General features: G+C 42.0%; 1 protein-coding gene across 2 annotated transcripts; it reads right to left on the bottom strand.

Moving 5' to 3' along the window:
- Nucleotides 1–27,894: 27,894 nt before the first annotated feature.
- PID1 (phosphotyrosine interaction domain containing 1) lies at nt 27,895–115,771 on the bottom strand. Of its 2 annotated transcripts, XM_069864771.1 has the most exons (3): nt 115,672–115,771; nt 81,232–81,378; nt 27,897–29,874 (listed from the first exon to the last, which is right to left on the bottom strand). In XM_069864771.1, exons 1-3 carry the CDS (start codon nt 115,699–115,701, stop codon nt 29,398–29,400), a joined length of 654 nt encoding a protein of 217 aa, XP_069720872.1. In that variant the 5' UTR covers nt 115,702–115,771; the 3' UTR covers nt 27,897–29,397. The 2 variants fall into 2 exon arrangements, with proteins under 2 accessions (XP_069720873.1, XP_069720872.1); XM_069864772.1 differs by lacking the exons at nt 81,232–81,378; nt 115,672–115,771 and adding an exon at nt 57,982–58,185 and having other exon boundaries at nt 27,895–29,874.
- Between the last annotated feature and the right edge of the window lie 2,737 nt (nt 115,772–118,508).

Genomic DNA, 118,508 nt, shown 5'->3' with positions numbered 1-118,508 from the left:
AAATTGAAGAAGTTTGGAAGTAGAAGGCCATTTGTCACTCCAGATTTCCTTGAGTTCACATCCCTGCTAAGCCTTGACAATCTCCATGATTTAGGAGTGAGCAGAGGCTTTAAAGTCACTCAGTGTAACATTCAACATTTCTGATTCCCTTTTTTGAGGTCATATAGGGCAATCGGAACTGGAAAAGCCTCCTCTGTACCAGCAGCAATATTATCCTTGGCTTAGCAGTAACTGATGACATCCAGAAACGAAACAAGAGCCATCTACAACAGTACATTGCTGTCTCACATCATGAAAAGCCTTTGCCCTTCCACCTCGCCATGCCTCCATCAGTACAGAAACTAATTCCAAGGAAACTTCCCAATGCCAAATCCAGAAGTGCTGCACAGGGGCATCAGCAATGCCCTTCCCCTTCACTACAAGGACCTTTCTTTCATAGGGAGGTTCTGGTTCATCCAGCACATTGAACTATGCTCGCCTGGATGGAAAGCACCTGTGAAAAGTCAATAAATGTTGAGAATGGAACAAAATTTCTTCCACATAGGCTTCATCATTCTCTCCCTGGGAGAAGGGCACAGTTTCAGTAGCAAACGGTGAATCAAGCTAACAAAATGTGAGCTATTTGGAAGCTGGTTCAGGAGGAATTCCATAAGTAATGGAGAGTTTTGAACCCAAAGAAGAAATGCTAATCAAGAGGGAAGGATTTCCTGAGGGCAGGAGGAGGGAAGGATTGACTTGTTTTAAAGGTATTTTAATTTCCATATAGCATTGCTACCATTGCCTTGCCTGATCTGGCTCAAGGGATTCCATTTTGAATAGACGTAGGACTTTGCCTGCAGGTATTCAGGTTAGGGCTTCAGTTTGTAAATGCTTTTCTTCAGTGGTCCAAATAGTTTAACTGGTTCATCAAGAAATTGCTTTAATTTATGAGAATATTTGAAAGTCAAACCTTCTAGTATAGAAACATTTCTACCAAACATTACATTTTTATGGAAAAAGAAATGTTTGAGCAGAGGTTTTCTAATATTATACACAGTACGTAAATCTAAAAGTTCTAAGTCTTGCTTAAGACCAACAAATAAACATACAGCAAGATTACAGCAGGAATGTTTTCCCTGCTTAATTGCCCATTTGAGCCACATCTTGGCAATGTTCCTGACAATGTGCTTGTTTTCTTGTGGATGGTAGTCTAGACATTTTCTCCACTTTTTTTTTCTCTTACCAATGTGGGATCTTGGATGACTGAAACACACCAATACCTGTAGAACTGCAGGCAGTCAGGAGAAGAAGAAACCTTCAGTTTCCATTCAGATGCCATTATTTAGGGTTGTTTTGATTTTTTCTTGGTTTGCTGGAGTTTCAAAATCACAGCCAGATATCTTCAGGTCTCAGAAGAAACAATGTGATCCTCCTAATCCTTCTGATTTGAATAATGGTATTTTTAAAGAACAGAGGAAACTGTTCATTTCACATTTGCTCACTGAGAGCCAGAGAGTATTGCATTTTCTCTCAAAAAAATAACTTGGCAAGATTTATTTATAGTATCAGAAAACAGGATGTTTCAAAAAGCACATGGGTGTGATTCACTTACAGGTTCCATAGAAAACATATCTTCACAAGCACTGCAGAGGTCCTTGAGGAAAAGATAAGGAACATTGACAGTATGTGGTTACACTTACTAGAGGATAACATCCATAACCTTCACAAAGGCAGATGAAAAAAAAAAGTTTTTGTCAATCACAATTTAAAACACTTCATTTACAAGATGTTGAGAAAAAAACCCACATTTTTGGAGACTTCTTAAGCTCTATTTTTTCCTTCCTTTAATTAGTAATTTATTAGATATTTTTAAACTGTTAAGGTTTGCCCAACAGTTCCATCAAGCTCCTTCCACCAATGAGTCCATGAGTTTTCAGTCAAATAATGAATAAATGAGCAATGTCAACAAGGCAGTCAGCTAACAGGAACCAGGTGCTGCTTGAGACAGTATTTTCAAGTCATGCATCATCGTGTTGCATTTTTGAGCATGGTGTGACTTACTGGGAGCAGTGCCAAGGTCAGGCAAATCATTATTTACAATTAATGACATTTTGAAGATCGCATACTCTTAAATTTTGCTTGTTCTTGTCTCTTTTGAACTAGTCTTTATCTTCATTTAATTTCATTTTGACTGCCAACTTTTTGGAAAAAGGGTCATTATTTTCAGTGTTTGGAAAAAGGCCAGAGACTCCACAGATCAGCCTTCACACCTGCACTGACCACGAGACAAATGATGGCTTCACAGACATGTAAAACGGTGATGTCTTTTTCCAAAGGAGCAGTTCGATGTTCATGAGCTATCACCCACCATATGGTCCCTCATTCAGTCCTACAGCACAACTCACCTCCTAACTGCTTTTCTGCTGTTCCTCAGCCGTTGCTTTTCTGTCCAGATTAAACTCTCAGCTGCTCCAATGGTTCCTGATGCCATCTTCTCATTCCAGGCACAACTCTACCAAGCAGAGCTTAAGTCCATCTCCCAACTCCTTTTCAAACCTCCTCCTTAACCTGCCTTAGTCACCATTCCAACCAGCACAGTTCACTCTGGCAGACAGACCTAGGACCTGAGCAGAGCTTCCATCTTCCCCCCCTCCAGGTTCAGGGCATGGCTTCATTTTGCAGATTGCCACTGCATAATATCTGTAAGATGAAATTTTCTTATATATTCAGATGTAAAAAAATTCACCTGCAACGAACCTCCCATCTGATACAATCTTGCCTCACAAACTCAATCTTGTTGCTCATCCCCTTAAAGAAACCTTTTTGAGGACTGCTGCGCGGCATATACCATGTATCAGCAAACCCAACTATCCCTTGCTGCCCTGTCATTGCCCATTCCTAGCGCCAGGCAGACACATTGCAGCTTCACAAACAGAAACTTCTGTGATTTTTTCCCATTCAGCTCCTTTGGGTTCATATAGCCTCTTATAATAGATATTTTTAAATAGCCTTTTGGGCTGAAAGTCTTCATGGATGCCTGCACCATTACCCATTCACTACATCTAGTCTAAACTTCCCAGGGTATCAACAGACAAATTAGACTCATGTCTCCTACAACCAGAGAAATGAACTTACTATAAAAAAGAGGAAAAAATACGATGGTCTCTTGCTGGAACACAACTTAAAGAACACGTAGACAAAGGAAACACAAGCTTGGGTATAACTTCTCTAATACATCTCTTCAAAGATGGACTGTTGATACACATTTTCTATATAACAGACACTACTTGAGAAACATTTTTCGCCTTGTCTTTCTTCCTTAAAGTCTTCCACAGTTTGCCTTTTTTTTTTTATTTCCTGCATTCATAGTACATTAAATCTTTCATTAGTTGCTTATCCACTTGGAACTGGAGATGATTATCACTTTGCTGCTCTGAATTTACACTGGGATATGATAATTTACTGCCTAGATATTATCGATAAGAGCAGGAGGAATCAGCCTGAACACCCTGGCTGTAATTTGAAGAAGAATTTGTGCCTCTCTGTGTCATTTCTTTAACCATCGATCTGCCCACACAGAAGCTTCACTTATCTCACCCATGAATTACCTTGTGGTGCAGTGGAAGAAATATTTATTCCAACACTTAATTTGTAAGTCAGAGTGTCTAAACAGTATCTACAGCCTGTATGAGAAAAAATGGTAGTAAAGGACTTATTTACAGCCCTGAATGCCCACTTGCCTTGGAATTTATTAAGCAGTTAAATGACACAAGTGGTAGTCAGAGCTTGAGTTTTATGTCCTGTTGTAATTCAGTTGTAACTTCACTAAAAAGGTTCTCAGCTACCTCTGCCAGTTCATAGTGTGTATCTGAGGGAAGAAAAGGGATCTTTCTTTTCAATACAATTTATTCATTTATTTATTCTAAAACAGACCAATGACAGAGAAGCTCCCCTGCTAGCAATATGTCTCAACTATAACTGCACAGAGGAGTAGTGCCACAGTTTTCTGTTTGTCCAGCCTTTAAGAAGATATCTGTTTATTTTTGCAGGCAACAAGCAAAATTCAGCCATTTGTTCTAACAGATGTTCTACCCACAGTGAAGGTCCCTGCATCCTCTATAACCTTTTGTGTTAGGAGCAAACAAAATGTGTGGCACCCTTTCTCATAGCACATCCCTGCATCAGTCTTGACTCTGCACTCCTGCCAGATGGAAGTCAGGCCAGCACTAGTACTACAGTTACAGGGGAAGCTTTCTGGATTCAGTGCAAGCCTAGACTAAACTAATTAAATTCTTGTCAGCTGCATGTACAGAGTGTCACTGTCACCAAAGCCAAACTCCCACAGCTTTATAGCCCCCAAAAGAGGGATACTGCCAGACTGCACCTGAGGCAATATTTCTAACACTGGCTAACTAAATTCAGAAGCAAGATGATGACAAACATGAAAGTTGGAAGCAACTATAAAATTCTGCCTTCTTGTATTTTTCAAGACAATTCCTGCTTGTAAAAGTTCCCAGTTCCTGGACTCCTCAGCTCAGCAGCCGCTTGCTTGGTTGCATAGCAACTTTGTCTTCTGTCTCTGTTTGCCAGAATCAGAAGGCCACATGTTGTACAAAAGAATTAAAGTATTTCTTGTTCAGAAGGACCAAAGATCAAGCCACCTGGCTGGCACATTGTTCCCTGCACTGCCCTCTGACTCCAAACTCCCACCTTGACAACAAGTGATATTCATAACACTGAAATCACAGACATATAATTTGCCTTTCTTTTTCCCAAGGGCACAGTATGGTCCTTCCTGTCAGTGGGAGTCTCCTGCTCTGAAACTAAAGATGAAAGAGGCTCCTGTACAAGCAGATGATGACCTAGCATCAAGTGGGAGAATCCTAGCTTTAGTAGTGTCCTGATTTGAAGACCCAAAGCCCTTTTGGTCTTCCCCAGTGAGAAATATGATGACTCTTTTAACATTCAGGTCCTGCAGTATAAGACCTGACTGCAACAACCTCCTCCTCTCTGGATCATGAAGGTGAAGGCAATCAGCTCTTAAGCCCATGACATACACAAACAAGCCCAGGCTCACTGCCCTGGCACGGCCAGACTGCAGCGTTCCATGGGCCATCAATATATTACTGATATAGTCTTTATTTATTTATTTGGCTTTGGAAGACCACTTGTATTTCAGCATGTGGCTGAAGCATAGTGAGCTCTCTGGGTGCTTTACCATCTCCTTGCAGGCTGATGCTCTGGGAGGTTGGTGAGTGAACACCATTTTGAGGGCCTTTCATGCATTTCTGCGTCCCTGTGCATTTCCTCCCGGGGCTATGCCCTGAAAGGGGACACTGCCTTTTTGGAACACAGAGACCAAAGCTGTACCCCTAGTCACTGATCAGCTGTACGCTTTGTCTGTAAAGTTTGTAAGGGTAGACAATTACCTCAAATTCTTCCCAGCTGTCACAAGCATAGCCAACTTGAGGAGCAATCTACCTTTCAGTAGGAAAGAAATCAAAAAGATACTTTTTAACAGGATTTTAATGGCAAAAGCCTTCACGAGTGTACAATGACAAATGACAGCCTTTGGTGGAAATATGCAAATACATGCCTGCAAGTACACAGCGCTGCTGTCCTGTATTCCTGCTGTTCCTGGGAAACAACTCCACAGAACTAACAGTCATGCCATAATTTAATTTGCCTTACAATTAAAACTTCCCCACATATTTTTTTTACATCTTGTAATTTGCAGAGCACTTTGTCAGCAGAAATCACAGTGAACGGTAACTCCACCTCCAGTAAAGAAGTCTGAGTAGCCTGAGCAATCCAGTCTGGTCTGTGCTGTGCTTTTGGGCCAGGCCATCCATCACCAGCACCACTGGTTGCTGCCAAGTGGCAAAGAAAAGTAGGGTCTAGCAAGAAACCGTTAGAGCTCACATCAGCCACGGTCAATCCTCACCACTTTGTGTGAGGTCAGCTGGCAAACAGAGCTTCCTGTGCTGTGGACACGAGCAACACAAAACCTCAGGGGAACAGGGAAAGCTTCAGGGGGGATCAGCCAAAGTGCCCATTACACAGCTTCTAAATGTCCCACTATTTCCCACCAGTCAAGCCAGAACTGCCTCCTTTGTTCCAAAACCCTGCATCCCTCCAGTTATTCTCTCTGAGTCCAAACTGGTTGCTCAGATGTAACCCACCAGAGAAGAATCAGCCCTGTCTTGCATCTACCCATAACTCCATATCTCCCAGGGCGGGTCCTGCACCAGCTTCAGAGGAGTCACCTTTAAACTACATCACCTTGAATGAAAGCAGAAAATCTGGCTATTTCCATTATCCACCTCTGTCCCCAGCACATAAAAAGCTGCTTACCTTGCTGGAAATATGTTCAAATCCCAGATTTAAAACACCTCAGATCTTCTGAGGATGAGCCCAGCACTGGATTTGAACTGAAATGCGCAATGAAGACAAGAAGGACAAAAGCGCCAATCTTTCTTCTCAGTCTCTATACACTACTAAATTAGACAGTTTTTTAAGACCCTGTTTGCATTATATTCATCCTAATTTTGTTCCTTTTTTGACATGAAAGAGGTGTAAGAACCTTCCAAAAACATAGTCCTCAAAATGTGCTGCTTACGACCAACCTCCTCACTGTTTTCCTTTGTTGATCAAGGAACGGAAAACACACCAAGAGCACTAGAAAATTGACTTGTCAGATATAGTTATGCACACTTACTTTGAAAGAAGATGTAAAGAACTCCATTAGATTTATACTGCAGACACAGAATATTAAAATCATTAGTCTATTACCTCAACATCAGTTTACAAGAAAATTTTGCAAGATCTTTTCATCATGATAAATTCATATATATATTGCTCAGAAAACCACCGCACCAGGATTTTTCTGCATACATACATGTGTAAGGAAAAGGAGATCGGCACCATCTGCAGGCAGAGGTTCTGCAGAAAGGAGCAGTGGTTTGGTTAGTGGTCAAACGCCCTCTGACCAGCCTTGCCCTTACTACTAATACACAACTAATTCATCTCCTTCATAAAAACCCTAAACTCATAGTGTCAAGTGCCTGCTGGGAAAAGGAAAGGCGGTAATGGAAAGATCAAACTTTACCAATATAGTCCCACTTCTGCCTCCTTGCTGGATGCCCTGAAAACCCCTCAGAGGGCAGCACAGCACCACTACCCTGCCTTGCCATTCGAATGCGCATGTAATGGCTAAATGGAGAGCACCACCCTCTTGCTGTGGAGGCCACTTGGTGCAAGGAGAGCTCAGAGGGCTCTATGTGCCTGCCTCTGACCTCCCATGGTGTGCAGGACCACTCGTCAGAAATGAAACAGTGGGTGGGCAATGGCATTTCTCTTTTTTTTTCTTAAATGAATACAACAATATTGGCACAGTTATGATAAAAGGTTCCCTCTGGCAAAAGAATCATAAAATAGGAATACAATAAAGCCTCTGTCTGCTCAGACTGTATATTGGTTCTGGCATTTTTTATTTTCTTTTTAAATTCCACTCCAAAGTATGTAAAACTGGGCCAAAGCTTGTGGAGGCTGGTTTATTGATCTTGAACAGGATTTGCTCCTTTTTTCATTGTACCCCCTCCTACTTCATACTTCTGGAAATAGACAAAAATAGCCATAGAAAAGCAAAGATTCCTCATGCCATTCTCCCTGTCATCTCCACAGACTCAAGAAAACAGTCCTGCTCACCTTTTGATTATCTTCCCACAGCAAGTATTGGTTTTAGTCCTTTTATTTCCTGCTGAATGGTGTATCAGTAACCTAAGACCAAATGAGAATAGGAACATTGGGCAGGACTTTTCTGTACAAGAATCATCATTTGGAGGGACATCAATATAAGATGAGCAGCTCTCACAATTTTAAAAACATTTTTTGAAAATAATGTCTAAGGAATAGCAGCACAGAGACATCAAAGCTACGACAACCTACTGCTGTTTCACACACTGCTCCAAGCAGTGTGGCTTTCAGCCCCAGCCTCCCCTCTGGGTAGTGCTTCCCTGAGCAGGGGCTCTGACTCCACCCCAACAAGGAGCAACCTTTGGTTTTCATTTTGCAGAAAAGAAAAACAATTACAAATCAGCTTGCGAACTGCAAAGGGATGGTGAACACTGGTGATGCCAATATAGCTGGAAACAGGCTGAACAAAGCAACACAATGGGAGGAGAAAAGGAGCCTCTTCTGTCAGGGTGGGCACAGGCTTTCCTAGCACTTTCTCTGCACCTGATAACTTAAAATACAAACAACAGCAACGGCCTAAATATATCCTTGTAACATGTGCCACAGAAACACACCAGTGCTCCTCCTCTAGAAAGATTCCCGCATTTAAATTGTTTGAAGCTTCCCTGGGGGGGTCACTCAAGGGTGACAGCACATTCCTGGTTCCTGTGTACAGTTCAGGAAAGCGCTGTGTACAGTGCTGTTCTTCTGAATAGTTAAAAGATAAAAATAAAAAAAAATCAGCAAAACTTCAAAACAGTTCCAAACTGTTTGTGAGCCTCTGGCTTTAGCAGAACACTGGAATCTGCCCCAGAACAAAATGGTAGCACTGAAAGATGCTTGGTGCAAGATTATGTTTGAGAGTGAAATGAAAGTGCTTAGATTTTTAGAGCTGTGAAGAAATACTAGGTAAAATAATTAGGGCCACTGAAAGCTGTGGGAGATCAGCACTTCCAAAAAACAGACATTTCGTTGCAGTTAGGGTTATTTCATTAATATTCAGCCTTACGTTTTACATTTTGTCAGCCTGAAATAAATCTTGTATGTTAGAATTGCTCTCACCCAGCAGTGACGTTCTGCATCAGAAAAGGGTCTGTGCACTAAGCTGGTGGTACAACACAGCTGCCAAGGGGAAACAGCCACACACTCAGACCACAAAACCATAAAACACTGTTTTCAAATAGGTAATTAAATAAATAAATTCATTAAATAAATTAAAAAAACGCCACTATTTGAGCAGCTGCCATAATTGGAAGACAGGTAGCAGGCTGCAATATTTTCAAGACCAACAGCTCAGTATTGCCAGAGGTACAAGCGCACATCAGCATCTGCCAAGGCTGTTTCACAGCTCGGCCAGTGGCCTCACTGGCACCACGGCTTCTTATGCCCATGTTTCCAAAAGTATGACTAAAAGTACAATTAAACACTAGCTGTCGTGCCCTGCCACTCAGCAAAACTGCAACACGCTGCTTGGCTTTTAGATAAATTGCATTCATCAACTTTTCTGAAAGTTTAAAGGTTTGATAATTTTGTGTTCTCTCAGCAGCTTTAAGTGTCACTGCGTAATAGCTGTAAAATGTACAATTGCATTACAAGTTGTTGATTAATATTTGACAGAACATTCATCAAAAAAACCCAGTAAAATAGCAGAGCTTTGGAAATATTTTCCTTGAAAAGCCTTGAAAACAAAGAAAGGCAAAACAGAATTATTAATTAACTATAATAGAATTCTCAAGAGAATAGAAACCAGACTTTTGTTCTGAAATCCTATTTCTTCTATGTCCTATAAATTCAGATTTTAAAAGGAATGTTTTTAAAGCAAACTAAAAATGAACTGTGGTTTACATTTATAAGGCATGAAAATTAATAGCTTTTTATGAACATCTTTGCATGCTCAGTCACAGGATTTTTTATATCATGTTATTCTAGAAATGGAAACAATTAAGTGAAGTGATGCCACATCTGAACATTTACCATTGCTCACAGAGGACAGGGCTCTGGCAGGGGAACTTTGCATGGATCTGACCCTGCATCAGAAGGCAGATACAGCTATCACCAAAGGTGGGTTTACCTGCCTACAGCGACCTGTACGGGAGCAGCTCTGTAATTTAGTGCAAGGCACTGCCTAGGGAACCACCTTGATTTTTCCAGGGCAGGATCTATTGTGTTACTAAGATAATGCAAAGACAGGACAGGGAAAACTCAAGTTATCAGTATGTGTTGCACCTTTTGGGGTGTCAGGTAACAGCAAAGAGGGCAAGACACAGCCACTGACTATGTAGATGTAATAGTAATAATTGAGTCTTTAGTATCCATGAGCTGTTAACTATTCCTACTATGAAGATCATGCCCAAGTGACAGAGAATAAAAGGTTAGATATTAAATAACTCACTTGAATCAAGAAAAGGAGGCTGGGAGATTTGCATTTTAAACAGCATAAGGACCTAGTTGCACGTAGTGTTTGCTGAGCCTCTTCAGTCTACAGTGAAGCTGAAACACTACAGAAAAAGCCTGAAGATCAATCTTATTTCTTACAGCAGTTTGATTCCTACAATAGGATCAACACTGGCTTATTTGGTTTGGGGCTTTTTTAGGTGGTGCTTGTTTGTTTGTTTAAAACCAATACACGCTGTATAAAGTGACACCAAATCTTACCTAGAAGGAGCCCAAAACCATTTGCTACAATTACCAACCACTTTGCTTCATCATTAACTTCCATAAAGCCACTCTTGTTTTTAAGATCTGTAAGCTAGATCTTGTGAGATTCAATGAAATTTATTTACTGAAGTAAAAACTAAAGTACCCATTTTCAGAACAACATATTAATATTCCAATGCAAAAGTGTTGCTTTTGGTTGTTTTGGGGAGGGAGTGGGTTTAACGGACATTTATGAAATAACAGAGCCCTTTGATCATCAAATACTCCAAAGTGAAAGATGTAGTCATCTTGAGCTAGCTAGTCTACAACATCTTCTGACATTCCGTCCAGGATACAGAAATTGGCTGTGTTGTCTGTAGGAAGGGGAAAGAAGGGCAGATGGGCTGATTGTGCCTTTTACATCTGCTGATTTGCAAAGGGGAAGATAGAAGGGGAACAGGCACTGCAGTAATTTTCCTTCCCTTTTTAGCATTTCACCTCTGCTTTTCTGAGGAATAATTTTAAAAGCTGACCATTTTTCTGCTGATTTTAAAACACTGCCTGGGCTTCACAGAAACAGTGAAAGTGGCCCACTCGTCAGTCACTCCTGTATCTCTGGACACTTTTGATGTGTTTATTTTCTTAAAACAGAGATTCATTCTTATTTTATCATTAATTATCCAGCCTGGTTTTGTTTTCCTTTATCTCCCTGCATCAAGTATCTTTAATTTTCCATATTTTTGCTATCTTCCTGGCAGTCTTCCTAATAATCCCAGGAGAGGTCCCTCATTTATTATTTTCAGCATATGGATTTTGATCACCTTCCTGCAAATTCTTGTTTGAATTAATCCTGCTCCTGCATCCTCTTTTTAAGTGCTAGAAATAAATCAATTATCCCAAGCACAGTTCACCCAGGTTTAGTTCTGGTTACAGACAAGCCATTTGAATTGCTTTTGACACCAACTCAGATGCAGCCACAGTGAGAAGAGTCTTTGGCCATGGGCAGAACAAAAGACATACAGGATCGGTGTTTTTCAAGGTTAGGGCCTCTAAACCACAAATCAAAACCCCCAAAATCCAACAAAACCCCTAAATAAAACCAAGTCCAGGAAAAAAAAGAAACAAATAATCAAACAAAAACTCTCTCACACTTACCCACAATTTCCCAATGACTCCAGATGTCTGCAAGGTAAACAGATAACGGTGTCTTTGCCGTGACTTTCAGTGGCCTTATGCCAGGCTCCCCAGCTACCAGAGCACTAAAAGACTGAAAGTTTAGCATAAGACTTTCTTTAGTCATACTGGCTCCACTCCATTAACCTTTTATTAGGGCAGTGTCAGCAGGTACACTGCCATCATCATGCACTCAACATGCAGAGTACAAAAGTTATCCAAAGCTAGACTGAGGCCTAAGACAGCAGCCAAAACTGTCTACTTTAAAATTTATAGAGACACGTTATGCTACTATACTATAAATTACCTCCACTATATTACTTGAAGTGCAGTTTTCTAATAACAAATAACATAGCCTTACAAATTTAAATCTGTACACTAAGTGCCCCCAGAAGTGCACCAAATCTGTTTAGGTACCAAATCAGGGAGGAAATGGTCCCTTCTCCATTCTTGATGTCTCCCAGTTAAGTAAGTAAATGAAATACAGTGCTACAATCTTCTACTGAGCCACACTGTGTGCACATAACAACACCTTTGCTTTCCTTCTTTCCTAGTTAAATGTTTAGATTAACAGGTCATTAAAAAAAATGGCATCAAAGAGAAATTTACATTGTTTGAAACTTCACTCTGTTATTTCTTAACTCTGAATGCATTGAACACTTCCTTGATGGACATTAAAACTATTTAAGGCAGGGAAGTCCAGTAAGTGGTCTAAATTGCATATAGGGCACGGAATGAGAAAGAAAAGTAATAACAACCATCTTCCACACGGTCACTTCTAGCTCGAAATACAAACTGTTGCCTGAAATCCTCCACTGAGAAGTTACACAAATGCCATAAAGCAGAACATCGAAGTCCAGCATGAGAGCTCTTCCTGGGTGCTGCTCTGGCAGTGCCTGCACTTTGCAGCTGCTCAGCTCCCACAAGTTCTCACAGGGGGATCTTGGCACCACTTTAAGTCTTAGCACATTCAGGCAACTCATCTACCTGTATTCTAACTCCCAAGAGTTAGAACAGAAGACGCTTCACAACCTACTTCCAATGACAGAGATGCCCTGGGAAGCCAACCAGTGGTCATGACTTCTGCCGCACATGGCTTTGCTGTGGCCACTCACTCACTAAATAAGCAGGGTGAACCTGCTGGGGGGATGTGGGGAGGGACGCAGCACTCTGTCACACAGCAGTGATATTATCAAATCCTCCTGTTCCTCTTCAGCCACCCTGCTGGGGCAGGGAGAGAAGGAAAGGAAAATGGGACTCAGCCTATGTTTTTGTCAGGAATAATCAATATATCACATTTTTACACATACCCTCCTCTGCAAAATTCAGCTTGCACCCAAACCCAGCTCTGTAGGCAGAACATTTGTATAATCAGTTGTTCAGCGAAGTCCAACTGTAGGCAGCTGTTCTGGCAGTCGGGTCGAAAGGCACAGCCAGTGCCTCTGCTCAGCACAGCCCGTGCAACCTCAGCAACTCCCAGCCAGTGGGCTTGGGAGTGAGCAGGGAGGCTCTGATGACCTGGGGAAGGCAGCATGGGAGCTACCAAAGAGGACCGGGTAGCTGAACCCGGTCTGAGCCTCCTGCTCCATCACTGAGGATGATTCTATGCTCTGAGATCTGCAACTTGGGAAGACAATGAACTCCATGGGACAAATCATTAATGACAGTAACGTTACTCAGTTGCTCCTCATTACCCTTGTGAGCTCTGCACCCGTGATCAGCCACACTTGCATGGAGCTGGTGCAGGCAGGCAAGGGAAAACACCAGAAGGGATTCAGCCCCTCTCCAGACACGGTTCGACACTAACCCCAGCAAGAGTGGAGAACCATGACTGGTGGTGAGGACGTCCCCTGCAACCTCACTGTGGCTCCTCCAGTCAATCCTGTCCTGGCTGGTGGATGGAGTACGTGTCTGGCCGCTGCTGGTATCTATTCCAGGACTGCAAAAGGTACAAACTTGTTTCAGTAACAACGATCTTGGCAGGCGAAAGAGGCAGCTCCAGCATGTTTTTTTTATGCATACATATTTTGGACTCCCACTGAGAGTTATTAGTTATTAAAAAGCAATCAAATGAGGCTGGTTTTGGAGTACATTTGTTAGCCATATGATATCAATTAAGCTCCAGTTTCCTGACTGCAAGGAATTGACGTTACCTCATACAAGCAGAATTAAATTCCTCCTTTCCCATTCCCCCCGTTTGAAGTTGGTAATGCCAATTACCTCCCACATTTCCAGGGAAAACTCTGCAGTTATCCTGAATATGGAAATGCCTTAAATTTATAATTAATACAGATACATGGCAAATGCTTTTCTTGGAGTATGCAACAGCAGTGAAGGATTCACTTGGCTGTACAGTACTAAATAACGTGGCTATCAGTCCACTGAACAAAGCAAGGCCAGTCAGCCAAGCAGCTGCCCACCAAGTCCCAGGAAGACTCACAGGTGAGATATGATGCCTCTTACTAATTACTGGAGAAAGTGAGGGGTTTCTTTACTCACAAATAGTGGCAAACATACATTTCCTCAATGGTTTTTGAAGCCTAACACTGCAAGCACTCCTTCCCATGCTGTGGGCTGAGACAGCCACTCTACTGTCAGTAGCATCACATGTGGAAGCTGACCACAGAGATGAACCAGAGGCCATAAATAGGTCACTGAGCAGGTAAAAAGCAGCTGGAATTTTGGTAACAATGAATAAAATCATATAATCTACTAGCTCCCATAGAGCTTTGAAATGGGTTTTGTTTCTACCCTCTAGCATTGGAAAGAACTTCGAGTCTCAAACACCACACTTTATATCAACTGGAAATCTGAACAGGAGAGTCAAGACTTGTGTTGACAACATGTTATCTTAACAGATTTCTTCATCTGCCTTATTTAGATTTCATTACAGATCTGTGGGTTCACTTAACAGGCACAGCCTAGAAATGCTTCCCTGATACTGACCACCAAGACATTGCCTTCTGGTACCCCTCTGGTTGTCAAACTGTCCTGTACGCAGCAACCCAGTCCTGCAAAAGGATACAGGAATCTACATAGAATAATTCATAGACAAAAGAATTGCTTAAGTGAATTCCATATTTCCTTTTCAAGACAATCTTATCCCTTTAGGACTTGTCAACTTTGCCCATTTTAATACCAATGCTGTAATTTAGGACTGAAAAAGGGAGAATGGTTTTGTCAGGAAAGCTTGCAGAGGTTTTGTATCACCAGTGCTATGTAAAATGCACATACACAACTTTTCTATCAGAATGCAAAATCACAAACAATTGCCAAATCAACTGAATCTAATGTATTCTAGCTTAACAGCTCTCTTGCCAATTAGTGAAAAAATACCCATTATCAATTGCAATGGCTGAAAATACTTTTTTTTAACTTAAGTCAAACATACAGATATTTTTATGAGTAGGAAAATGTCCATGAAAAAAAAAACCTGCTAGGAAGCATTCCAGTTCAGAAAGTCGATATTCAAACTGTGTTTTTAAGAACAGACTCAATAAAACCAACAAAGCACTGTGGAACAGTTTTGTAGCTATAGAATCATAGAATCACCAGGTTGGAAAAGACCCATTGGACCATTGAGTCCAACCATTCCTATCAGTCACTAAACCATGCCCCTCAGCACCTCATTCACCTGTCCCTTAAACACCTCCAGGGAAGGTGAATCAATCACCTCCCTGGGCAGCCTGTTCCAGTGCCCAATGACCCTTTCCATGAATAATTTTTTCCTAATGTCCAGCCTGAACCTCCCCTGGTGGAGCTTGAGGCCATTCCCTCTTGTCCTGTCCCCTGTCACTTGGGAGAAGAGGCCAGCTCCCTCCTCTCCACAACTTCCTTTTAGGTAGTTGTAGAGAGCAATGAGGTCTCCCTTATGTAAAGAAGCTGTACTCTACAAATAAATTTGTGTATCTGATGTGCCTTGTAATGAGATTTTATACAAATATATGTTTTACATGTATTTTTATACATGTACTACGCATCAATATTTACATAGAATGAAAACTTGTTGGATATTATTTAGCTTCTTCTCTGTAGTTCAGTTACAGCCTCTTCATTGTTTTGTCCTGTCTAAGACTTGAGAAGATTTACTGCCAAGATATTGTGCTGTAGGGGAACTCCTACAAAAATTTAGACAGATTTACCACACCACGCCAATCCATCACATAGTCATCATTTCCATCAGCTAGGACCAGGGTTCAAGTATCGCATTTGGGATTTGTATTTCAGGCGTACCCAGGTTTGTGCTTGGTAGAAAGGTTTTGTTTCACTGTCATAAAGAAAATTTCTATTCGCAAATCCTACCTTTCCAAGTCCTAAGAATGGAGGGATTTTCATTTCCCCTTCAGATCCTGTTCAAGGACTGAGGTTACATTTATACTTTGATAAAGTTTCAAGCAACTGGATGTAAGCCAAAGATGAGACATTCATGGCAGAAAGGATCCAGCTGTCAAATGAAGTACCCAGAACAGATAAGCCAGGGGTCTAGCTGTTCTTACTTCTCCTGTAAAATCTTTTGCTTTTCCATCATAACCAATTGGATAACACTCACATGCACCTTCCCCACAACACATTCCTGGGAGCAGATCACACCATCCTCAAAACTGGGCACAACCAATGTTTCCGTGATTTCAGCTGTAACTACTGGTGTGTCAAAAGCTGGCACCCTAGAACGCACCAGCATGGAGGATAAAAGTCTCCCCACTTCCCACTGTCATAGCGATTTTAAGGAGAGGTTTTCTCTGGAAGTGTAGAGGTGATGTTCAAACAACACTTAGGTGCACTAATTTCCAGTGGTGCTCAAGGAAAGAGTGACAAGCACAGTGTTGTTGCTGTGTGTCCCACGGTGAATGTCAATGGCCTCTTGGCCACACTCCTGTGATCGAAATGGAGAGCCCAGACTGCATATGGGAATTGCAAGCATAGCAGAGGAATCACCAAGCCAAGTAATGGTATCAACAGAAAGCAGCTTTCTGCACAGACGCAGGCATCTACGTCAGCTCAACTTATTATTACATGATCTCCATTTTAGGGTTTCCTGCCCTGACACAAACGTATTCAAGCTAGGTCTACTTTTACATTGTATTTTTGGCTGGTATTCAAATATCTCTACCATCAATCTGATCTCTCTTTCCTAGCCACATCTTGACTCCCTCATTTGTTACCTGCCTTTGGCTGTTACAAATAGGAGCAGGGCTTGCAGACACAACAGGAGCCTACGTGCGAAGTTCTCTAGCATTTCTTGAATGCTGTAATACCATGCACAAACCAAACAGATACGTGTAATCAATGTGTCTGCAATTCACTGGCAAAATAAAGATGAGTCAAAGCTGCCCAATCAGCCTTATGTTTGATATTTCTGAACTTTGGAGTGCTTGACTTTCTAAAGTCAATGTAAAAAAAACTTTAAGAACCAGAATATTTGTCACCATGAAAAGGGTTTTAGGAAGAATCCCTGGCCAGCCTCAGGGACCAGCACTGCCCCAAAATGCACTGCCTACCAATTTTCAAGGGCTTGTGGCCATATTTCTTCTATTGATTCTCACCAAGGTTGAGAAACTGCTAACAAACCACTGGATTTTCAAATGCCCTGGATTAATTAATATGTTTCCACTGGTGTAAGTCTATAGCAGTCTCTCCAGCATCAAGGCAGTGTATCTGCCCAGAATGGGAGCACCAACCTAAGAGAAATACTGCAAGTTTTATTGCAACTCAGATTGAGCAGTTGGTCCTTATTACAGGCAGTACAAACCAGACCTTGAAGACCTACAGGAAGACAACAAAAATCAGCCATGATATACTAAGTTTTCAGTTTGGAGCAGACACAAGCACAAAGGCACATACTCAGTTGCATAAATAATGGGGTGATTTTGGACATTATCGTTGTATCAGAGCAAAGAATCGTGCATGGGGGAGAAAACAGATTTAAACAGCTTTGAAGTTTTACTACAGGTTTAAAAAAGCACTTGCACAGCATATATGTAACTCATTAACTCATTGCCACATCTTATCATTGCATTCAATACCTTAACAGGATTCACATATAAACTAGTTATTTCCACTGAAAAAGAGAATGTCAGATGGTCCTGAATGAGGTAAATAGGTTTCAAAATATATAAACACTCATATTTCAGGGCAGACTTATGACACTGGAGAAAAGAAGTCCTCCGGTGGCCAGGTATAGCATTACAGGACCATCATCTCTAGCCTGGACCACAAGCCACTCTTAAAGACCTGGCAACACACAAAAGGGACCACTACTCTGCCTAGTATGGTAATTCCCAGTTACCGAAGGGGCTTGTATTACATTTTAGTGTGTCTTCTTACGAAAAATAGTATTTGCTATCCTTGAAGTGCGCTCAAGAATTTTTGGCTACTTACCCACATAAATGCAGAATTGCACAATTTGCCTTGGGTTTTCTACTGGCATCATGCTGCCCATGTCTGGCGCCTCTGAGCTGCTTCCAGACAAGAACTCTTGATTCTCTGGAGTGAGTTGGTGGTGAAGCACATCACATTGAGCCTTGAAGCTGTGGTTAACCCAGGAACAATTTAGCAAATGTCTACCACTATCTCAACATTTCTAAAGGCATTACTGCACATTAGCACTGCTACCAGCCCATCCAGTGATGTTTTTAGAAGGAAGTGGGGGTGGAGAGCCACAATGAGCCTTCAAAATTGTCCCTCTGCAGCCCCACTGGTCCATCTGACCACATCCTCAGCCCCACTGGTCCATCTGACCGCATCCTCAGCCAGGGATCACCTCTCCATTATCTCCTCTTTGACATCCAACCTGCTGCCAGCAAGATGATGTGCAGCAGAAGGGGGGACTGTTGACTGCTGAGGGTCCCGAGGACTGCAGCGTTAGCAGAAGGGCAGGAGCTGGCTCAGTAGTGCTTTGCCTTTGGCTGTTGGAAATGGTGCTGGAATGTTCCCGTACACCAGGTTCACCACACAGAGGAGTACCAAGCAAGGTGAGGGTGGGAAGCAGAATCCAGGGAGAAAAAGTAATACCTATTTTTGGAGATTTAAAAAAACCAGAAAAAAAACCCCAAACAAACAAAGCCACCAATGTTGGCAAAGAAAAGTACTCGATGTGAAGTTTTCAAGAGGGTGATTACATTTTAAAAGTTTGCATGAAGACTGCACTTTGTCCCACTGGACCTAATCCAAACCCAGCTGAAATAACTTGCCAATGGCTTGCACTTGGGCTTTCATGTAAGTCAATACATTACATAAAAATCATAGTGCAAAATTACCCAATAGATCTATTTGTTATAAGTACTTTTCTATAAAATGTTGAGCAAATAAGCTCTTATATTTTTAAGAGCATTTAAAATGTTTAGTATAAAATTTTATTATGTATTAAACTTAATTACCCAAATTAAACTCTCAGTTATTGTACCTGTGCATGTTGGTTTACTTTTTGCTTCATTGATGCCAGATGGCAGAGCTATCCATTTCTATTTTGAAATTTTATTTGTATTTATTCAGATATTTTATGTTGGTGGTGAACTGATCATAGAACCAGGTTAAGCTTGAATATTACTGACTGAGATGGCGCGGGCTCTTTACTGCCAATCACACTTGGCAACACACACTGCAACTTTTTTCTTCAACAAAGCAATAGTGATCCAACAAATGGGACTGAAGAGTACTGCCTGCTAGGACCTAATATTGAATCAAAACCAGATTTCCATTTGTAAACCAAATCTTTCTTGAAACCAGGTTTTTGGAGGTGAAAAAATTACATCACCTTGGGCAGAAAGGGAAAACATATAGTAGAAAGTTTTAAGGCAAATATGCCTTCAAGTTTGCTAAGCATAGGACTGGTGATGATTAATTTTATTTATGGAACATCGTTTACATTTTTTTATCAAGCATTATAACCACCTCCTCTAACAGTCTGAGCTTCTAATAAGCTACTGTAACAGGAAGTTACATTCTTACCCTTTTGATTTGAAAACCAAATTCCTTGTTTCTCTAAATACTATGACAGGCATATATTCTCTGGTAAGCTTAATGATGAGCTCTGCTAGCCATAGAAATTATACAAATACAATTCACTGCAAAAATATGCCCCTTTCAGAGACCACTTCATTTATACATTGTAGTAGCAAGGAGACGAAAAATCCAGGCATGAAATCATATTTTCCAGCTATGCTATTTTGTTATATTTATGGTCTCTTTGGTAAAAATCAAAGGAATGCACTTCTGCGTATTGGGACATAGTTTGAATGGCACAGTAACCATCACGCTATAAAATCTAGAGTTGGGCTGCTTGATTACAAAAGCATGTCCTCACTCCAGCCTTTGCTCAATGCAGCTGTTTAAATCACAGGGATTTTAAAAATCGAAGTCACTTGAGAACTAAAATTGCATGAGATGGCAAAATGGTAGAAGATATTAAGTCTAGGTTGGCAATTTCAGAGCAATTTCTAGAAGTCTGAGAGCTTACTGCTAAGATTTGGGGGTGTAGAACACGCAGCACTCATTAAACTCATTTTCTCTTGTTTGCATCATGAGATTTTCTATCTTGGCACTTCAATAAGGGACTCCGTGAATTTAGAAACAGGCACTGACAATTGAAAATAAGGTAATGAGCTTCTGAGAAATGGAGACTCTAAATTCTGTTGTTCTTCTCCTGCGATACGCTGTCTGCTACCCATTGTTATTTATTACTGTGTTGGACAAAACTTGCATTTCCTACTTAGTTTAAAAGTGTTCATGATGTGACAATCCCGTGCAAATCCTCTAGCAGGTAACAACATGCTAATGCAATGACCACCCTCCTCTTCCTTTTAGGTTACATGCCACAGTGTGAAATCCCAGAAACCAAGAGCCGTGCAAGGGCCTGGGGTTTACAGCAGCTGGCACCTCACATTGACACAGCACGTTAATATAGGGAGGTGGAGTTCCTCTGTGACCACCAGGCTCCCTGGGTTATGTGCCAAGGCAAGGTTTTTCCACGAGCCACCCTACCTAGCTTTACACTCATTTATCTGTATCATAGCTTAGTTTCACAGGCATCGCCTAGCTTTGACAGAAGAACCACCTCCAATCACAGTCTCTGGTAGGTGGATGGGGATCCAGACTCCCCCAGCATGTTGGTCCCTCCTGGGAGCACGTGGCAGAAAGACATGGTGAGGTGACACTTCATCACCCACTGTGAGCTAGGATAATTGCATAATAAATTGTTATAATGAACTACATGGACTTTATTCTTGTTTTTTTCATCCTCCTCCACAGAAGCACCCAAACCATGTAAGTTGTCGAGGATGCCCAGGATAACAGATATTATGGTGCAATAAAACTCAATAAAAGCCAGTTTAATAACGTGCTTTTCCTGCTTTTCCAAACTACAAATATTAAATAGCCCTAAATCTTTTTTATCAAGGCAATTCCCAGATTTCCAAAAGACTCCTCCACCCAAATATTATGCACTGAAAACACATTCAATACTTTCAGTTTTATCAGCAATGCATAAAAAAACGGTGTGGCTATTATTACAGAGCTAACGTCTAACAATTGTGCCCCCTGGGGTGGCATCTCAAAGACCAGGTCTCCTGTTGAAGCATCAGTTACCTGAAGTGCAGAATCTGTCCTCCATTATTCCTCAAAGTGGCTCACACATTTTCCACAGGAGAGGCAGTTTAAAGCTTACCAGGCCCTGTTACAAGCCCGCTTCTTCTGTTTTTCTTATACTATTTAACATCCCTGTCACCAACAGAATGTCTGTAGATTCATTAGCTTCCAAAAGCCTTTGATAACCATATGACACTAGCAACAGCACAAGGATGTGGAACAGGGCTTGCAGAGTGGTCCTCCTTCCTTCAACCTCATAAATGTTTAATTAGAAAATTAGAGAAATGCCATTGCAGATCTGAGCAGCCTGACAGGGAAATAAGGATACCACAGTTTTTTCTTTTCAGCTTCTAAACGGCTGTAGAATTTCTTTTTTCATGTTTGCAGCTATTGTTCCTCTTATTTTTATTGACTCTTTGTGTATACCAGTTAAGACCAGTTTGATTTCCGCCTACATGAAAGTTACATGTGTCTCACACCACTTAATCTACTAGATCAGCTTTATTTCTCTGCTTTAGCTAATCAGCTCCACTGGCCTGATCACACTTACTTATCTCTCCAGCTAGGATCCATTCAGCTGCTCATCTAAAGCATACAAATTATCTCATAGCCTAGTTATGCTGCTGACACGGGGTCATGAAAAATGTGCCAACAAAACAGAATCCCCAGCGCTCCAGCAGACAACAACGAACCTCGTATTTCACTATAACTTGGCAATTAAATGGGAAGAAATACCTCGGGAGAGGAGCCATTCTCCAGCATTTCATACAGAACAACCCACTGCTGATGAATTAGCTGAGACCCACTGCAGCGCACAAGCAAAACGTGGACCACGCTGAAACTCTTTGTTCTAAATGTTTCTAATGGCATAAATTAGGATTTCTGTAACTAAGGCACAGGGAATGCGGCAGCCTGCTGCACGAGACCATGCTGACTTAGGAAAACTCAGCACAATTCAGCATCATTTCGTCCTGCAAAGTCTGCCCAGCACCCCATCCCATCGCTTAGCCAAGCTGCAAAAGAACCCCACAGCTAGTGATGCTGGGGCTGTCCCAGCCCCACATGCCTTCCCACCAGCCCACCAGTGGCTGCTGTCCCAGAGATGCAGGCACCACCTAGGACCACCATACCTCCATCCTGACATCCAGGCTTTAGTCACCTGGGGCAGCACAGACGTGGTTCCCCAACGGCGAGCAAACCAGCAGAGACCTGTAACGTGTCAGTTAGTAAAGGCTGGTCATCCTTTTGCAAACAGCGGGAAGGAGACTGTGGCCTTTCCCCCTCTGCTCAGCTCACTTGCATGTTACCATACAAACACTTTCACAACACTGGTAGGAAAAGATGTATTTTTCTGACAGGTCACACAAATTTAATCAGAACACGCTGCCTGCAGAAGACGCTGTGATGGCCCAGGGAGAAAAGCCTGGTTCACTAGCAGTGACGGTGACCTCCTCCTGGGGATGCCAAGGACAGGCAAAGCAGGATGGCCGAGCTGCAGCAGAGGAGAGGGTGCAAGGATTACGCAGCTCCTTTCGCAGTAGACCTGGCTCCAGCTCATCCTGGGCTGTTCCTTTGCTACCACATAGCAGTAGCAATTAGAAGCTGGGAAAGGAGACCCTTTTCTTTGTGTGGCCAGAGCTGACTAGAAAAAAACATAAGGAAATTCACCTAGAAACCCCAGACCCAAAGCTATTCAGGAGAGCCTGAATATATGTGAAGTACAATCTATTAGTCAAGGGCACAGTCATGATGTAGCGTAGTTTCAGATTTCACCTGTTCCTGCATCTGGATAGGCCTGACATCTTATATGGATATAAAAATATCCCACAGTTGACTATATCATCATTTAACCTCGTTTTTCCTTTCTAGTGGAATGTCCTTTGAAGTTCCTCTACATATTTCTTTATTGTCTTGGCATCTGCAAAAGCTGTTGTTACTTGAAACTACCAGATCTGTAACCCATTAAAGACGAGACTGAGCCAGGGAGCACCAGCTTGGCACTAAACAATCAGCCACAATTTAACCCAGCTGTGCAAGGAAACCTTGATTAATTACATCCTCAGTAATTATGTCTAAAACTATTTCTGCTATCTCTAAATGGGAGGTAACTAATTTGAGATAGCAATAACTAACTTTCTCACATGCACAGGACGCATATCAACTTTGAAAAATTACTCATTTTCCAAGAATGAAATCCACTCCTGCCCTTCATTCTCAGAAAATCTGTACTGCCCGCAGAAAAACATACCAGTCACATTATGCGTTGTTCATAGGATTATAATGCTTCCTCTCTTTCCAAGAGCAATACAGGTTACAGGAAAATAACAGGGAATATAATGCACAACATAAATCAAAGCATAACAGATAAAACTTAACTAGTACTCTCCTCCCACTCTGATGATACAAAGTGCGAAAGAAGAGAAATGCTCCAGTTTGCAAAGTATTAGGCCCCTCATGAAGGGAGGGATGGATTCTGCACCACAGGAGGTGCACAGAAATTAAAAGGCACTCCTTTGCCATCAGACCAGGGCTATTCCTAATGTTTTGATAGTTGTTTTCACCTTGTCAATGTAAACATACAAAGTCGCTGTGTTAATACATGTCCAGTTTCCTCCTTAAGGGAAAACATTAACACCCTTTTCATATACAGCTTCCACCACAGACATCAAAAAACCCAAAATGAGAAATCACCCCTGTCCCCGTGTTTCCTCCCGGCACCCCATCTTTCTAGCAATAACTGCCAATCATACCTACTGCCTACCACAACCTATTGCTAAAAGGTTCCTGTGCCAGGCTCAGGCTTCAGCTCCTCAGGCTCTTAGCGAAGAGTTAGGATTATCTTCAAATGCACTACCAGGACCAGCTCAGCAGATAGAGATCGTTACTCCAAGTACTTTTAATGCTTCCTCTGTTGTACATAAGGAGCCTACTTTCTCACTTTCAGTGAGAACAGAGCTTGCAGCAACCCACGTTTCTTGCTAAGATACACAATATTAAGCTCCTCTGCCTTCCAGGAGGGTAAATTAGGGATGTAACTATTTTGAAATCAACCAACTGATGGAAAATGAGAATGGACAGAGATGTGGCCACCCAAGGAACCCACCGAGCACCCTGCCATGGGCACGTCCCACCAGAACACACCAACTCACTACACACACCCCCTGAAGCTCACTGGGCAGGAGTCCAGCCCATAAAAACCCAACTACCTCTAGGCACTGGCTGTACCAGAGCATCCTTCACCCCAGTGCTGCCACAGAAGCTGAGCACATCACTTCTGTTCATTCCAGGGAACACTTTCCTATCACTCAGCTGGACCAGGGAACTCTGCTGAACTATTCATAGAAAGCTCTCCAACGTCTTATCCTCACTCCTCAACCCTCACTGACCTGTTCAGTGTGGGGAAGCCCTTTGAAGAATGATGAACTACTCGGGTTTTCACATATCCAGTTCATGCTCAGACAGCAAAAATCTCAGCCTAGATATATCCATTATTCCATAGACACACACTTTCCTGCTGGGACTTTGCCGTGTGTTTTCATCCCTGCCACAGCTTTAAGAGCTGGCAGCTTTAATCCCATTTGCAGCACACGGTCAGCAAGTGCATCATGTCTGTGCTTCCAATATATTATATTTCATAATCGTTTTCAGAAAAGGCACTACAGAAGAAAAGATAACATCTCTTCAAACATACAACTATTTTGTATAAATCATTACCTGCTTTAAAAGCCCTGACAAAAATTAATTACAATCCTAACTGAAGAAATTGTTATGGCACTTACACTGAATTATTTTCTATATGAGAGGTCTTCCTAAAGTTCAAGCTCAGACTTTGCAGCTTAGCTAGAAAAAGTCAAACCAACAGCCTGACCCAACTCTCTTACAGCCTCCTCCAGCTGCCCAATGACCCCCTTGTCCCAGCCCAGCCTCTAGAGGTGACCTCTCCTGCAAACACCATGCCCTGGGTATGGCTCCTTGTGGCTGCAGCGAGAGGGGTAAGAGCATCTGACCCTCATCGCCTTCTGGGGCTGAAGAGAGGATCCCTGGCTTTCCCCCAGGGCAATGGAGAAGTCATGTAATGAAGGTAAAAGATCACTGGGACAACGGGTAATAGCAGGCAATGATGATCAGTAGTACAACCAAGGGAAGGAAGTATTTTCATGGACAATATAAAAAAAAAGGAACTTTGAAGAACTACCCTCTATCTGTTTAAAATTACATTAGAAAAAACATATAATGAATGTCCCTGCTTTCCCAAAAGGGTGTATTCTCTCTCTGTAAACTCTTGGCAGACTGAACACTCCAATCAACAGGATAACAACCATACATTTAAGCTATCACTTCCCAATTAGACACAAATTAATAATTCACTGCCAGAGGGAAAAATGAGCCCAATCATATATCATCCTTACAGCAGCTAATTGGGCATGGAGTGGGCCAGCTCTCATTTACCAGTAAATGGTAAATAATGCATATAGTACATCAAATTTTGCATGTGGACAGATGAGCTAATTTACTTCACACTAAAGAAAAAAGACTTTTTAGGAAATAAACCATTTACCTCAACGCTAACATCCAAGATTGCTTTCACATACACCTCTCATTATATTTGTTCATCATACAGAAAATATTAACAAGCATCACATCTGTGTGCGTGTACATGCATACAAACATATACGTGCACATATGCATATATTGACACAGAGAGGACCTTACGTATTCAAATAAAATTGACTGTGAATAAATGGACATTGAAGTCACAAAGCTTTCAAGAATAACATATATACATCCAGTCTGTTAAGAGACCGTGGAGGGGCTGCCTCTATATCAAAGACTTCTCAATCACATACATTTATTTGCAGCTTTTTGGAAAATTAAATGCAATTCATTGGCAACATATAACTGCTTTTCCATGTAAAAATGAAGCAACTCTCTACTGGAAAGTTAGGGAGCAGAACCGCTGCAGAGGCTTTCTTTGGTTTTGTTTGGTTGTGTTTTGGATGCTTTTTTTAAAACCAACCAAAACATAAAACTGTTCTTAGGGGCCTTTGAGTTTAAAATATGAAAGAAATTACTCTCTGCTTTTCTCCCTCATCACAGACAAAACACCATCACATACATCTAAGCAATTCTCAAGCAGCCCATGCTTGCTAGTGCAGTGTATTGCTCTCTGCAGAACACAACTGTCCTGAGCTACCATCTCACAGCTCCACAGAAGACTCTGTATGAACCGAAGAAATTTAGACCCCAGAGCCTGAAAACTGAACAGACTTAGCCTGCAGGGAATAACACTTTTTTTGGTTTTTTTAAGATAGTTAGAAAAATTATGAAGGACACCTTGACAAAACACTAGTGATGTTGCATATTGATGTTGAGGTGTAACAACCTAAATGCTCTCTACTTTTTCTGGAGTTCTAATAACACACTTCGATATTAGACCCTTTTCTACTCTTCCCTACAAACAGAAGAGTGAAAGAAACCTCTTACGTGTTTTCCTGGCTGGTGCCGAAGGAACTCATCAACCCAGAGTGGGATGCAGCGAGATCCAAAACTGGGCTCTTTGTAGTTGAAAAGGAAAGTCTGAATCCAACTGGAAGAGACTTCTGATGGAAACTTCATGATTTTTCTTTTCCAAGGGATTAATTGAAGAAAAGTTTAAGTTGATGTTTCATTACAGTATCTATTGGCAAGTAGTATTCAGTGATAACTGATATGCTCACAGTTTAGGAGTAAAAGCTTTTTTCCTTCATGCAAATGGCATCACACATTTGGTATTGATAACACAGAGGGATTTGGCCTGAATTCCAAGTTATCTAAGGATCCAAACCCCTGATACTGATTATTTTTCAAATCTCATGTTTTCTCAGACAAGCAAGAGTTCACATTCCCTCATATCCCCTTGTACGTTTGAGCCCTTAGAAATAGCTGGTTTGTGTTTTAAAAGGTCTGATTTTCTAATCACAAGGACTGGAATTTTCTCCTTTGTATTTTATTTTTATCATTCAAAATTCTCATGCAATCCACAGCCTCCGAATGCTGAGGAATTATCACAGAAGGCACAACATCAAACACCCTCGTGAGAACTCCCCAACCCACTGCAGATCAGTGCAAGGTCAGAGAGGGCTGCAGGGACAGCAGCCACCTTGCCATCTGCCATGGGTAACGGTCCCTTCAGGGCCTGAATCAGCACCTAGGAGCAGATTTCAAAATGCACATAGGCAACTAGCAAATGGGTAAGTTCCCAAAAGCACCAATTGTCACCAAGCCATGAAAGACATTAAACACTTCCCAATGAGTATTGTGGGAAGAAAAGAAAAATCCATGTTAAAGCCATATTTGGAAACACTAGATAATGCAAAAATTCAGAGAGAAACAGTTCTGGAAGCCTCCAGCCTGTTGTTTTATTCCTATTCCCACCATCTAATGTTACACCTGAGCTTCCCTGTGATTTCTGTAATCAGGGCAAAATATTGCTCCCATTCAGCAGAGCTCATTTCAATTGTCCAGGTGTGCATGGGGGAATCGTTCTGCCATCTCCTGCAAAGCATAAATTATAAATCATGTCCATATACAGCAACGTATATAAAAAAATAATCTCATAACTATAATTTACCTCAAGTATTCAAAAGAATATATTTTTAAACTATTAAAGGTGATTCTACTGGAGACAGATGTAATGTTAAATGAAAAAAACAATAAACATTTCCATTCTACTAAACCAACTGACCACAGAACCCACACACATGAAACAAAACTTTTGCGTTGGAAAGATAGCTTAAAACTCGCAAGCTTTAACTCAAACATTATTTTTTTATTAAAGTATGAATGCATTTACGCTGGAGAATCATTTACATACATTGTAAAGCAACAAGCATATTTTCAAGAGGTGTGGGCCCTTCTCAACAAGTCTCCATGCTCAGTCTACATGCTTTAATACTAGACTCACACAAACTCTCACATACAAACACATAGACCCACAAAACACAGACATCGAGTTATCTGCTTCAATTAGCTTTATTTTAAGGCTTCTGTAAGGTGCCCTAGTGCCCCTAACATTACCATAATTACAAACAAAATTGTATAAAGGAGCAGCATTACTTGCAAAGTATTGATCTGCTCTCGGCCTTAAAAAATATCAAGTGAAACAATTTTTTTTACTTTTATTTGAGTTTTATTAAACATCTGCATTTAAGAAAGGCATGACTGTATATCTGCAAACAAGGGAATACATGGGAATCTTTAACATGAGCTTCCTGACGGGAACAGATGTTCAAACTTGACTCCGAAGGGACCATTTCCTTTCATCTTTATAGAAACACAGCCCTGGCTGTGCGAAGAGGCAGTACCGGCTCCATCCCACCAGGGTTACTCAACCAGCAACGAGGAGACTGGTAACACAGAGATGAAGCTACCATGCCTATATCACTTCAGACCTGAGGTTGATGAGAAGTCACAGTTCAAACACTGACAGACTCAAGTGTCCCTCAGCTCTCACCGGGGGCCCCCTCCTGCAAAGCAGATCATGGTTGGAAAATGCATGGACAGTGGTGCTAGCTCACTGTACCCCTAAGCTATGGTGAGTGGGTTTTGCCCACCCCTTTTTGGTATCCTGCAGTATATAGCCTGAAACTGCAGCTACTGGTGCTGGGCGAAAGGTGTGGCAGCAGGTATGTTAAGAAAATAGGTACAATGAATAAAATAAAGGATAGCATATGATATAATGTGTACATACAAGCATCTTCTTTTGTTTTTTAATCTGTGAAATGTGAATTAACTGCAGAATGCCAGGCCATTAGTCTAAGACAATACGTTTGGCTGCCTTGGCCTACATACGGTCAAAGGATTTTTTGTGATGCATCACGGAGAAACATTCTTCGGGAACCATCAGGGCTTTCCAGGTCTACTTGCTCTTGTGCATCAGCATCAAGCCCCAGCTAGAAATGCCAGAGAAGCAAGTAATAAAATTGCCTGACCAGTTTTATAAGACGAACAGGAATGAATCTACTTCATGGTATGCACCTGAACTACAGGCAAGAAAAAGACAGTGATAGGTGGGTGAATGAGATAGGGGAGGGAGCTTTTTTCTCACTTTTATAACAGCAGCAGAATTCAATGTAATGTAATTACTTTTATGATGCATATCTGTAGGTACTGAATTGCTCTTTTGATTAAAAAAGCTGGTCAGTCAAGTGTTTGGCAGTCCTTTCCTTCCCCAGTTTCAATTGGTGCTTATTCATCTATCAGCTCTCATTCCCTAGGCCATTTCTGCCTTTGCTGAAGCGTGAATTAGTCCAGTCAGCCATCGTCAGACTCAAATTCACGAGACATTTCCTCTGACGAGCTGTTCCTGTGGATCCGGCCATCACTTTTCATGCTGTGAAAAGTCTTCTTGAAGGCCTCCATCATGGCATGGGCCAGCTTCTTGGCCTCCAGCTTACTCTCACACTCAACAGCATGGCAGTCCATCTGGTAGGACAAGTCATCATTGATCTCCCTGTAGACCCAAGCAAAGATGTTTGGACTGACATTGTGGTCAGCAGTGCAGTAGGCTATACGTGCTACCTGAAAGGTATCCATGTGGACTGTCGCCTCGCCTTTGAGGTCCAGATGATGCAACCAGACTTGGAAAGGGCGAATTTCCAGAAGGGCATTTGTCGGGTAAATATCCTCCCTGGCAAGCGTGTGCTTCTTCCATAATTCAATGACTGGTTTCTCTGTGCAGCCTGACAAAAATTGCATCCCTGTTGTGGAAACCTTACCCAAGTACGTAACCTGCAAAGAAGAACAAAGATAAGTGAAACAGACAGTAGACTCCAACATTGCTTTCTGTCAGCCTAGGGAACTTTCCTGTGCCTGGAATATAAAAGCAATAGTTGAATAGTTTTTGTTTCAAAATGATCCTGTTTTTCCACTACTTCCGCTGTTCGTACTAAGCAAGGATTAGCTCAAAGGTATTCAAAACTCTATCTTTAAGTGGGGCTGAGACATTTCTTACATCAATTTAAGAAAATATGCTGTTAAAAAAAAAAAAGCAGTAGTAATAAATCTACCTTAGTTTAATCACATAATCTCTGTGCTTTTCTGTCTAGCTCTTTCAAGTAAATACCCTGGTATCCAATCTGTACAGGAAAGCAAGGCATCAGTAGTGCCCTTACTGTATTTTGTTCACCAAAAATCAAATTCACCGAGAGGTCCATACCAAAATTCTGTATTAAGTCTGTGCAAAAACATTCCTCTAAGTCGGTGCAGCTGCTAAGGAGGTTTTCTTCCACTTAGAGCTAAATGGATTATTTTATCTGGGAAAAGAGTCTTTCCCTAAAAGACAGATAAACACTGCATAAACACAATTATGTTGATTATTCTATTTATTGCTTTTGTGAGAATGGTGCATTAAAGAACAAAATATGAAAGCAAAATTGTTCCTAATTTGTCTCCTCCAGCAGTAATTGCTTGAGACAGGATATTGTGCCTCTTGCTTGACATCTTATAACCTCGTCTACATTTTACTCAAGGCATTTGGAAAAAACGTAATCACATGCACTTTACTTTCCATATTAATTTCTTCAAAATTCTGTATTAAACACACATTACAAGCTATTTTTATTTTGTATATGCTTTAAGAAATGACAAGAAAAAATATGAGATTTCCACATTTAAACACATTTTAAAAAAACACACCCAAAAGGAATACAGGAATGGTATCCCATGCAAACAAAATTCTCCACAAGAAAAATATTTTGCTGCAAGCTTAATAGGTTTTGTAAAATTCAGATACATAAATTAAGCCATAATTAAGGAAAAAGCTTACAAAATGTTATTGGAAGTCCACGTGGCTTAATCATGCCTGCCAAAAAAGCGATTTCATAACACTTACATTTCAAAATGGGAAGGTTTATTCTTTGCCTATAAATATTCACTGGGGAATATGTTAGATTTTATAAAGCTTTATGGGTTTTGGGACAGTGGGAAACACAACAGCTAGACAGTTAACAAGGCAAGACCTACCAGTGCTTTGCTTTATTATATTTTATTAGTGATGAGCGTTGACTTCCCTGAAGTATTGCAGAATAACTTAAAAGAAAGCCTCAGAGGTGACAGTGCCAACTAAAAGACACACAAACAGCATGTACAAGACCAAAGAGGAATGTATCTGCAACATACTGGGGGATATTTCAACATATACATATAGTCATACTGCTTTGAAAAGATCAAGATCAATGCACCAATTTGCATTTTCAATATATTCTCCAGAAGTACATTCAGGACCATTTCATACTCAAAAGCCAGCTAACAAAAGACTAACACACACTGGAAATGAACTGAGCATTCGGGGTTAGATTCAAAGCCCATCACAGTAATAGAAATCCTTCACTGACTTCAAAGAGATTTGCACAAAGCCTTTAAACCCCGAGGAACAGAGAATTAGCCTCTTGCTCATGCACTTTGTCACTGCCAATATACAGTTTGAATCCCTGGCTGCAGGAGAGATGCTGCCACTGCTGCAACATTTTGACCCCCCATCCGCTGTTCAGAGAAGACTAGTATCACTCAAAGCATGCAGAGCCAAGCAGCTCTCATTAGTGCAGAGCCCAAATCCACAGTAAATGAAGGGAATTGTTTCATCACAGGCTTGTCTGCAAGAGGAAGCTGTTGACTGCCACAACAGTGTGAGGAAGAGGAGAGGAGAGGAAAGCAAAGGCAGCTACATCCCACACAGCAGGTATTACTAAGGGTCTTCCCAGGCAGTTAGTGCTGCTGAGTTTGGTGCAGCAAATCTGCCTCCAGCACACAGCACATCAGCTTCTCAGCATAGACAACTCCCAAGTGATGCTCCAGATACCTCTGGCAGCTGAGGAGCAAGGCTGAAGCGGGTTGTCACATAGGAGTATAAATTGAGTTTAATGTTCTCTCTGTTCCTTCCCTGCCGCTAACTGCAAGCCCCTGTTGGCCATCAATCCATGCATGGCCTGCCTAAGTGTGAAGGTACAAAAAGAATAATCTATTTCCTTACAAATAAAGTATTGGTATTTCACAAAGAAAAGCAGTGAATTACTCTGAAAGCAGCCAAAGCAAAAACAACTAATAAGGAAGATGGGATGATGGCTTGTTTACTGAAATGGGATGTAATGGTCTGATTTACTGTCCCTGTTCTGTCACAGTATAACTGTGTAGGAACCTTTAGAAAGTTGCTTCTTTTAACAATGCTTTGCATTTCCATTATATAAATTTCATTTTCCTTTGAGGATACATTCATAAATATTTATAAAGGGCTTTGACATTACAACAAGGAGTTGACAGGAGAGAAAATAAAAAACCCCCTCTAGTTTAGAAGCTCTCCTGTACCATGTCTTGCATAGAAACATCAGCACCTACTAATGTTGTTATTTTTTGTTCCTTTTCAAACAAATGATCATTTTTTCCCTAGTTGAGATACAAGCATTATCAAAGTTCTTAGTGAAGACAGACTGCTTCACAGTCCCCTGCTAAATACAGAACAGGAATAAAGGGGCTGGCAAGAGACCTTGAATATTTGACACATAAAAAAAGGCAGCATCCTGTTCAGAACAAAGATCTCTGTGTGATTAATATTATCCACATATTAATCCATATGAAGCTGGCCAGCTTAGTATCTTATATATTAACAGTGCATAATTGCAGGGATGGTACCAGCATGAACTAAAACTGGCAAAAGATGGATTTATAGGGCACCTGTCCCTGAGCTCTCAGTTACAATGTTATTCCACAAGCAATGCTCCCTGCATTTTGGTTCTTGCCTCATCTCATCTCACAGCACATCCACCTTTATTTAAATTCCCAGAAACAGCTGACCACACACATAATCAGAGTAAAACAATTATACTACAATCCCATCTTCCTTTCAGATTTCCAAGTCTGCCAACCAAAGATCAAAGAACAGACTATTCTTTCTGATATCAGATGGAGAAGAAAATTATTTTGAGACAAAAATTCCCAGTGGTGGTCTTTTCCATTAAAACTGATGGTGTCTCATCAGCATGAAGCCAGCAGGAAAATAAATTCATCCCTAATATTCCTAAGTACCAGATATGAAGAGCACAAAAAGACATTATTGTCATTATTATTATTGTTATTGTTGCTATTATTGTTGTTGTTGTGGTTGTTATTACTGCAGGTGCAGACACACACTGAGGAAGTGCCTGACAGAATCAGCTGCCTAGCCTTACTAACTAGATAGCAGTCCTTGCCACGCCTAGCAATAGCCACAGCTCAGGCTGAAAGCCATTTCTGTGATAATACAGCTCTGACCACCAGCCAGAGTTCACCAGCACTGAATAATGCTTTTCCTTCCTCCAAATCTCTGGACAGAGGTCATTCAGCAGCAAATACGAGTCCAGGAAGATGACTTATTTCTGATAGTATAGCATGTCCTATAGCAACTGTCATCCTATACAAGAACAAGGCCAGCAGCTGCATTCTAGCCTCACCACAAGGCAGAGTAGCCACAGGATGGTTCTAACGTATAAATTATGATCAAGCTGTTGCAGCCTTTGCTTGTTTTGGACTCCGCATTTTAAGTACGTAAAGGAATGGAAAAGCCAGCTCGATGCCACTGTGTTAACCTTACACATTAAAGGCATTTCATATCATATCTTCTTCCAGGAGTAGGAATACATTTCTTTACAGTAATTTCAGTCCCTTAGTTTGTGTGTTCCATCTTTCCCATGGATTTCTGTAAGATACAACTTGCAACAACTTCTTGTGCACGTTAAAGATTATCCACATTCTTTCTAGCCTGTCTCTGGCAAACTAGCATTTTCCACATGATCCTTCACTCCCTGGCAAGCCGCTGTCACCCGGCATGACATAAAATACGCTGCTGGTTTCAGCGCTTCTGTGCTTCCAAACATTCAAACATTTAGCAAAAGCCAAGATACTTTGAAGAGCTCCTTATTTCACCCTAGAGAGTTGCCAACACCAGTGGCAGTATCTGACAAAACTGTCCTCAACAGAAAAATGCTGCTGTGCCTTTGCCCTTTCATAACACAGCTACAGCCAGCTGACATGTAGAGGTGTTCTATGTTAAAGGACATGAAGATTAATCAACGTCATCTTTCATGCACTGTTCTGAGTATTTTGACATTGTTTTTTTCAACTCCTTCAGGCCAGTAACGTACAGCGAAAATATCTTCCAATAACAAGGCTCAAGAACCTACCACCTTTGAAAAGAGCAATATAGAAGTGAAGATATCTATAGTAGCTGCTAGTACAGCACAATTTGTCATAAGTAATAAGGGGTTTTACTTCCCATATTCAATTATTTCCCTTGACCTCACATTGTTTACTTGCAGCTTATATGAGACAAAGAACAGCTTAGATCCTGCACACGTTGGCCTGACTTCAGATCTGACTCCCCTATGGACCGTAAGTCCATACTGCTCCTAAATCATGAACCCTAGTTGGGCACCTAAATTTAGGCAGCACAAATTCTTTTTCTCCCTGTTTCCTATCCCCAGTTCATAAACTATCATTGCTCCAAGAAGGGCAGATGCTGTCTTGGCATAGGAGTCTGGCGTGGGAACACATACACACACAGGCCTCTGGGCTCTCTGGCTATTCAAGACCACAATCAAAAGACCACATGGGAAAAATAATTACTTAGTTATTTCTTTAATATAAATATTTCTTACACACTGGATAATGAGGGCCTTTGTCAACAATATTAGCAAAAAAAATAAAAAAAATTAAACAAGTAGAGCACTCAACTTGAGCCATTACTCGAGTATTTACTCTCCATACTCGCAGCCACCAGAGGATGCCCTAGAGAATCTTGAATCTCATGCAAATCTTATTACCGCTTCTTTTGTTGTGTTTTAGAATAAATGTTCTTTTAGCCTCAAATTTGGTCTAGCTGCAGCTGGTTATGTGTGATCTGAGACAGTAAGATATTCCTCATGTAAAAGTGAGGTAAGCAGTGGTAATGAGACATTTTCTTCCTGAAATCAGAAGAATTTCTCCTGTGGCAACTTCAGAGCATGTAGTAATGAAAAATGTATTGGCAAAGTCTGTGTCAGGATGCACAGGTATAGACCCTCCAGTCAGCAAGTAAACTGTCATCTTGTCCCAGCCAAGAAAGAAGCACCAGCCTAAAGACTGGTTAAACTCACAGAAGTATTTAGGATTACAGGGGAGACTTGAAGAAAGGAGCAGCCAAAAATAGCTTTGGGAGGATGCATGCATGTCTTGTTATGAGTTATTGCTTTAACATAGGTAAATGCATAGATGCTACCCAGCTTCACCCAGCCTGCATGCAAGTATTGTCAGGTCAGAACAAAGTGAGTTCAACCTGCATGTCCCTGCCAAGTCTAGAAAACACTCTGAGAAGCTGTTACTCAGAAAATCTGCGCTTGGACCTCCCTGTGCCCATGCAGCCAGACACAGCACTCAGCGCTGGGCTTGGTGAAATCTAGAGCTATCCGGATACAGCCCCATATCTTCCAAAAGGCATCAGAAGATTGCATTATATATGGCACTGGTGGATTCCAAACAACATCTTTTTCAGTTCAGTGACAAAAAAATTAAAAATATATGTAAGAAAAAAATAAGATTAAAAGAGCATGTTTCCCCATGGCCACTGCCACCTGGAATACCTCCCCTTCACATAGCAGGTTGCCCTCCCACCCTTCACAAAGTGAGGGTCACAAAGCTTTGGAGAGACTCCCTGAGAAGAACCCTGGGCACCCTGGTAGGACCCACCAGGACATCTGCTGGTTCCGCAGGGCCAGGAGACACAGTGCAGCATTTGTAAAGCTGGCCAGGAGACAAGGCAGCTGGCAGAGAGTTTCACTGCAATGGCAACATGCACAAAACCCAGGGTGCCTTCCACGCTGGGCAGCCAGGGAGGGTCAAGGCTCACTGGAGGTCTGCACAGCTTTGAGCTCTAAACAGGATTATTTTATCCCCAGTGGAGCTGGGATATGAGCTGGACGGACCTGCAGTGGGCTGCCCAGCAGCTCAGTCAGTCGTAGCACATATTTCATCTCAGTAAAAGCAAATTTACCTGTCCAGTCAGTTGTAATGTCTTTAATTAACACATCCAGCTCCTAGCACAGAGGGAGTGCTCTGTGTAACCAGGGTGCCCAGCTCACCACAGCACCACAGCAGCTTGGCTCTCCTCACCATCAGGCAAATGATTCTGCCTCAGGCTGATGTCTTTGGGATTTAGAGCCAAAATCTGCTTTTTGGCTCCAGAGCAAGAACAAAAATATCCTAGACATTCCACTGGATCACTCAGCAAATACCATGAACTGCAGTCAAGCAACGTTTGCTTAAGACCCAACAAACTTACTCAGTTAAGGAAAAAGGCTGCACAGTTTCCCTCTGCCTGTCACTGCTTCCTCATCCACACTGCCCACAATCCAGCCAAAGCCTTTGCAGCACAAACACGAGGGTCTTTGTGGGAACTACAGGGCTCTTCAGCCCACAGAAATACGTGAGCAACTGTTTTATTTTGGAGAAGAAATTCAGAGGGAGAACAGACTGACCCGGGCAACCATTTAATGGAAAATAACCACTGACTCCGATGGCTGCCCCTCAGTTTAGAAGGGTGAGAAAAAGAGATCACTATTTAATGTCTGATTTATTCCAAGGAATCAAAAAGTAGCTCCAGAAAAAAGCTGAGAGTTTCAGCACCTCTTCACCATTTAAGCCAACAGCCAGCATCTGACCACTTTAGTGGGAACAAAGTTGAACCCAAGTCTTAAAACAATGCTAAAATTCCCCCTTGAAAACAAAAACAATAAACAAACCCAGCAAGAAACACATTCAACTCTTTATATCTTCAGAACTCCTTTGGAAAAACAACTGCTGGGCAGCAGCTGCTCCTTCCCTCCCTCCCTCCCTCCATCTGTCCATACCCGCAGCCACGCTCGCAGCAGCCCTTCACAGGTGTCTTTATTTTCCCATGTGTTTCCCAGCTGTGACCACGCAGCAGATCCTGTCTCAGCTCAGTCCCAGAAAGGTCCAATGTACGAGTAAGGTGTAAAGCGATAGCGCGGGGCAGCCACTCGGGGTGTAACTCAACTCACCAACTAAATCCCTTTAAAGGACACAAGAGTACTCATTATTTTTAACCTATCATTATTCTTCCAGGTGTTACAGCCTCCGTGCTTCTAGGTAGCTGTAAGCAAGTGAAGAATAACTAGGGCACTGTGAATACGCCTTTTAGTGAAAAATGGTCATCTCCGGTACAAAGAAAAACGTAGTAACAGTCCCGCTGTTGCTTCTAAGCTAGCCCAGGAAAGCCCTTTAACGTGACAACAGGCAGACAGATGAGTTACCACAGTCCAGGGTGGGTGTCCCAAGGCTCAGCCCTGCCTCTGTCAGAGCAGGATATCGGGCATGGGGCTTTCCTGATGGAAGGCAGTGCCCACCTACAAAGGACCTTTAATTCCTCAGCCACTGTGGCTCTGGGGAAAGCAGACACTGGATGTCAATTACAAGGCACATCTCTAAGATTCCATCTCAACTCTGAGCGAGACACCCAAGAGCACACAGACATCCCAGAGCCTCTCTTTCCAGGCAAATAAAACCACAGTCCTCCCAGAGCAGAGCATGTCCAGGCCTCCCATTGATGGTGCTCGGGGAGGGGAGCAGGGTACATGAACTTCTGCAGAATGCCCACAGGAGCAGAGCCCCCCTTACCCCAGCCCCACCACCAACACCAACCAACGCTGCCTGGGGAAAAGAAGAGCAAAAAAACATTGACATTTGGGAAGTTTAAGATTTAGTAAATAAATGTACTGGAAGATACAGGATTTTCCCTTGATGGCTTAATTTGTAAGTTCTAAGAAAAACTAATGCAAACAAGAAAAAGCCTACTGGCTCCACAGGGAAAATAGCCAGTGTAGGATAAAAAAGGCAGCAAGTAGAGCTCTCCTTTGGAAACCAAACCCTGAGAAATGCAAGTCTGAGCTTTTTACCTTTCATTACATCAGGATGCTGCTCAACATGCTTCTTTATAAGCTACTCTGGGTATTATACTACTGTTCTCAGTTAGACCTAAGAGCATCTAACTTATATCCAGCAACCAGAAGTCTAACTAGCAAAATGGTTAACCAGACCCAAACACAGCCTTAGCAAGAGCCAGGTCTGCTCCCTGCAACCTCCTGTTAGCAACAAAAGGAGGAGCATTTCATTTTCCACTGGAAAGGAAACTCTTTTTGTGGTTTGACTTGTAGGGATGAGTCTGAAATGAAATCAGGTGGAACTGGCAAACTGCAACTAGCTTGGGTCTTCATATGAGTGGAAGGTTTACACACTGCACTACTTAAAGTTCAAGAAATCAATTTAATTCTAGCAACAATTTTAAAATGTAGTACAAGACATAACAGAACGAACAAATACATTGATCATACCCAGCCTCAGTAGGGCTGCTGGACACCCTACCATGAAAGTTGCTGATTACTTTTATTCCCAAATATTTTCTATATGTTGCTATTTAGATCACTTTCCTCCTTTTCTCCTTTCATTGCCTCACATAATTTCCTTCCTCTGTGTCCAGTTACCACTACTGCAGTAAGTAGTTATAATTATTTGGAGTTTCCTTCACATGAAAGTCCTTCCAAAATCTCTCTTCTGCTACCTCAAAACTTTCACTTTGAGAATGCCCCTTCTGCCAGCAGAAAGTGGTATAAGTTTGTATGATCATGACTTCCTCCTGAAAGGACATTCACCTTTTATGTTCAAATTACAGAAAAGCTTTTTTCCTACACATTTTTTATTTACATGATATTAAAACTGAGCATGGAAATCTGAGTAAGCAACTTATGTTTTCAAAAGCCTTTTGGTCCTGTATTCCTCACAGCTACTGTCTCATAGCAGAGGGAAGAAGCCCAGGGATACAAGGGGAGAGCAGTCTTTTTGTTGTTACTTTGCTCTCCCCTTCCTTTCCAAACCATAGAAAGCTCATTTTGGCACCAGTCACAGAATCACAGAATCACAGAATAACCAGGTTGGAAGAGACCCACCGGATCATCGAGTCCAACCGTTCCTATCAAACACAAACACACAGTCCTACAAGAACTTCTCCAATTGTTCTTAATGAAGCACACGAAGGGCGAGTATGGGAATGGCTATAGAACTTGGGCCACGGTTTGCACTGACGTATGTGTATTTTACATGTTCTCCAACACTTTGGACACAGAAGAACTCCCAGAAAGCCATGGAAAGCATACATTTCTCAGGAACTTTTAGGACTAAGATATCTGCCCTCAAGGTCCCATTCTCTGAGCATTCCCCACAAGACCCTTATATTTCCCCTTTAGTTCTTCATTTTAAAAGAATCTGCCAAGCAGTAAAACTGAACAAAGCCCATGTTACTTAGACGTTCAGTTCTGGAGACCAAACATCTCAACTGCACTTGCTTCCTGGCACAACATGACACCACCTGAAATTAAGAGCAAAAAGGAAGGGAGCCAGCTTCAAGGACCACTGAAAATGACTACGAATTGTGTTTGTATTTCAATAGCAGTGTCAGGTCTACATCACAAGAAGAACAGAAGAAAAACAATGACAAGTAAACCATTTCAGTTCTTCCTCCTCGAGTACCCTAAGACCAGTAACATTCATTCAAAAAAAGCAAAAATTATTAAACAAACCACAGACAGGACAGATTCCCAGAAACAGCAACACTCATTGCTTCTGCTATCCTCCACACGCTGCAAATGAAATTAATTCCACAAAGAGAATGGGGGAGCAGAGAAATATCACCCCCATGTAAATTTAACTATACTTGCATCTGCCAAGTCTCCTATTAAGGTACTCAGTCATTGGTTTTACGTCTCCTTCATGCATCGCTATGTTAAATGAGTTCCATGACTTAGCAAAACCCTTAGAGATTTTTCCAAACTCACAAGTTTCAGCATCTTGAGGAAAAGTTTTATTAAAGGGTTGGAGGAGACAAAGAAATACAGTGCCTACACTGGGTTGGAGTTCTTACACTGCAGCAATGAAAAACAGACGTTTTATATTTCAACTTAAAGAAAAGCACCAAATACATTATTGAGAGGAAAATATAGTTAAACAACGCTTTTTATTGCTAAATGAGCCCTTCAATAAATATGTCTAATTTATCATTTTTGTTTGTTTGTGTTATCAAATTCTGGATCAGGGCCACAGCAACAGAGGCTCTGCATAGATAGAAAGAATGCAACATCACTGCTTGTGAGCTTTATGAGACTAAATTACAGTCTAACCAGAAATTTTCCAATCAACAATGCAACAGTATGTTAGCAGACTAAACAACAGATTCTAAGAGAGCAAATATGTCGCATAGAGTATAATGATGGAAGACAATCGTGCCATGCAGTTTCTAATTCAATCCCACAGCCACAGCTCACAATGCTTCCAAAGTCCTGTTTTCATCACAGATTTCATGCTTCCCTGTGCCTTTAATACAGTCACTTTCCATTTGGATAATGTTCCAACCAGTACAGAAAGATCTCAAAGTGGTCCTTAGCCACTGTGAACATCCAGTGAATCAAGTTTTCATGCAGGCTACCTGGGCTCCAGAGAGGTTCACTTCCTGGGAATTTCTCTGGCTAGAGAGGCATTTTACAGTGACACAGAGGGAACCTCCATCATTTTCTGGCTAATTTAATCACCTGTGCATCTCTCCAAAAACAGCTACATTGCCTCCAACCCATCCTCTTGGCACGTATTTCAGCTCTAAGGCAAAAAGCGTATGTAGCAGCCAGAAAGCACAGTTCTTAACCATCTGGAGCAAAAATCGAGCTGTGGAGACTTCCAGGGTGTGAGTTTCAGACAAGATGAAAGGAAAGAACAAGCCTTGGTGTGGACAGCCTGGAAGGCGGCACTCCAAAGTGGAGGACTGTCTGGAGAAAAGAAGAGGAGAGGAGCAAAGGTCCTCTTCTCTGGGGACAGCTCTACTTATCACTGCTGCAATTTAGATCATCTATTACAGCAGCTTGTCCCCAGTACAATTCAGGCGGCTGCAGGTCAGACCCAATCTATTTACATCAGTTGTACAGCAATACTCCTGTGAGCTCCCTTCATATCCACAGTTCACCTCTCTGGTATTACAGAGGTCATGGCTTTTACAAAGGGCAGAAAATTCATTTTCATAGCTTCCACTGGCCCTGAAGTTGACTTTGCAAAGACAAAAATCTATATTGAACAGCCCTGCTGTCAATCTGCTCACGAAGGACAAACCTGTGCAAATTTTAGGGATTGAAGGAAAAAGATAAGAAACTAATTATGACAGAAATAAACAAGCTTTTCACTGTTTGTCTCAATGCTTGTCTTTGTGCAACTGTAAATACCTGTACTTAAAAATTTAATAATCGATGACATTATACAAAAGCCCCAGCCTTCCAGTCCTCAGCCAACCAAACCTGTCATCTGTATTTAAAAGATTGCTCCAATTGATATTTGCAGAGGGTTTCTGTATCTGTACAAATAGTAAGAAAGGAAGGATATAAAGATACAGTAGCAAAACACAACAGTGTATTTAGAGCAACTGCTGCACCTGCAGAGCATCACATTTATCTACTCTCCATAGCATGTGTTGCTTTAGGATAAATTAGGGTAAAAGAAATGCAGCAGCAGCTCTACTCCTTCCCATTTTCTGTCTTCTACTTCACAGCCTGGCAGTCGCTGGGACTACATGGCCAAGCCGTAGGGAGCAGAGAGCCTGCTGTGTGCTTTGTCAGTGAAGCTCAGACACCTTTACTCCTCCCTTTGCTGTGTGGCCTACCTGGGGACAGAGATCAGTTCTGGATAAAGCAACACTAACTTTCTGAAATCACTCTTCAGCATGACAACTGAATACATCTTCCTAAAGCAAAGGATGTTACAGGCTGCCTATCATAATGTCTTCAAGAAAAATACATCCATTCTACGAAGCACAATCCATTCCGTGGTCCAATAAGCTCAGTGAGGTCTCAGCACACAAAAGATTACAAATTGCTAACTACGATAGCAAAATATATCTGGTAAAAATCTTGTAAGTCTGATGGTTGTTTTCTGTATAAACAATTACTCAAACGCTTTCCATTAATAAGGCATTTCACATCTCTGTGACAAGTAAATTCTTAGTCTTAGCCATTTATCATCTTCCTACACTTTCAGTTTTCCATAAGGTTATTACAATTATCTACTAGAATAAGCAGATCTTTTAAACAACAGTTCTCGATTGTAGCAAGCTAAGACTCCAATCAGTGCATAATACTTTCTCCAGCACCTTTCAGTATCAGACAGAAAGGGAAGAATACAGAGCAGGGTTCAAACTGACAGAGCGACTGCGAAGACTGGAATAAACAGCCACAGGGGAAGGTTTCTCTTCCCCAAACAGCACGAACCAAATATTTCAAGGCATTTCAAGAAAGCCCATGGGTTTAGAGTGCTCTCTGACTTTATTTTGAGAGGGAGATTTTCAGAAGAGCTCAGACAGCAACACTTGTCGAGCACTTTAGGAAAAGCTGACCACTCAGTATCTAGAAGCACAGACAGAAATTTGGCAAGAGAGATTGGTGAGTGCATTGACAAATAAGGAATTACTTGTCTTTTAAAATTCTGTAGCTTTCCATGTCTAGGTTGAAGCAAGCAAAGTCAAAGCGTTCCTGTTCCTATGGAGCCTGATACAATGCTGGTACGTGATACAGTTGTTCTTTCACTCACAGGATTAGAGCTCTTGCCAAGTGTCTAATAGTCTGGTTTCCTACCAAAGCTGTGATTATTTTGGTTAAGTATTTTCAAATAGAATATAACACATTTTAGGTTTAATTATGCATGACCTTAAATATTACAGCATAATAGAAAACAGCATTTTGAGTAACACAGATTTAACTTTAGTTTTACTTTATGCTAAAAATAAATATATTTACAGTAAGCACACACTATACTATTTGTCCCCTATCATCTATCTTTAGCCTTCCATCCTTTTCCTTCTGCTGCTTCCTCATCAAAACAAGTTGGTACCTCTTGCTGGGTTGAAACCAAGTAGAAGATTCTTTAATTACAGTGCACAAACAGCATTAAAGTTCAAGACATGTATGAAAAAATCAAATTTGAACAGGCCAACATAGCTACTCCTGTGAGGGGATCTTATGTACAAGAAAACATCCTGCTTCTACAAGAAATTAATCAAAAAAGTCCCCAGGAAAAAAAAAAAACCCAGCAACCCACCCCGCACCATTTCTTACTCCAGGCAAGGGCAGCCAGCACTTTGTGTTTCTTTGGAAAATCTTGTTTACCTGTTCTTTCCCAAAGGAGGAAAAGATTAGAGGTTAATACCTCTCCCTCTCCCCCACCCTCCTCGCCTCCCGCCAAAAACCAAGTAGTATGGCAGACAATATAGACGATAATTTGTCCTTATGTTTTGACATCAGTAAGACAAGATGTTTATTTTCATTTTAAAAAAAACGTAGATCCAAAACAACTGCATCTCCCTTCTCACAGAAGCACCAAAGAGAGATTATAAAAAACTCCACATTTAAAAGAGCCACAGCATGAATAAGGCAGTCCCTTCCATGGCAGCAAGATCACACAATATTCAGCAGTGAATTGGAGCACAGCCCTTCTCGAGATGAACTTGCTGACGCCCAGATATGGCATTAATACATCATATCGTAATGCCTGTCATAGCCTTAGGTTCTTAAGATCCCAAATTATTCAGCAGTGCACATAGACAGCTTTCTATCTGCATGCATAAAGTGACACCATGCTATTCTGACAGGATATGATATACATATATAGACTAGAAAATACTTCCATTGAATTATTTATAACACCTTCTTCTCAGAAAAGTATTTAGCAAGCTACGTCATTAAAATATAAACAGCAGCTGCCTACATGTCTCTGTACACCCCAAATCCAGTGTTTACTGAGGGAAACTGCAAGGACAATTTATGAGGGAGCAGCGCAATTAATGGAAATTAGGCTCCAGCAGCCACATTCAGAGTGCTACCCCTGCAAAAAGAGACACAGTTTTCCAATTACTGCAGCTCTCAGGACACTGTCTCGTTCACAGCATGGTGCCATTAGGAGAGGTGTCAACCAACAGCACAGGGGAGCAGTGCCTTTACACCACCATATTGCTATACTCCCACTCATTTGCAGAGCAGGTCCTGGCTACTTAAACATCCAAGAAGTAGCAAATACAAAGGAGAGGTATTGTTGAAGCAGTGAAACATCACTGCTTTCTTGCATCTGCCTTCATTCCTGCTTCCTTCCTTGTCTCCCAGGAAATTGCAGTCCTGGTAATGGACAAGTGCCCCAGCAGCACTACCCACGCCAGCCTGGCAATGGAACGGGGGGAGCTGCATCTGCTCAGGACAGAGTGCGGGAGCTCTGAAAACCACAGCAAGTGGAAACTTTACATAGGGAAGGCTAGTAATGCGTGGAACATGGAAAGAGCCATGAGATGACAACTGAGGAAGCTCTTGCTGGATATGCAGCTATTTCCAGGGCGGATCACAAATCAGAGTACACCCTTCACAGGGAAGCTCATGCATGTCCTTGGATGATCCATAAAGACACTCCTAGGCTCAAATGGAATTACTCATTCATAAACCAATGACTTGAATGAACACTGAAAGGTTTACCCAGACATTTTTCATTTGAGATATTGGGAAGAAATTTTAGAAGGTGAAGAGAAGAAATTCCATGGAGTGGTCCAAAGTCCATCTTGGGGTGGATCACACCACAGAGGATACCAGCCAGAAAGGCTAATAAAACCAGAGAAGCTGTGAGATCCCAGCAGAACTGCCACCTGTGCTCTCCTGGAGGCAGTCCAAAGGGATGACAGCACAGTACCACATGCCAAAGCAAAATCTACTCTCCATTATGTAAGACTTTTCGACTTTGAAGAAATACATAGCCAGCATGATTAGTTTTAGCAAGTGAGAACCTGAAAGAAGGCAAAAATCGCTTTGGCTACTACTCATAGATTGGGCATGGACTCGTATTACAAACTGGAAGACATGAAAGCAAACATTCCTCTTTGATGTAGAGGAAAAACTGCTCTGGAGTTTCTTTTTAAAAGGAAAACAGCCTTTTCCTTTTATGCTTCAGGCAAAGAAGACAACGTCCTTCACACTTTCCAACACTTAAAACTCTTACACAACACAATGTCAGGTATAACCACGATGCTGCATTTGAGCTAATTAAATCAAGGATGCAACGTCAAGAACAGGTTTCATCTTGCTTATTTTCTCCAATTCCAGCAACAAAGCTTCAGACACCTACCTTTTTTTTTTTTAAATGAAAATGAACTAAACATGCACACTGTGAAAGAACAGAAATTTGTATCCAAGGGCATCCTGCAAGTGTGGAAGAGGAGATAAAGCTCTAGGCTTTGCCAGATGGCACAATCATCACCTTAGACTCGGAAAAATTCTGCAAGAATCAACAAAAGACTAACACAAATACTTCCACATAAATGGACAAAGTCACATATAGCAGCTTTCATAGTACTTAAAGACCTTGACTTAAATACGTGTACAGTCACTCTCCTTGATCACCACGTAATCGGTTAGAGAATGCAGGCTTATAATTCAAGTTTCTTCTACTTCATATGCACTTCTCAAGAGATAATTCTCAGATGAGCAAAACCCTATTCACACCCGAAGGTCATTATCACACACATAGCATTGCCAGAAAACCAAACATCTTCTATTCTTAAGGCCCACTGAATTCCTAGTTAAAAGGAGCTATTGTTCTTATCTTTTCCAACAGATGATCAACTTGAAGTTAGTAAGTAATTACTGCATGGGTTTTTTTAATAGAAAAGATCAACTGGTATCCAGCTCTTTGATAGCAAAGCATCAGACAGCAGGAGCTTTTCAAGGTCACAGAGCAAAAATAACCTTAGGCTTTCCAGTCCTCTGTGTTAGCCCATGTAAATTTACTGTGTGTCTTGGCAACAGAGCACAGCAGTGTTCCTTCCTGCTTCCCTCAGAGAGACTTCATGCAAAAGAGCAACAGCTGAAAGAAAAATGTGATCTTGACACCCATGAACAAGAAAAGACATAAAAGCTGGTCAGGATACCAGGGCCAGGAAGAAAACCAAGGACAGAGCTGGGAGCCCTGGTAACACACATGAGGTAACGGCTGCTCGCAAATGCCACAGAAGGAAAACAAACAATCCTATCCTCATCAACAGCACTAGTAAAGCTTTTCCAAAACCTTTGAGTCCTGTGATATGGTCTTGTTTGATCTATCATAAGCAAGATAAACTAGACAGTAAAACAATGCGAAGCAACTGCTAAGCTTGAAAACCGAGTTGCCATATGGATGTCTATCTGAAGTATTTCATACTCCCCTGAAGTCCTTTCTAGCCATTTCCTAAGACAAAGTTTGTTTGGGCTTCAACTTGCTCTGCCCTTGGTCACCAGCATTTGTGAAGTGGAAGAAAGAAATATGATTTTTCCTTCCGGCATGGAGCACAGAAAGCAGAAATGTGGAGGTTAGCAAAGTCTCTTCTGCTGTCTCTTGATGTCTGTCATTTGAAGCAATCGCTGCATTGTAATGATGAAGCCTTTTTGATGTCTACTCCTTCACCTCCTTCTTCAGCTGCACAGTCCATGGCCACTTGCATTAAAGGACTGAAATGCAAATCTGGGAAGCTCACAGAGACCTGGCAAAAACTAGAAAAGGCTTCATAAACTGTTTTCAGTGTGGAAATCTGTTCAGTATATACAACTAGATGCCTGACTGACCAGCTTTATGCATAGTGCGGTAGTACATCAATGTCACGTAGGGAAACACGGGACTACTACAGCACTTCCCGTAACAGATGAGAGAGAAGCCGTAGTGCCATATGGTGAATTAAAACCAGGAGCCAAGACAAATAGCTGTGCTTGTCCCTAACGTAGCTGAGAGACTGTTGTAACAGCTGTGTTGCACCAAAAACAAAACAGAAAAGGATCAAAATCCATTCTGCTGGCTTATAAAGTCTTCCGGCATGATCAAGGCTATTAGGAAGAGAAAGCTCATGGTCATATGAAGATGACACACTTGCTTGGACTGATTAGATTAGAGAGTTAAGTGTAGAGAAGCTATTGCGCAAGCCACGCATGATCTCTCTAGGCTGACAGAGGGAGAGAAGGAAGAGGAAAGGACATTGTATACTCAAACAAAGCAGCCAACAACATCTGGAAATCCCAAGAGGTTAGATCAAGTGCTTACTGTCACTGTAGCATTGGTACAGCTGTAGTGTGAGTGTGACCTCCACTTAGTGTGACCTCTAGACCTCCATCCCAGCTCCCAGTCACACTCTACAACATTTCTAACCACCATGGGCTGGCCTGTTGGGGACAATGGTGACAGGAGGGAGTACTACCCCAGGCAGATATAGAGGCAGGGAGACCAACTCTGACCACCCACATGCTCCCTTGCACCCCACACCGCTGCCACCTGCACCCAGACTAGACTGAAGCAAGAGTAACCCTGTATTCCCCTGTCTCTCCTGTGTGGTGAGCAGGATGCTTTCCCAGATAGAGAGAGATGGTGCTCACGCATTGTTGTCCTGTTTCCCACCTCCACTGCCAGAACTTCTCAGTCACTGGAACACAGGCTGGTGCAGCACCTGCTCCTTCAGAGGTGCTTCTGGGGTCTGAGTAATCTCTACCAGATCAGAGGCAGGGAATTTAATTTTTTGTTTGGTTGTTTGTTTTAAAAAATAAACAAACAAACCAAATCCAGACTGATCAAAGCATGTAACAGCTAGGCAACTTAGAATCTACATACACCAAATGCTAATATGCAAATGCATGTTTCTGTTGTGTAACTTTCAGATACTACCAATGGAAAATCATGATAAAGAAGTGAAGCAGTCCACCAGGTTACATGAATGGAGTACTAAATGTTCTCAAATGCTTGGCTTAACTTCATGAATGCCTCTTTCAACCCTTAAATCCTCACTGGAAATCAGGTTCAAGAACATAAACTCAAGAGAAATTAGTTATACACTCTCCCATGAAAGTCCACTGCTACTTCGAAAGAAAATACAAAGCGTTTTCTTAATTTAAGATAAAAATAAAGAATGGCTTCCCGTCTTAAGCCTTTAAAGGATAAACTGTTTCTGCTGCACTACTGTTAAACCTTTTTCCTAGTCTGACTATGATGAAAAAGGAACATCACACTTCCAAAATGATTGCAGTTTCAGTCATTAAGGATGCAGCTCATAATGCAGTACAAAAACCTTATAAAACACTGCAACTTCACCAGATAATGTTTAATTTTATCTCAATTAAGAAATAGCCTGGAAAATAATGGCCTTCTTTGCAACTTGAATAAAAACCAGAAAGCATATAAAGATTTTGTTCTTTAAGTGTTTGCATACTCTCTAGAAGATTTAAAGTCACAAGAAGACGGCCCAGTGGGTGCCCATATGCAGTACACAGTCACTTGTGAGAGAAACTTCTGTCACTTGGAAAGAACCAAAGATTCTTGAAAACGCTAAGTCAACAAAAAATACAACTGGCATTTGCAGTCAAAAAAACAAAGAATTCTGAAACTCCGGTCTGATATGGCAAATGTGTGGCCACACAGATGCCAGTGAAGCCACAATCATTTATCCCACGCTGGGTTGTGTGAACACCTCCAGGCATAATATGAAACAAGGAAGCAATCAGCAGTGGATGGGACCAACTTCTCCCTCATTTTCAAAAAAAGTAGTTAAACTTAACCAACTCTGTGACAGACACTCATAACATATTTCTTTCTTAGCTGCAGAGATATCCCATCTTCATTAGGAACTGGAGCTCTATCGAGAGCATTTATTCAGAAATATTTCTCACATTCCTCTTCCAACAGCTGCCTTGGCTGTTTTGTATGGAAAAAGAGTAGGCTGGAGTTACCCAGTAATCTCACAAAACAGAATCAGATTGATGTCACATAGTTTGAATAGTAATTATGATATGAGCTAGAAACTGTTCACGGTAATAAAAATGGTTATAAACAATTCTAGATCCACAGAGTATGATGGATGATTTGTTATGACACTGAATAATGTTTTAAATATTGCATTGCCTAAATTCCAGCACACAGAGCCATATTCAAATTTAGAGTAACTCAAATTTGATTTACACCAGAGGTTTGCTTGATCCATAATATCTTAATTTAAAAACATGGATATAGCCAGTTGCCCACAAATGGTTTTGCCAACAAGGTCAATGAAATGTGATGTTTTATGCAAATTTTACTTGATTAAAAAAAAGATCTTGGGCAAGCTATTGGGAGGTTTTGGTCCTATAAGCACAATGCAATCTCAAAGCATCAAAATTAATCTTGGAAGCAACACTAGAGCTTGATGAAAAAAACAGCACTGCTTAAACAGCAATAGGTCATATCCAGCAACGCATGCAGCAGCCTGAACATCTACCTCCCCAACCAACATTCTTCATAACACCACCTTCTCGGAAACAAATATTCTAGCAACCCAATCAAATGTCATTTCCAAAGGATATTTTTAAAAATTTTACAACTTGTTGCCAAAGGTGAATTTTTTTACAAATTCTCCTACTATTTTCCTGGAGTAAAAATGATGGAAATATGTTGGTTTATTTTTGCTGCTGCTTGACAGCTCATCAAATTTGATATTTATATTGTACTGGGATCATGAAATGTCGAGATGGATATTATAAAAAACATGCTGAAGATAGTAATTCAACCTTCAGCAATTCCACTTGATTCAGTGGTATCTACACACTTGCAAATAATTGTATTTTAGATTTTCCAACCTGATGGCAGAAACAGACTCTTCCCCTCTTAGATTACTAGGTCTGGAGTGCCACTTGGTGGTCAAATATAAACATACTTGTAGACACCTACCTACCACCAGTTAAGCGGTCTAGTAAAGTCTACAGTTTGGGATATACTGGATTTGGAAACAATCATTCTGCAGTTGCATATATGACAGCCTAACACACTAAGAAACATTTTTATTGTTCATATAATCCCTGGTCATGGGACACTGGTGACAGTTAACACAGTCTTGGTGAACTGGAGAACCTCCAACTCTGAAAGCCCAATCTCTTGCCTCTCGTGAAAAAAAACGCAGCTCCAGATCTAGGCTGTAACAAACAACACATCCTCTGCACAGCAAGCACAGAGAGGGACCTACAACCATCCTTCACCAGTGGGCAACTGGTGGGTAACTTTGGATCTTGTACCAGTGGGAAGCTTGTATTTATTTATTTATTTATTTATTTATTTATTTATTTTAACCTAAACAATCAATTTCTTCACATAAGCCAATACAGCCATTTCAAACAAAGAAGGGATCACAAACTAAGACAGGGCAAGCAATCAGCAGCTTGTAAAGCTGGGAACATCTCATCATGGTAACACCTGTACACTGCCATCACAGGAGATTAAATAACTATTAATTTACTTGCAGTATCTCATAACTCCAAACCAGAGCAGAACTTGAATCACTTTGTTCTGGCCACTCTCAAGGGCAAAGCATTCCCTGTACCATGAGAAAACCTCTGCTTCCTCTTATTCAGCTGGTTCCCAAACACTGAGATGCAACAGACTTTTGTGCTCCTATTTGCTTCTTTACAGAAGCAGCAGCCCCCAGCAGTAGCACTCACATTCAGCTTAGGCACCACACAGCATACAGGTGGTAAAGGAAAAGATGGAAAAAATTAGTTTTATGCACGACTTATATCTTTAATCCTTGAGAGAGTAAGAAAAGTTTCAAGTAACACTACAAAAATGTGAGAACTTCCTTACAATCACCCAAGTTAGTTGCACTGTTCCTTTTCCTCATGGATAGTACAATATATGGGAATGGAGAGCAGAAGTGAATATCTTGGATAAAGAGTCTTAACTACAGAAATGAGATTTTTATAATATCAAACTGCATCAAAGATCCATCATTATTCATATTTTTACTATGAGCTTTCCAAATTGTTGGCCAGCCTCCCAAAACTTTTTTAACTCTTATTTCCTCTCAAGGTTAAATGGCTGTTGGTAACATTTAACAAATCTAATCAGAGTGCACTGTTACGATAAATATTGCTATCCCAATAAATCCCAAACAGATCAAATTCACTGAATACTCAGCCCTCCTCAATAACCCATCCACACCAGTTTAAAGGGATGAAAAAACACCATCTTACTGTAACTTGATATCAGACCGTAAACAACTGTCAAATGCAACACGAGGCAGGAAAAGACAATGAATTCTTAATTCAACAAGACATTAACTCATCCTGTATCCATCCACGCTACTCGGCAAGGCTCCTGCCCTTACATGACTACTATATGGGAACTGCCTGCAAAGCCAGAAGTTGCTGCATGGGAGACTGGGACCCATATGGGAAAACCTCAGTGGTTCAGGACCTACTGGAAGGCATGTTTACACTGCTCACTTCAGCAGAGGCTGGGATGCTGGAAATATTTACAGGGATACAAAGTAAAGTCATGACAACTGTGCCTGCACTGTTGCAATACAAATGGCTGCCTTTTTTAAAAGACAAAAAAAGAAAACTAACAAACAAAGAAAGAACAAGGTGAAGTCATCAGACAAAACCCGCATGATTTTTGTCAGAAATCTGGGAGTTTATCGTTCCCTATGATTTCATCACATGAGGAGCCACAAGAAGCACCTCTGGAATGCAGAAGGTTCTTTATACAACCATTTTCTTAAATCAGAAGGTTAGAAACAAACAGTGACAGTGTGCTGAAACCATATCATCCTTCTGCAGAGGAGGTGCTAGCACAACCTGAAATGAGGCCAAAATTTCCAGCAATTGAGCTACAAAGCCATTATCTCGTTTGGCCTCAAAAAATATCAAAAGCAGTATATTCTCCAAATACTTGTATGCTAATAAAAATTGTGATCCAACAGATGAACACCTGCAGGCAGCTGCATCCTGTGTTATTCAGCTCTTGGAAACAAAAAATAAAAGGACATGATTTGCTGAGAGCAGGTTGAGATGTAACCTGCACCACAACCACGTTTCAGGGAGGCTGAAGTCTAACCAGCTTCATGCTTGAGGAGGGCAGTGGTGGGCTAGGACAAACCCACAGAGACCACTGCTCTGGGGACAGAAAGCTGTGCCAAACCACGAGTGCCGGATGGGTAGCAGCAAGCTGAGCTCACCAGCTCCTCATGCTTTTCATGTAACTTCAGTGAAGTGCTTAAGCACATGCACCTACCACGTGCTCTTTGTATAACTGGAAATATTTACTTTTGTGAATGATTATAAACAGAAGGCTCTTGAAAGAGCTTACTGTCCAACAGGACCCCTTAAATATTTACATTCTGATGTGCAGCAAGGAGTGTTTACTGCTGAGGCTGCTTGGAAAATGCTAGATGGAGAGCTTGCACATAGCACACGGCTGTACTGCATCTGTCACAGCATTGGCTCAGCTTTGGAAAACAGGCTGCCACAGCCCAGCTTCTGCCTAAACTGCCCCTCAAGTTTATTTGCAAATGAGCCACCTGTATTTTTTCCTCCCAGGACACAGCTCAGCCACCATTTCAAATGCCTCTGAGTAGCCCCAGCAAGCGACTGGGTGCAGCTCTCCACATCGCAGCCTTCCCAAAGCAGCAGAATAATTCACTGCAACACATAGATATTAAGGGGTTTCTGTTTTCTTTTTTTTTTTCCTCTAGGAACTGAAACTGGCTGTCAAAAGAAGCGGCTAATACAGCCCTTCCTCCCCTTGCAAATGCAATTAGCATCTTATAAGAAAGAAACCACAGATAAGTGAAAATGGGGAAGGAATTTAATGGGGACATTTGAGTCACTTCTGTGACATGACAGAAGCTGTTACTAATTGTGAAAGTGCACAATGTCCATTCCTCAGCCCATTTTTCAGTATTCCATTTAAAGGGAGAAGCAGACGTTTAAACAAAAAGGCTGAAAATTCACAATAGGTGGTTCCTGTTCTGAGGCAGCTCCAGCTTATAATCTTTATTCTTTATTGCTATTTAATGACTCATACCATGCAACTCTTTCCCCATTCCTAATATCTGCTGCTGAAGTCTCCTCTAGAGAGACAGTGCTTGGATGCCTGAGGGAAAGTCAGAAGGCAAGAGAACAACAAAAAAAAAATCACAGAAATCATCATTTCCTATGTCTACATTGAAACAGATAAAATATCCATTGTCAAGATCAGCTCATACAGTACAATAAATGGGGAGATGGACAGATCTCTCTACATGGGGGTGATGGGATAAATCTTTATATCAGATATATATGCAGACTTGTATGAAATAACTTCTTTGAAATCAGCTGAATTACTTTGGATTGACAACTAGAAATCTAAGGTCTGAAATGAGCTTGCTCTGTGACTTGGCAGCTGGAAAATCCCATCAGAGAGAAGGTACAACTTTTCTTTTGGGATAAAGCCAATAACTGTAGGCAAAAAGACCAAAACCAGATGTTATCGTAGCATAAAGATCCATTAACTATTAACTAATTTCACACATGATAACACGTTGAAACTAAAGCTGTAACTGTCACAAATGGTCATATTTCATCATAACAGATTATTTGATTCACCTTGGCAAAATATAAGCCGTACTGTAATCACTGAACAAAGCTGTCATTAGGCCCAGCTCTTCACTTCTTTACATTCCCAAAAGAACACACAGCAGTCCTAAACATTTTGGTATGGGCTATTTGATATTACAGCAACTAATACAGTTGCCTTCTGCTCTCAAAACTTTAAGTAATAAATCTCCGTTTCCACAAACGTGTATTATCTCACTACTGGCAAACATCCCTGACAGCACAGGTAAGTGAAGATGTTTTATACAGTACATAGAATGAGAAATCGGAGATCTATCCCGTGGAAATCAATTAAAGCCACATGATTTCACAACCAGGCTTGCAAAGATTCCTTGGGGATTTCCCTGGAGAGATACAGCTAAGAATTTTAAAACTGAGGATATTGTAAAACCAATACTAGGGCATTTTCCAAGCAGAAAAATTACTTAATTTAGACCATAATATTGCTATGACTCGGTAAAACATACACTATATCTAAATAACAACACAAACCCTTTTTGAAATAAGGCTAGCTCATGCTCTTTGACCAGCTCAGCACAGCTTTTGACACCCAGCCAAGAATACTGCTATGAGCAGTTCACATCCTTGCCCCTCCTGCCCACGAGCACTTTGCAGCCCTTGCACCCGGGTACCTTGCCCCACTGCCCTTTGGCACATGCCCTGCAGCGCTGGGTCCTGCCTGCGCTGCCTGGATATCCACAGATCTGGCTGCAAGGTATTCACTGGTAGATCACAGCACGACCACATCTTCCACGCTCCCCCTGCCACGTGCAACAGGGCAGAGGGGGATTTTCCATGTGGCAGCCTGCAGGAAATCTGGAAGGAGAGCTGCATGCCAGCAATTGCATACTCAAAGTAACTCTGCAGGAAGTGGTAGAAAATATTTTCCATGTTTTCTCTCTTCTTCATGAGACTGAGGAATTTGCACCAAACACTTCTGGCTCTCTCACCGAGAGAAACTAACTGCACTCAATAGATAATGCCTTTAGAAAAACTGGCACAGAAATAGGAGCATATTCTGCCATGGACTGAGGCTGAAGCAGCAGATTGCCAGCCTGTTTAGGTGTAGGCTTGATGAAGTGCTATAGGAAATGCATTGCAGAGGTGAGCCCCAGGCTTCCCTCCTCTTCTCCAGGGTAGTGTGAAGAGATGGCATCTTGGGACAAGTCAGTGTGCAAGGACCACAGCCAGACCACGTGCACTGCATTCCTGATGCTCTGTTCACACTTACTTTCTACACAATATTGAAGGTGGGTTTGACATAGAAATCTGCTGGGATTAAGATTTTTCCTCCACTCTACTACCAGACATTTCTAAATCTGTCTTGGTTTGACTGTAGTTACCTAGCTCCCCACTGCCTGCTGTGACTCCCTACCCAGAGCATTGACTACACAGAGGTGGGTACAGATGTAGAAGAAAGTGTATCCCTTCCTCTTCCAAGCACCGGCCAATGTAGCCTGTCCCAAGCAGCCAGCTGAAGCTCTAGCTGCCTTTGATGCTCTAATCTTGCCATGCAAAGCCTCCAACAGTGTAATTAAAGGATTGCCCAGCTAAGCAGGAAAGCAATTTATCCTTTCCAATATCAGAATGCCTCACAAATCTTCCAAGTGCCCTTCAAAAAGCACTGGATTTGCACTGACAGAAAGAGTAATTGATTTCATTCTGGTAAAGGTGGAAAATGTTAGACTGTGGTTAATGCAGCAGAGATGAGGTGCCCTCAGGAACACCCTCAGTCCTCTCTGGCTCCAGGGACAAAACCATCAATGCTTCGCCACTAAGCTGCTGGAGATGAACTCCTTGAAGTGTAGGTCTTTCATCACACATGCCTATTTGACAACTGTCAGTCCCTAACGTAAATAACAGATTTCCATTTTAATTGATAAGAATCACTTAGTGTGCATCAAAAGGACCTCTGTTGGTAGAAGGGATTAGAAAACCAGGAGTCGACTCAAGCTCACTTTGAAGCTTTTCCCTGATGAATTTCTTCTCCCAAAACTGTATCACTTGCCGATTTCCATCTCCATAAACAACATTATTTTATCCACCAAGTTTTGCAAATTCAGGTAACTTTGGTAGCAACTTTACTTAGGTGGAGAATCCAGGCCCAGGGCTAAGTACCATTCTGCCAATTTTCTAATGTCATTAAAAACCAAGGAAAACATTTGTGTTTGCCATGACTTTGATGTGAAATGCATTTAAATGAAGAAGTTTAGGCTGAGCTTGGGGCAAAATTAAAAACTCCACATGAGACACAACCACACAGGAAAGCAAATTCAATGAGCTTTGCAGAAATCATTATAGCAATCCAAGCAAGAAAAAAAAACCCCAACTTTGTGAATTTGCTGTAAGAATGGCTAAATTACAAAGAAAACAGTGAAACATTATAGTCGAAACACGTAATCGGGAAAGCATTAAGGATTTTTCCTTGAGGCCACTGCAGCTCAGGCCCCCAGCTGGTCTGTGCATGGAATTTCTATTGTCTTCAGCAGGAGACCTTTGTATGGAAGAATCACTAACTAAAGAACAATCCTAATGAGGGCAATCCTTTAATCAAAATTAAATTATTATTTTGTGCAATGATTAAGAAGTCCAAGTATATTTTCATAACAAATTTGACAAGAAATTAATTTGGGGTAAGGGAGGAGAGAGACCTAACAAAGCCAGAGTAAACTTGGCAATAGAAAATTGAAAGTGTTCCATGAAGGTATTTTCATTCCATTGATGCAGGTTTAAAATGTTTATATGCATATAGATACATATTCATAAATACCCATAGACATACACATTTTTACAACAAGTGTCCAAACCCAAGCATTACAAAAAATATTTTCAACCACGAGAACTGGAAAGGGAACCTAAATTTGTTAGCAAAAGAGAAAGTGATTTTCAAGAAATATGAAATAATATACAAAAATGTTTTTTAAAAAATTGCTTGAAAACTTCCAGAATTCAGCTCATCTGCTAAATACTCCCGCTTCTACTTTTCTTTTTACTAAATCTGTTGGAAAGAAATATAGCCTACCTGATTTCTAACTCAGAGATCAAGAAAGTCATCTGGTCATATGTGGCAATACCTACTCTGAGATCAGAAGCCATATTCTTCTGCATTATGAAATGCAACATTAAAAGAATAAATTGCCTTACCCGTACTGTGCACTGCAGGGCACCTGCATACACACAGTGCCTCTTCAGACCAGCCAGCTCTCCTCCAGCAGCAGCCACTGCGCTGAGCACAGTTGTCTCTATTTGTTATCTGAGGAAAAGAGCGACCCAAAGAAGGAACCTATCTGCCCCACCACTGCAAATCTCCCAGGAAGAGGCATTCATCTCAGCCTGCACTAAGAGTGAAGAGACTGGTGGCACTCTAGTTATGGCAGTTTTGAATCAGTGGATGGGTTTTGATACTTCCTGAGACTAAGAGACTGTCCATGGCCATACTTAAGCCATGATTTTGGAAAATTAAACTAGAAGAAAAAAAAAAAAAAGACCTCTAAAACATGGTTGCAATTGGTTACCATGACCCAAACTGCATGCCAAAGAAAAAGAGAACTGACAGCTCATGTTTGCAACCTGCATTTCCTAGCAGCCAGAATATGCAGGAATAGAAATAATAAAGAATGTCCTAAAAGATTATACTCTGCAGGCTTGCATTACTGTACATTTGCACAGCCTGCAAACATCACCTCTTCTATGTATATGATAGCTGTTTATCCTCCAAAGCAAAAATCCTCAGCAAGAGAAAATTGAAGACGAGGCCTGAGAATTGGCATGGATGCTCTGTCACACAGGGCAGCCACATCTACCACTCGCTGTCACTATGTCCATAGTGCCACGCGCATACTCCTATCCCTGGATATACAGAGCAGTAACAAGGAGAAAGGAAGCACATAGGCAACGCAGACCTAGATGTAAAAAACAGTTAGTCAAAGTCACAATTTTTCTAGGAGTGGACTCATTATAAAAATAAATCTGTTTTATTCTCAGCATTGTTCAAATATAACACAGTGTGAGATAAAGCAAACTAGAACAAAATCATGGAAATTTCAGGATCTAGAAATAGCAGTGTAATTCCATGCCAGACTTTGGGATGACTCTAGGTTTACACCAACCTGTCTGTCAGACTACAGTTTGCCACCATATATGTGAAAACTTCCTCTGAGCCAGTGCAAAGAAACTCCACAAAAAGCCTGAAGAACTCAAAGAATCTCTGTGCAACTAGAGAGGCGCACAGGAGACTCCAAGAATCCTAAGCAAAAATATTTTGCTTTGTCCAACTATGCACATGTGGGAAAAGTGCCTCTGAAACAACTGAAGTTTGCAAAACATCAGCACGCAGAAGTGTTGAAATTACCTCTCCACCCGAACACGAAGTGTTTGCAGCTGCTGCCATAGCCTGTTCTGGTCGATTGGAAACCTGTGTGCTGCACTCCCTCCTCCTCTCCTAAACGTGGAGAGGAGGAAGACAGAGACATGACCTTTCTGTTCTCTTTTGGCTTTCCTGATCACAGTACACCAACTACAGTCTTTCTAAAAAACAAAGCTTCATGTCAAGAACCAAAACCACCAACTGCCTCCTACTTTTTAAAACAGCTCCATAAAGCAAGCTGTATTTTAATCAGCATTTTCTGCCCAGACAATATTTTTCACTGAGCACTGTTTTCCCCTAGGAGACAGTCCTGCGAGAGCTACTAAGATTTAAGTGGTTTAAAAACTAAAGGATTTCAGTACCATGAGATGTGATCTTAAAGCCTTCCTGCCTCTGGCTTCGCAGTCTGTTTGGGTGCCACCCTTAGCAACGGCAGAGGACAGGGACAGACGTGCAGAAAAACAGGTCAGCCCTCCTAGTTGGCATGCGCTGGGAAGAAATACCTCAAAGTTCCTGGCAAAGCTCACAGCAGCAGAAGCCCTTGGTCTTTGACTGAGGACAGGCAACCCTAGCTCCTCCAAGCTGTGTCACTGCAGGATGCTCTCACCCCCTGGCATCATAGGGCTATGATTCTGCAGTAAATGAGTGATCTCTCACAGATTTGGAAGGTTGTGCTATTTCTCTTGCTTGCTGGTTTGCGTGTCCAGCATCTCTGCTCTCAATGTGAAAGCAACAGGATGGAAAAAAGGGACAAGCTCCAAAGGAGAGGGCAAGAAATACCTTGGATGGCTTAGCAGCCATTTTAATTGAGCAAACAATCCGTAAGTATAAAGGGTGCAACCAAAATTCAGTAGGCGTGTCACATTAAGAGCATATTCTGCTCAGCTCCAACCCCTCCACGCCTTACCTGAGCCCATGCACATGAAAGCCAACTCAGGAAAAAATGAAGCAACCTGATGGTGCGGGTACACTTGCTGACTATCTCTTTTTATTCTGTTCATGAAAACCATCTATAATTCAGCACTTCCAGATGACCACAAAAGAAACACAGCATAAGAGAAAAGCAAAGGACATTTTGTCACATAAGACAAATATGTGTAATAACAGCAGTAGTGACAGGAGACTGTATATAACTTCAGGTTAACAGAATTCTCTGTGAACTCCTTCCAGCCTCTGTTCATATTGCTGTAAGACAGGAACACAGAATTATCCTGAAGGAAACAATCATCTCAAAATGATAGTACCCTGTCAGTCACCATGTAGCTGCCGAGCCCTTCCCCTCCACATGGGTGTTCCAAAGCTTCTCTCCTGTTTTGCATCATGCACGTACACAATGGGTTCATATTTAAGTGGAAAAAAATGCGCTTTTTTTGGTATTAACTTGCTCCTATAACATCCTACATGTTCTACAGTTTCCCTTGTTCTTTCACACTTCAGATCCTCATCAGCCTGGCTCGTCGCTGTGCTGCTTCAGCTAAGAGAGGGGAGGAGGTAGGGGAGGAGTGCCTGGTTTTGGCTCCAATTCCCCCTTCCCAGAGCAAAGAGCCTGAAAACAGTGTGGGTCCTGCTGCAATACGTGCTGTGGCGAGGACACTGTAGGAGTCCTAGGAAAGGAAAGGAAAGTCCTCTTTCCACATGAGCTTGGCAACTCAGCAGCAACACGCATCATTAAAATCCCCACATCCTTCCATTTAACCAGTAGAGATATATCTACTTGTATGAACCCCATCTGGATTCTCATGTTAGGAAGTGTATTATTATCTGAATGACTGGCAAAGAGGTTTTTTCATCCATATTTACTTACTTCAAAACTCCAATGACTTCTGCTGCAATACACTCGGAAAACATGAAAAACTGACTACAAAATAGAGTAATATAGCGATGTCCCTGGTTCACAAGCCTTGCAGAGAAACCAGTTGAAGTCTAAAGCCCACATCCCTGAAAGATCTTCTTCCCTTGCACAATTCACACAGACTTCTTGAAACTGCATTACTGAACTCATACACTGGACACCATACACAACCATGCCTGCATATGCAAAGCCTTATTAAATCATTAGTCACTGAGCCTTAGGACAGGGCAGAACAACATAACCAAATTATTTGTAGCTGTTTCATGATTGGACATGGACTGTGATCCAAAGATGATTCTTCAGGTCAGTGCTGGATGGCCTGTTTCTTCCATGCACAACCCAGGGGCCACCAGCATGCTGAATATGGTCCTTGCCATGCAGGAGAACAGTCCCACCACAGCCTCGCTCAAGGGTTTGAGACAGTTTCCCCCCACCTGCCCACACTCAACAGGGCCATATGGGGCAGTTGTTGTGACAGCGACTGGGGCCAAAGTCCCAAGGACTATTTTTAAATGTACTTGTTATTGTGGTCAGTGTATCCTTACTTCTGCCATCTGTATGGAATTATTGCCCCTTTCAAATTTGAAATTTAGTTCATTTTATTTTAAAATGACTTTACAAGTCTTTCTATGTGATATTCATTTCAACAACACTCTAGTATTGCACAACAGTCATATGATCCAGTGTGTGTGTTTTATGAGACAGACATGACACATGAAAATTAAAAACAGGTTCCTCGTGTGGAACAGAGAGAGGAACTGCAAGGGGAAAAAGAAAAAGAAAAAAAACAATGAAAGCGCACGCCCAGAGATCAGGGTGGAGGAAAAAGGGGAGGAAAAAACAGGATGAGGCATCAGTCATTTCATCCTGCCCAGAGTCGAAACAGCTTTAATCAGTATGAAAGACAATTCATTTGCATAAATTTACTGCAGAATACAAATGAATTGTTTCAGGACTGGCACTGGAAATAAGACTTGCTATACCTATGGCCTGGTTATTTATCAATAATTTACAATATTCGCTTGTGTGCGCGAAACTTTTTAATTGTTCTTGTACTTCAAATGACATTTTCTGTAGACATCCAAGTAGAAATACAGAAAATGAGGTTTTAAATGCACAGGACTTGATGTTTGTTTTGCAGCGCATGATTTAAGCGCTCAGTAAGAACCTGGAGGTATTTCCTGCAGCCAACAGTATCCTTCCAAATGTTAATGGAGAATTCAGAGGTATTTCAAACATCTCAGCCCTGGTCTCAATGCACCTCTCTCATTTAGACACCCTCCAGACTGCATGACTGAAACATTTATAAGACCCCAAGTAGGTACAGTCATCTTGGTCTGTTTAACTTTGAATACATTTGTATTACCATGTATGCATCATATATTATACTGGGAAAAGCATGGGCAGAACAGGACACCTCCATCTGAGGAGCAGCGCATAGCAGATGTAGTCTATGAGCTTTTGCAGAAGTCACAGTTGGAAAAAATGACTTCGTCTGGCCTGATGTTACTGGCTGCAATCCAGAGATTCCCTCCTTTAACCAAGCGTACTTCCTTGATTAAAGAATTATAAAACTAGGTAGTTTTACCAAGTTAGGTAACACAGCAGGTGTTATATTCACAGCTATGTGAGCACAAACAGAAAGATCTGAAGTAATCGAATCTTATGCTCGAAGGATAAGAGGAACCATAAGATGATCATCAGCTGGGATCAGGCGCAAGCTACTTCACCCCACACCCTTTTAAACACCAAACGACAGGCCAGGTGCAGGCACTGTCTTCTTGCTTACTTTTCAGTTTCTCCTTCTTCAACACATCCTCTTTTGGAGGTCAAATACAGAACAAGATGATGATTCAGCTCCATTTGCTTCACCCCTTATAAGCAAGGGGCGAAGGAGACAAATATTTCAGCGCGTACAGTCAGGAGGCAAGCCCCAACTAGCCCAAATGCTTGCACTTCTTCATGTATTTCAAGCACATACCACAGGATTACATGAAACTAAAACCATCCCTCCAAACATGTGAATGATCCTTCACTTTTGCTGCCTCTTTCATTGGTAATACCCCTAGAGATAGTTAGTAACATTCTTTAGGTAAACATATGTTGTGCTGTATGGAAGTAGATGGTTTCTGAAAACAGTTCACCTCTGTGAGCTTCTTCGGAACACAATTTTAAATTAATACCATCACATCCATTTGCATTTTATCACGGTCCACCTTTAAAAATACTCTGAACATAGATGTTGATTTTATGGGGAACTGAATGCCAAGAAGCAAATAAGTATGAAAACACTTAACAGAAGACAAAAATATTTCCTTATAGTGAGGAAAGCAGTTGGAAACAAACCGCTAAGAAAGAGTTTTTATAACTTCTGTTCTAAAGACTACTCAGGAGATGCAATACACAGAACATCAATGGGCTATGCCTTCACATGTTGTTACCCTAATTGTGCTTGCAAGGGAGTATTTCTGCCACCAAACAACCACTACTGTGCTTGTTGGGCTTCTCTGAATATGCAAATATATGTTCAAAAAAAAAAAGTACCACAAGAAACATCTGATAACCGTTAATTTTCAAACTATTCTCATCTGCTTTGCAGCTTCTTCTGTTAATAGCTTTAATGAGCATTTCATGTTCGCTTTTTCTAGTACCTGTGTGTCTACAAAAGGCCAAGGTCAGCATCTGCTTGTCAACGGTATGCTATTTCATAGAATTCTTGGTTGGAAAAGACCTTTGAGATCATCGAGTCCAACCATACCTGTCTATTACTAAACCAAATGTCAGAGCACCTCATCTACCTGTCTTTTAAACACCTCCAGGGATGGCAACTCAACCACCTCCCATGGCAGCCTCTGCCAGTGCCTGAGAACCCTTTTGGTGAAGAAATTTTTCTTGATGTCTAAATCTAAACCTCCCCTGGCACAACTTGAGGCCATTTTCTCTCATTGTATCACCTTTCACTTAGGAAAAGAGACCAGCACCCACTTCATTACAACCTCCTTTCAGGAAGTTGTAGACAGTGATGAGGTCTCCCCTTGGCTTCCTTTTCTCCAGGCTAAACACACCCAGGTCCCTCAGCCACCATTTATTGGACAGAAGAAGAAAAAATCCAAACAGAAGTCATAAAATGCAATAGTACTCCCTTCAGTCAAATCTAACTACTACCAATAGGAAGATGCATCATGAACTTCAAACAGGTGTAAAAATTGCATCTAAAACTATGATAGAAAAAGAACAGCTTCCAGACAATTGGGAGAGCAGGAAAACTGACTGTATGAACAGGAAATAGTATAAGTAAAATCTACATTCATTGATAATCAAAATAACCACTAAACTGCTTGCTTCATACCCTCCACTGCTGCTAGCACACAGTATCACAGAATGACACAGCCTGTTTTTTCTCATCCCAGAAAAGCAATCAATGCCTATTCAATCTAAAGATAATTGTAGAGAAAAAAGGCAATAACCAATTTTCTTCATGGCACTCTGCAAAGAGGAACAAAAGGGTCCCAAGATAGTATTTTTTCTGTGGGCATCAAAAAAACCCAAAGAAAATTATCTTTATACTGTTTGTAATTTTTAAAAAAACAAAATAAATTGTTCAAACAGATCCTTCGGGCAATTTGTTAAAGGTCTGTTTACAAATGTGGAAGTAACACCTCCAGTCAATGATACTCGTCCAAGGAAATCTGTACTTTTCACAGTTTGCCTTGATCTGCTTCAAGGTAGGTGCCTGTTTCAGTTGTCTTGACGTTAAAAATACCACATGGTAAACTGGAATTGTTCTCGTGTGCACACAACCTTTCGCATGTATATCTTACCCCCAGGAAACACAAGAAACATGATTAAATTTTGCACTTCACTGTAGCCAAAGATAAATAATATACCAGGGTCTGTCTTAGGAAAATAGAGAGGGAGAGCAAAGTGGGGAAGAGGACAATGTCCATTTCCGTCATCCCCTGCATGTCAAAGTGAACCACATACATCAATTTTGATTCACCAAAACTTTGGTAAAACAAAGTAACTTGATTTCTTACTAGAAGGAAACCATGAGAATCTAGTCACAGTACCAATACCAGAATGAACTGCTATAGATCCAACAAACACTCTCCTAGTTTTTCTCCACAGCCTCTATAAAGTAATTCAGAAATGGACAGTAATATATGACCAGGGACTGTCTCCTCAATGTGAAATCTGGAATCTAAACTGAAGCTGCTTGCCCTTACCAATAAATGATCAGAACAGAATATGTGTGGGGACACGTTTTTTTAATGATGCAAAACCTGAAACCACCCTCGTACCCATCTCCTGCTTAAATCCATTCATTTGGTATGCAAATGGACACAGGGATGATGAATCAGAGATCTGGGCATCGCTCACACTTTGTAAAGGGATCAGGACAACAGTGGCCAATGCTCTCTTATCCTTCTTTTATGTCTAGAAGGGGGAGAATAAAACACTGGATTAATTTAATGGTATCATATACATTATCTGTGAGGAATACACGGCTTGGGGGTTGTGGTGTGGTGTGTCATTTCCTACTAAAGATCAACGAATTTTACAATTGGGAATAGTGCCTGAGCCACAGCTTTTTTTAGATGCTGAATAAGCATCTTAAACCTCTTAGATACAGGTCAATTATGCCAAACTGTTCTACACATGAAAAGCCTATGGATTGCTTTGTGCTTTACAGCAATGGCCGCAATCATTTATATGATCTGGGCACTAAGCAAAAGAAATACAAAGCAGATTTCACATCACAGAATATGAACAAGCTGCCTCCTAAATTATACACTATGTCAGGGGGGCGAGGGAGGAGGTGAGGGTGGTTACATAACACTCTGCTCATCTTGAGGAACTTAAAACAGTGCTTTATGTTGTAGTGGTGGGACAAGAGTTTAGTGCAGCTGCCATGGAGTTATAGTGCTATAAAATGAATAGGGAATTTGCTTATGAATATACAGCGCTCTATTATAAGCAACTTTTCATATCTGTATAATCAAGCGGCACTTTCACCATCAGCTGTGACATGCACCCTAATACATTTCATGATATTCAGCACATCAGCTTTGGGAGAATTAATTGGAAAGATAGCCCTGACACGTGAATCAACACACCAGCTTAACCAGACTCAAGGATTAAACCATGGGGCATCTCCAGCTCATTCACAATGATGATCCTCAATTATACCATCAGTCATACCTCCTGTCAGCTGGAAATAAAGCAGCACTGTTCATATCTTGAGGCTACAGTCAGGCATGACTACAAGATAATTTGCCTATATATTGTCTGGTTTTACTAGGAACATGATATTCTACAGAATTAGGCAGGTTTTTTTTTTTGTTAATCCCCCCTGCTCCCTCTATGACAGCCTCAGGGGTAGAGGGGAGGGGGAAGAAGTAAGACTCCTCCTTATCACCCAGTAATCTCACAGGGACAGGCCCCGTACTCTACTCTAGACATGACATTTCTGACACCTCCTTTTCAGCTGCAGCCTGCTGTCCCTCATACTTCCTCCTCACCCCACATGAGATGGGGTCAGACAACCCAAGAACCATAAAGTTGTAAAGCAAGGTACTGAGTTGTCATCCAAAGAACAGACGATGCCACTGAGGAACTACCAAGTTAGCCACATATTTGCCTGTTTTAATTGCACTTTCTTGGCCTTTAAAGACTACTACGGAAAATAGACTTCAGATCATTTTAAGCGGGTGCAAAGTAGTGAAGGACATTTGCTCATTTCACACACAGGATAGAAGCTGGCATGCCTGCATTTCTGCGTAGTCATGCTCTTAGAAGAAGAAAGCATTTATTAAAAAAAATTATTTCCAGTCTCTCTTTTTTTGTTGAGAAAGCGAGACTTCGTTTTATGTACTGGGAAATGTCATTCTTTGCCTATGCAATTATCCTAGTACATCAACAATGCAGCTGAAGCAGAAAAGTCAATTAAAGTACAAATTACAGAATCACAGAATCACAGAACCACTAGGTTGGAAAAGACCCCCAAGATCAAGTCCAGCCATTCCTATCAACCACTAAACCATGCCCATCAGCACCTCATCCACCCGTCTTTTAAATATCTCCAGGGATGGTGACTCCATCACCTCCCTAGGCAGCCTGTTCCAGTGCCCAATGACCCTTTCCGTGAAAAAAAAATTTCTGATGTCCAGCCTGAACCTCCTCTGGCACAGCTTGTGGCCACTCCCTCTTGTCCTGTCCTCTGACACCTGGGAGAAGAGGCCAGAACACTCCCCTCCACAATCTCCTTTCAGGTAGTTGTAAACTGATAAGGTCTCCCCTCAGGCTCCTCTTCTCCAGGCTAAACAACCCCAGCTCCCTCAGCCATTCCTTATAAGGCCTATTCTCCAGCCCCCTCACCAGCTTTGTTGCTCTTCTCTGGACTCGCTCCAGAGCCTCAACATCCTTCTTGTGGTGAGGGACCCAGAACTGAACACAGTATTATGAGGTGTGGTCTCACCAGTGCCAAGTACAGAGGGAGAATAACCCCCTGGACCTGCTGGCCACACCATTTCTGATACAAGCCAAGATGCCATTGGCCTTCTTGGCCACCTGGGCACAATGCCGGCTCATGTTTAGACAGTTGTCAATCAACACCCTTTTAATTAATCCTTTATAATTAATCCTTTTTTTAATTTTAATAATAACATTTTTAATAATTTTAATTAATCCTTTATAGTTGTTCTTTGTGTAATAAACAACTTTATTTCTATCCTACACACTGTTTAAAGGCATCACTTCATGGAAGACTTTCTAAAACATACCACATAATCCTTGCCACAACTTTTACATTGTATTCTGGTTTCCTTTCTGAGTGAAGGTAGTGCTGCCTTGCAAAGACAGATAGGACAGGATGGAACTGAACTACCTTTGATTCACTGTGCAACTATAGATTAGTCACTTAACCTCCCCAATTTCCAGTGTGCTCATGGGTATAATCATGTAACTCTGCACAGGATTGTTACGAGGACTAACTGAGTGACACTAAAAGGCTTTGAGACCTGCTCAGTAAAGATTATTTCTATAAAAGTGCATATGCATAAAATGCTAATTGATGCCAGCTGGCCTTTCATCCCAGGCAGCAAAAACAGCTTCTTACCACACACATTTCCTTTAGTGGGCAGCACCATCACAATTTTTTCATTTCTAAATTCCTGGGGCTTACCTTAAAACATACAAACCATTCAATTTTCAGGAATATTACAATTAGGAGATTGATGCAGCCATGTATTTCAGTGATTACCTTGATTAAACCTGCACAGGCAAGAAGGGTAAGCATCATAACACCCTTCAGACTGAGAAATGAGCCCTGTCTGCAGTGCACAGCTGTAGATTCATAAATTTACATCTTAGTGGGTCTGTAGCATCCTGTTCATTTCCTATACAAACCTGGCAATCAAGTTCCAATAACCCTTAAAATGAAGCAGAAAGCTACTCTTCCTGCACTGGCCTTATATGACATGGCACCATCAAATTCAGATATACAAGTAATTATTTTTCTTTTGATTTTCCCTCTGTGCTGCAAACAACTTGTTTTCTGGAGCCCCTCCCTCAGCTGCACAAACTTGGATGTGCTCCACCTGCTTATGTTTGCCCATAGACGCCAGAGGAATTTTCACTTCATGTGTTTCACAGATGCTCAGACTCTTTTCTCAAGACATGTCATACAAAAATGTCTCCAAAATAATTAGCAGGATTTCAGTCGGCATGACTATGATGGCTGCACATAAGGTAAAGCTCAGACAGCTCTTAAGAAATTGCAGCTCTGGAATGAGTGTCTGGGACCTTAACAGCACTCATTTAAATCTTCCTGCATGACACGTTTATAGTTTTCCATGTAGTCAAAAGGGCAAAGGGGTTGGTATGCAGAAAGCTGCTACAATGTGAGAAACATCATGCACTTCTATAACCTCTTGCAGTCACGCTGACATGAAGGTAATTACTAGTGGAGAGCAAACGCACCCTAATTCAAAGACGGGGAAAAAAATTACAGAAGGATCTCTGTAATTATAATCAAAATAAAATTTGCCACTTTACTGAAGAGATAACTGGAATAAAAATAATCTTTTGAAATGTCTTGCAAAGTAGGATTTTAATATTTAATTGAAAGAAGCACTTTCCTTGGCCATTTGCCTTGCAGCATAAATGTCAAGCGAGGCTCTTAACCATCACAAGCCTGCCCCTGCCTTGCTGCTCTTCACCTGTCCCCGGCAAGGCACTCATCAGCCGTACCGAGTCACACAGTAGAAGATGACAACTGGACTGCAAAATGAGGGCATGCTAACACATTTAAAGAGACAGTAAGAGTGCTTCACAATTGCTTACAAGGCTGCGCTCCAAAGTCTAGGGACTAAATTACCCAAATTTCTCCCCTCTGGTCACACAATAGACTTTCAGGGTCCTCCAGTGTCACAGTGGCTTACTCAAATTGAAACTCTTTTCTCTGAAATGATAGGTATTTAATTCCCACTGATTAAACTCTTGATGAGTGTATTTCAAACGGCCATGAGTTACCAACGTCTGATTTCAGGCCTGCAACAATGACACACAGACCTTGAAAGGTCTGACAAGAGGATCTAAGGAAAGTTACTGCCTTCCAGACTTCTCTTCACCCAAAGACAGCCCAGAGGACACCCTTCTTTTGGTTTTTGGGGAGTAACAAAGTTTTACTTCTGTTGACTTAAGTTATCAAGACGGCAGATGTTGCAGAAAAGCTGCTGGTGCTTGCACCACGGCCATGGAGTTCAGGTAGCTGCTCCTTTTAAAGAAGGTGAGGTGTTTTGAAGTATATGTGGGAGCCTCAGGACCCGCCTCATACCAGCCCCTGTTCCTTGCTGGGTGGCCTTGCTGGGGCCTGGGGAAACCTGGGTCAGAGCACAGACACCAGTGTGGGTGTTCAAGGTGTGGGATAAGGCCAAACACATCCTCATTCTTCTCCATCCCCCAGCAGGAGGGACCACCTGAAGGTAGCAAACATACAAACTGCCCCTGCTCCAGCTGGCACAGCCAGCAGCCACTGACAAGCCCACAGCCCCATAGAGGTCCTACGGCTGCCCTATCCCCGCTGGGTGGGGTGAGCATCCCAGGGATGCTCACAGAAATCCCAAACCTGGGGTCTGTTCAGTTCGCATTTATTTGTTCACTTACTTAAGCCCAGGCTCGCTCTCCTATGACATTACCACACACAGAATTCGAAAAGCTGACACAGCCACAGCTGCTGAGCAGGACCAAGACACAGAAATCCCATCCTGGGTTTCCCTTGCCAGCTTTTCTTTAGTGTTGTGTGCCCCCTGCCTTACCCCACTAAGAAGACCGCATTTGCAATTTATGCAAATATGCATAAGAATGTTCAATCATGCAACACATCAGTGTCTGACAGCAGCAGTGTGAAGCCGTCCTTGGGACAACTGGGGCTTGGCAGGAGGTCATGCAAGTGAGTTCTTTGAGGGCTGCAATCACTCAAAGAAACTACACTAAGAGGCCACTCTGAGTAAAGCAGAGCAGCTGCCAGGAGTGCACTTCAGGCCCCTTGGAGCCATGTCACGTGTCCCTGCAGAGAGAGGCTGTCCCACAGAGGGGGTGCCAGGGACTTTAGGAACAGCCAGTGCCCATATGCCCCCATCCCACCTTGGAGAAGCAGCGTAGAGCTGTCAATAGAAACGTGCCACCCACTCCAGCCAACACGCACCCACCTGCACTGCATTAAACCCCCTTCAGAGCAGAGCTATAACAGTATATGTATGCTAGTCCCTTGCTTTGGGACAAGTTTCACCCTAGAGATGCAAACTGTCTGCATAAAAGGCGTAACATTAAACAAAAAAAATATATACACAGGTAAGGAAAGTGTTGCAGAATAAAAACCTTAGAGCAGTTCATCAGTAAGTCACTGGTGATTAAAGTCATTCAGTTTATCCTCAGTATTTCTGAGGAAGCTCTGTTAACTATCACAAACTTAAATTATATATACAATATACTTATTACATGTATATCGTATTACCCACTTGAGAATGCAGAGTTACACAGTTTGTTTGGCCTTGTATGAGGACCTTCAAATGCAACTCAAGGCAAAGCTCTGTGAAAGAAACACCTTTCTTTAAATCACTGTCAAGCTATTTCATAAAAAACATTTCCAGAATTACTTAGCATTTTTAACACTTCAGCCTAATAACAAATGGCAAGCAGCACTAATTCACATATACTGTACTCGATTACTTTGATTTCATTAACAGACTCCTTTCAGTCATTAGGAATCCCAAGCCACACATCAAACTAAAAGGCCAAATTCCTTGACAATATAACTTAGCATGGCAGTCAAGTCAAAGGAAGTATGCCAATTGATGCTGTAGCAAAGCCAACCAAAAACTGCATCCCATTAACAACGATTCCCATAGGGATTTGTAACCACAGTGGTTACAAATAGCTGACAAAGCTGAAGTGTATTATTGTGCTATTTGTAAGAATGAGTCAGGCATTAGCACAAGGGAATTACTCCCAGCCTACAAATAATTCAGACAAAAATGCAGCTTTAAAGAACTAAAACCAGTTTCATTTCTGCCATCCTGTTCCACACAATACTCAGAATCAACTTCAGTGACATTCTCAAAATATTCATGACACACTATCTTACCTGATTTTATTTTGTCCTTTTCTTATCACCTCTACCAATTTAGGACTCAGCTCTACCAATCTTTACACAGACTCTTCTCTGATCTTGGAGATATTAATTTAAATCTCTTTACGACTTGAAGCCTGCTTTTTTCCCCTCCTGTTTTCCCTCTGCTACTGAAAAATAAATTGAGGAACAGGGTGAAAACACACATTGAAATAAAACCAGTCCCTAAGGATGAAAAAAAATGCCACCAGATGACTACCTATTGACAAATCTTTCACAGTAAAGAAATAGTTCCATGAATCTTCAGTAAATTTTATAAAGTGCATTTATAAAGACACTTTCAATTTGCTCTTCCTCGAAAAATTACTCCTTTAACTTAAAGTAGTTTCCTTCTATTTCAAATGTTCGTGTATGGGCAGCTATTAAATATAAGATTTTTCATGTCCCAGGTTTGTTATGGCATGGCAGTAACCTGCAATTTTGATTTGAATCTTGAGAACACTTTAATCAGAAGACCACGTCATCATGGCCTTACAGGTGAAAAAAACTAGAGACCATAATAATTAATTAAGGCTATCTTACAGCTGATTAATTCGTTATTTTCCTTTCCCCCACAGTGTGCAACCAGAAAGAAATTCTAGCAACCAGAAAGAAACGCTGATATCTAACAGGCAAACAAACAACTGCTCCCAAAAAGGGACAGACCATACTCTCAGTGGGTATACAACAGTAGTCTGTTCTATCAGAGTTAACAGGACGTTACTGATTCAACATTGCTTTTTCATTCGCTGATAAAACTTGCTAAACTTAATGCCAAATTTACACTGCTGTGAAATTCAGTGCCTTTTTTCTGTGACAACATGTATCATTTAATAGGATCTTGCTATGAAATGATTAACAGTGAATACCAGAAATTCTTGGATTAGTAGTACAAGGGAAGTTCTTAACCAAGGAGTGCATAATGATTTTCCAAACTAGACTGTAAACTTTAAGAAAGGAGACAGATCAGTTTTAAAGAAGGAAAAAAATAATAGTAAGAATCACACCTCTGTTGCACTTGTTATTCCTAGAACCTTAGAAAGGAAAGTTTATTCAATTACCACAAGCGTGAAGTCAAATATTTGTAACAGACTACAATAACAGTAGTTGATCAGCAATAGTTTACATAGCTCAAGCCTTAAAATTGTTCAGAAGTATTGCCTAAATATGGTTATTGTTATGAACTTTTAATTAACTATGCCCAAAAAATTATCTTTTAATGAAATGAAAAAAGATGTTATTAGTCTTCAACACTGACATCCAGCCCCAGGAACAGAAAAATTTCTTTTCTCTTCCAAGCTAATGTATTTATACATAGCACTGCATTGTAAGACTATACTGCAATAGTACAAGGAGAACCGGATTACTCCTGGAACAGAAACGGTGGTGGCACACACCTAAACATAAATTGGCTAAAGCAATTGCATTAATCTTAAATTGAGCCTGCTTTAAATAGGACCTTCAGTTTTGCTGTTGGATGTATTCTGGCATAATAATTCTTTTCCTTGATGACATAATATTTTTTTGATTACAACATTAATCTACATTCCAGCAGCCTGTGCATCTATGAACATGGCCAATTTATCTCATCTGCAGAAGAATGGATCCATAATCTAGTTTTAGCCTCCTTTTCTGCCAATGTCATTTGCGCAGTGGGAAGATTTCAGCACATGGGATCACCTCAAAATAAGAACTGATGGTTTGGGGCATAGTACAGCTGTAAACAGAGATTATAAATTCCTGAGAAGGCTTATGTTGGCTCAAACTAGTGTGAGCCTGGTACCCAGTGCCAAATGCAAATTTTGCAGTATTCTAATGGAAATCAAAGAAACAATATCCATAACTTCAGGGAAAGAGCCACACAGAATACCTTCACAGAATAAGCATGCACGTCTTTGTTGTCAAAAAGCAGGGCTAAAAAGATCTGCCAACATGTCTCCCAGCATGTTTCGTGCTGCTGAGTGGGGTGGTGCCCACTGCAACAGCCAGAGAACTATAAGTTCTTTGATTTTGGTAAAGAATAACTTCACGTGCTATCAAGGAAGCGTGCCTCCTCCTCCTGAGAGCCAGCTCACAACAATGCACATACATCAAGAAGCACCATCTTCTCTGTGCTTTCCAGCAACACAAATTGCAGCTTCATCCATACCTCCTAACAGACACACCAAGAAGGAAATATTTCTCAAGGGCACACTAGCACAAAACAAACCACAGTGACTGCAGCATCTGCTTGGCATAACCACCACAATAAATTTCAATCTCATTTTAATTTTTATACGTCAAAACCTATTAGGTCTTAGATATTTGAATCTTAGTTATTATGGAAGCAATTAGCTTCTATGACCAAAAGGCTTTGCCTGAGCAATTGTGATGAGCACAACATTTTCTACAACATAAAAAAAAAAAATATCCTAACACATCTGTAGCTATGTAGGACCTTGCAGTTGCCACCATGCTTCATACTCCTACCTTGACTTTGTGTCAGACTGCAAAAGATAGACCTTACTGGCACGCACTATATGGCAATATATATTTTTGTAATTGATGATTATCGTCTAAGGAATTCAGGAAATTTAGATTTTAAAAAAATCAAACATTACCTGCTGTAGAGAGATTAAATCGTGTTTTAAATATTTAAATTGTCTTTCAGAGAAAACTACCTCAGCATGCTATCTCCTACAAAGACAGCTATAATTAGACAACAGCTCCAAGTACCTTGAAAAGTAAGATTTTTTAGAACTGACAAAAAAACCCATATTTTTGTTTCAACATACAAAAGCATTCTGCTGAGTTTTATGCATCAAAGCACTTTCATTAATATATTGGGCTTTTCAGTACCTTTTTTCAATGCATTAATGCATTACTACTAAACGCATCTTAGTTCTTAGCCTCCTTTTTAGTTTTCCCCTAGCATATTTTCTCTGCAGTACAGTGTGCCCACACAGCCTTCCCCCGAGCTTTAGTGAGCTGATCTGACCTGCAAACAGGGCTCCTGGCTGCAAGTGGCAGCCAAACAGCAGGGAACAACAGAGCTGTTTTAGAAAGAGTTTAGGGATCTTTCTGAGTGAGAAATACTACAGGAGTACAAATGATACGTAGTAAAGAGCTACTGAGCATTCACCAGCACATAGTGCCTGGCCTCCTTGGTACTTCACAAGTTTCCCAGTTGCTTTTACAAGCAAGGGTGAAATTCAGGAATGGTCAGTGTTCATTCTCAACCAGGTTACAGGGAGCATATTCACTTCTTGCATATTCACATTTTACAGAGTGATTTGACATTCAAAGAGCACCATCTCTTCCATAACTAGTTGAAATATAAACTGTTTAGTGCCTTGCTTTACATTATTTGATTTAGATTACTTCTGCTGGTAAATACCATTTGTGACAAAAATTAAGGCCTGATGACTTTCAATTCAAGCTTTTGTTGAACCAAAGGCACCTAATAGTATCAAAGCTCTGAAGCCAAGGGAAGGGTTTGTTTCCAGCCAAAGGGATTTCTGTTTATGTTAAAATCTCTTTTTCCTAGGCTCCACATCATGCATTGTCACCCATTCTCTTCACTGGGACTCACTGCATCCATTTCAGGAACAGAACCACAGCAATAAGGAATGTAAGGTACATAACATTCGTGCAAGCAATGCAATGCATGCAACGAGGGGAGGATTAAAATACAATGTGCTAATGGATGCTCTGACTTCATTTCCTGCATTTTTCAAGGGTTTTCTGTTGTTTAGGGGATATTTTCTGCCTACTACTAAGGAAAATGGGCTTGAACAAGCATATATCTGAGCAAAGCCCATCTTTCCTAGTGTGACATTTCCGCTCCTATCTCCTCACGCAAGACAAAGTCGTGTTGGGAATAGGCCACTCCACACACAAAGCGAGAGACCCCTGGGTCTCACTCTCAGGAACAGCTGAGGAGATCTCCCAGGACACTAATTTGCAGGACATGGGGGAGGTGACCTCTCTTTCCAAGTGACTGATCTGGGCATCAGCTGCATGGTCCACAATAATTGGAAGCCTTCCTACCCAGCCCAAGGCGTAGGGGGTCACAATTCTCTAGTCCTCCTGGAAATGTGCACACACAAAAAACTGTTTTCATTGCAAATCTCTCTAGGAAAGCCAGCTCACTCCCTAATTTTCCTCAAAATATGCCTAGCCTTGAGCTCCCTCCCTCCTGAAGCAAATCCAAGGGGAAGCACGGGGAAAAGACACTGCACCCAGGTTAGTTTAAGCCCTGTGCTGGCCATCAACATGTAGGGCAGCTCCCAGAAATTCTCCTGTCCTTCCCATCCCCAGCACCCTCCTCCCAACACGTGAGTCTTACTCTTTTTATGCAACTCTTTAAAATGGTTGGAGATACACACTCTTAATGAAAATTCAGAACTAAACAAAATTAGAAAGTACAGTTTTCCTTAATTTATATACATATTCAAAGCATAGTTACTCTGTCTTATAAAGAATATAGCCATACACTTTCTGCTATGAAGGTAGTTAAAGCAGAAACATGAAGCCAACTGAACTACACAACCATTTTTAGATGGGATGTAACAGCTTCCTGAATAACAAGATGCCCTTTACTTGAACCATGGCTTGAAAAATGTCACTGGTGCAAACGCTAAGAAAAGAAAAATACCACCAACGTATCTGACAAGACATAACTTCCACCACTCAGAATACATTAGGCTTACAATGCCACTTTACAAGTAAATAAATTTATGCCAGAATACATCCAACACAGCAAAACGGAAGGTCCTATTTAAAGCAGGCTCAATTTAAGATTAATTCAATTCTGTTAGCTAATTTATATTCTCCACCTAAGTACTCTTGGACTTCCAGAAGTGAAACATTACAACATTTTAACAACTTTCTCCCCTTGCATCTACTGTTCATATTTCTATTAGCTCCTCTGCAGTCAGTTTAAGCATAAAACCTCACTGACATAAAAGAACTTTCCATGCACGTAATAAATAAAAATATTTGCGAAAGAGATCCCCTCTGAAGCTCACAGCTGAGAGCAGCTGCCATGCTGCATGGTTGCATCCCACCACACTCATAATGGAGCTGACAGAAATGCTCATGAACTTCATAGGTGCAGGACAACCGCACTATATGATCATATTTCAAAAAAAGAAATGACACATGCAACTCTCCATTTTCAATATTAGAATAAGATTTGGCAAAATACTGTTAAGCACTCTGGGATACAATCATGTGTAAGTCTTTTGTAAGCCATTTACTCTTCCCTAACTTCAGCATTAAGCTGAGATACTTCATCTTCACACCGTGTATTTGTTGATGCATCGGTTTATTTCACACACTTCACTTTTGGAAAACACATCATTAAAGGCTCTCTCTCACCAATGAGAAATACATCTGAATATACTGAAGCTATTAAGATTTGCCCCATGCAAGTGTTCACATATGCCCTTTTCGTTCATTTGGTGAGGGGAGACAGCAGCAGAAAAACAAGCTCTCAGTTCACAGTACAAAATATGTAATGCTTAAGCATAACAACATAAGGCCTTTAATGAAGCAAGAAGAAAATAAGCTTCACACTCACATTAAACATGGTGGAAAATAGGCTGGAGAGTGATGGTACAGTTTAGCTTGTCTCACTTGTTCAATTTGTTTCTTTATTAAAGTTAATGGCCATCTTAATATTACAGGCTTACAAAATGGTAATGAAGACCAGGCAGCTAGCTGGTCTTGTATTTACAACCGGATAAACCTGCACTCAAAACAATCATTCCTGATCCTGTTATAGCAGCAGAGAGAACACTGTTATTAAACTTCATAAGGATAATGTGAGGTGGTTTTAAGAATATATGCAGCTTCCAACCAGCTACAGTTTCAGTAGTCAAAATAGCAATAAACATTCAGCAGGAGTAGGGTTTTCAAATTATCTAGGGAAATCTCAGTAAAACACTAGATTGTGAGCCACCCATTTATGTCATCTGAATTGCCACACCTCAGAAAGTCTTCAGGCTTTCAGATCTTTTGAGCCAACAGGACAGCACAAACAGGAAACAGCATCTCAGTCTCTGGGTACTGAAATACGAGAGACAATGTTGTCTTTGCATTGACTGTGATTGATTCAGTATCAAAGACACACAAAACCAACTCATGCGCGGTTCCAGTGCAACAGAGGGGAGCCATTCATTTACTCTTCAGTTGGCTACAGCAAAAACTTGGGGTTTAGGGAGCAATGAAAGGGAAGAGGCATAAGGCTGGGGTTACCACCACCAAAACCATGCTGTGTGGGCTGCTGGGGTGCATGAACTGGGAGGATGGTTCATTAATGCAGGCATTTTCTGAATATTAAGGGGCCACCAGGCCTAGGAGAGGGGGAACAAGCTGTCTCCTGAAAGCTAAAGCAATAATGTATTTGGCCACTGCCACGGCTGAGATAACTGAGATGTGACACAAGTGGCAAAGGTTGCATAATACAGAAATGCTGGGCAAAATAACTTGGGCAAGTCCGATCTCAAGGGGCCAAAAACCCCAAACAGACAAAGGAAGAACAACAGTCTAAGTTTTAAAAGTGCGATGACCAATAAAAACAGCAACACAGCATTAATAGATTTGCTGTAGAGGCATCTAGGGTTGAGTGGAAATGGTGTATTTTGCAAGCATGTGGTAAGAGACAGTTCTTCTGCAAGCCATTTGCAATGAAAATTAACAAGGCAGAAAACCAAAAATAGGCAGCAATATCTGAGCAGACATTAATTCCTAAACGACTCTTTTACACAAGGAATTAGAATCAGGCAATGTTTTGTTTATTTAATAAGTATTCCAATGAGAAACATTTTATTACTGTGGATCATAATGGGATCACTATTAATATGACTCGCTATTCGTCCTGTAAACTTATTATGAGCTCTCCCCTTCCACTCTCTGCTACACTGGTATAAATCCTGTCGCTCATAGCACGTTGAGACAATTTCACGTGCACAGAGATTTATTAGCAGGGCCTACAGTTGCTGGCACGCATCATCTGCAATGGTGAAAGTTGCTTTTGGGAAAAGAAAAAAATGGGAGAAAGAAAGAGAGACAAAAAGGAAAATGAAAACTCTCAGCAGCAACAAGGGCAACAGGCTGCCCCAGTGGCTTTCGTGACCAGGCACAGGCTGCAGGAATGCAGAGGTAGGTCCTTGGCATTACAGAGGTTAAGACACCTCAGAGGCACTGCCCTGCTCTCCCAGAAAACACCTCAGGTCCAGTTCACAGGTTGACAAAAGTGTAACATCAGGTGTGCACCAGTTACGACAGTCAAGCTGGGTGCTGCACTGCTGAAACTACCCTGTGCCGCGGAAGCCCAGCTGCAGCTAGGGCCCCTTCCTGCTACACAGGCACCGAATAAACCCCGCTATAATCACCACCCTGCAGCAACCTTAGTACAGGAACCATTTTCTTTTTGCCTTGTGAATGAGGCAATTAAACTATCCTAAAAGGCCAAGCTGAATTTATTTATATAAGTTCATGTCTAGTTTTTAAATCTCTATCAATATGTACAAGAGTTGATTTTAATACACCGTTACCACTTTAACGCCATTCACACACACCGCTAAACAAGGCTTTTGTCAGTCGTCAAATAAGATACATCACCACAGAAATTTCAGCGTCATACCTTCCACAAAGCCTGCATTAATAACGTCAACAACTCAACCCAGTAAGACTGGCAAGCAATGAGTATCACGCCTGAAAATGCTGTATCTTTAATGTAAATTTAATATTTAACAAAATAATAAAAGTATACTCTTAAGAATTCAATTATTTGAACCGTTTATGCTCCTCTAATCTCAGCCTCCCCAGGTGCTGAGAAAAGCTTGTCCACTGGTGAGAACTGGAGGAATAAGATCGACTGACCCAAGTGGATAACAGTGACCTACTGATTATTCTGCACTGACTTCACTTTGAAGAGCTTTCCAATAGGGGGGAAAAAAAAGTTAAACCTATGACACCACTTCAAAAATCACAGGCAGCACTTCTAATCTCTGTCCTTTTGCATTACTGCAACAGTGCTTCGAAAAGCTACAGCAGAAAAGAGTCAGTCATTTAGGCAGTTCCCTTCATGCCACCACTGTAGCTCAAAGGGACAGAAATCAAGAAATATTACAATCCGTGTAAGCAGATTAGGACACTAAAGAAGAATGAAACACACAGAACTTGAAATCTATTAAAAGGCACAAAGAAAGCATGCATTTCTAAGTAGAGAGTAACTTATTTTCTGGAGGTGTTCCAGATTTTTAGTTTCCATCTGGTGGCACTTAGTGCTGTGATAAGCGAAGAGGTTTCCAGCAGAAACACAAGACCGCACAACCACTGTGCACAATGAGGTGCTGGAACATGTCCAGCAAAGGACAATGAAGCTGATGAAGGGGCTGGAGAACAAGTCTTAAGAGAGGCAGCTGAGGGAACTGGGGCTGTTTAGCCTGGAGAAAAGGAGGCTGAGGGGAGACCTGATCACTGTCTACAACTCCCTGAAAGGAGGTTGTAGTGCGGTGGGTGTTGGACTCAATGTTCTCAAAGGTCTTCTCCAACCAAGTGATTCTGTGATTCTGTGATTCTATGATTCTAACCCTTCATACATAAGGGCTACAAGCAGGACAGCTACAGTCTAACCAAACTCCTTAGGATCTGAACAAGAATGAACAAATTTTTATATATACACATCTAAATAGAGACATGTTCTATTTAAATAAAAGCAAATTAGGACCGCGTGACTGAGTGTGGTCCAGCTAGGAAGAATAAAATAGTTATTTTCACTCTTTTTTGTCCTTCCCCAGAACAGAAACACTATTATCATACTACCCAGCAAGAAACTAATCATCACAGGGGAAAGAGGAGAAGGCTAATTGCCTATAAACAGCTGGAAGATAAAAAGCCCAGTAAAAGAATACATATATGTGTACAATATATGTTGAAATATCTTCCCAAGGGGGTACTGGAAATCACAACATCTGAAGGGAGGCTGACCACCACCCCAAAAACACCACCATAAGAGTCCAGCACTGGCAGGAGGTGAACTGGCTGCAGGCAGAGGGGGAGAAGGAGAAACAGTGCAAGCAGGAAAAGGGGAGCGTTTTGGCAGCAGATGTTCCCTAGTCACTACCACTGCGTTACACTGCAGGAAAAATAAATGAATAAATAAAAGAGATCTCTAAATATAGAATGAGATTCTCTTCACTGATGGGTTCGAGATCTCTCTGCAATCTATCTTGTCTACTTGAAGGACTGTAGGTTAAGTAAAAAGGTTCATTTAAATTCTACACACATTCACAGAGATAAACTGATTTCAGAAAGCGTTATTATGTCTGAACTTTCTCTTACTAGGGGTGAAAGCCAGATGCTTTGTGAACCATTTTTATGATAGCTAATATTCTCTAAAAATTCATTAGATGTCAACATAAAGGACAAAGGGCATCACTGCAGAAGAGCAGATGCTACAAGCTACCACACAAAGCATATTGGGGTAACTTGCTCTGAATTCCTCCACATCAGTGCAAGGCAGCACTGCTTCAGCATCCACCAGTGGTCTTGTTTCTTGGCCATTGTGACAGGCAAGAAGTCAAACACAAATGATACTTCCCAAGAAGAAACTTTGCTGAGGAAGCGCCAGACTAGAAGCTGCTCAAGCAAAGCCCCTCACAGCATGCCCGCAGCCCATGCCATCTGCACAGTATGCCAAGAGAAGCAGGGGAACACACGAGGAAGCAATTTCTTCCAACCACATCTCACTCACATCAGATCCTCCAACAAGGAAGCGTGTGCGTGCACACATGTGTGCATGCACACTGACAGGGGAGGAGGTTAGGACATTTAATTGCACTTTGAACCTTACGCAGTACACATAGCATCGGACAACAGCTCTTCTAGAGAAGACGCTTTACAGAGCAGTGGAGGCCAAAGCCCAGTTGTTTCCATTTTCACCAAGACTCTTAAGGGCAGGTGGATATTCCCTACAACTGACAGCTGGGCTAGGTGAAGGGGATTTGTCCAGCACAGGCCATACTTGTGGCTCAGCTCATTCTGAACAGCTCTGCAAGATTAGGCAAGCTCTGCAACCAAGGTAAAAGGCTTCAACAGAAGATGCAAACAGAGCAGTTGTTTGCTATTTTTGTATGGTTTCTTACCACAGAAGAACACATTTGAAGCTCTTACATCATTAAACTTTAAAGAAGAGCAGCAAATGCATCTTGTTGCTTAACCAAATCAAGATCTAAGTCTCCTCCCCAATGCTTTTTTTTGCTCTCTCAAAAAAAAAAAAAATATGTACCCAAACTAACCTTAAGTTTTAAGCTGCAACCCTATTTCAGTAAGTGTATACTTCTGTTAGTACAGAGTGCTAAATGCAAATACACAGCATTTGGCCCTTCATCTCATCTCATCTCATCACTAACACTTACCAAAACAATGGCAGCATTTACAGTGAGCCATGCTCATTTGCAGGCTGTTAGAAATCCTCACAATTTGCATTGTGCCACAACCCAAAGCTTTTTTTACTGAAGCCCAAAATTCCTAATCAGAAACACTCAATTACTTTTTTGATTTATAAATTTCATAGCAATAGTGGCAGTTCATAGGGTTTCCAGAACAACAACCATGTGGTTACATTGGGCTCTTTAGAGACCTTATACATACATGGTACACCTCCAAAGTGCTCACATTCCTTATGTTTATACTCCTGAGTTACATTTATACTCCTGAATACCTTGCATCCAGTGTGAGTCCGGGTCTTCATGAGAGGAGTTGTGGTGCACAGCTCAATGGCTTCTGGTTCGTGGAAGATCACTGTTGGGAGAGGCTCCTTCCGAAGTGTTAGGACATTCAACTTACTCTTTATCATGGTCTGAAAGTGCTAAGCAGAAAAAGAAAAGCAATTATTTCCAGTTCTATGACAGAAAAGCAGGAGTTAATAGTTGGATGTGTCTGGTACTAACCAACAGATGCCATTCAAAACTTGTCACGTGCTATAACAGACAAGAAATAACCTGAAATAACTAGAATAATCCCAGGCTTGGGTGAAGAACTATCCAAGCAGATAGTAATGGTGGTGGTGAATGGGAAGTTTCTCAGCAATTGCTTAGAGTGAAGAAATCCAATCCTTGAAAGATTTCAAATCAATTTTGTGGAATCAGGGAACTCTGAGAATTTTTTCGACATTTAAATGCCTCTTTGAACTGATTTTCATTTGAGAAACTGAACATTTTCACTTGCTACTAAGCATCCAAGGGGAAAAATATGCAGATAGGAAGCAAATCAAGGTAGTATTCCCAGCTAGTAACATATTGTATCACTGTCTAAAGAAATATGCATCTATTAAAGCTTCATAACTTGACTCTTATAAATCACCAGCTACCAGATGCATGTACTCCAGATTACTTTTATTAAAAACCAAACTATTTCATAGAATCATAGAATAACCAGGTTGGACGAGACCCACCGGATCATCGAGTCCAACCATTCCTATCAAACACTAAACCATGCCCCTTAGCACCTCGTCCACCCGTCCCTTAAACACCTCCAGGGTAGGGGACTCAACAATCTCCCTGAGTAGCCTGTTCCAGTGCCCAACGACCCCTTCTGTGAAAATTTTTTTCCTGATGTCCAGCCTAAATCTCCCCTGGCGGAGCTTGAGGCCATTCCCTCTTGTCCTGTCCCCTGTCACTTGGGAGAAGAGGCCAGCACCCTCCTCTCTACAACCTCCTTTCAGGTAGTTGTAGAGAGCAATGAGGTCTCCCCTCAGCCTCCTCTTCTCCAGGCTAAACACCCCCAGCTCTCTCAGCTGTTCCTCATAAGGCCTGTTCTCCAGCCCCTTCACCAGCTTCGTTGCTCATTTGTTCTGACTTTTGATGTGAGATTCTTAACTCATTTTGCAGTCACCCTGTTCCTCATCCTCCCTTTCACCTCTGAAAGGCAGAAAAACATTACGGGGCCTGGCTCGCAGAAAGAGAGATGTTAAGGGATTTCCCAGAACCATAGAAGAAGTCTCTGTCAGAGCTAGGAAATCAACTCAGGTTCTTGCTTTTCAGTCATGTGTTTTAGGTGAGGAGAAAGCCTATTAAACATTTTATTAATACATGAGGGTTCAATCAACTATTCAGATACTACCCTGGTTTCATATGGATTTTTGTGGATTTGAGTATTCCATTGAAAATGCATGAGAGTTTCTTGGAAATCAACTTCCTACTTAATTCATGAACACTTTATCATCTGCTAACTGAAAGCTTGTTGATAGACTTCTAAACAAGCTTAATCCTTAGCTTACCAGTGTTTAGGCCTTAGAACTGTTACAATACTGGATCTACAGCACCCCAGAAGTACAGTCAAGGCATAAATAATAGTAGTCTGAAAATAGTATTTGTTTCCTGACCACACAGGTGAAGTTACAGCCTGTTAGAGCAATACTTCGTGGCCTCTGTGCTGTTTGCGCAAGCATTCAAGTTTCCATCCCAGTGAAGAAATCTACTCATACTATTTTTCATATGTCTTATATTACACATTATCCCATTCACTCTCCTGAACACTGCTTCAGCAAAAGAGTACTTCACGAAGGATGATTATACATTGAAGAATATTATTTAACATGCATTTCTGAAGGTAACAGAGCTCTTTGCTAACCAGGATTATTAGACTCTCCAAGAACAGATATTTTGTTTTACCTTTCAGCTGCAATTAACAGCCTCGTTTCCTTAGGCTTCTCTGGAAAAGTTGTTAGCAAAGGCTAAACAGATAACTATCCATAACAAGTGTAAAGCAAGCTCAAGGCTTGAGATCCTGAAGGAGCACCACAAATTACCAACCAAAGCACTGGGCTTGTGGGTCCCTTGTCTACTACAATTGTAGTTTTGTCTGTTTCTGCAGAAGAAAACATGCAGAAGGGAGAAGGTCCTGGAGACCTGCCATGTGCACATCATGGTGATTCCATACCTGTAACCAGCCCTTTTTCAAGCATGGGGAAATACCATCTCCATGGTTATCTGCTGCCTTGTGCACACAGAGGATGGGAGAGGAAGAGAGAGGCAGAAAACATGCCGAAATGTATTTTTAATCTGAAGTTGCACTGTTTTGCTGGTGGACCAATTTCAGATCAAACCAGAGATAATGGCTGGGAAATATCAGGTTGAAGAAGACCTAGCATTTAACCTCTCCTTCCCTATGCACTGAAAGAGCCTGTAGATGATCTGTTCATAAAGGTTCTCAAAGAACAGTGCTTCCTTTAAATGTTCAATAGATAAAAAACTCCATTAAGGCCCTCTGAGTAGTGAGCTTGCACCTCCAAACTATGGTTCTCCTCTGCTAGCATCTCTACCAACTGCAGTGGGACTACTAACAGAGAGCACAATTTGACCAAAATGAGGAAAACCGTGACCATGATCTAATTATTCTGCATGCAACTACATATACAGTCTTAAACAAGGACAAGACTACTCTCTGCCTTACAAAGACAATTCAATACTTGTATGAGCAGCAAGCTGGAGGGGTTTGGTGCCAAAAACACTAGAGCACAATTGGCAGCAGACAGATAATAAGATGCCAGAGGAGTGCAGGACAGATTGGGGGTGGGCACAGAAATAGCCTTTTGCTTTGGACTGCTTGGCTAGTGCACACAATGCTGCGCTCCCTGCACACAGGTCATATGATGGGTGCCATAAGAAAACCAAGTCTCTGCCAGGAGACATCACGCAGTAAGCCCTCAAATAAGCAAGCAATTTAAACACATGCCTAACTTTCACTATGTGAGCAGTCCCAGTAAAGTACACGTGGGTAGTCAATGGAATTACTCATGTGCTTTAAGCCAAGAACAGGATAAAGTGCTTCACTGAACCTATTTCTTAGTTTTTACTCCAAACTGGCATCTCCTGAAGAAAATGCTGGCAAATACTGACCTATAACAGTAGCCAAAGTATTTTCTGAGAAAAGACATTACCTCTCCACTGCTGCGAACCCAGAATATTTCTTTGAAGTGCTTTAAGTTCACAAAGTTCTTGAAAAGCATGACTATGGCAATTCAGCAAATAAAGGTTCAGGGAACATAAAACCATTCACATTTCATGTGCCAGAACCACTAGGTTCATTTGGTAGCTCTTATACAGAAAACCATCAAAATATTCTTAACAGGCACGACTATAAGAACAGCTCAAAACTGCACATTTTTCATTCCTTATCCATTCAGCCAGTGCTACTGATACAGATTTTATGTTTGAAAGAGATGCAAGGAGCAACAGAACAGTAAGAAATCAACAAAAAAATCAGTAGCAAGTTTTAAAATTCCTTCAGCAAACAGAATAGCTTAATTGCCAAAGAAAGGATCAGAACTGTAATTAGCATTGTATTTTCCTATTTGCTGAACATGAAATCATTCAGAGCAAAATTTAAATGAAGTCTCCAATTACATTGGAAAATTCTCTTAATACAAAACCAGTTTTTCTTATTCAAGGATTCAAGTTCCATCAATTTCTTTTGCTTAGTTTCCCAAGTCTTACTGGCATCATTTCCCCCACAGAAGAAAACTGAAGAGTGTATAACTGGCAGCCCAAACTGGTAGCCAACTATGACTGTCACTACAGAGGTAAAATATATACTTGCCTTCTTGGTCACTTTTAAAGTGCTTCCTATTTCAATGAAAACCCTGTCATCACTAACACTCTTAGCTACAGGCTAATTGAACATAGGAATCAAGAACTTCTAAATTGTTTTCAACGTATATTTTGTTACCAGCTCAGCAGTCACATTTTAGCTCTAGATTAATTATTTCATGATAGTTCATTAGATGCTATATATACAGTCCAAGCACAATTTCTGTTAAAACCAACACTAACAGTATTTGGGCTTTGGTTTTATTTGTCAGCAAAAATAAGTCACTTCCACAACTCAGACCAAATACCTTTGAGAAAAGCACTGTGACTCTGTACAATTAAATGTGCCTTAGAAGAAAAGAATGCACCGACAATTTGAAATAATAATGCTCAACACTTCTGCACAGCTCTTCATCTTCTTAACATCACCATTACTACCAACACACAACTGTATAAATTGACATCGTGTTTCCAGCTGACCTGTATTTGGCTATATTTTGCCAGAGACACATTAAGTGCAAAGCCCAGAATGACAGGATGTTAACTTGTAATAAAGAGATATTCTAAGAGTTCAAAGCCTCTGAAAGAGGGGTTTGCCAGAATGAGAAGCAATCTCTGTACAACTCATCCTTCTACAGCACCTACAAAGGAATTCCCTGACAAAATCCATGTTAAAGCATCCGCAAAAGACCAGTACCTGGGAAATTAAAAAATAACCTCCATAATGTACTACCTCAGTGCAATTACTTCCTCTACCTTTGAAATCCATTTAGTTCTGGAATGAAACCAAAACTTTTTAACAGCATCCCACAGTGAAACACAGCAGCTTGGGAGGGGAATGACAAAACCAAGCGCAATGAACTGCAAGAGAATTTTAGAAAGTCCAAATGTCCCTTTCTTCCCTATTCCCAGTGGAATTCAACTAACAACATACACAGTCTGTAGATACAAGACTCCAGTCTCTTACAGTCAGAGGAGATGACAACACAATGCTTTAGCAATATGGTTACACTGCCAGTGAGATGAGCAAAGCTGTGACCTGAGGACTACCCCACCCCAAGCCTCCAGCTTTTCAGTAAGAAAAGAATTCTGATGCTGTTCATATGAAAACTAATCCATTTCAAGGCTTTGTTTTGTTTAAAGCAAATGCTATCCAGCACAGATAAATGTCACATCTGATCCATTTCTTGTTAAACAAATATTGCTAATACAGTTTAAATACTTTCTCCCCCCCATATTAAACTTTACTATGCCGTATTTATTTGTCCTTTACTATCAGTTTATATAAACATTGTATGAACTCTATAATAAAATCCTCTACAGAGGGGTTAGAAGCACTTAGATAAGTCAGAAATCATCCCATCAGTAGCCTGCTCTGTCACACAAAATTGACTGGCATGCACAAATCCAAGATCATGTCACGACTCTTTATATTCAAGCAGAACCAGCCCCAGTAATCTTCTTGAAACCGAGCCAAGTCCAGAAATAAGGTTATTAATAGCTTATCCCATCTAGCATGTCAAGAGCTATATTTTGTCAGCCTATCAAACCAAATTCATTCAATCTCTTTCAGGTAACAGGTGCTATTTAGGTGTTTTTTATCTGATGGAAAAACCTATAATATACAGAAAAGAAAAGATAGATGAAGGTAAACGGGACACAGGACTCCAGAAGGAAAAGCAGGATGAGGACATGGTGAACCTGTTTAGGATGGCAAGCCCAGCTGCAGTGGATATAGTACAGAGGAAACCAAAGTCACTTGAGTGTCAAAAAGCCTTTCAGCAAAGATACTACTGGTTACGTGCATGTAAGCACCCACAGTTATTCCAGCTCAGTCTAATACCAGTTTCTTGGGGAATATTCTTCTTCCAGCAATGATAAGACATCGCTTAAAAAACACACAACTATCAAGATTTCATAAATAAAACTTGCACTCCCAATCGATAGCCCTGATCGCACAGCTGCCTAGGTGACGATGCTCACATTGCTTTGTTTTCTTACAAGTTTAAAGAATTTCTGTTTCTTCACAATTTAATTCATGTGAAACGTTTTGTTCTTAGACCCTGTGTACTTTGAGTTTGCTCTGGCTGGATGCCTCCATTCTCTTGCCAAGCTCCTGCGATTCCAATCAGCAGGATTGCTGCCCAAACAAAACACATTCTCAGATACAAACACCCTCCAAACTGCAGTGAACTTCAGAACCAGATGAGAACTTCATGACTGATCCTCTAACATCTCTCTACACTCAGCCAAATTAAATCATCCAACCTAAGTAAATCTAAATATTCAGGATATTCATGGACTAAATTCCCAGTTTAGCCATAATTTCTCAGAACCTGAAGTGCTACTATATAGAGAGCCACATCAGAGTAGTAAGAAGTCAATGTTTCAGGGCCCTTAATGATGAAAATAAAATAGTACCTCCCTAAAATACCAGTGGAGAAGGTAAAAGAAGTTGCAGTACTACAATAAAACATTCTTTGATCAATCTCTGTACTACAGTACCTAAATTCCCAATCTGCTATTTCAGTGGAAATTAGGCATGCAAATGGAAGATGAACATCTAAATATGTCTGTACGAATTGGGCCCAGGAATCACTGTCAACTCTCAAATTCTAATAACTTTGTTACAACTGAACTAGTTCTCATGCCACCCAAACCCAATTAAAAGATAGCTGTATTGTGTATTCTATTAATTGCAATCATTGTAAATAGCATTTACACTTGAGGTAAAAACTCTACCTTTTTTTCCTTCATCCCATCCTTGATGATGCTTGTCTTCAAACTAAGTTCAGAAGTCCAGCAAATAAAACCAGCCTGGGAAATACACCTCCGTTACATGGCACTGATGTGAATTAAGGCACCCCTGTCACCTGCAGTTCATCTTCTCCTCACCAGAGCAGCAGTACCTCCCCAAAAGTACTGTCTCTGTGTGCAAGCCTAGGATTTTAAACAAGTTTGCAATTTCAAAAGTACCAGTATGCCAAAATTTCTCTGTGCAAGCAGAGGTATTTATCAGCTCCAGCACTTTTTAGGACAAATAGCAGTTAAAAAGTTAGACTATAAACCCAAGACAAGAAAAAGGTTATTACAAAAAAAAAAAGCGAGAAAGGGAGAGAGGAGAATAAATAAATAAAGAAATAGGAGCTGACAAGAAGGGAAAGAACAAAACAGGACATACAGCAGCATAGACACGTCAAGTTCATTCACTTTGATTTTGAGCTGACCCCTTAGCTGCTTTCCAACATATTTTTCTCTTAACATGAGTTGCCAGTAGATGTATTATTTGGTATAGTTGGCCCAATACTAAAACAATGGAATCCTGCAGCATGAAGGCGGCTGTTGCTTTTTCAATTTGCTCTTGGAGACTTTCCAATAATTTCTGTGTCAGGGGATGCTTTAGAGAGTTCTTTCTACTCACTCTGTGCCCGGCAGAGGAAGCCTGTCTCATACAATACCTGCTAGACATCCACTGCATTCCTCAAAACAGTCCTTTCAAAATCAGCATTTCACCCTCCCACTCCTCTTCATTTTTTGCAAAGAACCAATAGCTCGTTAAGCAGTTATGTAGTTCAGCAACCTCCCTCTTGCCTTTCTAAGACTTGTTCTCCAAGACAGGTATATGGACTGGATGACATAGCTGCCTGCTACAAACAGGGAATTTGCCCTGATTCTTTGCTACGAGTAACATTGTGCCTAAGACTATGCAGAAACAAAGAGAATAAGTTCTTGCTAGAAAAGCTTATGCATTGCTTAAATACAAACCAAATCAACTTTTCATCTCATGAATTCTTCCATTTACAGCTACAAATTAATAAGAATTCATTTCTTCCTCTTAATCCTGGCATTCCTTAGGGTTTCTGAGACACGTCTTCTTACTTCCCACAGACACTAGCCATCTCCAAGTGAACAGACCTGCATCTTTAGCAGGTCACCCTTTTTTGGAAAGCCTCCATCAGAGTGCATCAACCCCAGACCTTGTAGAAGGCAAAGAAAGAAGCCAGGTTGTTTTAGTTCTCACATCTCTCCACTCATCCACAAGCACCATTAGTACATGCTCCAGAGCATCCCTGGAGAACCATGTCTGGTCAGCACTGCTGTCCCATCACACGCACCTTCCCAAGGAGATTTCCCTGGCCCTAACTACACTCACAGGCATTTCATCTCCTGCAATATTACTCCTTTCATGCCTAGACCAGAAAATTATTCATTGGGGGGGAACTCTGACAGGGTTTATAGCTATGCAAACCCTTAAGCAGATGATGCAGAATACAGACAAAATTTGGATCCCATTGCATAGCAAATGCATAACCCCCTTTCCACAGGGGGACTTCACCCAGTAGGTCTTCCCACTTCTTAAAGCCATAAATACGAGTAGCACACCAGAGAGCCTACATTACGATTAAGGGAGTCTACAGAAAGTGATCAAAAATACCCTTCTGCAAACTGTCTCATTAATTCAGCAAAGCTTTAGAGTTGGATGATTGACAGAACTTGCACCAAGAAAGATTTACAAAAGAAAATCAAATCAACTCATTTACATTCCTGTTTCTCCTGCAACTACCTTGCTGGTTAAGCTGAGCCAAAATAGCCAGATGCAAAATTACTCTGTTTTTTTCAGTGCAGAATTAGTTGAGTAAAGTGTCTGAGGATGGCACTCCCCTTTGCTGGGATTAATCAACGGCACCCACATCCTCTAGATATAAAGGATTCACCTGCATGATGTTTTCAAGGCTTCTCAAAAGTAATTAATCTTTTCTCACATTTCCATTTCCTGACTTTCAAAGAACAAGTCCTTAGTGCTTGACAAGAAGGGAGATTAAGCTTCCAAGTTCTCCCAATTTAAGAATCCAAGCCCAAAGATACTGAAAAGCTCCATTTTCTCTGTAAAACCTCAGATTCTTCTTCGTTACTTGTCAGCAAAGTTCAGATAATTTTGCAGAAGCTTAACTAATCCCTCAGCTGAGTATCGAGTTTCAAATGCCAGTGATTATATACATATACAGATCTACGCTTCTTAGAAGAAAGAAAAATAACCAACCAAACAAAAAAAAAGCAAATCCCTGCAGAAAAGAAATAAAATATGCACCATGAGATTCAACAAGACACCCTTATCCCCCCCCAGGCATGGTTAATATACTATCTGCCAGGACATATGGGACCAATTAAAAAGAGCTAACTCCTCACCCAGGCGCTGCAGCGTCACTCAGGAGGAATCCACAATTGATTAAACAAACTCAAGTAATTCCATTCTAGTAACACGTGCTCATTCATAACCAAATCCCAGTCTTTAGGAGTCCCATATGCCATGAAAAAACATCCCTGCTTTCACAGAAATCTGTGGTAAAACAAATCTGAAGTTCAACAGGACCAAAACTACCCTCGTCTTTGCTGCTTTACATGCACTGCAACATGCACCTACAGGAAGAATTGTTACTACTTTTCAGAATAGCATCTGAATTGCTATTTTAATCTTGTAATTCAACATAGTCAATGAAATTAAAAGGAACAATTGATGGAAATATTAAATTGTTTAACTAAAGAAAACAGAAGATCTCAAATCTATTAAAAACCTCCCTTTCAGCAAGATGAACAGAACTGGAAGACTTCAGGCCTGTACAGGGATCATTCAGCCTCATTACACTGCAAAAACTAGTTCCTCTTTTTCTAGGAATTATAATCTCACTTTTGTCCAACCTGCTCCAAACCTGGATACAGCAATGACTTGCAAGTTTTCCACAGAGAAAACAGCTGCAGAATAAACAGTCCTACAAAACAAGAGGAACATCCTTATCCTCAGTACAGCTTTACCTTTCTTCCCCCGTCCATTGACTGCTGACCACCTTAAACACGATCCATTCTCAGCTACTTCACAACTTCAATGATTTTACATTGAAAAAAAGCTAATTAATATTTAATCTGCAAGTTTGGGCTCAACCTTGAGAAATGAGGTTGCTGAAAAAATGGGAATGTAAATGAGAAGAGGTGGTTTTACTATTATTAAATGCTTCCTGGTGCAACCTCCATCAATTGTTGCAAACAATATTTTAACATGTTTCGGGCTTATGAGAAATTAAATAATATAGAATATCAACATCCAGGGAAAAGGGTCTGGGATGTTAAAGCACTGAGCTTCGAGCTGCTCTAGATGTGGATCTAATACAATTTCCTGTAATACAACATGATGGAAGTATTCCGAATACCCATGACATTTATGGCCTCCAGCGTACCTGTGTCAGGCAGCAAGTTAAACAAATGTGAAAGAACCAACAAAATTAAAATAAATGAACTGCCTGCCCAGTTTTTCCCTACTGTCTTCTTCCTTTGCCCCATTCAATTTAACTTGGAAACATTACTAACGTAGTTATTCCAGCATCCTTCAAAGCACATCTCCTTTAGAATTACAGCTCTATGTTAATGAGGTGGCTTTTACCAAACTTGATGCATCTGAAATCTAAATTATTTACCCTGGAAGAAAAGTTAGTGAAATAATTTAGGGGACTGATAAAATATTAAAGTGTTGAACCTTGTGAATACCAAGTAGTCATTCCTCTGCAAAAAAGTTTCAAGACAGTTTTTTATTTTAATCAAAAAAGGCATGTATTTGGCTGAATAAAAACCCAGACAACGTTGATACAAAATGTTTGATCAACTTTAGAACTTCAGTCCTCTATAATTATACCAAGACTGCTATGAACTCCGCTTTGACAACCACCATCATGGCAAATAAATGATTGTCAAAATAAATCCAATAGATTACCATGCAAAAATGTGTCTTCTACAGCTTAATCTTGCAATAATGCTTTTTATAGCATGTCTCTCTGTCCAGATTTGCAGCTTTGTTATTTGCATTCTGACCACTATGCACAAGGGTTATCGATCACAGAATTCATTTTTTTTATACTTCAAATTATTCACGTTGCAGCCCTACTGATGGCTTCTCAACTGTGCTTATCAAAGCTATTTGCACATATAATGCCCATATAGCTCTTTCAAAAAATCTCCAAGCCAAACTAAGTCATGTCAATGACAGTAATCAAAGTAAAAGAAAAGGGACTGGGGGGGAAAAAGCCCAGTTTTGAACATTTACTGATATGGTAGTAACCAGGTAGACTGCAGATGAGGCAGACAAATGAAAGCACACAGGCATTCAACATGAATCTCCAGTGCTGCTTTTGTATGAGTCAGTCTCAGTTTTGCGATGGAAGAAGAATTCACAGAAGACTTTTCAAGGAAATCTGTCGAGTTTCCTGGCCTCTTCCAGAAACATGTCTACAAAAAGGAACTGTCCCACTATAGCATTTCTTGCTGTTTCTTACTTTTAGAAAGCAACAATCATTTAGACAGCAATTAAAGTAAACACCAACCAATGAGCTGGGATCATCAAGACCAACTACTCTGATGCAGCAGCATCATCAGAAAGGAGTGTAGAGCTTCTATGGGCAAAGATACACTGCATAGAGATAATAATGCAACAGCTGCTCAAGGCTTGTGACTCGGTCACCACTAACTTCCATCAGAGCTGTCATTACAGCTGCTGAGATCCTCAAGACTGCCCACTACAAAGCTTCTCTGCCTACACTAATCAAGGACATTCAGCACAAAACCTTCCACGTGGCACAAAATGAGGCTTTGCCTCTAGGTCTCTATTTGGGAAATCAAAGGGCAGAGTTGAACACTCGAAATTAACATTGCTCTTCCTAAAGGTTGATTCTGAGCTAGATGACAGACAGCTGTCCTTTTACTTTCCAAGTGTTATCATTATTTAGAGGAAAGTCTGTATAGGTTTGTACTGTCCACAAGTTACTTAGGAGATCACAGCAAGTAAAATGTTTTTGGGGTTTTTTATAAGAAAAGAAAAAGTATGTAATTTCAGCCCAGAAGCAAAGTGTGAAACAGATAACCTCAAAAGTTGAAAGTCTGGGCAAGCTGTTAACTGAAGTCGCAGATTTTGAGAGGGAACTTCCAACTCCACATCAATTAACCATCGCTAGGTCCTCTCTGATATACCGACTTTCAATACAACTACACTATCTTCAGTCTTGGGCAGTTCTAGGAGCAGAAGGTATCCTTGTTTGATTTTTTTATTCAGTTTTGGATCCTAGGTTCTCTGCCTGTAACAGATATTCAGATGACATTAGAAAAGCCTCTGAAATAACATCAGTCAAGTTTTGCATGCACAGCTATTTGCACAAGCCAATTCTAAAGTTTTACAAGACAATTGGCTAGATAAACATCTGTCTGCTCCACTCTGAGCAGCTGATGAGTGCAGGAGACCTTTGATCATTCAACAAAGCTTGTTCCCTCCTGGGTATAATCCAGCAACCACCTTAATCGAAGCATTCCAACTTTCACTTTTCCCCAGTTGAGTATCATGTGCATCTCAGTGCCACCCACACCACAATAAGCACAACAGAGAAAATCAGAGGTTGAAGAGCTACAGCATCTCCTGCAGAAACAGGAACACAAAATACCAACATTTTCTGTTGTTCAAGCTAAGCAAGCATGTGCAGTAGCTATCCATACAGGATAACCATGGGTTTTGACTATAGCACAATGATAAAACTATATAACAAGTGCATTTGCTCGAACACCGATTTTATAAAAAGAATTAATTTGTAGAAATAAAGGTTAGAAATCACGTGAAAACCGCAATATTCCATATAGCGCTCCATCACTAGTATAAGGATCAAAAGGGTACCAGCTTCAACCAGCACACGAAACAGGGCTGTCATTATGATCTGTAGCATCTGTAGAAAAGTGATTAGTTCCAACACCTGCCCTTTGAGATTAGCACTTCTACTTTCATGTTTTATCACCATTTTAGTCAGAAATTAAGAGACTCTGGTGCCTATCACTGGTATTTTGAACCTAGCAGAGTAAAGCCATTCCAGAAGCAGATTTGGGATTGCTTTTTCTGCTTACACAGTAGACAAATCATAAATGCAGTTTACTGTGAAGCTGCCAATATTTAATAGTGATTAATGATGTGGTATGTATCTGAGTGGGGAAAGGGCGTAAGCATATATCTAGAGAACAAATTAGTTCATCAGCTCCAGTACAGTTTTCTTCCTTGCCTTCCTGCCTGAACATGTGCTGCTGTACTGCAGAACGGGAGTAACATGCAACTTGTGGGCTATTTATTTTGCTGAAATACCGTATTGGATGAGACAATTCTGGGGAAGAAACAGGAGGCAATCCGAAAACACCGTAAGCAACAAATGCATTGTAGAATAAATAACACACACAGGACTCAGGAATAAATCTCAGTGGTAACTTGGCAGAGCTACCTATGGCAACTCATGCCACATCTCCTAGGTTGCACAAAACACTCCTGGGGTGTTGCTGTCCCATAGTAGCTTAGCTTGTAGCTAGCCTGACTGCCCCCCATGGCTGCTTCATCATCTTCATCAATTGTCACAGAGGGTGGCTATCTTTCCATTTATTTAGCTGTAGGTGTGCATGCACAGCAGAAGGAACAAGCAATACAAGGCTCATTTTTCGCCAGCCTACTCAGTTTGGAAGAGATTCTTCTCCAGTTCAGCGCATGCAGTGCTCTGGCTTCAGCCTCTTTTCCATTTGGCACACAATCAAACCGGACATAAAGAAAATCCAATTCTTCCATAAATGTTGAATTTCAATAAATTGTGTCTTACCTCTCTTCCCTATCCACATTCAAAGGAAAAAAGCACTGCATAGCTTCCAAAGACATTCCCATTTGAACATTTACTTTTCTTCCCTACGTGTTTCAACTTTCAAAATCATACTCGGTATGAAAAAAAAGGCACAGCAAAGAAGCAAGATTGTCTTAGCATATTATATTCACTTAACAATCATAGTAATTTCTCAGAGAAGACCTCCAGGCACAGTTTTAATGTTAAAGCAATTCTTGCTTCATTTTAACCAATCACTGATGCAGAGCTGATAGCTCAGCTCATTAAAAAGTACAAGGCACTATTTCAAGAAATACCATAATTTATCAGGCAGAGTTTAGTTGCGCTCCAGACAATAGCCTGCATGCACACCACCAACTGCCTCTGACACTTCCCAAATGCAGCACTGAAGTCCTTCAGGTTTGGGATCAGCTACCCACGGTTCATAAAGTCACACAGCAAAGCTTCCTGCTCTAGCAACCAACACATCACCTTTTCCCAGCAGTTTTTCAAGAGGCTTAGCTACATTTTAAAATGCATTAAATCACACTTGAGTGACAACCCTTTCTTTATGTAAAGCATTTGTGCCCCTTTATCTATCCAGCTATAAAACTCATCTCAGGAAAGACGGTTAGAGAGAAGATAAACAGTACAATCAAATTTTTGAAACTTTATATTTCCCATAGCACAAAACTTCACAACTTGGTTTAAGGACTTGGGCCCAAAACAGTGAGAGCACTCTCACTTTGTGCAGCTGGACATAAGTTGTTGGTCAGTAGATTTGATATCCCAGTGATTAGATGGACCATGCAAACTATAACAGGTAAATCAAGGAATCGTTACCTGGGTTGAGGAGCAACACATTCCCCAAATTATTCTTTTGAGGGACTGTGCTTCATTTCTCACAAGTAGACCCAGATAGGCAGGAGATACTGCTCTTTGGACTCATGTAAGAAGGCAACAGACCACCCTTCTAACCCATCCTTTCAAGAAAACAGGCATCAGAAGAAAGTAGCAAACCCTTCCCAAACACTCATTAGAAAGGTGCACATTTGGGACCATACAACAATCATAGAGGTCTTTTCCAACCTTAATGGTTTCTAAGATCAACAAGCCCAACTGTTAGCCCAACACCACCATGCCTACTAAACCATGTCCCGAAGTACATCATCCTACCTGTTTTTTTTAAAACCTTCAGGGATGGTGACTCAACCATTACCCCGGGCAGCCTGTTCCAGGGCTTCACCACTCCTTCAAGCAAAAAAAATTTTCCTAATATCCAGTCTAACCCTCCTCTTATACAACTTGAGGCCATTTCCTCTCGTTCTATCCTTTGTTACTTAGGAGAAGAGACCAACACCCATCTCACTACAACCTCCTTTCAGGTAACTGTTGAGATTAAGTTCTTCCCTCAGTCTCCCCTTCTCCAGGCAAAACAGCTCAAGTTCCCACAGCCATTCTTCACGTGACTTTGTCTGGAACCTTAACCAACTTCATCACCCTTCTCTGAACATGCTCCTGCAGCTCAGTCTGCTTGTAGTGAGGGTCCCAAAACCAAACATAGGATTCAAGGTGCAGGCTCACCAATGATGACTACAGTGGCACAATCACTTCCCTACTCCTGCTGGCCACACTGTTTCTGATACAAACCAAGATGCCATTGGCCTTCTTAGCCACGTGGGCCACTGCTGGCTCATGATCAGCAAGCCGTCAAGCGACACCCCCAGGTCCTTTTCTGCCGGGCAGCTTTCCAGCTGCAAGTGGTGGCTCTGGTAAGCAAGGTGCTACACCCAAGTGAGACTCTGCAAATCCAGAGTACATTCCTGATCCACACCGACTCTGCAAACATCACGCTGCTCTGCTTAAGGCTTTGGGTTGCTTCCTGGAAGAAGACCTTATTTTTAAAACAAAGCCCACTAGAAGGAGATTAACTGCCCTTAAAAAATTCTTAACAATCTCCTTGCTTGTTATCGAGTGGCCTATACATGTGCCAGATGAGTGCTGTAGAAGATGCTATGTATTAAATAAACAATACTGTTTAAAATCCATAAGCCTACTTATGACTAGTCTGAGACATACAAATATCTACAGCTTATTCAGTTCAAGGATCCTCTGCTTTCAAAATGTCCATTCAGCAACCCTGCCAGATAGTTTCACAATACTACAGGCTCACTTATTCATAAACAAATCATTAACATTCTTGACATAAATCCATAGTGTACAAACCCCAGCTATGATAGTGTTTTACTACATTCGCTCTGCCTATCATGAATGGGACTTCTGTTTTCACCAAAATAAACACCCTCAACAAATAAAAGGCAAATTATTCTCTGTGAGAAAACCACCAGGATGAAGTGCTTATGCATGGATAACAAACTAATTATTGAGTTCATATAGTAATAAACCTGGTGTTCATTCAGTGAAATGGGCTGCCACAACTTATGCAAGAAATTTTCTTACTAGATCTCAAATAATTAAGACACTCTGAGGGTAAAATACTCCACTACAGATTTTTAACACATCCTTAGCCACATTGGAAACCTACTGCACAAGAATCATCTGAAAAGATCCTTCTAAAGCCCTCTGGCATCCACTCACTGTCAGGGTTTTATTGACAGCCCTGGATCAGGACTGGTTTCAACCAAGCTCCAAAATGATCAAGGTCCATTTTTACACATGTACATCACAGCTTAAATTAGACTAATTAAAACGAATGGAATAGCTTAACAAATGCATCAGGACCAAGCTGTTTATTCTTCCTGAATACGCTCTGCATAGATAGCTGTACAGAGCAATAGTTTACATCAGGGTTTCCCCAAAAGACACCATCCACAGGTAAAACCCCTACAGGTGCCCTAAAAAAGCTCCAGCATGCTGGCTGCATCCCCCTCACAGAGGGCATGTGGACATGGCAGGATGGGATTCCCCACCTGAGGCTAGTCCACAGCAGGGAGATGCTCCCACAGCACCTCCCAGTACAAATCATGCATTGTCATATGGTATCCAGCCATGGGCAGCAACCTGACACAAGCAAGGCTTTGGACAATACAGAGTTAAACCCTCTACCCTTAATCCACTAACACCTGCCTCGCTATATTTGAAGAATTAAATGCCTCCTTGAATGGCCATATTTATGTAATTTAAAAAAGAGTGGAAGATAGTTAAACTTTCTATTGATGCTTTTGGGAAATACACTCATAAGAGCTGGACTTCTCCCTGGATTGATAAACAGTAAGCAGACTGCCCTTCTGTACTGGCTGCCAGCTCAGCCCAGGGAATAAAAGATGTTTTCCATTCCAGAAAAGATACATGTGCATTGAAACACATTGAATATTTAGCAAGACCTCATTCCTGCCAGAAATCAGATGCATACTTACTGTGCAGTGCACAAGCCTGTGGGCGCTGGTGGCTGCTCCCAGTAGGTAAAAATAAGCACATGGCTGAAGTTTGCAGAAATGAGACCTTTGTTACTGCTACAAAAGTGTGCACCTATTTACAATTACATTACAACACTTATTAGGGGCATGCTCCTTGATTTTACTATTCCAATTGACATGGTTTCTCCACTTACAGTTCCAATTTTGTGATATTTTAACAGCAGTATAAATATATATAACTCACGTATAAATGTATACAGCATGAATAACAGGCAGTCTTTAGGTGTGACCTTCTGAGGGATGCTCTGCAACTCAGGAGAGCAAGTTTACAGGATCTATTTATGGGTCTTACTCTGTACCCAGCCTCCAAAAACATTTCAGACCTACTTTTGCCAGAGAACACAGCTACTGAAGAACCACCTGGGGTGTCTAGACTGTCTTTTGGTACCACAGAGGTCACCATCCCTAACAGTTCTTGCTTTCACCCCTGATCTCCCAAAGTTGTAACACATCTGTAAGTATGGAAACAGTCACAGCTGAGAGAATGCAAGGGATGAATACATTTAGGAATCTTCTCATATGCCTCCCTATTTTATGAGCATCTCAGGATCACAGTTTAAGATGTTGACAGCAAGAGTAACAGATAAAAGCCAACTTAAAAGCAACAACAATTTAAGATGAAAAATCACACATAACCTCATATCTATAGAAAATAAAGCACCACAGAAATCCCAGACTATGAGGATGAGGCTGAATTGATGCACGATTTAAACGAAGGCAAACAGCTCTGCTAGGAATCAGCAAGGAAATCGGACAAGTTAAGCACTCATTTTCTGTACAATACAACAGCAAAATGACACTGCAACCTTAGTCTCAGGACACCCCAGAGATGACAACGTGGCAGAGCTGCCCAGGACGCACCCGGTTAGGAAATACACTGGGACGGGGATAGGGTAGGAGTAAAACCAACTAAATAAGACTGGAAAAATCCAAGGGAAGAGGATACGTGCAATTTGGAATAATTTCATCCTGCTGAGTTACGGGTAGCTTAAGGCACATGCACATGCAGGGCAGCTTGCTAAGAGGGATCAATGCCAGCAGAACACTGCCCACAATGTGTCAAAAGCCCCTACGCTGGCCCATTAAGAAATGCAACCGGCAAAGCTATAAGACAACAGAAAAACTCCTGCACTAATGGGGAGGCTGAGCAAAAGTCCTGAGGATTACCACACGTTTGCCACCTTCGACTTCTCATTTTCTGGAAACACCAGCATTGCTAACCCCAACTTTCCTTTACCTACTGGTGATGGCTTAAAAAACATCTTCCTAGCTCTGCAAACCAGCAGCTGCACGTCACCTGGTACTCCTAACAGTTGTTCACTAACCTAGATGAGAAGATGAAATAAACGCTACATTTTTGTTTCTAAGACAAAAGCTGGTCATCAAAAGCTGTCTGTCACTGGCTGTACTCTGGCCCACGGTGTCCAGGGAAGTCGTGGCTGCCCCATCCCTGGAGGTGTTCAAGGCCAGAATGGATGAGGCTTTGAGCAGCCTGATCCAGTGGGAGGTGTCTCTGCCCACAGCAGGGGGGTGGAACTAGATGGGCTTTAAGGTCCCTTCCAACTCAAACTATTCTATGATTCTACAATCCTAAAAAATGCAATGCACAACCCTCAGGCCCCTGATCCAGCAGCAAAGTCATCAGTATTTCAACAGCAATTTCAAACAGGAGCAAATCCAAGTCTGAATCCTCAGATTATCCTGTGCAAAATCCCAGCATTGGCATTCGAAAAAGAAAACATCAAACAGGTCGGTTCAGACAGACTGTTATTCCTGTACCTATGTTTATTAACACAAGGTAAATAAAACTGAGGACACACTAGAAAAACACATAGTGATGTTAACCACAATGGCAAACTAAAAGTATGTACTGATCCTTTTCTTTGGCCAGGAAATTCTTTCAAGCTGTTTCTTTCATAGCTGGTTACTGGGTAGGAAATGCTTTTTAGACAGAAAAATATTTTCTTTTCCAGACGACTCCATAAAATCCAAGCACAGAGCACAGTGTACATTCTGATGAGAATTAATCACTTGTTTACTGTGGTAGTTCAATAGACAGCTAATCCCTACACATTGTCTAAACAACTTATTTCCTCCAGTAAGTGAAGAATAGTCAACGGAAACAAAACAGTTTGATTTTTAAAAAAAGAAGGGGCAGAGCACTGGCAACACATCTGCAGACTGTAAAAAGCTGAAGAACAACATTAGGGGATACAGGAGGATGTCCTTTGTGCACCTTCCAGCTTTTTCTAAATGAAGGCATTCCAGAATAAAACGTAATGGAATTGAGATGTTCTAACATATGAAAATAATGTCCTAGGCCCAGAGTTATTCATTCTAAGGAGCCAAGGGCTATAGCTTAGCATTATCATCTAGAAGTGAAGAATGGTTGTAACAGTCATTCCATTTCTCCCCAGGGACTAAATCATGTACTAGATAAATCACTTATTAATATCAAAGGCTGACATTTTTCAGTTGAGATAATGAGATTCTGGAGGCTCTGGTCATCTGAACCCCATTTGTGCATACTCTTTCACCAATTAAAAATAAGAAAAAACACAAAAGGAAGCAGTCTGACAAACTGATTTGACTTAAACTGAATACTAAGTATTTACAATTCTGCATTAATCCTACCACATATCTGTATCTACATACCAAGAATAAAGAATTATACTAGTAACTACATGGTGTTACAGGTCACCACAGGGTTCACAAGGTATTAATCTAAGCATGCATATTAGAAACTAAAATCATCTTGCTCCTCACTGTAACCCTTCGGCTCCTCAAGTGATGACCCAGCCATTGTCCATCCAGTGCCTCGGCAGCCAGACACACGGCATCCTAGATCTGGCTGCTCTGGGAGAGGAGGAAAAGGCAAAACAACCAAGTGAGGAAAACAAGGCAATGCTCACTCACACAGCATCCTCCCCTCTGCTGACCCTACGGCAGGTCCAAAGGAGAAGGATACATCTCTCCAGCACCAAAAACTGCACAGGAATGGAGATAAATTACAGATCTTAATACAATCCCTGTAAGTGAGTACCCTGAATATTAGGCCCTTCAGTGCTAACTCCCAGGGCAGTTATCTATAACGTAAATGCTGGCAGCAATAATCCTTTCTTTTTTCCCTCTACCTCTCCCATATCCTCTGCTTAAAATAAGTATTTATATTGAGCCACTCAGGGAAAAGCAAAGAAAACAAACAAAAAACAGCAATCAAATACACACAGTGAATCTAAGTTATACAGCTTAAAACTTCAGAACTCCACCTAAGTTCAGTAAATTCAAGTCTGAGAAATAATGCAGCATTGGAGTAGTTGGTTCAGACATTACTAAGAGCTGGCCAGACTCCACATGCTTTCTCTTTGCTTTATTTAACTTACAATTAGTTTGAAAGAGACAAAGATTAGCTAGAAAAACCACATTCTCTTTTGATGTCCAGGTATACAAAGCAGAACGGTATTAAATATTTCCTAGAGCAAAGCGTGAATCTGTAGTCAGGGTGCAGAAAACCTCCATGTGGGATACTCAGCCCCAGCAGTACATCACTATGCAGCACGTAGAGCAGAAACTCCAGCTACAAAGCCCTTTAGCTCTTGGACAGGTCTATCAAGGCAGGCGAGCAACTGGAGGCACCAAGTGCAGAGCAGCCTCAGACTCATGCCTGCCTCTGAACTCTCTTCAAAAGCCTTGTTTGAAGGCTGGACCCGTATAAACCATCGCATACATAAGAATTTTATAAAGCACAAGATTACAGCCCACTTCCTCATGATGAGCCCAACTTTGTGCTCTGCTGGAGATCTGGACTTTACCATTTCTTTACCCTGTTTGTGCCCATACACAGGAAGGATTAGAAGGGCCAAAGAGGGTGACGATGCCAAGTATTGTGACACCCAGGCAAAGCAAGTGAAGTTATTCTGGTGCAGACAACATTACACCCACTCTTCACCAGGATAGCGTCACTGCACAGGAGAGAATCCAGCATACAACATCACTTTGGCATTGCTGGCACTGCAGTCACCTCCTTCCAAGTGGAGAAACTGATCACATTATGGAGGTGATGACATTCTTGAAAGTCATTCCTCTACATCTCCAACAAATGGATGAGATGCGCTGTGTCAATTTTTTCCCACTGCAAAATAATCATCGAGTATCCCAGAGCAGTCCCAACAGCCCTGTTGCCTCCCTGGCCAGCCAATCCCACTGGCATTGCAAAGGGAGCCTTTACCTGCTCCTTCAGCCAGAGAGCCCCAACAAAAGGGGCTAATAAAATAATAAAACTCTATCTTAGATAAAACCATACTGCTGCCTGTTGACACCTACTAACTGGGATGCTACAAAGACTGCAGTTTTTCTGGAAACTGTATTACCCAGCCGTAACCACTCTGCGTTGACAGCTCTGCAGCGCAGTTGCAATGATTAACAGCAACCAACTTCATTAACCAACTCCTCAAATGCTCAACATGACTTTACTATCAGTATGGGAAGTCATGTACACCACTCCAAGGACCAAGTCATTTTAAAGTCAATGTTTCAATCTGATTTAATGCAGATTTATACTAAGTTGTAAGGAGACCAGATTAAAAAAACCTCTGAGAAAGCTGTTTAAAAATAAGAAATCAACACATAGATTTGGGACTAATAGGGAAGAACATGACAGCATTTTCCTGTTGTTCTGGGTATGGATATGAGACTGAGAAAATGTTGGGGACTGTTTTTTATCCCAGGACAAGGCAGACTGCTATCTAATTTCAGGTCTGTAACAATGGCTGCTAGGTAAGAAACACTTAATGTCCCCGAGAAGTGCTGGGGGGGAAAAAGAAAAAGCAGATATTTTAAATCCTTTGAAGAAAATATATTCAGTTTTCATAAGAAAATATGAAAATAAGAGGTCTCAGAAACAAACTGGATTCACAAAAATAAAAGAAATACGGGTTTTAGCTGGAGACCGAAAATATTTGCTGAAGCCACAAAGGTGGGTGGTAGGCTGAACACTGTGCTGGGAGGGGGCTGCGGGCACCATGGGGCCAACAGCCAGTGATGCTCTGAGTCTACTGCCGAGGCAGCCACCACAGCCTCGCACCAATCCATGCTCCTTTTCCCCCTCACAGTAGGAACCATGCGACTGTGAGGCTTATTAACACTTCCAGAAATACTTTATAAAGCATTTTCCTTCCATCCCAAAGCAAGCGGGTGGCGAGCTCACAGCATGACACAGACGTTCCTCTGTCAATACATAGCAGCCTTTATCCAAACAGCATTAGGGCTCAGCCCAAAATGATCTTAATAACACATGCTTTCCAAAGAGAGTCATACAGAAAAATTCAGCTCAGCTCTCTTAGGCATTAAATCTGGTCACACGTATCTACTCTTTTAAAAAAGAAAAAAAAAAAAAAGAAAAAAAAAAGAAAAAAATCAGATAAGAATTGAGCTCTTAAAAACACATGAAGTTTCTTCTCAATCAGAGCAGAAGAAACACAGAAAAACTCCACTGGCATTAGCAATGGCACTTAGATTTATAACAGCATTCTCAAGATCTGAATTTGGACAAAAAAATAAAGACCCACATATAGACAGGGGCAAACCTTATCCCCAAGTGAACAAAATGACATCTCTTTAGACACTAATAGCTTCTGAAATCCTCTAGCTTGATACAATGTTAGCGATTTAAATGCCAAACCACATTCACTTTGTTTATCTTGGAAAGCTCCACATCCACATAAGAACACCCTCGGACCATAACAGAGGAAAGAAAGGTCAGCCTGTTACTTGCGGAATCAGTGCAGTAAACTTCAGAACAAACAAGGTACAGGCGTCTCCCTGGTTGATGCTGCCTGCTACATGTGGTTGTAAGCAGCATGAATAACTTCTGACGCTGAGACATAAAAATCCTAATCAGAATAGACAATACAGAAGTCCTCTGAAAATCACTTAAAATAAATATATATTTCTTGTAACCAACCAGAAGTGAGCCGTTTCAGTGCAAGGGTTGCACACACAGGGCTCCTGAGCATTCATCTCCTTCACTTAGAGACTGTCCGCAGGCTTGCTGGGATGCATGGAAAGGCTGCCTTTCACCCCTACACACATTGCAGCAAGCACGGTATTTCTGATGGAGCTTGTTTCCTATATCAGGCAGCCCCACTCCCCAGTGGACACCTCCAAGGAAATATTCTGAACTCCATCCACGACAACTGTCAAGGAAAACAAAAGCCCAAGTCTTTGCAGTGGGGTAACTCCATGGAAGCATGTTCTGCTACAGGAAAAAAAAAAAAAAAAAAAAAGCTACAGGATTGCAAAGGGGAGGAACAAGGAGTTAGACATAACCTCAAGGCGACAAGAAGGAGAAAGAAACAAACGAATATCACAACACTGGTCTGCAGGAAAAGGCAACAGTAGAACCTATGGCTCCTGCAACCTTTCAAACTGTGCAACTGTTCCTCCTATAGCAACTTTGTATATTAAAGGTAGGAGATTAAAGCTTTGCCCTTTGAAAAAGTAACACGTCCTACACCAAGCTTCAGGCGTTTTAATGAAAACAAGAGCCTCTAAACATCAGATCAAAACAAAACAGTCGCTCACAGACAAATGCTTCCTAACATTCCTTATAAACCACTGAAAAGTTATATTGCCATCTCAAATGGTAAGATAAAAGTTAATGGATTCAAAGGCGTGGAGATAAGACTGCATTCTTAAATCTGAATGATTTAGCGCACATTTATCAAATTGAACCTTCCAGTCTTGTAGAAAGTAACATCTCCTCTGCAGACCTCAGCACTGATGCTCCACCAACAAGAACACAACAGAGTGGGCTCTGCTCCCTCCATCACCTCAACCACATCTCCCAACAGGCGGCTTTGTTGGTGGTTGTGCTGCACAGCCTGAGGGGAGACAGGATCACAAATCTACCCTTCCTGAGAGCACCCCAGCCCATAAGCAGGCAAGGGCAAAGACACGGCCAAGCCCTGTGCCTTGTCCTGTGCTTCAGGCAGTTTAATCATAGAATCATAGAATCACTTGGTTGGAAAAGATTGAGTCCAACCATACCTGCCCACTACTAAACCATATCCCTGAGCACTTCGTCTATCCATCTTTAAAATATGTCCAGGGATGGTGACCCAACCACCTCCTTGGGCAGCCTCTGCAAGTGCCCAAGAACCCTTTTGGTGAAAATATCTTTCCTGGTGTCTAATCTGAACCTGCCCTGCTGCAACCTGAGGCCTCTCATCCTATCACCTGTCACTTGGAAGAAGAGACCAACACCCACCTCACTACAACCTCCTTTCAGGGAGTTGAAGACAGTGATGAGGTCTCCTCTCAGCCTCCTCTTCTCCAAGGCTAAACAACCCCAGTTCCCTCAGCTGCCTCTCATAAGACTTGTTCTCCAGCACCTTCACCAGCTTCATAGCTCTTCTCTGGACATGCTCCTGCACCTCAATACCCTTCTTGTAGTGAGTGGCTCAAAACTGAACACAGGATTCAAGGTGCAGCCTCACCAATGCTGAGTACAGAGGCACAATCACTTCCCTGCTCCTGCTGGCCACTGCTGGGTTCACTCTTTGTTGCCTACCAGAAAAGTGAACCACCTAGCACTCTTCAATAGTGCCGTTCATTTTAGCAGGAGGCACCAAAGCTGTCTTTACTATCAGGATTTTCTCAAACACATGGTACCCAGCTCAATAGGCCCTTTCAGCTAAACTATCGGGAGAGACGATATTTTCAAAATACCCTTCCTTCTGATTCTAATCCAAACAACAGAGCGCAGCTGTGAAAACTGAAGCCTGTGCAGATCTGTGCTGTACAGGCTCCCTCCTAAAAGCACTGGGGCAAGATTCAAGCTTCTTCATTTTCTGATTCAAATTTATGGTCAAAGACAGAAAATTCCTTTGGGGGGCGGGGAAGGGACACCAAAAAACAACACAAAGTGAAAAAAATCATGTCACATTAAAACTGATTTAATACCAATCAACAGTTCTGGAACTGGCAGCACAGAAAACAACACGGATACTATGGGATAAGCAAGCCAGCCACAGAAATATCTCACTTCATCTTCCGCACGATAATGCAAATGCTTCCAAGTTTGAGTTCACCTCTGCCTTAAAATAGCCACATATGAAAAATCTGTTAAGTTGCCTGTTTCTGTACCTGAAGTAATACTTCCTCAGGTCACTCTCCAACAATCCCAAAGAAAGCATCACTCAGCTCATCAGACAACTGGAAATCCCAAGTTGCAAAGCAACACACAGCCAAAATCCTCTCTCCAACCTCTGTATTGCCTTACTCTTGTTAATCTGATGCTTAAACTGAGCATTTTCTGAACGATGACAGAAGTTCACTCCTGCCTTCCGCACACACACAGTGCGGCAAGCCAGGGCAGATGTACACACCATGCCCCAACACCCAGCCTTGCCGTTTGCCCAAGTTCCAAAAAACACTTCTCTGGTCAGAAACTGGGGAAAAAAAATATAAGTTCCAGTTGGAGAAGCTAAAAATGGGCAAAAGGTTTTTTTAAGTAGTCTAAAATTTGATGGCGGGGGGGAAGGAGGAATAAAACCCTGCTTTCAAAATCGGCTGTATCTTTTTCTAACAATTTTGCTGTTTGTCTCTATGCTTTCTAGCTCCAAGTTGTCACCAGGAGAAAGAGCACACTGTGACACTACTTTTCTTGTGGCATTCTTTTCCTCAGCAGAAGGAAATACTAAGAAACTGAGGACAAGATTTCTTAACACTAGAAACCAAGATCAGTATATTAATTTGGACTGGGTCGCTTTAATAAACAACAACAGATTTTTTTGTTGTTGTTTTTCTGGTTTTTCTACCAGAATGACTGGATGCATGTGTAACTCATTCACACACACCAAGAAACTATACCATTTTCAGGTCAGCATCATTTTCATTTGCTCAGATAGCACACATCAATCCTGACAGCAGGAAAGCTCATCCCCAGCTACATGAAATTCATCAAGTAGCTAAGATTCACTCTGGAGAGCCTCCCTCTGCAGCCATTCAGACAGGAAATGCTACATCCACTCATCTCTTCTGTCTCTCAACACCCAGGCTTAAGGAGGGAACGGAGAGGTAGAAACGTGCAGGCTTATATAATGTATTTGATGTTGCTGCCATCATCACAGAGGTCCCATGCCCCTGGTCCACTGCAGACCTCAAACTCCTCCGCCCTGGCTTCCAACCAGCAGCCACTCTCAGGAAGAAGCTCCATAGCATAAAGAAATGTTTGCTTTTAATAAGACTATATAAACTTTCCGGATCCCCAGCAAGTCTGACGGGCAGGATTGCTGCCCTGCTCTACAATCCAATCAGGAAAAAGGTTGACACTGACCCTAGTGGAGCTCAGACCGGATCCCACTGCAAGACCTTCAGAGCAGCTACTCAACCAGTGGGACCAGACTGAACATCACTTCTGCTCTCCAGGCAGTGAAGCAGTGGGTAAGTTTTCAAAAGAGCTCAGTCCACCAGGAAGAATGCTCTCTGAAAAAGCCTAGCCATAAATGGGGGCTTTAAATACTTGGAAACTTACTCCAGCCATTCTGAAAGCATCACACAAAACACATGGAATAACCATCTCTCAAACCCAGAGGGAGCCTGGCACAGGAAGAAAGGGATGGACACAAATCTGAGCTTCAGGACACTTAATTAACTTTCTATCTGCTCTCAGTGTTCTTGGCAGTTCCCATCAAATATATCTGGAGAAAATGTTTTCACATGAGGAACTGCTTGAATATTGTCCAACATGACACAGACCCAACACCACAACAGGGTATGACTGCACTGGTGCCCTGGCATAGAGACCCCAAACCAAACCACTGCACTTGCAGCATAAATCAGTCAGCAATACTCATTATTAGTAACTCAGGTCAGAAATCTGGCTGCTACCATTGCCTGGAAGCACAACAAACCATTAAGCTGTGAGAGGGGAGTGAAAGCCCTAAAAGGCTCCCGACCTGCTCCAGATCTCCCAGTCCCTCCTTTGAAGCCCCTCCTCAGCATGACAGAACAGCAAAAGTCTCAGAGGAAACAAAGGCAAACAACTGGAACAGCAAAATTCTAATATTTCCAAATCAACATTGGAATTATCACCCCTGATAAGCCATTTGTCAGAAAAGCAGTTACTGTTTAAATGTTCCCAATGAAAACATGCTGGAGGGTCTTCAAAAAGACCAACACTTCAGAAGCCACCGTGAACCACTAAAGTAAGGGTTAGTGCAATGAGATCAACTTAATCATTCTGAGGCTGCGTATAACTTTGTTGAAGTGCCATCATTAAAATATCAAATACCAGCAATACACAACTTCTGATTTCTTTCTGAAGATTCTATTCATCACAGACTTTATTTCCACTCCATATTTTCAGTATTTCAGCAAGAAAACCAAACCACGAAAAGCTGTATTGGGTCTTCTCAGGACATAGTTACAATCACCCATATTCAAATGCTTTGAACAAAGAGTTCTGGTGCACTTATTCAGAAATAGCCCAGAAGACAAACGCTACTGTCACCTGTAACTTTTCCAGCTTTTATTTGAAGTGCAAATAAGTTCAATTATACATAAAAGTACTGTGAAGAAAAAAGAAGTGAAAAAAAAAGGCAAGTACTCAAAACTGCTTGAAGGGAGCTTTCAGCTACACATTTACATGTTTATAGGCCAGACTCTCATCTTGCTTGCACGGAGAGCCAAATGGCAAATGAAGCCACCAGCATACTGCTCTGTGTGGGAGGATGCTAGCACAAAGCCTGGGCACCCTAGCCCACTTCCCATTACCCAGCTGAAGGTCTGTATGCTGCAAACACAACCATGCTCGTCAGAAGGGAACGGCAGTGCTCTGGACACAGCACTGCTGACTGTCCTGCTGGCCGCCACCAGGAACAGAGAGAAAATAAGAAGCAGACAGTTAAAATTCTGAACGACTTAGACCGAAGGCTTTAGTTTGCCTTCCTTCAAGGAAATAACTGATTTCTTTTATTATTATTATTTTTCTTGGTCATCAAACAGGCTGTCAGCTTCACAAATAGAAACTAGTAGTACACTATAAACGAACCCTTAAGATCATTTCCCAAGGGGCTCTCCACAAGGCAGTCGCTGAGTTTGATTTTCTTTTGGTCACAGAATGCTTCCCAAATTTTCATTTTTCCAAAGCCATTCATTTTCTACAAAGAATAAATAATGTAGAAAAAAGGAACTGCCCGAGCTAAGTGGTGCCAGATGAGCTTGCTGGAATCACAGAGCTTTGTTTTAAAGATTCCTGACTGCTGTAAAGTCATAGCAGCAAACTAGTGCAAAACCTCTGATGCCTTGAAAGATATCCCGAAGCTATCCAGTGCCAAAACACTGGGCTGTAAGACTTCCCAGACATTTGCATCCACATGACTCAAGCTTAAATTTCAAATACTTTTCACTTTTTCCTTCTGACATAATAGTTAATAAAACCAGAGCTCAGTAGTTGTATCAGTCCTGCTACACATCTTGCAGCACTCTTTGCCTAGACAGCTGTTTGTGTGCTTTACACTTACAACCTGCTTGTGTTTGGTTTAAAGAAAAGTTTTTCCAAATGCTTTTAAAAATTGTAAAACTACTGTTTCAGCTGACTGTACACATGCATCTGAACAGCAGGTATATAATAGAAAAATGAGTTCATTTTGAAAGCACCAACAGCACCTAAAACCACACTACATCTGAACAGATGAAAACACAGTCATAAAGCCACTGCACCCATGATTACCTCAAAGCCATCACACGGGTAATGCTGGCCAGAGCTGACTTATCTTTGGGGTTGAGTTTCAATGTTCCTGGCATGAGAAAGGCATTTGATGTGTATACTAGGTGGTAGTGGATGCAAGCAATAGGCATGCATGTAGCAACAAAGTCTATTATCCCCAAATCTCAAAGTATCAATAGATTTAAAATCACAGAATCAGAATAGTCTGGGTCAGCAGGGAGCTTAAAGCCTATCCAGTTCCACCCTCCCTGCAATGGGCAGGGACACCTCCCATTGGATCAAGCTGCTCAAAGCCCCATCCCACCTGGCCTTGAACACCTCCAGGGGTGGAGTGTTATGGTGCACAGTAACAAATCTCAGCAAAACAAGCTATGTGTTCATGAAGCCTTGGAGGGCAGTGCTTGCAAGCAGGCCAGAAAGTGAGCAACAACACCTCAGTTCTGCTGCTTTTACTTTTTTCACTTCCATCAATACATGCACAGTGTTTTTACTTCTATACCTTAATGATGCAGAGGTAAATTACACCAACGACTCAAAGACTACGGTAAAGTCACCTTACAGAAACATGTTACACCTGGACTTCACAGAGGTTGCACAAGTTACATGATGACAAAATTAAGCTTCTGGGTTCAGAGAATCCAACTTGGCCCAGTAAAGAAGGGCCTGAAGCTTCCTGAGCATCATCACCCACTTCATCACATCTCACCCACCTGCAGCCCTCCCCCACAGTATTTCAGAGCACATTAGAAAAGATATGGAATTGTATTTTACGAAAGAAATAAATTCTAGCAATATGAGAATACACCACAGCTGTCCACTATTAAATCCTCACCCAGAAATGGCCCCAAACTGTGAGTATAGCTAAGAATACAGAATTTCCAGATAAGCAGAGAATGACTGAAGTCCTACTATTAACACTTGGATATCCTTATGAAGCCACTTCACCAAATAGATGTCCAGCCCCAAAGCAGGCAGGCCGCTGGCCGGGCAGGGAGGCAGCGATGGGCAAGGGGATCTCTCTTGCTGCTCTCCATTGGTTTGGGGCAGGTAAAAATCAAGCAACTGATTGACAAGAGACAACTGCGTGCCCAAGAAAAGTGCCCAAACCAGCAGCATTTTCCTACCTGGACCCACAGGCAGGGGCAGCACAAAGGATGGGAGCAGGATTCACAGCACCACCACTGTCTGCTCCCCACTAGCTGACTGCTGCTTGTGAGAGCCCATGGCCATACCACCTGTAGAAGAAAAGTGAGAGCTCCTCCAGAAAAAAGGCTCACAGGGACAGCTCAGCTCAGGGCTTCCCAGCTTTACAGCATGTGGCTAGACAGTGTCAGCATCTCCTGCTCCAGGAGAAAATGTATCTGGATGTGGTGATACCCATCAGCCACATGTGTTAAGGGAAACAGGAAAACTTATAAACAGAGCTTGCAAACAGCATGACCTCAGAAAATATGCATCCACTAAGATTTATTATCTTGAAACAATGTCTGGCCTCAAGCTTCCAGGAAAATTTAGGCTTCAGAGCAAACAGCAAACACCTCACAGGCAGGCACACAACTCCAGGAAGACTCTGTTTTCAAAAGCCACTTCAGAGACATAGCAGGAGCATGAACAAGGCCAGCAGCTCCAAAGTCCCACCTGCATCTCCAAGTACTCCCAACCTCATGAACCAGGCATAAAGAGTACATTTGGAAATAATTTTAAAGATTCCAGAATATTTTTGTCATTGTTTCAACCAATGCTACTGCCACAAACGCTGAGTCAAGAATCGGAGCACGCTGCTTGTAATCATCGATAAGCTCTGCTGCAAACACAACAACAAAAACCATACCCAGAAGGTTCAGCAAGCGCCAGGCTGGAGCCCTGGCCTATCCAGCAGTGAGAACAACCCTTAAATACCTGAAGCAGCCGCAGATCACTGCTCCAGCAGAGGAGACTGGGAGGCACTCACATGCTTGGTACATTCACCCACATTTCACTGAACACAAACCAGGAACACTGCCATAGAAATAAGAGGGGAAAGAGTCTTCAAAAAAGATGCAGTCCTAGATCATCTCTCTACATTAAGCATAAATAATGCTAATGTCCGTATTACTTGCAAAATCTCAATAATCTTAAGTACTGCACCAGGGACTCGCTGATCCCTATGGTAGATTCCTGCAACATGCTGGTTCTGCCATTTCCCACGTAAATACTGTCCCATTAACTATGGGGAAAATACAACTAACTGTGACACCACTATAGGTGAATGAATCACAAAAGGGGAAAGGAAAGGAACAGTAGAAGAAAAAGCAGGTCTCACTGTATTGTATTTTCAAGGAAATTCCAGCAACCTGGATATTTACATTTTTCTAGCTTATTCCCCTAATCCATTGAATTCAATTCAGTATATCTTACAGAAACAGCAAGCCTTCTACATTAAGCATCAGGACAAGAGGAAAAGACTCCATCAGAGAGAAGTGGAGAACCCAGCTTATTCCTACAAAGCCAGAAACCAATGCCCCCAAAAGGGGGTAGCATTTCAGCAGCAAGCAGGGAGATGTCCAGCTCATGCCCCTGCTCATTACATTTTTGTAACCCAGCTGCTGCTGACACTTCATCCCTATTGCGTATGCGTGAGCTCTGCTGCTGACCTCACTACTGGAATTGTACCCGTCTGGTCAACGCCAAAAATTTCAGCACAAACTGTGAAACGACAGGGCTGACCACATTTGGAACAAAAGCAGCTTTTACATGAACAGCCACAGACCAGGAACACGCAGCTTTGTTATACACTGCGTAAAACTGGAAAAGGAGACCTGCAAGTCATCAATGACCATGTCAGAACAAGACAGAAGACTTCACACCAAAACACTTGCTCGTGTTTCAGTTAAACATGGGCACCTCCCCTTGGCAATGAGGGCAGGACTGACCCACACCAACAGGCAGTCGCTCCAAAGTAGTTTCATGCTTTCCCTGACTGAACTAGGCCAAAAGAAATATTCTGAAAGATGAGAATATTTTCATTGCCGTTTTACTTAGGATGGAGCTGCAGTTCACTGTGGCTGGACATTAACACAAGATGCATCTGGGACAAAGTTACACCACATCCAACTCACACTTGAAACCATCAAGAAAGCTGTGCCAACCCCACACTCTCTGCACCCACACACGAGCTCAAAGGAGGACCTATAGAAGACAGGGCTGGACCTGCCATTATATATCCCCCAAATAGCCTACAGTGGAGACTTGGCATAACGCGTAACTGCAGAACACGTGAACAGAGAACACAAGATATAATCTGCTCTACCCAGTGACCAAATAACCCCCTGCTACAACCAAAATCCCATGGCCAGCACCCTCCCAACACATTTGCCAGACAAGATGAGCACTCATAATGGCAGTGACAAGCACTGGGCTCCCTTCAACACCCTAATGGCACCAAGGTTTGTTTCACAGCAGCTGGGTGCCAGGAGGGAGGGAGCCCGAGACAAAGAAAGACTTGGGACATCTGAAACTGAATTAAAATGTTAGGAGGTGGAGAAGAAGGGGAAACCCATGCATTTCTCGCCTTGCACAAACTCTCCTTGGGGGTGCAGGAGGGGAAGCAGAACTGCCAGCAGCTCCAGCCAGGCTGGTAATGCACAACACTTAGTTTTTGGAGACAGAAGGAGAGATCAGGTTACTTGAAATGACCGTGTTTCAAAGCTGCTTTGGAGGAAAAAAAATTGAGAGGAATTGGGGATATTAGATAGCCTATAGGCCATGCAACTCTGGGTTGTGTGTATACGGATTATACCAGCTTTCAATTACAGGATCACATCCTACTTACTTCCAGCATCCGTCCACTCCCCACATTCATTTTGCCACTGTTCACTGTGCTGTTACTTAACCTCTTGTGCAAGCACAGAAGCATTATGGACTTCTTGTGCCTTTTCCAAGGCTTCCTCCTTCTCATTTTCAGGACCTGGTACAAGTCCAAAGCACTCTTTAATTCTGCAATTTTGAATCCCTCTGACTTTTTAGAGCACCTATAGCTCTTCATACACTTCCCAAGCAACTCCCATTGGCAAGAACCGCATTCATAGGCACTCAGCATTTTGGGAGGCTTAGGATGCCTGGATCCTCTAGCTAGAGGCAACCAACAGTAGGCTGCACAAAGTCAGTGGCTGCTGCTGAGAATGTTGGCGCTCATGCCTCCTCTCTAGCAACAGGAAAAAGCAGAGGCTCCTTGCACTACAGGCCCGTGTTGTGCTGCAAAGGGTAAGCGAGAGGCCCAGAGAACATGCCCTCTTGCAGGCACATCTGGTTCCCCACAGTACCTGGGCTTTCCCGACGGCAAGAACTCTACCCCGACACGGGGCAGCTAAGTAAGGTTATGCTCGCAAGCTTACTCTGCAAAACACAGGCACTTAGTTCTCTTTAGCCTTGCACGCTCTGGTAGGCAGTATCAAATATTTGTGATATTCATATCTTGATATTTTTAACGCCTCTCAATTCCAGAAAGGGGGCACACAGCCAATCTTACAATCTAGACCAGCACACCACTATTAACCTCAGCCTTTCCCCTTCTTTTTCCCTTCTCCTTTGCCCCTAACTGCTGGGCACAGCCTCCTCTCAGGTCTCCCATGGCAGCAGCACCCCCGAGGGGATCCCAGCCCCCCAGAGCAGAGGTGATACAGGTAACCCCGGCCCAAGATCACCAGCTCCTTAAACAGGTGCTCTTGCTGTTTGTGTTTGGTACAGAGATGTTTCTGGCTAAAAGAGAAAAATAAATAAATAATAACTGACTCACATCGTTTTTACCCTGGAACACATAAAGTACAGATACAGCACATCGTTCCTATTCATTAAAATAAAGTTTCTCACTGTAGAGAAAGGTATTTCTTTTTAAGAACTGGCATAATTCCCATTACTGGCTGGCGTGGATTAAAATTCACAGATTTGCTCAGCTTGGCTTTCTGATCAACTCAATCAAACCTCTGCATTTTCTGCTTGACAGTATCAAAACAAATTCTCAATTTGAAACAGAAAAACAGCAACAACCTTTTCTCGTCACCACCTCCACACCACCGATTCTTACTTAAGATGCCCACTGCTCTCACCAGACACTTGCTCTGGAAACTATAGGGAGGCAACACAGAGGAACTACAAAGTGAGTTTTATTTCATCTCGCCCGACTCAGATTCCCCCCCGAATACGAAATATGCATAAAAGCTACATTAAAAAAGAGAGCGCCCAGGGTAGCAGAGCCCGGCCGGGTGTGTGAGGGCAGCGTGGGGAGACCCAAGTTCTCCCGAGCCCCCCGGACCGGTGGATTTGGGGGCGGCAAAGGGCTCCCGCGGGTTTCTGTGTCCCCTGTGTCCCGCGGGGGGACCCACCCCGCACCCCCGCACCGCAGGGCCGGCTGGGGGGGGGGGGGGGCGGGGGGCGGCGCGGGGAGAAACCGGAGTAAACCCCGCGGGGCCGGAGGGGCCGCAGCCGCCCCCCAGCACAAAATCCCCGCCGGGAGCGCCGGGCAGCGGGGAGACGGAATGATCCCGGGGGACGGAGAGAAGCCAGGATGCTCCGGGGGTGAGGGGGACGGAGAGGACCCGGGATGCCCGGACTCGGGGGGTGGACACGGCGGGGACCCGGGACGCTGGGACCCGGGGTCGGGGGGGGTTGCAGCGGTCCCTCCTCCTCACCCCGCGCGGGGGCAGAGGTTGCCCCAGAGCGGCGGTGGGGCGGCGACGCTCCGCAGCCCCCGCTGCCCTCCTCGCCCCTGCCTACCTGCAGCCGCTCGGTGGCCGGCTGCCACATGGTGCGGCGGGAGGCGCTGCCGAGCGGGCCGGGATCGCGGCGCTCTGAGGGAGCTGCCCTCGGCCCCGCCCCGCCCCGCCCCCGCCCGCCTCACGGGGCGCCCAGAGCGGGGGGGGCTCCCCTCGCCTGCCCTGTGCGGTCCCGGCCGGGAACGGGAAGGTGCCGGGGGGGTTAGCGTAGACACTAGGAAAGGTGCTTCCCCCAGAGGGTGGTGGAGCGCTGCTCCCCGGGGCTGCAGTCACGGCGCCAGCCTGACCCTGTCCCAGAAGCGTTTGGACATCACACCTTGGGGTGTCCCGAGCAGGGCCAGGAGTGTGACTCCATGATCCCACCCGGAGACCTGTGTCCAGTTCTACAATCCCCAACATAAGAAGGATATGGAACTGTTGGAACGCGTCCAGACGAGGCTCTGAAGATGCGCAGAGGGCTGGAGCACCTCTGCTGTGAGGAGACTTGAGAGAGTTGGGGTTGTTCAGCCGAGCTGGGGTTGTTCAGCCGAGTTGGGGTTGTTCAGCCTGCAGAAGTCTCCAGGGAGACCTCAGAACAGCCTCCCAGTACCGAGAGGCTATAAGAAAGCTGGGGAGGGGCTTTTCACAAGGGCCTGTGGTGACAGGACACGGGGGAATGGCTTTAAATTGGAAGGGGGAAGATTTAGATTAGACATTACGAAGAAATTCTTTATGATGAGGTAGGGAGGCCCTGGCCCAGATTGCCTAGGGAAGTTGTGGCTGCTCCATCCCTGGAGGTGTTCAAGGCCAGGTTGGATGGGGCTTGGAGCAGCCTGGTCCAGCGGGAGGTGTCCCTGTCCATGACACGGGGTGGAACTGGATGGGCTTTGGGAACCCTTCCAACCCAAACCATTCTATGATTCTTTGATCCTCCTCAGAGGAAGCCAACATCACAGCAGCTGCAACTTTTTCCTCTTCTTTAAAAGGTTTTTGCTACTTCCAAGTCAGCCCTTGCCTGTAAGGGCATGAGCTGCTGGCATGGAAGGAGCATGGAGCACACAGAGCCAGCAGCTAGGGTCAGGATCCCTCCTGTCCTGTCAGCCCTGAGGTGACAGAGGGGCCCACAGCATGCCAGCATCAAGTTCCTGGTCAACAATTTCATAGCACCAGCATCAACAGCTCCAGCAAGACAAGAAAAGGCTTTGTGATCTGCCTGTTCTTGCTTTGGGGCAATAAAATACCCTGTGGCACATCTCAACTGCCTTTCCCCACAAACAAGCTGAAGCTCTGGTGCTTCATTTGGGTTCAGGCAGAGGAGTGGGGTCACAGCGCTGTGGGGAGCTGCCCCAGCCTTGCCAAAGCCACACTCACCCTCACCTCCAAGGCCAGCCCAGGACCCTACTGCACTTCTGGCTCCTCCTGCCTCCTTCAGCCCTGCACAACGCCTGAGTGACAGAAATATGACCATTTCCACCTTCTAAGCCTTACAGCTGTACCCACAGCATGCACCCACCTCCTGTGCCCCAGACCTGCTCGGATACACCCAGTCCACAGCTCACATGAGCTGCACCATGGCAGCAGCACCACTCACAGCTCCAGCCGCCAGATGGGTGTATAAGGAAAATTGTTGTGATTAAATTAAAATAACAAATGAATCGCAACATACATGTCACCCTCACAATTATCTGACTTGATGTTGCCATCTCTTTAGACGGATCCACACCATGACGTGTGTCACGGGAGGGGTTGATGCTGTTACTGGCCCCAAACAAGTTGTATGCTAACAATGTCTTACGCTGCCATGGGATATCCCTTTACACAGTGAAAGGCAAAAAAACCCCAAAAAAACCAAAAAGAAACCCCATACTTGAGCCCATTTTTTGGTATTCAGGAGATTAATGGAAAAAACTAAAGTAAATTAATTTGGTGCTTTGGATGCATTTTGAGACATGGCAGAGCTGCATCCTGGTCACCACTGACAGTGGAGGGAGCAGTGCTGGGTGCAGCCACCAACACTGAGGGAAGCGGTGGAGGCAGAAGGGTGGGGGCTTTCCCATGGCTCTGCCTCAACATTCCCAAGGACACAGGCACGCTCTCCTTCTGTTTTGTGCAGGGACAAGCAGGCATTGCTCTTCCCCATGGAGATCAGAAATGCCACAGAAAAGGGAAAGTCTCTGTAGGCTCCTGAACTGCACCAAAGACCATTTTTTTTCACGTATCAAAGGTGCCTTCAGCCCTTGTGCTGACCCAAGGCCACCCAGCCAGTGCCTCACACTTGGGTGCTGGGAGCATTTGGTAAAAATCCAAAAGAGTGTCTATCGTGCTTGTCCTGAGCACTAACCTCCATGTCCCACAGCCTGCAAGCAAGGCTCCCAAACCCACTGCAGCAGGGCAAGGCCTGGGGGCAAGCATGAAATCATTTCAGTGTAAGTGCTTTAAATAACAAATCAAACCACTATTTAAGGTCAACTACCCAAAAGCCAGGGCTTGTGATGGCATCAGGTTTGCCTGCAAAGAAGCGCTGTCCCTTCAAGGGCCACATGGCTGGTGTGGTGGTCTCAGGGAACATGTCCCTGAGACATTGCAGGCTCTGGGCAAGGCTGCAGCTGGTCACAGTGAGACCTCAGTAAGTGTGAACTTTTAAATTGTTTCTGAAAACACTTCACCAGTACATCCCTTAGAAGTGAAGGTCTAATTAAAGCAATTCAAGTCTTGCAGCTTCATTTATTGATGCATCACTGTCCTCCCTACTTGAGGGGGAGCACTAACCTTGCACCAGCTCCTGACTGAGACGCCCACCAGATATTTCCCCTTCCCACTCACCTAGCAAGTAGTGTCTCCCACTCCTCTTGTTTCTTC

Source organism: Phaenicophaeus curvirostris, chromosome 10 (assembly GCF_032191515.1).
Source record: "Phaenicophaeus curvirostris isolate KB17595 chromosome 10, BPBGC_Pcur_1.0, whole genome shotgun sequence".
Lineage (NCBI taxonomy): Eukaryota > Metazoa > Chordata > Aves > Cuculiformes > Cuculidae > Phaenicophaeus > Phaenicophaeus curvirostris.
The sequence above is the reverse complement of the archived record's forward strand: the minus strand, read 5'-3'. Positions and strand labels throughout refer to the sequence as shown.

Excerpts from the sequence above, each read along its gene's own strand:
- PID1 (XM_069864771.1), bottom strand. The coding sequence starts at position 115,701 with ATGTGGCAGCCGGCCACCGAGCGGCTGCAG. Across the intron at positions 81,379-115,671 it reads CGGCCACCGAGCGGCTGCAG|CACTTTCAGACCATGATAAA; the intron begins GTAGGCAGGGGC and ends TTTTCTGCTTAG. Across the intron at positions 29,875-81,231 it reads GGACTCACACTGGATGCAAG|GTTACGTACTTGGGTAAGGT; the intron begins GTATTCAGGAGT and ends TCTTCTTTGCAG.